General features: G+C 37.2%; 6 protein-coding genes and 2 long non-coding RNA genes across 12 annotated transcripts in view; 4 read left to right on the top strand and 4 right to left on the bottom strand.

The window, feature by feature from the left end:
* rab4b (RAB4B, member RAS oncogene family) overlaps nucleotides 1–15,013 on the bottom strand; it is a 19,658-nt gene extending 4,645 nt beyond the window's left edge. For both annotated transcript variants that reach the window (XM_082181255.1, XM_082181254.1), the window contains exons 1-6: nucleotides 14,857–15,013; nucleotides 7,055–7,135; nucleotides 5,079–5,193; nucleotides 4,926–4,988; nucleotides 1,319–1,473; nucleotides 750–845 (exon numbers count right to left, since the gene is read on the bottom strand). In XM_082181255.1, coding sequence (XP_082037381.1) covers nucleotides 750–845; nucleotides 1,319–1,473; nucleotides 4,926–4,988; nucleotides 5,079–5,193; nucleotides 7,055–7,135; nucleotides 14,857–14,872 — 526 coding nt within the window. In that variant the 5' untranslated portion in view covers nucleotides 14,873–15,013. The remainder of the gene's footprint in view (nucleotides 1–749; nucleotides 846–1,318; nucleotides 1,474–4,925; nucleotides 4,989–5,078; nucleotides 5,194–7,054; nucleotides 7,136–14,856) is intronic.
* Nucleotides 15,014–24,129: 9,116 nt separating this feature from the next.
* On the top strand, nucleotides 24,130–30,570 carry LOC309507164. Its single transcript, XR_014209059.1, has 3 exons — nucleotides 24,130–24,140; nucleotides 29,589–29,688; nucleotides 30,281–30,570. It is a non-coding gene; the product is annotated as an uncharacterized lncRNA (long non-coding RNA).
* A 25,112-nt stretch (nucleotides 30,571–55,682) lies between these two features.
* rhoub (ras homolog family member Ub) lies at nucleotides 55,683–63,195 on the bottom strand. The gene is made up of 3 exons (XM_082179409.1): nucleotides 62,774–63,195; nucleotides 60,571–60,629; nucleotides 55,683–58,315 (listed from the first exon to the last, which is right to left on the bottom strand). The coding sequence occupies exons 1-3, from the start codon at nucleotides 62,970–62,972 to the stop codon at nucleotides 57,860–57,862; spliced, it is 714 nt and encodes a 237-aa protein (XP_082035535.1). The 5' UTR covers nucleotides 62,973–63,195; the 3' UTR covers nucleotides 55,683–57,859.
* A 5,305-nt stretch (nucleotides 63,196–68,500) lies between these two features.
* Nucleotides 68,501–105,356, bottom strand: rtn2a (reticulon 2a). 3 transcript variants are annotated; one of them, XM_082181220.1, is made up of 10 exons: nucleotides 105,236–105,356; nucleotides 82,912–82,965; nucleotides 82,280–82,762; nucleotides 81,559–81,744; nucleotides 76,224–76,431; nucleotides 73,433–73,571; nucleotides 71,287–71,356; nucleotides 70,157–70,203; nucleotides 69,320–69,378; nucleotides 68,501–69,116 (listed from the first exon to the last, which is right to left on the bottom strand). In XM_082181220.1, the coding sequence occupies exons 1-10, from the start codon at nucleotides 105,264–105,266 to the stop codon at nucleotides 69,041–69,043; spliced, it is 1,353 nt and encodes a 450-aa protein (XP_082037346.1). In that variant the 5' UTR covers nucleotides 105,267–105,356; the 3' UTR covers nucleotides 68,501–69,040. The 3 variants fall into 3 exon arrangements, with proteins under 3 accessions (XP_082037346.1, XP_082037345.1, XP_082037347.1); XM_082181219.1 differs by lacking the exon at nucleotides 105,236–105,356 and adding an exon at nucleotides 85,094–85,229; XM_082181221.1 differs by lacking the exons at nucleotides 81,559–81,744; nucleotides 82,280–82,762; nucleotides 82,912–82,965; nucleotides 105,236–105,356 and adding an exon at nucleotides 79,328–79,474.
* Nucleotides 94,267–99,785, top strand: ppm1na (protein phosphatase, Mg2+/Mn2+ dependent, 1Na (putative)). Its single transcript, XM_082179614.1, has 6 exons — nucleotides 94,267–94,973; nucleotides 96,101–96,672; nucleotides 98,386–98,503; nucleotides 98,650–98,764; nucleotides 99,177–99,240; nucleotides 99,409–99,785. Exons 1-6 carry the CDS (start codon nucleotides 94,571–94,573, stop codon nucleotides 99,436–99,438), a joined length of 1,302 nt encoding a protein of 433 aa, XP_082035740.1. The 5' UTR covers nucleotides 94,267–94,570; the 3' UTR covers nucleotides 99,439–99,785.
* On the top strand, nucleotides 103,811–115,295 carry LOC309507092 (amino acid transporter heavy chain SLC3A2). Of its 2 annotated transcripts, none has more exons than XM_082181208.1 (9): nucleotides 103,811–104,048; nucleotides 106,057–106,441; nucleotides 107,022–107,186; nucleotides 108,100–108,197; nucleotides 110,630–110,707; nucleotides 110,843–110,898; nucleotides 112,043–112,238; nucleotides 114,491–114,598; nucleotides 114,726–115,295. In XM_082181208.1, the coding sequence occupies exons 2-9, from the start codon at nucleotides 106,066–106,068 to the stop codon at nucleotides 115,098–115,100; spliced, it is 1,452 nt and encodes a 483-aa protein (XP_082037334.1). In that variant the 5' UTR covers nucleotides 103,811–104,048; nucleotides 106,057–106,065; the 3' UTR covers nucleotides 115,101–115,295. The 2 variants fall into 2 exon arrangements, with proteins under 2 accessions (XP_082037334.1, XP_082037335.1); XM_082181209.1 differs by lacking the exon at nucleotides 103,811–104,048 and adding an exon at nucleotides 105,483–105,624.
* Nucleotides 115,296–115,301: 6 nt separating this feature from the next.
* LOC309507146 lies at nucleotides 115,302–117,093 on the bottom strand. Its single transcript, XR_014209044.1, has 2 exons — nucleotides 115,858–117,093; nucleotides 115,302–115,786 (listed from the first exon to the last, which is right to left on the bottom strand). It is a non-coding gene; the product is annotated as an uncharacterized lncRNA (long non-coding RNA).
* A 7,050-nt stretch (nucleotides 117,094–124,143) lies between these two features.
* The window catches only part of ptgir (prostaglandin I2 receptor), a 32,685-nt gene continuing 12,649 nt past the window's right edge, over nucleotides 124,144–144,179 (top strand). The window contains exons 1-2 of the mRNA XM_082181234.1: nucleotides 124,144–124,791; nucleotides 126,054–126,980. Of these exons, the coding sequence (XP_082037360.1) occupies nucleotides 126,156–126,980 (825 nt within the window). The 5' untranslated portion in view covers nucleotides 124,144–124,791; nucleotides 126,054–126,155. The remainder of the gene's footprint in view (nucleotides 124,792–126,053; nucleotides 126,981–144,179) is intronic.

Here is a 144,179-nt window from a genome sequence, read left to right as displayed (position 1 = left end):
TAATAAAAGATGGAAACGCATTTGCCGAATAATTTCTGACGTAGTGAACATTAAACTCAAGCGACTAATCTGCAATTTCCACTGATAGTGTTTTATTTACTGTTGGTTACTAGATTACCAATACCACAATAATCTGCTCGAACAACATGATGGAAACGTGCTTAATTCGCTTTTTTTTTTTACAAACTTTAAAAAGATTCACTTTTCACTTTTTGAAACCCAGCTATTGATTTACATTACAATCTATCAGAATTTACTTTTTTGTCATATAAATATCACCAACTACACCAAAATGCATTTTTTTTTTGCTTCGTTTGGGTCTCTGAATAAAACTACTTCAGTTGTTGTGGTGTTGATTCACATCATTTCCTGATTATTGTGCAGAGTGATTGGATGCTTTTTAAATAATTGCAAAAAGCTTCATTGGCCCAAAAAAAAAAAAAAAAAAAAAAGAACTATCACAAAAACCCAAATTTCACTGTTTTTGGCCCTGGCACAAAATGACCAGCTGGCATCATTTCACTAATCATATCATCAGCATATGGGAACGTGTGAACAAGTACTAGTCACGTGAAATAACTAAATCATTCTGACTGATTGCTATAAAATATCCGCAGTTTAAAAAAATATATATATTATGACTGATTATTATTTCATATGTCAGGCTTTGCAGAGTTTATTTCTTTCACCATGACTACTAAAGCTTTACAAAAGTCCATCCGTAAATGAATAGCAGATTTAACTCTTACCTGACTCAATCTTGTTGAGGATGTTGCGAGCACATTTGAGAAAGGCTTCCTCTACGTTCTCCCCGGTCAAAGCGCTCGTCTCCAAAAACATCAGCTCTGGGTTGGAGGACACAGTCAGATGAACATCAAAATCAACCCCTCTGATCATGCGGCAAAAGCTTTAGTGTTGTAAAGGTCCATTTTGATAGCTGTTATCAGGCTTTCATTAAGGGTGCTTTAGTGTAAACAGCATCATCAGCAAGAACCAACTTATGGTCTTTAGACATCTCTACATCTCTACGGCACTCCTGTGACCAATACATAAGGGCTTGTAAATGAGCCGCTCATAAAAATCCTGCTGTTTGAACACGCTCACCAACAGAGAGGAAGAGAAGCGCACTCTCTGTAACGGCACACATCTGTTTGCTTTGGACAATTATGAATACAAAAAAATCGATACATGACAAACAGGTGCCAGAAGCAAATGAAAATATATGTTGTGTCACACTGTGAGGCACAAACAGGCAAGGAAATATGAATACTTTCAGACCCTAGTTACAAAAGTGGTACGCATGAAGAGCAGCCCTAACCGTTCTCCTGGGCAAAACGAGACGCCTCGAGGAAGGTGACCTCGCGGTCCGCATCCAGATCCTTCTTATTCCCGCACAGGATGATGACGATGTTGGGGCTGGCCAGCGTCCGTGCGTCCGTCAGCCAGTTAGTCAGAGCATTGTAGGTCTCCCGACTAGAAGACAGATAAAGACAAAGTCAAAATCATGTAGTGCTTTTGATGATACGCACTGTCAAAGCAGCTTTACAGAAAATCATGATGTCAATGTTAATGTAGAAAGTCTTAATATCTTCATGCCTTATAGCAGATGAGAGAGGAGCGATAATATAGTTTAGATTTTGCGATGATACAAGCAATCAGGCAGTTAAGATATGCTAAACAGTATGTATTGCCCTACACTAGTATACAGTATGTGTGAAGATACTTGTATATCCAACATTACATAAAGCGCTTTTATTTCTGCAACAATATAAACAGATGAAATCTGCTATATGTATAGCTTTAAGTAAGTATACTGTTTGTATGCATGTAAAGTAGTATATACTATATATATATAACTTAATAAATTTTTTGACAATACAACAATTCAGCAGTTGAGATTTTCAGAAACCCTTTATTTCACAGTGTCCTTGTTACATATGTTACATGTATTTACCATAGTAATAACTGTAAATTATGCATAATTGCATGCAACTAACCCTACACCAAACCCTAATCCTACCCTAACCCTATAGTAAGTACATGTAGTTGCTTAATATTACTCAGTACTTAAATGTATAATTACACTGTAACAATGACACCTTAAAATAAAGTGTAACCAGATTGTCTATATAGTACATAACGTTTAATGAGTGTACTGTATATATCTGTGTAATGTTTGATTTACTTGTAGTAGAGTAGGATGATTTATTATTAGTTAATAATTTTATACTTAATTCGAGTCATTCAGCACCACTGTTGCAAATTCTGCTAATGTGCAACAAAGATAATGTTATTTTGGTTATAGCCAACCAATAAAAAAAATATCACAAGTCACAAAATCTATAGTCTTGAAAGTAGAGCTGCACAATTAATCATTAAAAGATCGCGATCTCAATTCAAACACCCACAAAATCTTATTCCTAAATGATAACGGTTCGCCAGCGTCTATTAAATCTTTGACAAAATTACGCTGCGTTGGCAGATTTAATAAATACAAATAAATGTACAAGTTGGAATCTACAGTAGTTACGACTTGGCGTGAACACACTTAAGTTTGTAGTGGACTGTTGTGGGGCTGCAGTAATTGTATCCAAATGGTGGTGCTTTGCTTTCAAATTTATAGTTTTTTGCCATAATCTTTATTACATTACCAGGCATTAAATTACTGATAACCGTTGGCAACATTTCAGAAATTAACTATTACCTACAATAGTAACCTAAAACACTGCTTAAATAGCTATTGCTGAACATTAACCAATAGCATGTGCAGCTTAAGTGACATCCAATGAAAAGGAAAGTGGTTTCAGAGCTACATTTTAATAACAATTATGAACACAAATATTTATATCCTGCACAGATAATTTGTGCAGATACCAGGAAGTATGTTGGCTTTGAGAGAATGGCCAGGTCTGTTACTAATTCAATATTAGCCCTGCTTTCCACCATTTATAATCAGTCCCACAGAAACTGGCTTTGTGAGTGAATAACAGCGAACATTGATTTAACGTACTTCACTGTACTTCCACTCCGCTTCTCAGAAGTCAATGCCTGTGACTTCTGAGTGCTTTGAGAAACAATGAGACAATACATGACTCATAATGCCATCCAGATTTCTTTACTGTGCGTTCGTCACGCTTTCAGGGAATCTAGCTGTTTGAGTCACTGGTCTCCAGGGCAACCATTAACCTGTGGCCACAGCGACGGGCGAAAGAGAGCGTGTTAAATGTGTTCGAGTGTAAAGCAGTTTAAGTGTCTCCGGTCTGCAGCTGCAGTGATGGCAGTTCAGTGCTGAAGGATGACCCTCATCAAACACACAATCCATCACTGTGTTCATCTCTCTCTCACTGCGCACACACTCCATCAAATTGACTAGCCAGAAGATGACATTTTATTACAGTGCTGTCAGTGTTTATTATTACTCCATTGTCTTTGTCTCTATTACCATGACAGCTGCATAGCAACCTGGAGATGATCCAATTCAACGCCATAGTCAATCTCTCCATCTGCCTCTGTTTTTAGAAATCCGTTTTATTTTTAACCAAATTCTTTCATTTTTCCCCCCGCATTTAAATTTTTCTGGATAATTTTTTTTGCCGTTTTTATGTTTTTGATTATTTTAGGTTTCAGACATTTAAATACACCTATGTACCAGCAAAACATAGTTTGTTAAAAACACACTGATCTCTATGTAAGTGGCAATAATAATCCTTTAAATTAAATTTGATGATGCGTTTAATTAATATAATAATAATATCAGATACTGTGATATGTATAGGTAAATATACATTTTATTTAATTTTTTATTTAATTTTTTTTATTTTACTCTACTCTTCTCCGAGCTGAACGGCCATTTACTTTCAAGTGTTTCGGGAGAAGTGGATGAATTTACGTGCTGTAAATCTGACAGATCCGCAAACTAACATGGCGCCGCCCATCGCTCATTTTTAATCAGCTAACATGATCATTATAAAGGTGTTTAAAAAAAAACATTTACTTTTTCATTTGACAATCGAAATATATCAGATGGTTCATGACAAAAAACAACAACAGTGTTTTAAAAGTTTAACAAAAATAAAATTAGAGCCCTAAATAAATAAAAATTCCTCCCTCAAATTTCCCTTTATGGTTTAACTGATTTTAAATAGTCAAAAAGCAAGTCTAGTCAATTGAATTCATAAAACTTTAAAAGCTTAATTGATTAAATTACGGCCCTATACTTTTTCCCCCCAGAAATTCTGTGTTGCGTTTTATTTTTTCTGGATTGATGATTGAATACAAATTTGTTAAAAATTGTGGTAATCAAATGAAGGCATAACGCATTAACAATTTATATAATCTTAAAATATTATATAAATCAAATGAAAATGTAACAACAACTTTTATTTTTTCAGCAATCAAAGTGCTGCACAACAGAGGTTTATTGTTCAATTTAAAACATGGAAATAAAATGTGTGATAAGTTAATCATTTTATTAGTACCAGTATTATTACTTTGATAAGTACATTCTACTGTACAATAGTAATATATTTCTGTCAGAGTTTCTGTGTGTAGATGATATGACAATAGTTTTTCTCAAATTAAACAAATCAAGTCAAGAAAACATCACAAACATCACGTGTGCTTGAGTATGTGAAATAAGAGGAAACCACACCATTCATTCACACCGAGACTTAACATGCAGACTTAATATTCACAGACATATTCCATACTGCGATTTGAACAAGAGTACAGCCCTACTTGTGATTTATTCTCCCAAAATTCTGTGATATTCCGTCTTATACAGTAAATTCCATTTGTATGACTGGATTCCTTGATTCTGCATCGCAGAAATCATCATAGTTCCTTTTCTATAGCTAAAAATATTAAATTCATTCCACTACAAAATGTGTCTTTGCGGTCGGGTGACCCCGCTTCGAAGGCCTTACCTTGTGATGTCATATACGAGAAGAGCCCCTGCTGCACCACGGTAGTAACTGCGGGTCACTGACCTGTAAGACACAAACAGTGAATGACTTCCACCAATCAGAGTCAGCATACAGCAGTATGGATATCCCAACAAACCAATCACAGGCAAGTACCTGAAGCGCTCCTGCCCAGCCGTGTCCCAGATCTGCAGCTTGACCGTTTTTCCGCCAACGTTGACAACCCTGGAGCCAAACTCAACGCCAATGGTGTGGTTAGAGTCCTGTTTGACTGTGACAGAAGATGCTCAGTAAGAAGCAGATCTGACGGACTGCTTAAAAAGGTCATTTCATACAGTTTGACTTTGATGCCTTTTTTTGGTGCCAGAATTAAAATTTTCATGACTATCTTCTTTCAGAGAAATGCACTGTTTTCTGCCGTGCCTTACAGACTTTAAAGTCAATGCCCTCCTTGCATGTGCAATAATATACAGCACTTTACTGCTCTTACTCACGGGCTGTGGGTTTGCTCTGCTGTCAGATCAAATATAGTTTAAGCGCCCCCGTCCTTCAATAACAGCCTCTTTGAAAAGCCTGTTTTACATTGTGTTAACAAAACAATCCATGCTGAAATGAGCTGTACTCATATAATTAGACTGAAATTATGTCATGTAAATAAATTCGCACTTGTGTGTTTTTGGTGTTTAGAATGACAGGGCTCTACAGTGCGACTATTTCAGTGGCATTTATGACTGAAATTACAGCGGTATATGTCAATTTTTAATGTTATCATTATTTGGCCAATATATTAAAGCTGATAAATGTATTATTTCCTTCAGCTGAGACACTTCAGATGCGCACTGTTCACCATGATGGTTTTGAATTGCTTGAAATATGATTGGAAGCACTTCAAACGGGAAAATACAGTTAAGTGCAATGTGATGCACAAGTCTGTCATATTGCCCGCACAAAATTATAATGAGAATATAACTGTGTGCTTGGGACATTTAATGGTGAGACTTTTGTTTTTGTAATCAGGCTCTCAAATTATATAAAAATTTGGATTTAGATTTATCGGCCAATATATCGGTTATCGGCTTGCAAATATAAAGAATTATCGGTTATCGATATCAGCCAAAATTTTCATAGCGGTGCATCCCTACTTGCGTGCACTGATGACTCCATCGAAGCTCATGAATTGATGAAATGATACAATCAAAATAAAAACTACAACTCCCAAAATGCGTCTAAACCCCGGAATTGTTACGCTTCATACTGCAATTGGCTGCAAGATCATTTCATATAGTTATCACACAAATTTATATTTAAAACAATCTCATAACATTATGCAACTGTAGTGTAAATGCATTCATGCCACTTCTGAGCGAAACAATCCATGTAAATATACCTAAATGCCACTGCAGATGCAGCACTAAGATGGATTTTGATGATACTGATTTCATCTGATTGGGTCTTATTATTCTAATTTAATTTGTGGATTTAATAAAATTGAGCAACAATGAAGAGGGATCCAAAAGTTCCCATCGCCACAAGTGTTGCTGGATCCCTCTTCATTGTTGCTCTGTTTATTTTTTTCCATGCACTTTGTGATTGGTTAAAGTTGCATTTGAATAAATTAGAGAGAATAAACATGCACAAATAAACACCCAAAATCGACAAAAACTGATAAATAATGAAAAGATTTGAGATCTGAAACGTAGAGTGTTTTCATTGCAAAATTTGATTTACTTTAAAATATCAAGTAAAATTTGATTTTAATTGATGACAATCCCTGTAGACTTCCTAAAGTCAATGCATATTTCATTTTCATAGTATAACATTTTCTGTTTCTGTCTTGGAAAACAACTTAAATGCAGTGTCATTCATAATTCATTCAATGTCAAAGACACCATTTCCAGCCTCTTTTCTTCATTTACTCTGTAAATTAAGATTGGCATTGGATATTTTAAGCTTAATGACATGATTTTCATTCATTGCTTAACATGCCCACGTTTCAAATGCATGTCAAGCGACTCTGGTTTCCAAAGAATTAACATTCAAGGCCCCCTTTTCTCTCTGCTGAATGCTTTGCGAATTAAAGGTCATGTTTTAATTCAAGTCTTTGTGAGAGGGAGACATTAATATGGGCTTACACTTGTTCTCTATGAACTGGTGAAGGAGGCATGATTTCCCAGTCCCAGCGCTGCCAATCACCAGGAACTTAAACAGAAAATCTGAAACCAAGAGGGAGAGAAAAAGAAAGAGAATCAATATCACTGATGTGTTGCACTGAGAACATGTTTAAAAGGCTGTTTTGGATGTTGTCAGAGCGCTGGTCCATCCTGATATCCTATGTCCGTCCAATTGAGGCGTGTTTTCTTCAAACAATTAAACCCATCTTGAAATGTAACATTCATCAGTAGTGTATTTTTAGACCAATATTTGGCTATCTTGAGATTACCTGCATCTGATAAAAAGGTCATCTTAACTTTAGAAAGCAAGATTTAGCCTAAAACATTAGCATTTTAAACAAATTCACTCTCAATATGACAATATGTGCTCTCATGTCAAACAGGCATATTAAAAAGGCCAAATATTGGCCAATGAGTCATTTTTGCTGATGTTTTGATCCCCACCGTGATCTCTAGAAATTGGATTGGCATTGACTATGAAAAAAAAATACATCAGTTGATCTCATAAAAAAATTATAATTAGCCTATATGAGATATACCGCAATTATATTTGACATTGACAACAATATATTTCCTAGCGTTACTCCCGCTCATTTGCAGGGTCTGCTTCATTGGAATTATCCGCACACACAAACACTGAATTTGCCACAGGTTTTATGCCTCACACTAACATTTGGCACTTACACTCACACACCTACGGCAATTTGGCAATCCACCAAACCTGCATGTCTTCGACATTCAAACTCCACACAGACAAGTCTCGAACTAGCTTGGTCCTACCAGACTCTCATACATTTCATTTGTACAGAGAGTCTGGCCACTCTCCATTGAAAAGCGTTAACTTCCTTGTACTCTGTTGAAGTTTAAAACTATTGGATCTGCCAAGAGCCACTCTGGATCTGCCATAACCAATCGCTAACGTTTGGTCGTGACGTAACCCTACAACTCAAACTAGCGCACGACATCAACGTCATCGTTCTCAGCCACTCCCTCTGTTTGCTGATTGGACCGCCAAAAAATTTGCCGGAGAAAACCCAAGATTATACCGCAAACCCAGACGGAGTACTGAAGGAAAATGAAAATTGAGCGGAAGTACGTAGGAGGGCGGAGCCAGGCTAGTCTCGAACTGGGGACCAGGCGACAGTGAGCCAACATTACATAATAGGCTTTTATAGGCTATTCATCAATTCAATACAATGTCAATAGTGTCAACTAAATTGCAAAGAAATGCATGCAAATCCTTACTGAAGACACAATGACATGATAGCAATTAGGCATAGTCCCCGATTTGTTTAGAAGAGAAACACATGGACTGCAATTACCACAACAACAACAAAAAAACCATTCTTTCCATGAGTGTTGTCGCGAGTCGCTCTCTCGCTGATGGTCTGATGATTTCAGAGTTAATTACGTACAATTTATCATCGTGCAAAAAAACTGAAAGCACAAGCTTTTGTGTCAGGTTATTTGCAGTGCTAAATAATGGTAGAATTGTTTGTTACGACCCACTGTGAGATCCACCAATCAGAGAGGTCCCCAAATCTCAATAGATTTTTTGAATGGTTAAAATGAATGGAGAATGTGCGGCGAGGGTGTGTGTGGTGCAGAAGTTCAGCGAGGTCAGAGTGGGTCACGACCCCGGCCGCAGGGTTCAGCAGCTGATCAGTGTGAGACAAGAACAGTCCTAAAAGCTCTTTGTGTTGGAAGAGGACACAGAAAGAACTATTTGCATGTGTGGGTATGACATGCACACAGCCATAACAGCTGGAACAGAGGAGGGGATTCAGTGTTACAGGAGGAGGATGTATGGAAATGTCTATGAATCATAACTGAACAGCATGAATATTCTCAAAGATGATTTTCTCAAAGATGATATTCTCACAAGCATGTCAGAGCGTTTAGGACAAACATCAGCTGTCGACAAAGGCAGCATCATAATAGTCATGGACATAAAAAAAAATTGATTTCTACATAAGATGTCTACAGTCAACACATACATTAAACATACACAGCACACAAATCTGAAGCAAAATAGCCCCTTTTTAAAAAGTACATTTAAAGGGATAGTTCACTTTGAAATTAAATTTTGGTATGTTTTAGCTTACCTCAAGGGCATCCAAGATGTAGGTGTCTTTTTTTCCGCAGTAGTTTCAATTTTGATATTTTTAGGTCAAACCGTTCTTGTCTGTCAGTCATATAATGCAGGTCTATGGTCACTGTCTCAAAGAGCATGCACAGAGTCCAAATTAAAACAATTCCCCATTGTTCAAATTAAACAATTCCCCATCATAAGTACACATTGATGGCCTAAGACACGAAACGAGCGGTTTGTGTGAGAAAACGAACAGTATTTATATTGTTTTTACCTCTTATACACAGCCACGTCCAAGAACGTCTGAGAGCGCGGGCGGGTATAGATATATACACTAGATGTCGCATTGGCTACGGTTTCGTTCCAATGAACTGCCGTAGCCAAGGCGACTTCTATTGTATATATCTATACCCGCCCGCGCTCTCAGATCACTTGGACGTGGCTTTGTACAAGAGGTAAAAACAATATAAATACTGTTCGTTTTCTCACACAAACCGCTCGTTTCGTGTCTTAGGCCAACAATGTGTACTTATGATGGGGAATTGTTTAATTTGAACAATGGGGAATTGTTTTAATTTGGACTCTGTGCATGCTCTTTGAGACAGTGACCATAGACCTGCATTATATGACTGACAGACAAGAACGGTTTGACCTAAAAATATCAAAATTGAAACTACTGCGGAAAAAAAGACACCTACATCTTGGATGCCCTTGAGGTAAGCTAAAACATACCAAAAATTAATTTCAAAGTGAACTATCCCTTTAACTCTTTCCCTGCCATTGACAAAATGTTTTGACAATACATGTTTTCATTGTAATTATTATATTTATTATATAGCCAATATATATATATATATATATCTTCTGAAAGCATTGAATTCTCCTGATCAAAACAAGTCAATAAAATTTCAGCTTTTAGTTAAAAATGTTGCTTTTTTTAATTAAACATTTCCACAAGTGTTGATTAAAAAAAGAACACATGAAGCTAGAATAAAATGTATTTTTGTTTGTTCGTTTTTTGCTCTGCTCTTTCTTTTGATACATTGCATGTTCAAATTATAAAATATTCTGGGGGCCATGAAAGTTCTGTGAAAATTATCAAAAACACTGGCACCGACTGGCAACTTAAAAAAATAAAAAGTAAATTAATATAAAATGTTATTTTTAAATGTTAGATTAGATTAATTTTAATAGATTATTTTCAGTATTGTACAGAAAAAGTATTCTATCTAATATGAGATGCTGGAGCGTACCTTCAGGCACGGTTTTCACAACATGATCCCGTCTACAATGGCTATGTTTACATGCACAACTTTTTTTTTCATTCGGACTGAATTCATTCCGATTAATAAATCTGAATGTAGTGTTTACATGAACGCTAAACATGTGATCGGGTTGATGTGCACGTTTATATGTCACAAGCTTCAAATCGGAATATATTTTTTGACATGCGCACACTGCACGAATACACAGAGTTTCCTGCTGTTTGCGCATAATAACTATTCTCCTACATTGGTTCTTTCTTTGTTTTAAACAGCAGACTTAATATTTGTCCATTTCTGCTCATAATTTGGAGACAATGAGCATATGAACCGTTGTGCCGTTCCGCTCATATTTATCATGCCGCACAAATGGCCAGAACCAGACGTCTGTGGATGAGAATCCGACACAAGGACCTGTGGGACGTTGTCCTGCTCCACTTCACAGACGCAGTGAAAGGAGAATTTTAGGATGACGGGACACTCATTTATATGACACTTTATTAAACAGGAAGAACCGCTCGTTCAGCGCGTCATACGTCATTACACTATTTCTACGTCACTGCACATGCGCAGTCCTTTCAGTTTGGGTTTTCAATCCGATCAGGTGTTTACATGTTCTCTTGATCGGATTAGAAAAGGAATAAACCAACCCTTTCAATCCGATCGAAATTTTGTTCGGATCGATTGAGGTGTTTACACAAAGGCTTTTCAGTTTGATTGAGCCGTCAATTCGATTACTAACGGATTATTTGGTTGCATGTAAACGTAGCCAGTGCCTTAAAATTCTGTTTAGATACTAGGACAGCACAGTTTTGGAACAGATCTATAATGAATATTCGGTCATAATGGAAAAGGGTAAAACATGCAAAGGACCTTGAATGGATAAATGACTTCTGCAATCACTAGGCATAATAAATCATATTAAATGAAGTGGCCCGGACTCCGGACTCAGACAGTCAGCTAATGGTTGCTATTTCTGGTGCGAGTGTGTGTACTCTGACAACATGACCTTGAGCTTGTCTTCATGGAAAAGCAATTGGCGAAATGTTCACAGCCGGTCTGTACAGATACTAGCAGTAGCACCTTAAAAAACTTTTTTAAAAATCAGATTTTTGATCTGAAAATGACACTTTTAAATGTTTAAGATGAAATTACTTGGGCGTCATGTGCAAGATGTATCAGTTCCCTTTAATGAACTTTAAGGGAAGTGAAAGGGTTTTGAAAAGTGATGTCAAATATTAAAGGAGGACTGATTAGCAGGTCCAAATTTACCAATAAAAATATGAATAGCCAGTTTAGATGCAGAACTGCAATAGTATGAAATCCAGGCCAAAGATACAGCAACAAGGCAAACAACATCAAAGAAGATAATCTGGTTAACAAATGACTCATTTCACTTCCTGTAAGAGAGTTTGTTGAAATAATGAAACATCATACTCCACAATACATGTAGGGCTGCATAATAATCTAAAAAAACACGAAATTATGATTATGGCTGCAATTTAATTAATATATTCACGGTACGGCGTTCTTATAACACAAGCAGCTCATCCGTCGGTTGAATGCGCATCTGGGAACACAACCATCTTTCCATACTTGTAATGAGAAACAAAAGAGAGGGTTTAAAGGATGCCTTGTGGTTTTGATGGTTGGGCAAAAATAAATTAACATTAGTAAAAAAAAAATATATAAGTAAAGTTATTACTATGTTATTTTTTCTTAAATATAGGGAGTAGCACACTACTTTTTTTTGCATGTTTTTTGTTGTTGTTGCGTAACACACACCGTGTCAGATGCTATCTAAAAAAAATGATAGGCAAAAACGTCAATATTCTATGAAATATAAGAGATAATTTCAGTGGTTTTGGGCCTTGATCTGTTACAGTGGGACAGCTGAGTCATACTAGGTCTGATGCCAAATGCTACAGTGAAGTCACTAGTATTCTAGTAGAGATCTCTGCATATTGTCTCCTGAGCAAGCAATGGATTGTCATTAAGTGTGGCCCTGGAGATTGGCTAAGGGTATCAATATGCCACAGAAGAGCAATTACAGTGCCAGGGCAAGATGCACCTCCTCTATTGGCATGGAAAGGTGATTTGTAGGCCAAGTACAATGAAGCAGACTCAGTTTCACAGGGGATTGATGGGGGGGTTGGAGGAGAGAAAGGAGAGATGTGAGTGAGGGGGAGATTTCTGCAACATAAAACTACTATCCACATTAAACTACATGAATATTTTATGATCTACAGCACAAAAACATCAGTCGATTATCAGATAAAAGACATCTCTGATTCAACCAGTGATTTAAAGGAGCCACACATGCTTTATGGCTACATTCACAATAAAGTACCTCTTATTGTATACCACACGGTATACACAATACTGTCCTATCTTCACGTTGAGAAAGAGATATTAAAAGTCTTCTGGTGTATTCATTACACTGGAAATGGAAAATCAAGTGGACCACGCTGCATTCTGGGATAAAGTATTCATTGCAGTATGGCTCCATTGTACACTGTACATTTTGGCAAGTGTAGTACTATACTGCTATCATTTCATCTCTACAGAATATTTGCTTAAATGTGCATAATACTGTAGATAATAGAAAGTACACTACGCTATTCAAAACAGACTTTAGGGCACTGAAAAGTCAACGGGAAACTGCTTTTGCAAAACATTTTACTCGTGTTATGCATTTCTAAGTGAAAGGATTCAATGGTGGAAAAAATAAAAGGGCAACAGTTGATTTTATCCATCGACTGGTTCGTAAAAAGTGGTCATTCTGTGACAGATGGTGCGACAAGCTTGATGGCTTTTAGGTTTTTAGAAATGGAAAAAGATATTACCTATTGATTATGAAGATAAAAACGTGTTTTCTTTGGAAGAACATGCACTGATAAATCATTAAAGGGATAGTTCACTCAAAAAAATAAAAAATTGTGTCATAATTTACTCACCCTCATGTCATTCCAAACCTCTATGACTTACATTCGCCTGTAAGACATGGCCTAAAAGATGATATTTTGAAGAATGTTGGTACCAAATAATTTCGACTTATACTGTATGGACAAAAAAACACCAAAACATTTTTCAAAACATCTTTTCACAGAAGCACGAAAATCATACAGGTTTTGGAAAAACATGAGGCTGAGTAAATAAATGATGACCCATTTTTGGGTGACCTATCCCCTAAGAAGAGGAGCATGCATGTGTATTAAGAAGGTATACAAGCAAAACATTTGTATAAAATCAAATAATCAGCATTAGTGGAGTGACACTCTAGGATTTAAAGAAGACAAATACATCTACTGTAGTAAACATTCCCCTTTTGAATGGATCAATGCTAACCACAGCAAGGACAAGTGGTGCTTGTTCGAATACGCGATGTTCTATCAGTGTGTAAAAATGAAACGGGACTAAGCACAGTTCATGCAGAGCAATGATGCATGATGTTGATAAAGGAAGTCAGCACAGCACAGATTCAAACTATCCTTAAACCACAGATGTCAACTTTCTATTTAGCTGCTGTAAGAGATTTCAGCCATTTTGCTCACTTCCACCAGTCAAAGTCAGCCACTCAACCACACACTCTTCAAAAACCTATCTGACCTCCTTAAGATATCTGTATATGAAATATAAAATCTATTAAGTGAGGGACAAGCTTACGGTTTATGTCAAGTTTACGGCTTACAACAAGGGTTAGGTGCTTCTACATCAGTGTTATTCGCCTATCATTTCCCTATGATTTTAGGGATAACTTATGAGTAGGGTTAGGTTTAGGGGTTGTGATAAGGTTGTTTAAATTTTCGGACTGAAATGTTGTTCAAGGATCAACCAAATATGTAGATATAATTAGGCAAATTCAGACGTGCCACACCCTTACTGGTGTTTACAGGAACCAAGACTGTCAAACACAGGTGTTTTTTCTCTAGAATATCTCTCAGGTTGTAAGGATGTTATTTATGTAGTATTTTGTGGTTTTCCCCCAAAAAATAGCTTACAGAACTTCTAAGTAAATACTGAAATGTGTATGTTGTTTTGTTGGGATTATCAACAATTATCCAATCAGTTTGTCAGTTTTTACACACACACACTATTTTAGACATCACTATCACCAGTGCAACAACCTCAAGCGTGCTGCTGATCTGACAGGCCCATCTGACAGTGTGTAAATTTACTAATAAACACATATATTTCCACACACACTGACCACGCCAGAACTACAGTTGCGAGTCTAAGGTTATACTATGATAATACTACGTACCAGTGAATATTGGCGTAAAAATTGGAGTCAGAAACCGTTTCCCTTATGATGATGTTGGTAACAAACACACACACATGCACGGGCCAGCACTCGTTAGCTCTAAGCACTAACAACAACAACAACAACACAATTGAACTGTCATTACCGTACGTCTCTGACATGTCGGTCCCACCGATAAAACCACTAAACCGGGCAGACGATACTCTTTATTCCCTTCTTCAGATAAATGCTTTGCTGTATTTTAGTTTCTGTGTGTATGGGTGGTAGCCAACAGGCTAACTGCTAACGCCTCTCACCGTTTCCTGTTTAACAACACACAAACCTGCGCGTGCACAACGTGCTCGCGACACTGACGTGATGTCATGACGCGAACTTGTCATATAAAACCTGTCATGTTTCACCACATGACCAAAATAAAGAAATATTCAATTAATTGTTAAATACGGAGTTAAGAAGCGTTTTAGTTAAGCACTCAATTTTTATAATGGAAATAGCCTATTATTTAAAATTGTAGGTGTTAGTGTAGGCTACTCGAACTCGAGTTGAGTGCCCTGAACAACGGTCACAATTAACATTTTATAAAGATTTTTTGGGGAGTTAAAGTATGTGATCATACAACAAAAAGGCGTTCATCTAATATATATCAATATATTTACATAATTTAACAATACGTTATCGCGCTCCCACGAGTCCCGCAAAATCATGTCTGCTTACCCGCAACAGAGCAATAACCCGGTGGTAAATTATACTTTACACAAAAGGATAGCCTATATATTCTTATTGCTAAGTATATGAAAACATAATAGATTATACTAGTCAAAATATACCCTAAATAGAGTTCATAGTATGAACACACGGTGGCAGTCAAACTCCAGTCAGAAGTAGGCTATGCTATGGTTGTTTGAGCTAGCATTGTGTGTAGGGATGATCCTATGGTGTAGTGTGGCTTGCTATTGCTTACTTTATCCAAAGCTATGTTAAACATTGGGTTTCACTTTATTTCGATGGTCCACTTTAGACATTCTACTAACTGTAAGAAACTAACTCTCTAGTAGACTGTAGTAGACTGTTAGGTTAGGTTTTGGGTTAGTATAATAAGAAGTTGACATGTAGTCGTAAATGTATACATGTGGAAAAAATCATTTATCACACCACCAGACTGTTTAATGGAACTGCGCAAAAGCTAAAATGTGATTATAAATGGTGAAAACATTTTAAAATGGTGCTTAAAATACACTGGCCGACCAAAAAATAAGTAAATGTTTGGATTTAAATAGGCAAATGCTTAAGAGTCTATGATAGGATCATTATTGCAGTGATTATTATGTTTCTAGCATGTTATATGTTTGGCAACAGTTCTTCTAACCCTAATTGATGGAGTGTGTAGTTTTTCATTTCTTAAACGACCATGTAGGAAGACACATCATGACCATATTCCAGCATGACAATGTCAGGATTCATCAGGCTCAAACTGTGAAAGAATGGCTGGGAGGAGCATGAAGAATCATTTTCACACATGAATTAATCCAGAACTTAAATTCATTGAAAGTCTTTTGGATGTGCTTGAGGAGACTTTACAGAGTGCTGGACTCTTGCATTGTCAATACAAGAGCTTGACCAAAAACCGATGCACCTCTTGATGGAAATAAATGTTGTGATGTTATAACATGCTGGAAACATAATGAAATCATAGAATCTTAAGCATAGAATCATAGAATCTTATAAGCATTTGCCTATTTAAATCCAAACTGCGACTTTTTTTTTTGGCCGGGTGGTGTATATAGGCTACTTTAATTTATGCATATAAGATTGCATAAAGGATATGCTTGCGTCACTTTTGTATTAAGAGTTTCCTCTAGGTTGCAAGTCTTTGGCTTTACTGATAACATTCTTTTTGAAGCACAAGCGACTGTCATCTTCTGTTCTCTTCTGTCCACACATTCCTTCATGCACACTCTTAGGGGCCCGGTGCACACGTCTTCAAAGCCCTTGTCATGCCAGACCGCCCAGGGCCCACAGGTGATAAATTACAGATCCCTCTGCCACTATCTATGATTTCCTCCCTGCCTTTGTTCTCTCATGACAGATTCCCCAGCATGTTTTCTGAAAGGTCTTTCTCGCTCAGAGATTAAAGGGAGGAGGGAGAGCCTAACGTATGGTGCACGGATGTTTTCCTAATATTGTCTAAACTTTGAATGAAAGAGGCAGAAAAAGGTGGTGCTTTTTTCAGACCCCCAATGTTTCATGGTTTAAAGGCTCTGCCATACTCGTACTAGGCCGTAACACCATAACACTTTCATTGTTTAGACTACGAGTTCTCCATGTTTGTGACCTTGGACAAACCTGTTAGTAGTACAAGATTAGGACCAGGTCAGTCTGCCTGTTCTGGCGTTTGAGTGCGTTCATAAAGAGACATGTCAGGACATGTGCGGGAGGGTGAAACCTGCAGACTTAAATTAGGCATATAGCTGCAAGCGGCAATAAGCAGAGCCTAAATGTAGTACTTCTCAGGTTTAAGAGTCAGGTTCAGGTTTTCTGAAGTGAAATCGCTTTCACAGTTTTAATTATGTTGTTAAAAAAACAGCAGGGTGCTTTTCCTTGTTTGAGGGAATAATTGGGCAGAACATTCCGATAATATTCAAAAAGTGTCTCTGAACATTATAAAGGCTTTTATGGCGTACACAATCTGTCTACATTTTTGAGGACACAGAGCTCTAAAGGCAGCTGACCAGTTTTTAGTATGAGCTGTACATCTTTGCAGAGACTTGCCAACCCTATATTTACCCTGTACCGTCATGCTTGCAGAATATATATTTTCATATATATATATATATTTTCAATGTATTTGTTATCTGAAAACAAGGTAGTGGACATTTTGTTCTGCTATATAGTTGCTATACTCCAGTACTGAAATGCATATTTCTAATAATTTAATGATATTGCGTTGCTTGTGATGTTATGTTGCAATCTTCGTGCAAGTCTTTGAGCTTTTTTATTGAGTTTTGCGGGACTCATACGCAAGCGCTCTGCATCGCAAGTGCAGTGCTGTATCAGGTGAGCTACTGAGCAAGTTTACCATGCAAACAAATGGAGCTGGTTATGTGATGCAAATGGGAAACTGTATTAGTTTACAAACCATGCACTATGGTAAAAGTGTTTTGAAGTGATAACAGTATTGTGCAAGGAACAGCAACAAAATTAAGTCTTTATTAATTGTAAATCTGCATTTGTGTGAAAAGGAATAAAAGTTATTGGTGTTTCTCCACAAGTGTTCATTTCAGCTAGAAACTCTAGTGACTTGTATGTAAGCTTGGGAAAGCTTAATTATATATGTATATATATTTTTTGAAGGACTGTAAGATGTAAAAAAAGTATTTCAACTATTTAAAAATGAAATTCCACTGGTGTGTCTGTGTTACATTTGTTTGAATTGCACTTCAGTACATTCTTTCTGTCATTCCAAATCAAATTCCAATAGAGTGCAACAGTCGGGTTCCAGAAGTAAAACTTTTCTCCATAGGGAAACTGATTTTTAACAATGACTTATAAGACCTACGGTGAGTTCAGAGGTTGTTAATCAATGGTATATGCTTTTGTTGAAACCATCTGTTTGCATTATTTCCAACATATTTTTTTATTATAATCATGTTTAACATCTGAATTTGAGGTGTAAATTACTGAAGATGATTTTCACTTTTTTGCTTCAAATTCAAGTTTGTAATGTTGTGATTCGCCTTGTAAATGGTTGGCCTGATTTATTACAGACACTAATGCACTCTATTCACAATTCCCCATCATGGTTGGACCCTATAGATCAGAGTTCAGAAATCATCTGAGGTAACCTCATCTGCTGTTTAATCCACTATTGGAAATTGGAGGGCAGAGTTCGGGACTTTTAAAAATTAACCTCTTAGCATTTCCTTTTCAGGAAGGAAAAGCCCCCTGTATTCAGTATATCTAAGGAAAAAAACAAACAAACAAAAGTGTACTACCAGTAATCTCGTCAATGATAAACCGTGACTCGGTGCTTCAGTGAACATCATTTGAGAGTCTGTGAAAACACCAAACTTTCCAGGTCATGATAACGAGTCACCTTCTAGAGTCAAGTTACACTAATTCTTTGTTTAGCAAATTCTCTCTACATGAACACAATAGGATGGAGATATTAAAGTTTCTCTTAAAGCTGAAGTGTGCTATATGCATAATCAAACAGACTTGCATAACTATTTTAATTGTGAACACAACCATTGGTTGGCCAAACAGATATCCTCACCTCAAACTCAAATGGCTTAAAGGTAGGGTGTGCAGGGTTTTTTTATACACTCTTTTTGTTATGGTTGAAACTCTCTTCACATCCTGATAGCAATAAATAATCAAACCGGGGACGTTAAAGACTGCAGCCGCTAGCACACCTCTTGAAGTCAGGGGAGTGAGGTTTACACGCACAACTGGTCTACATCCGTTAAACTCACCCCCATAAACCTCATTCCCATCCGGGTCATGGCACCAATGTAACCTGTCCTACTCGATCCGCTCCAAGCAGGATTTAAACCCAGGTCTCCGGCGTGGGAGGCAGGCATGCTAACAAGGACGCTAAAGACCGCAACCACTAGCATCAATCGCTAGCTTGCCTCTTGAGGCCCGGGGAGTGAGGTTAGCACGCACAGCTCTTACTGGTCTACATCCGTTACACTAGCCTCTCCAAAATTGCCTACCCTACCTTTAATTGATAGTTGTCTGCATATTAAGCTATAGTCAAGTAGAGAAACATGTGGTCGCTGTTTTTTTCTTGAGTGCTTTTGCTGTAGTTCCCTCTTTAAGGCCCTACATTGTCGGACCAGCGTTGATAAGACATCTTCAGGCTAATAACTAAAATAATCTCGTTTTGCGAGGGAGAAATGACCTAAAAGGCAAAGTATTCTTTCAATGTATTTTCTCCCCACTTTCTCCCTATTTTCTTCTACTCTGCAATATAGAATAAAGAGAAGGGTTAAAATAGACATGGTGTGCAGAAGCATAAATAAACCCTCTCCTCAGGGTCTTGTGAGTGTTTTAACCCATCTGTGGTCAGTTTTCTGAGACTGGACAATCCTTAGAGACAAGAATGCTTTTTAAAGGGTGGAGACTGATGCAGGCACTTCATTCAATTGTTTTCTCTTGCAAAATATAGCACAAATGCATCTGACCCATTGTATTTCAAGGACAAGGCCATAGATAATGCCTTTCAGGCCTTAGGGCTTAAATAAACACAAAAGCATGATATAACATTCATAATATAGTTGGTTGTGTTAAAAGTTGAAGCAGCGTGAAAATGAATGTGTGGCTCTATCAGTGGTATTACTATATCTATCAGTGGTAGCACATAGTTACATATGTTACCAGTGTTTTTCAACACAAATGGGGTTAGATCTATCATCTATCTATCTATCTATCTATCTATCTATCTATCTATCTATCTATCTATCTATCTATCTATCTATCTATCTATCTATCTATCTATCTATCTATCTATCTATCTATCTATCTATCTATCTATCGATACTTAGCAAAGGGTCAATTTGCCTACTGCACATAAAAGAAAAATTCAAATAAAATATGAAAAGAAATATCAAACATGACGTGAATTAGAAAATTATAAATTAGAATAAGATAATTTTGTTGCTTTTATTGCATTATGTTTATTTTTTAAGTTACATTTAGAAAATAATTTACAGTTTTTCTCAGTCACTTTGGTGCATTTCTCACATCACTATTTACATTTGCACAACAGTTAATGCAGTTCTCAAAACAATTAGTACAAACTGCAAAACCTAGTTGATAACCTGCAAAAGCGTGTCACTTGCTCAAAATGGATAGCTCATTCCTCAAAAGCAAGTATTCATGTCAATGAAAGTGTCAGTGTCATCAAGATGAAAAGTCCTGACACCATTGTTTATGAACAAGATAGTCAAATGGCTTTGTCATGTTTTCATTATGACAGTTTACTCTGTAAATGTTTTCCAATGCAAAAAAGTCAGATCTTGGTGACACAAGACAGCACTATATACTATTTGTTACACATTACTGTATTTAGTGAGGTAATTGAGTACAAGACACTGAGGGCCCTATTTTAACGATCTGAAACGCAAGTGTCAAAGCGCAAAGCGCAAGTAACTTTGTGGGCGGGTCTCGGCGCTGTTGCTATTTTCCCGGCGGGATAAATGACTCTTGCGCCAGGCGCAAATCTAAAATGGGTTGGTCTGAAGTAGCTTCATTATTCATAGGTGTGGTTTGGGCGTAACGTGAAATAAACCAATCAGAGCGTCATCTCACATTCCCTTTAAGAGCAGAGGCGCTTTTTCCATAGCGGATTGCTATTGTAACGGCGGATTTGCCAGACGCGCGCCAGGAGCGGTTCACAGCCAAGGAGAGCAACGCTCTCGTCACGGCCGTAAAAGAGAGAAGTTACATTGAAATGGAGAAACCCACCCAAATTAACTTCGGTTAAACAGGCGTATGATAATTTGGGTAAATGTGTAAGCTAGATGTATGCTTTTATAATAAATTATCTATATCTATCTATCTATCTATCTATCTATCTATCGTAATAATGTATGATTTGCAAAAATGAAAACTGCTGCTTCTGTGTAGATGAGAGAATCAAAGTGCGCGTTGTGCACAGGCTACATTGATTATGGCCAAGCATGCGCCCTTAAAATAGCATATGAATAACATGCGCAACGCGCCACTGACTTTAAACTATTTTTTCCTGGTTAGTGGCGCAATTGTTTTCTAAACCTGCAAAATAGCATGAAGGAACGTTTGCGCCGGAACACGCCTCCTCTTTGCGCTGAACCGCCCCCGGGAGCGCAAGTGTATTTCCTAACTTACCGACGTGCTTCTGTGGAGGGAAAAGTCCGCTTTGCGCGGGTGCAAAATAGGAATGATACATGCGTCGGTGTACAAAGTCACTTGCGCTGGGTGCAAGATAGGGCCCTGTATATGTATGTTTCACATTTTTACTGCATATGCTCTTTGCTATTCTAATTTGTTCACAGCATTGTGCAAAAGAAAAAATACACCCTTATTTACAACAAACTTAAACTCCCTTTGGGTAGAGCTGTGCACAACTGGAAACAATATTGCAGGACATATTGGAACTGAACATACAACATACATAGTACTGCAATCATTCATGCACATCCAGATGTTCCTCTCGGTCTGGCCACATAATTTCATCTACATCACAGCGAATATCATTTCTTGCAATGCAGCGAGGAAAGTATCTCCTTGAGTGGTGATTAAAAAAGATTAAAAAAAATGTGTAAAATTTGCTTGACAGATTTTGACAACTAGTTCAACATTTTTGTATGTAATGACTCAAGCAATGAAATGAGGACTGTTAGTTTTATATGGAATGACTATTCAGCATTCACAAGTATAGTTAATTTTGATTGACATGACATAAGCAAATGATAATGCTATAAAACAGCAGAGAGTTGTATGAAAGCAACTGATGCATGTCCAAAAGCATTTGCAATTTGTTGGAAGGAATGAGAAACTGCTACTATGATGTGCACAAATGACTAAATGTTGTGGAGGTTGAACTAACTGTTGTGCAAATGTAAATAATGATGTGAGAAATGCACCAAAGCGACTGAGAAAAACTGTATTTACATTTGAATGCATGTTTGAGGAGGCTATGTCTCTCCTGTGCCCTCTGACATGCAGCCATTGGAAGTCAATAAAACCTGAATAATGTGCCTGTTTAGGTTTTAAGAATGGGGTGTTATCTGTTAACTGTTTACAGATTCACTTTGACAAGAAGCCAATTTGCTTCAAATGGAAAATGACGTGGCTCCAGATGTCCAAACGCCCATGGCCAAGCTTCAGGGGTCTCGGCTTCAACAAACTGAAACAGGCTGATCAAACGTCACGCTGTGTGTATTGTTTATGTGTGGAGAAGCCAACAAGGGTGAACTGGGCCCTGAAGGAGCTGGGATGATCGGTCAGGGCTGAGGAACAAGCCAAGTCACGTCCACTGGAAAGAGCACATCGACCCCCTTCCAGGTTCTGATCTTTATCTGACCTTCTGTGAGCCGAATGGAGCTAATGGCTGGAAGCTGTGTAAATCCCCAAGAACCCCAAATACACAGACACGCTCCTCTGTGCTATCTGTCTGCAGCGGGACATGCTCCACTGCCTTGGGATGCAAGAGTGGAAGAGCGGATATAAAGATACATCCTGCGAGATGTTTTGGCTATTGCTTGTTACCTCTTTTCAAGTGCTTTGGAAACACGCCGCCAAGTCACTCTGAGTTATTTCACATGGGTTTCCTGATATAGTAAACAAATGAAAAATAAGTCAAGGGTGAAGAGAGGAAGAAAACATACAATAATTAGGCGAAGAGACTGAAATTTGTCACGTGGTAGAAGTTGGAGCGCTCAGAAAATTTGTAATTCAGTAAAAGTTGTAATTCTGAGTTCTGTGAGGACATGAATGCTTTTTACAAACCGTAATCTCGTAATTACGGTAATAACATGATGTGAACGCACCTCAAATACATGAATCAGGGAAACTATGACATCCAATGAACAGACAGAACTCATATCTACATGACAAGACAATGAGCCAATGAGATCATGACACATAAACACGCGGGAAACAGAGCTCACATGACTGGATCACATGAGGGGAAGAGGGAGTCACGTGACACTAGACAGGAACCATAACATCGGATATGAACCAAATCATATCCGTAAACAGAGAAAAGTTGTTCCGGCTGCTTGGCATACACCATACGTGTGTATAGTGTGTGAGTGACAGAGGTTAGTTGTTACAACGAGCAAGAAAGGTTGACATGGAGCAGCTAAATCTCCATCCGCCTGGGAATCGATTGTTTTAAATAAATGCAGAATAGAGGAGATTCTGCTGGCAAAAAGAGAATACGACAGAGCTAGAAATAAAACAAGAATCAACATAGGCTTGGCTTTTCGGAGATGGCGAGAACGGAGGTATTTGAAATGTTGTAAAAGCAAAATGTAGATGGCATTTTACTATATATGACCAGATAAATTACCATATGTTGCTCTCTAACAGAGTTGATTATAAAGCATTATCTATTGTGAAGGGTCATTTCATTATGGTTGTTGTAGTGCTGTGCTGGAATTTATTTTCAAGGAAGTACTGTGTCTACTAATGTCTATTAAGTCTAAAATCTCTTTAGTCTAGTAGTGAAAGTTGTATGAGCAGTAGGATAACCATATTCACCCACACAGTCACGCAGAGCCGAAGCACAACCAAAACAATGTTCTTCTGCAAAGTGCATGCAGTTTTGTTTTTTTAACTGCTAGAGAGCCAAAAGTTACATAGTGTACCTTTAATTTGCACATAACAATAATGTGTGTGATATTGAAGCCCTATGATAGCTTTGTTTGGAGCGACATGAGGGTGAGATGATGACAGAATATTTATTTTTAAAACACCCTGGACCAAGGTAAGGAAACGACAGAAATGCTTTTTCTTCCATTGTATTTTGTGCCATACAAGCTTTGAAAACAAACTACACTTGAGAACACAAAAGAAGAGGAAGAGAGTGACTAAAGGAAGGGATATGACTGATGACAGTGCGTTTCTCTTATCAGTCCTCTCCTGCATTGTCAACGGCTCCACAAGTCAACAATACCCAGAGGAACGTGAGCACACCATAAAACAACTGCAAATTATAAGGCAGCTGATTTATGCTAAAGCAATTTCATTTTTAAGTCTCAACATTTTTCAATACACTTAAGTAAGGTTTCAAGATATTAATTGCACAGTGGAAATTGTCAGCTATAACAAGCTAGTGTCTGGAAACAACACAAATCATAATCTCAATAATCAAAATTGTCAAGTTTCTGCAATATGAACTTTTGGCGGTGTGAAAAGTCGACTAGATGCAACATGTTGAGGAATCCGTGAATGATGTCATTGGGAAATGTTCGGAATTCATGCGAGAAAGAGATTGTGTTGCAAAAGTTATCAAAACCGAGCGCTGACAGCAAAACAGGACTAACATTCCCGTCTGGGTGCAGTGTTGTTCGCTGTAAAGTGCACTTCTTTCATTTCAAACATTAATTATCTGCCGCAGGTCTTCATATGGACAGTGAATCTAATGTAGAATCTAATGTTAGACATCTCTCAACACATTGCTCAACCGCTCTGACAGCTACGTGCGCAACATGGTGTACAGACGCTCGCGAACTGCACGTTCCCTAAAGGTTAACGGGGGAACTGGAGGGGGTGTTTTTGACAGAAAATACAGGAAAAGCTCAAAATCCGCTCTAGACCACCATCGTTTGTTTATGCTAATGCTTTTTGGAACTACTGTTAGATGTAATGTATATAGTTTATATTTGTTAGTGTATGCACCTGGGTCATTTCTGCCTGGGGTGAAACTCTGCAGCTAAGACACCATTCACGGATCTCCACTGCAGCTTGTCCCGGCATGAATCAGGACAAATGAAAACAGCATAGCCTTCAGTGATGTCAGAATGATGTCAGTGACTTTGAGGAATGATGTCCATTAATCCACACTGGCATTACACACCTGCACCTACACACATGTTCACACCACACGCACACACGTTTGTGTTTCTATCATGGTGGGACTTTCCTTTGACTTCTGTTGATTTTATACTGAGGTAATGATATTTTATCTCATAATCCTAAAATTAACCCTCATAGAATTCATTTTTTTCTATTTGTGACCCATGCTGGCAAAATGAGTCATGACTCATGAGATGAGCCTGCAAATTTTCAAAAATGAGTTATCGTTCATTCTCTATTAGGCTACACCTTCAAAATTATGAATGAATTTGTTTTAATCAGACAAAAAATTACTGAGCTACACCTGTTTGAACTCGATGGAGTCAGCCAAGTCAATTTTGAGAAAAATCGAGTTAAACTTTTAAAATAAATGCTGTTCTTTTTTAAAAACTTTTTATTCATCAATGAATCTTGAAAAAAGTATCACAGGTTCCAAAAAATCTTTATTATCAATCCAACATTGATAATAAATCAGCATATTAGAATGATTTCTGAAGGTTCATGTGACACTGAAGACTGGAGTAATGATGCTGAAAATTCAGCTTTGATCACAGAAATAAATTACATTTTAAAGTATATTAAAATATAAAACCAGTATTCTAAATTGTAATATTATTTCACCATATCATATATGCATATTAAATGCATGCTTGATGGGTATGAGAGACGTCTTTCAAAAACATTAAAAATAGTAATGTTTCCAAACTTTTGACCGGTACTGTAAATTAAAAATTAAATTAAATTAAATTAAATTAAATTAAATTAAATTAAATTAAATTAAATTAAATTAAATTAAATTAAATTAAATTAAAGTTTCCTCTCCAATGCCTGTATTTATACTTCATACTTTAGACAAATATCTACACATCTGTATCTTGCATTATAATGCAGCAAAAATCTACCATTGACCTCTTTCTGAATGTCTCTTCAGGTTCTGGCTGATGAAAGAAAGCTTTATGTCACAAAGGTCTCACACAGGTCCTGAGGCCTGAGTCTACACAATACTGATGACATAATACCAGGTGCAGCAGCACACCTGCAGTACAGTTTCTCTATTCTTAATCTGAGTGGTGTTTGTAGTTCCTCTTCTCCTCCCTAACCACTCCGATTGTGCATTTATTCTATACATCCCCTTATCCATTCAAAGACACATGAACATTGTCTACTTTGTGGTTCCTCCCTATCCCACTTTCCTAATCTTCCTTTTTATCTTCTTTTCTCCTCTGGGCAATGACTAGTGTGTTTATGCCTCAGTGGTGTTGCTGTTATTAGACATAATAGTGACTGCAGATGTGTCATTGTGCAAGACCTATTATTTTCTGTGCATTTGTGTGTGTGTTGCTCGTGTAGGCCTACATTTTAACCTGTGTTTTAACGGACTGCCTCTTCTTTTAGTTATCTGTAATACATTACCTTTGTTCCCAAATATATTGAGCTACCAACCTAGCATTTTAAGGCACTATAGGGACATCAAAAAGGCTGTTCCAAAAGATAATACTTCCTATGCCTTTGGCAAAGTCAAGTCACATACTGTATGTGTCATCGCTGACTCGCTGATAAGCCAATCCCAGTATGAAATGTGACAAACTCAGTTAAAAAAATCCAAGATGGCGGATGAGCATTAAGTGTAATCAGAAATATCGCGAGTTTGGATCATATGAATGACTGAATGTGGGAAACTCTGAATTCTAAGAGGTTGGGAAGTTGAAACATTTTGGAAACATTGATCTATAATATAGATAATTTAATATATTATATCTATAATCTGTATAGAGAACAGTGAGCAGAAAGCCAGTCTGTAGTGAATTATTTAGCAAGTTATAAGTAATTACTTAACTTATGCTGTTTGCTTTATGTACCATATTTAGTTTTGATACCATTATACTGTAAATAAAGTGATTTTGATCATTTTGAATTAAGATGTAGTAATTTGGTTTATTGTTCACAATATAATTGTTTTGTTAAGTTGTTTTGTTAACATAGTGTTGTTACCCACCTAGGTACACTTGAGGCAGCATAAAATTACAAATACACATTATTAATAAGCGTAGGCCTATATTTGAATATTTCTGAAAAGTGTCAATAAAAGATTTCAGTCTAAATGTATTTTTATTGTTATCAGAGTGCATAGGCTAGTTAGCTTAGCAACATGCTAGCACCAAACTTCATTGGAAGCAATTGAGTCTTCTGAGCTTCACCTTTGAAGTACAGTTGCCTTAGTAAGTGCTTTATGAACGTTTCTATAGTGCATAGTGTTACATAGTGATGTGATCGCTGGTCATAGTGATGGTGCCGCTGGTCCGATGAACTTAAAATAGTATGAAAAAATATGTATTACGTATTGTTTACTGAGACACATTAACAACATACTCTTTAAAAACACTTAATATTGACTTTGTCCTTAAAATCTTCCACTTAGGCACGTAAGTGCTCTAAAACAAAAATGAGCATAATGAATCCTTGAATCCTTCCATTTCCTTCCATTTGTTTAATTAGCCATAACTCCCTTTTTTGGTTGAAATATTTCCCCCCTCTCCTGTGATGTGCTTTTGAGTTTCCCGTCATTGTTGAACAAATTAATCCAAAAGTCCTCATTTAATAAAGCTAAATGCTATAGGCCCTGAAAACCTGGGATTAGATTAGTTTTCCCACCCTGAGGGCTTCAGCGATGACAGGGACACAATGGAAAGCAAAGGCCTATCATTAGGAACACGAGCTGGATTGAGTTGCCGCCTGACCCTCCTTGGCTAAGCTAGGTGTGGATGTCCACACCCTCTAAACTGCTAACCCGACCCACTGCAACATCTCTATTAGTGTCCGTTCGCATGAAAGAAATGGCCTCAGTTGCCCATTATGCTGCACTGTAATTACACAACTTCAATGAATAGTGACTCAGCACAAGCTAATGGAAGGGGGAGAGTAGGAAAAATAATGAACAGGCTTTGGGATGGCGCACACATGCTAGCTCAAATTCTTCTTTCTACATCCACAGTTGTTCCCCGACTGTTTGACGCAGTTGGATATAGTATCTCCTATTGTCTGTAACACATTCACGACAGACACAATAGCTGGACAAAATAAGTCTAATAACCCCATGCAGAGCATGATGGACCCTCATGGAGACCCTAGAGGCAGTATGATGCAAAGAAATGTGTAATGAATTACTCCATTGCTGACATGTGGTCCTCCATGAAGAGTGTCAACAGATGGCTTTATGATCTTATCCACTAAATATTTAACAGAAAATAATGATGCTTGCTAAGGCAATTACTATTGCTCATATTAAGAGTTGACATTACTGTGCAAAGAACTAAAATTGTATGGCTTATTCAAAGGTGGTATTAGTTTTCAAAGCTTTTGGACTTATAACTGTGGTCTTGCAAAAAATAGCCTTAAAAATATAATAATTTACTTTCAAGTCCCAAAGCTATGCCTGTTCCTCGAGCTTAAACAGTGGAGCAACAGCACCAAGGTCATGGGTTTGATTCCCAAGGAATGCAAGAGCTGATAAAATGTAATACAAGTTTCTTTGGATAAAAGGGTTTGCAATTTTGGGACCAAAATATAGATAGTTTGTAGAGTTTGTTGCCTAATTCGTATGAATTTGTACAATCTCATTTGTACATTTTCGTACGATCTGCCTACACCCCACTGGCGATTAGGTTTAGAGCTGGACCTTCATCATGCTTGTGTGTTTTCCAAAAAATTATACATTTCCCTACAAATCACATTGTGGACATTTTTCAGCTCAAAATTAAATTAAATAGTGACGTTTTCTCATGAGATCGATGCATTTTTTCATTTTTAAATTTTATTAGTCATATTTTTAGCTGAACCTGAGACCGGTCGATTACACTTGACTTACTTCTAAATGTTTAATTTTTACTTCTAATATTTATGAACGAGTTTAAATGCAGGCAATATGAATAGCCTATATATCATTTTTTTTTTTATAAATTATGATATACTGTAAAATATAATCGAAAATAAAGGAATTCAGTTATAATCCAAACCAGTGGTTGTGTGCAGTATTTACAAAAGTTTAGAGGATTTAAGTTATCTGTAAACACTAATTCATGTATGAAGTAAGAAATAAGCTAGTATTATAGTAAAAATGAATCACCCTGGTAAAATTAGCCCAACATCCGTTCTGTCCAATATTTACGCAGCCCTTGGGCAAAAAACAACCAAAATTGGATTTTTTTTAGAGTGTGTTGTATTCAGCACAACATGTTCTGTGTTGCGTATCATGTGTATCCTACCCACTTGAATGGAGTTTGACATCATGTTATATGTGTTTTGCCTCCCCAGCATGTCTGGACCACAGCAGATTGAGTCTTACCAGTGGAATGTCTAAATGCATACATCTCAGATGGTGCTTATCCCTCAGGCCATAGAAGCTTTTTTAACGGTAATAAATCTGATTCCTAACTTTGATATTTTGGAAAGTACAGCACCTAGGATATTTTTCAAGTTTTTTTTGGTGTGGAACATGGCAAAGATGGACCACCAAAGATGTCTTGTATATAACATTTCTAGATGAGGTGAGCCTGGTTTTCAGCTAGTCAAGTCAAGTCAAGTCACCTTTATTTATACAGTGCTTTATTGTTTCAAAGCAGCTTTACAGTGATAACAGGGAAATTATTCAATGATGAGTTCATTTTTGGCTGTATAGCTCTAAAAGAAAATAGTGTAGTTCAGCTGAATTGTCAATTATTAAATTAGTTAATTTAATCTATAAAGCAGTTACATAAGGTATTATCAGATGCAAAAGCAAGCTGTGGATTTGAGGAAGTTCTGTGTTCTCTACTTGAGATTTGCTGTTTCATTCTCCTCCATTCATAGAAACTCACCACATCCTGAAGATGTGCATGAGAGCCAAACCCATCAACTCAATTTTTTACAACTATCCTTTCTTTGACTTCACCCATTTAAACAATTGACAATTGATCACATGTACACAATGTTCCCTACCATGTGCCTTCTTCACCCCCCACCACCAGGTGAGCAACAAAATCAATATCAGCACTGGAAAACTCAGTCCTATGCCAAACTGCTTTTTTCCATCATTGAGATCAAAGTGGGAGGTGATGGAAGCTTGTTTGCACAGGGAGCAATACATTTTCCTTGAAAACAAGGCAATAAAAACGTGTTCCTGTGTCATCATGTGCCATGCATTGTCTCTCTTTTGTTGTTTCTCTGTGTGTTTTTCCCCGGTAATCTGTTTGTCTAAGGTCTTAATATATTTGGAAGTGAAGCAAATCCTTTCAGAGTCGAATACAACTCTTTCTTCTCCCCCCAACTGTAACTCAGCCATGTGTACACAAGTTGTAAGTTTAGTCTGTTTAACTGTTTTATAATAAAATATATGCCAATATGGAACAACGTGAACAAACCCATGTAAGTTCAATACCTTGGCCCCACCATAAAATGTTGGCTGGGCTTAACTGGGAATATGGAAAAGGAATGAAACTTTTCAGGTTCAATACAAATCAATAGCACCTATGTCATGCTGTTGATTACCACAGAAAATAATAAACAAATTTTATGTAATGCAAATACAGTGAACACCCATGGGCCAAAGCATTCCAGAGGATTTGAAAGCAGAAACACACACACACACACACACACACACACACACACACACACACACACACACACACACACACACAAAAAACATTTGTGTTGTTACACTTTATTTAAACATGTCCTTCTTACAGTGTAATTATACATTTAAGTAATAATTGAATTAATACTAGTTACTAGGGTTAGGTTGGGAATATGATTTGGTTTAGGGGTAGTTGCGTGTAATTATGCATAATTTACGGATATAACTACAGTAAGTACGTGTAATATATGTAACAAGGACGATGTAAAATAAAATGTATTTTTTACTTGCACCCAAATACCAAAAGAATAAATCTCTGTCATGTTATGTTTACTCCTTGAAACCTGCACTGAAATTCTTAAGTCCTGTCAATGAATAATTTAATAGATTTATTTGATATAAACAGATCAAGTCAAACTACGGAGAGCAAGGGTGGCCTGGGACATCTGCTGTGCCTTCATTTTCAGTTCATAAACTTCTTGCCCAAGGCAGGAGAGGAGTACTACAACATGTGTTGAAAATTTTAACAGCCCAAGAACAAAGAGTCTAGTCACCTGTTCTTCTAGCTCCTCAAACCCAAAACAAAACAACATTGGTGACTGCCAACACTCAAAGCACAGATACATTGTGTTCTGACATCCCCCAAACTGTAAGCATATGGAACAACTTCACTCAACACTCCTTTGATACCAGTAAGATGATGACTCATTAACAAGAAGACTGACGAAGCATCAGAATGTTCCCTTTCATTTGAAAGGCAATGGATGACCTGAGACCTCTATGTAGTCACAAATCCCATCTCCAACTCCTGAGTCCACACATGATATCTATGTGACATGATTCCACAAAAACTAATGGGTAGAAATCCACTGGAGTGTACAAATGTGTCTACTCACATATTTTGAATCACAAAATGGAAAATAAGACATCCAGCGTCTGGTGGACTTTACAGACAAATGCCAACGAGTCCACAGTACAGAAACCACAAGTCAACATGAAGTCTGCCATTTGGGACATGGCCTTCGATTGTTCAAGCCTCAAATTGGGCCCTCTTGGCAGCTGTAAGTACATGTTACAAAACATACCTTATAAAATCATCACCTGCCAGCATCAGAGGACCTGCCCAGAGTTAATTAAGACCTCCATGCTTTTCTCACCAATTGTACTGTGAAAGAATCTGTGATCAAAGGTGGCCCATACAACTGTCTGCAACTTTTCAAATGAAAGCCACCGTGAATAAGCAGGATGTATATGCATAGGGTCAACAAAAAAAGGTAATTAGCAATGCAGGTAGTTTTTTGGGGAACAGTTCACATTTATGCATTGGGCAGACACTTTTGTCCAAAATAACTTACATTGCATTCAAGGTGTGCATTGGTGCAGTGTCTGGGAATCAAACCCATGACCTTGGCATCACTAATGCAAAGCTCTACTGTTTGAGCTATACAGGAAAATTGGTGCTAGACTTGAACTTTTTCCTACTCATTCAAGGCCTTGGATTTCAACCAAGGAGATTGCAAACAGAACCTTTAACCAGCAAGACTTCCTTGGTCAACCATTTTCTTGAAAAAGGCCATGCTGGTTTACCAGTTTCACAAACAATTTTTTGCTAGTGAATAGCATTGATGCTAGTCCAGTTGGACCAGGACCAAACCCCCAACCATAGCACCAACCAATGAATGTCTCAGTCTGTTCCTTCTAAAAAACTCCAGCAGTCATTCATCCAACATACTACAGGGTTGCATGGGGGAAGTCGAGCGGCTAGCTCCCCTCCCACAACCACCGTCAATGCACGTTTCCCACACAGCACTGCCAGAACCTTTGACCTGAGAGCCCCAAAGAGGTTAGGCTAAACAGGACCACCCTGCCTGGCTTAAGGGAGCACCCCTGGGGAACTTCACCCCTCCTCCAGCCTCAGGGAGAGACTTGATCAGCAGTGCAGTGCTCAGGGCTGAATAGACCAATTTCAGGGGGTAGCTATAGTGTTGTGGGAGTGGTGGATGTGAGCAACGGTTTGGGCTGACACAATGTCTGCTTGCTTAAACTGAGTAATTGATCTCACTGGCTTCATGAAGTGCTGTTGGAGAAGCAGTCAGACTCTAAATACTGACATCTGTCCCTACTTCCCTTACAGAGGGGCCCGTTTACATGGCTGTGGGTAGATCAGGTTCAGTGTGTCAGAGTGGGGTGAACCAAACCTTCATCAACCAGCAGCTAGAATTCATTCAGTGGAAAGTAAATGCTACTAGAAGTGGAAATAAAATAGAGCCACTGCATTATGTTCTGGCCAAGTACAGTCCAGCAAACCAAATGCAAACCAAAAGCCAATACCTGGATACCTTTATTAATGTGTACCAAATAACATGTAAAACATAGAATAAATGAAAAGTAAACATTTATTTTAAATCCCTTTGAGGTAATTTTCCTGGACCTGGCAACTCTGCTGCTGGTGAATCAACGCATTCTCATCCTTGGGCGTCATAATACTGACGCTTTTGACATTTCGTCTACATCGAACGCACATGGCACCCTTTAGCGTCAATATGAGACGCACAGAGCTTTGTTCGGTTATGGGTAGGTTTAGGTGTAGTGTAGGGATAGGATTAGACCGCTAGGAGGCGCCTTCTGGCCCATTTCTATTTGCGTCTCATATTGACGCTAAAGGGTGCCATGTGCGTTCGATGTAGACGAAATGTCAAAAGCGTCAATATATGACGCCTTGGGATGAGAACGGGCTGGGTGAATACCATGTGATCTTATTTTTATTGTATTAAAAATAGTTGCAACATAACTTTATGATTTACGTATTCATTACTATAGCTGAGCATTTATGCTGGGTGTTTTGGAGTGCAGTGTGTTTGCGGGAAGGAAGGAGATGGATTGAGATGTGTAAATCTCGGCTGCCCACCTCTAAATCTCTCTTTATCACCTGCCATATAATGCTCACAGCACGACAAGAGCCCTAATAAAGCTGCCGGATTTCACCCTATGCTTTCTCTCAGTTAATCTCCATTACCTGAGACTTCCACTTCAGCTGAAAGCCATAACTTCCAGGGCTATGTGGTTACAGGTGCACAAATTGGTTCCCATGGTAGGTTTTACTGTTTATTAAAAGGAAATTTACACACTCTTTAACTCTTTAACAGAGACATTAAGATCATTCAAAAACAGTTTGGTACAGTTCAGATGGTACATTTTATACTATGGCACTATTTTATATTATATGGTACTCCAAATTACTTGCATGATTAGACATTGGTTCATTTCCATTGAACATGTCAAATAATTAGTAAAAGCAGACCTTTAGTGAAGCCCCAGACATTCAAACAGTACAGCATTGTGCTAGCAACACCAAAGTTATTGGTTTGATGCCAAGGGGGTGCAAGAACGGGTTAAAATGTATACCATTAATGCGGTGTAAGTTGCTTTGGATGAGTTTGGTGTCCAATTCACAACATATCATTGTTATTAAGGCCTCCTAAAATAAAGTTCCCCAAAGATGTTTAGGTATGTGTCTGCATGTGAACAATAGAGGCAGTCCCATGTTTGTGGTCTCATCAGATGCTGAGATGCCTGGGAAAGCTGACAGCAGGATGCAGGAATGTGCCGGCAGGTAGAGGAGGGGCCCAGGAAACAGTGGGATGTGGAAATATCCGCGCCATCGAACAATGGAAGCCGTGTGTGGGTGCGGTAAAAAAAGCCCCTGGGAGAGTGGAGGGGAGATCAGGTTACCCAGACCCACTTACCTGCTCAGTTCAACACACACTTCAAAGAGAAAGGGAAAGACAGCAGGTTCAATGTGTACCATTCAGAAACCCAGGAATCAGTGTGTGTGTGTATGTGTGTGTGTGTGTGTGTGTGTGTGTGTGTGTGTGTGTGTGTGTGTGTGTGTGTGTGTGTGTGTGTGTGTGTGTGTGTGTGTGTGTGTGTGTGTGTGTGTATGCTTTTGTGCCTGTACGTGTGTGTGCCTACAGCGGAAAGCTGTTGATTAATTGACACGGGAGTGAAGCGAGAGGGGGTAGGTTTCTGACTATAGACAACTCTAGTGTGAGACTCTGTCTTACCTAAGGTAGTAAGTGGATAGACACCTGATTTGTATTCAGATTTTTTACATGCTAAAAAAAGATTTGGGTATTTTATCATTGTGCAATCACAATGCTAGGGTGTTGTGAGTGGTTAAAATGGCTTTGCTAGGTGCTCCAAGTCATAAGAGCCCACCACCAGACCTCTGTGATATTCCAGAAATGGCTTGGTCCCTATTTAAATAAGGCTTTAGGGTTTTTCCACTGTTCTTACAGTATCATCCTCCAGGTGAGGTCTGAAACATAATTGCACATCTACTCAATAAGCCGCACAATTTAAGATATAATTTATTTGTTTGCTGCTGGATAAGCTGTAGGATAGGTTATGCTACAGTTTAGCACTTAACGTTAGGGTTATGTTTTAAATCCTTAGCAAGCACCACTATTCCCTGTCTCTACCTAGAGTTAACATGCAGACACTTTTATCTAAAGCAACATTGCATTCAGGGGGTACATTGTATCGGTTGTTTTGCCTGTATTTTGATAGGACAGAGCAAGGTTAGACAGGAAGCATTGTGAGAGGGGGACAGGGTTGGGAAAGAACTTGATTTTGTATCAGTTTATGCATTCCCTGGGAATTGAACTCATGAACCTTTCATTGCTAGAACTATGCTCTTCTGTTTGAGCTACACGTCAATGTTGACTGTTGTCACCATCTATGCACCATCTATGACAACATAAAGATAAAAAAAAGTAAGGAATCCATAACATACTATGAATGTTACGGTCTGTTTACCCTGTGGATGCAATCTCTGCTATTTTTTCTACTTCTTATGAAAAGGCCACTTTCAAGTTGTACAAGCTCAACAATCTGTGGTTATCAGAGATCATATCCAAGATGTCTCTGAGTGATCGACTAAAACAAAGTGTGAAACTGGTTGCAGGGCAACTTCAGCTAATCTCAGAAGGTTAGAGACTTGGTGTTCAGGAGGGTTTACTGTACAAGAGGTCAACGGGTCTCTAATGGTGTGTACTGCAGCAGATGTCCTACTGAAATCTGAGAGCTTCAGTGATCTGCCAAAAACAACACTGACCTCAGATCAGAGAAGCTGCTTCTCTTCCTTGGTTGCTGTTGTTAAGGATGTTGTTTTGGGGGTCAATCAAGTATTTGGCTTATTTTTTCTAATAACAGATCAGAGAATCATACTTGCAATCTATTTATCAATGGTATTTGGGGTTGCAAGGGTGTCCTTGGGTTTTTTAGGTGGTTGCTTACTGCACTCAAAGGAGTCCAACCCCAAACCTCTATGATATTCTCGTTCCTAAATATGGCTCAGGTCCTTCCTTCAAGTCTATTGGACTTTTTATCAACTTCCAGTCAAACATTTCCTCAGCAAGTCCTTCAATTTGATGTAACATTCATGTCCGTGGCACAATCTGTGCACGCTGAGGTTAAACACTATGAGTTAGAAGTTTAGAAATAGCCTTAGCAAGTACCACTAAAAATAGTAACAACTCTGCTGTGAGGTAAGGAACGATCTCGGTTCCCCGCCGACAGAACAAGTGTTGAAGTGCAATGTTTATTCTCACACTAGTTTTGTGGCACCTCACACCTCTTTTCCCACCACCACACCTTCACACTTCTCAGTCACACACTCATCTTCCTTATGTTTACGAGACTTGCATGTGGTAGTCTGAACTCAAATCACAGAGTGTGTCTAAGTTTGTCCGGAAACTACACAAATTCATGTCTTATTTTTCAGTGGAATTACCTCTTGCAAGTCTTTGTTCCTTGGAGTTGTAATGAAAGAACTCTCAACAGCACAATAAAATGCGGATGGAGATAGAAACTTCATTGTAACTTAACTCGGTGGGATTGTGTACAAACTCTTATCGCTGGAACCCAAACAATACAATCGAAACTGCACTACACTGCACTGCAAAGGCCTCCTGCAATCAAGCTGATGGAAGTCCAAGGCCTCCACTTACACAGAGGCCATAAAGAATGGTGCTGTTGCTCTTTGAAGCCAACTGATTGTTTAGCAGTTTGATGGGGCAAAGTCAAGGCTATCAGCTGATGAAGAGCCTTCTGTCGAAACTAATCCCATATCCCGCCCTTTCACTACCCTCTTCCACCTTCCATTTCTCACACAGCTAGCGCTTCAAAGTGCCGTGGACTGATTCTGAGACACAGATATTTATCACGAGGCCTGACAGATTGCCTTTATGGCATGTATCTGTTTCAGAGGCCAAGAGTTATGAAGCTTCCCTTCCCCCAAATCTTAATCTCGATAAAGTGTCCAAGAAAAAGGGGGCTTCCATCAACAGGGCCTAGATCCCTGAATGATGTCACTCCTCAGCTGGCAGCCGATGGGGCCCATGAGTCAAGAGGTCATAAAGAAACATCTGCTCCGTTCTGTACAGGGCTGTCCTGTCTGGAACAGTCTCAGTAGAGGTGTAGTAGAGGAGAAGTTGTGGAGAAGAGTAAGACATCAGGTCAGAGACGTGAGGGGAATGCTAGACTCAAATTTAAGAGATTTATGAAGTAACTCTTCATCTAAATTTGTCTGCCCTCATGAATCAAGAGACCCTCGTGACAAAAAAAGTTGTCCAAAGAAGATTTTGATTAATCAAATTAAGGCAAAGGCCAATACACATAGGCCTTCTATGGACACATGCCGAATTGCAACACATTTTTCATCAAAATAAAGTATCAGCAGATATTAAGTATACAGTCTACCAATACTCCTCTAATACTGTAATGAGAGTTAGTCTACATGTAGGTGCAATGTTGCAATGTTCCTTATAGTCAACAGAATGTCTAATAATGGACCATCAAAATTAAGTGTTACCCAAATTTCAGCAGCTAATAACTTAAATTGTGAATGGCCAATCATTATGAAATCTGGCAAATACATACAGGGTCTAATGAAACACAATACCACATTTTGAGAGAATCAGCCACATGGTGGCACTATAAAAAGCCAATGTGTCCTTCTTTAGTGAAAAATACTTTAGTCTGTTTATCACAGAAATGTATGGAATGGCTTCAGAAGACTTATATAGTGTATAAGACACAGTGACTATTTATTTTATACTTTTATGGTGCTTTTGTGTCTTTTTTGGGGCTTGGGAGCATTTGGTCACTACATGCTCTTGCTGAAAAGAGCACCTTGGACATTCCTCCTAATGTTTGTGTTTATAGAGATTTAGAACATTTTTGTTTACTATCTGCTTTAGCACTGGTTTTACGAGCGTAGAGCTAGCTCTTTATTATTTGATAAGTAAACACTGTTTTCCAGCTAGATCATTCCATGGTTTGTCCATTGAATGTTTTGTAAACAGCCCGGAGTGTTTTGTTTGTTAAGCTTGTGTATAAGACTTAAATGAACTGTTAAAGTGCTTGTACACAGCAGGGATATTAGCGGCTTGGGTTAGGTTAGAGTTGTGTGTTCCTGAGAGACATTTAAAGAGAGAGTGAAAGAAAGAGTGCAGTTATTACTACGGATGTCTGAGCGTCTAAATTTGGGGTGTGGTGTGAGTGATTTGTGATATTTGTGACTGTCTGCAAGACTTTCTATCTCCAGAGCCTTGTTTGTTTTTACATGTGTCTATATTTGTGTGTGGAGTCTATACTTCTGTCTGGGCTTCATTTGTGCCTTTTTAAGGGGTCAACTGCAGGTCCTTTAATTTCTACCTGTTCATGTTTGCACATGTCACTTACAGGACACTTACAGTGGTCCCAAAAATATTCAGACACTTGTGTCCCACATAAAAAATATCAAACCATGTGGCATAGGCTTCTTCACTTTTCTGAGCCATTTTGTCTGATTCACGATTGATTTTAATGTATTTATGTATTTAAGCATAATTCAAAGTGTGTGTTGATTCTCGTGCTTTACCACTGTTATTTTTCAAGCAATGCTTGCACCATGTGGGCCCATGCATTATAGTAATTTTATCTTCTTTACCATGGTAACATTTTTTAAATGTAGCCTATAGAAATTCCTATGGCATTAGAAAGGCTCAGTACTAGTATCGAATGAATCCATACAGACATCAGAAGAGATATTTCTAGAGCAGAAAGGCAGATTATTAAATATAACCTGTAAAATGTACAGTGGTGTGCCTCTATTGTTGGATAAGCTATTTCAGCACACAGAAACAGCCATTTCAAAAGAAAGAAAATAAGTTTAAATATAGGTTGTCCCTGACATCTGCTCAAGTATTGTATATACTCAGTCACTGGGCAAAATCTCTACCAAATTACACCGAGACACAAAACCATGATCACTGCAGAACAGCCAAGCCACAAGAATGATTAAGATGTCAAATGTCTTCCATAAGGTTTTACACACATAATATTGGGTGTATCATAGATCATAGCTTCATTATGTGCAAGTAGAGGCTCATGATCTGTTATGCAACTGTATTTAAATAACACAGAGTGTAGATTTGGTGAGGTTGCGACTCAGGCTGTGACATGCACAAAGTTATGAAGCAATTCGCAATTCGCAATCCACCTTCATCTTCATTTAGAACTAGATTTTGAAGGATTTTTTTTTGTGGAGATTCCTTAAGCAATAACTTTGACTTGTCCCTCTTTTTGTAAAAAAAAACACACAAAAAAACCCAAACAAACAAACAAAAAGATATATTATTGTAATTTACTGTTATTTATTTAGCAGATGCTTTTGTCCAATTACAAATGAGGAAAATTCTTATGCATAAAGAAGCCAACAATATTATCTGTGAAACTATGTTAAAAGTGCATTACTATGTACATTTAAATGCATAATATAATATAATATAATATAATATAATATAATATAATATAATATAATATAATATAATATAATATAATATAATATGATATAATATAATATAATATAATATAATATAATATAATATAATATAATATAATATAATATAATATAATCAAGTGGCAAAACATTTGCCAACAATGTCTATTGACTGTGCGATCATATAATTTACAGTATACTATATGGGGGTGTTGAATGCTTCAAGAATGCTTCTTGATTCAAGAAAATTCAGTTTTATTATGTACAGAAAGCACATACTGTGTTTCTCCCACTCTCTCTCCTACTCAAACGCACACACATTCAGTACAGACACACACTCGCACAGAAACGTGTTGTCAGCGCTTTTCTGATGATTTTATCAGTGAAATAGTTTAGCAACATAAAAGCTGCATGACATTTCTTATAGCAAGGTAATAACGGCGCTGTTCTTGAAGCAGATAAACTTACAGGTTCACTATTAGTAGAGACGCTGCTGCCGAACACTGTTGAGAGACGCAATTTTACTAGCTCTAAAATTACGTTTTGGAATTAGCAACAGAGGCGTGGGATGAGATACATAAGAAATGACTCCTATACACAAGAGCATTTTAAGGACAAAATCTAACAAATGTCTTGAAATACATCATCTGAACATTGTCTTGAGGTGGGGTAAACTGTAGTTTAAGCGTTTCGCGGTTCACGTTGTGGCCGCATTACCACCTCGGGTTTGCATTATTTTTTAATAATTCAATGGCCCATTATTAATTATTCATAATAGAATAGAATAGAATAGAATAGAATAGAATAGAATAGAATAGAATAGAATAGAATAATTATGTAAAAATAACTAAGTTTACTAAAGTTTACTAAAAATAAGTAACATTACTAAGTGTCAGGTCAGAATGAAGGGCAAAAGTTGAAACTGTGTTTGTGCCCGTCGGGCAAGCCTGTAATCTAAAGAAAAACGAACATACAGTCACAGACAGCTGGAGATCTCAGCAGCAGCAGGAGGAGGAATCAGGCCACCCTGAATTTTTTTTAACTGCAGCTGCTGTCAGGACGCTGCCATTTTTTTATTTGACTTCACGCCTGCTGTACTTGAACTTCAAGCGCTTTATTAAAGGGTTAGTTCACACAAAAATGAAAATTCTGTCAGTAATTAATTACTCACCCTCATGTTGTTCCAACCCCGTAAGACCTTCGTTCATCTTCGGAACACAAATTAAGATATTTTTGATTAAATCTGAGAGCTGTCTCACTCCTCCATAGGTTTCTAAGTGACTGAAACTTGCTGGCCCAGAAAAGTTATTAAAGAGATCGTTTATATAGTCCAAGTGACTACAGTGGCTCAATCTTAAGTTTATAAAGCGCCGAGAATACTTTTTGTGCGCAAAAAAAATCAAAAATAACGACTTTATTCCACTATTCATTTCCTTCTCTCTGGGCCTCGAGTTATTTCACGTAGTGTTTTAACGCAGCGCGTCTGTGTTATACGCCACACGCATCTCACACATGACCAGCGTCGGCCAATAGTGAGCCTACGTGGTGACGTGCAACACAGACGCGCTGCGTTAAAACACTACGTGAACTAACTCGAGGCCCAGAGAGAAGGAAATGAATAGTGGAATAAAGTCGTTATTTTAGTTTTTTTTTGTACACAAAAAGTATTCTTGTCGCATTATAAACAAAGATTAAGCCACTGTAGTCACTTGGACTATATTAACGATCTCTTTAATAACTTTTCTGGGCCAGCAAGTTTCAGTCACTTAGAAGCCTATGGAGGAGTGAGACAGCTCTCAGATTTAATCAAAAATATCTTAATTTGTGTTCCAAAGATGAACGAAGGTCTTACGGGGTTGGAACAACATGAGGGTGAGTAATTACTGACAGAATTTTCATTTTTGGGTGAACTAACCCTTTAAAACAGGCCCGATGGTGACCTGAGATTTTACACTTTTAGGAGAGTGGTGAGGGGGACACTTAGTAATTGTTTGGTTTGACGTCAGATGGAGTATCGATGAGCTCACTCGTATGCCGCTTACGTAGAGATGCACACTAGGGCACGTTTCCTGACAGAGGGGCCAGTTGTTCTTAAGAGGGCTCTGTTTTACATTTCAGAGGCCAAGGTCACCAGACGTGCTTGTATGAGGAAGTTCCTCACTAATGAGCACAATTATCAAGCTGAACAAGGGGCGAATATTCCTCCTCTGATCACGTCTATGTTGTCAGGATTCGTGTTCTTGTCTTAAGTATGTTTTCAGTGCCGCCTGCAAGAAATAATTAGAAACATTAAAGAGCAAAGAGTTTATTTATTTTTCTCATTACTAAAAGTATTTTGAAATTCAGTCTTTGATCTGAACATTCGAGAACACTTATAATCATACATTTTGTGCTTGGGTTTATATTTTGAGGAGAAAGCACAAAAACACAATTTTGGGTTAGAAAGACTTTAAACATCATTATCTGTCATTATCTATCATTAACTTACAGTTTATTTTTATTTTTAGTTTACACAAAAACAAAACTTTCTTCTGTGGAAAGCCTTGTGAAAAAGATGTCCTTTTTAGCATACTTTTAAAGAAGTACATAAGTAGATGCTTAATGTATTTATGTAACTTCATGTAACCCGCTTAATTGCATGTTAATTTCAATTCATTGAAAATGTATTATATTTAAAATGTATATTAAATGCAATTAGCTGAATTTCTTTTTAAATGACAAGAATTTATGGTAAACTTAAATATACTTTAATGTAATTTATACTGAAACTTTTATGTAGTGTATTTATATTTACAATTACACATTTGTAATGATGAAGTTGCGTTTTGGTACATTTTAAATATATTAACTTCAAATGTAACATCAAATAACACTATACTGTTATTAATTGTAATTAAGAACTTTACATAATATGTTAGTCAACACAATATATGTAATTCTTAAAAGCATGTCAAAGATTATTAAAACATAATGATTTAAAATGTACTTTAAAGTAAAACTCTTAATTTGACATTGTTACAAAGCTTCTTTTTTTTAAACTGTACTTAAGAAATAGTCATGAAAGTAAGTGTTTTTTTATTCCATTAATATTATATTACCTGTAATTACGTTTTTTGAAAAAACCTACTTTTAACATTTGAAGTACACTACAAGTACACATTCAGTACAATAAAGCGCCCTCGTTTTTACAAGGGACAAAAAAGATGCTTTGAAGAATGTTCATGCTGCTCTTTTCCATATGAAACCACATAGTTATGAGGTTCTGTCAAACACAAATAAAAGTGGTCCATATGTATTGTGCTCTATATTCCAAGTCTTCTGAAGCCATACAAAGGATTTGTGTAAGGAACAGACCAAAACCTAAACATTTTCTGTTGTCCCAGTTCTTAAATGGCACATACACATAATCAAACTTAGCACACCTAGACACAAAAGGTAACTATAAAGTCGCATTGTGTGTTATAAAGTCGCAAATATGGAGAAAAAAGCAATTGCAAGATTTAAACTTAAGTTACAAGATATAAAGTCACAATTATGAGGCATAAAGTATGTTTCTATCGACTCGTGGTCATGCATCCTTTCAAAATATTCACTCTGGACATTTGCAAATGAAGAAAGACTGGCGTGGAACAACAAGAGTGTGAGTAAGGTAGATGAGAATTTTAATTCTTGGTGAATTAACTCTTTAAACAGTCCTAGAAAGACACCTCAGACAGAGTAAAACATTCCTCCACTGTATTTAATGGCTTTTCTCTGCTTTATTGGATGAACTCTGTCTGTCTCCCTCCCTCCCCCTCATCTCTCTTTAGTGATGATCCTCCTCTGACCCTGTGCCTGACCCTTATAACCCGGTCGTTATTCTTTAAGAATTAAGAGAAAAGAAAGTAATCCTCCAAAAGAGACCAGCCTTAAACCATTAGTTTGGGTAATGAGAAGGAGAAACTCAACTCCAAATTACAAAACAACAACAGAACTCTTAAAGTATATGGTGTATATATACCTCTTCCACAATTTATACTTGCTGCTCAATATAATGACGCATTATATATATATATAATCCTAGTTAGTTATGGATTGCAGCACTACCCTCAGTTTACAATTTTTTTCTTATTTTTATTTAATCACCATTAAATGCCCACATTTACACATCAGTGATGTCTAAATAGCCTATGATAAAATCTATCAGTCACAAAATCCCAAAAATATATTCTCAAATATCAGAACTAACGATAAGAGTCCATCAAACATTGAGCTGTTTCTGACGGTGTAGCACCTACCGCTCTGCAGAGCAACTTGAAAATATAAAGCAAAATGATTTATTTTTTGATCAGATCCATAGTGATTCAGTCTGACTTCAACATTTGAACATTATTTCATGATGTTGTACGTGTTGCACTCAAAAAAAAAATTTTTTAATAACATTTTTGATGTAAATTGCATATACAATTTGGATTACACAATTTTAACTACCTGTAATTTTATTTTAACTAATAAACTAATAAACTTAATGTGATATTCAAGTTCAAAAGTTAAAATATTCGACATTGAAACAGATTGGATTTATTGATGATAAATATATAAACCTTGTTATTGAGTATGTAAAACACATCCGGTTTATTAGTATTATTACAGAAATCGTACCCGTTTCTCACCTGTATCATTTATGTATGACTGACAAATATGTGTCACATTAAGTTTAGAAGTATATTTATGATGAAACTGTGTAATCAAAATAGATAGGATGTTTAAGCAATTTGAATACATAAATTACAAATGTAGACCTAAAATAAGGATGGAGGGGGATTAAAGAGGTCCTATTATGCTTTTATATATTTTTGACATTCTTTAGTGTGTGTTACTGTTTGAGCATGAAAAGGTCTGCAAAGACACTCCAAAGTGAGTTATCCTCTATATCAGTAACACTGTTTCTGAACTCCCTGAAACGCCTAGTCTCGAGATTTCTTCCAGGAATGAACACGTCACAATATTCCTCATTTAAATAATTCCAGTCAAAGGCATATACACACAAAATAAAGTGGAACGAGGCCTGGTTGAGTTGCATTATTAGTGTGTTAAAACTCGCGGTTATAGTAAGGGGTTGACATTTCCCAAACACACAGGAAGCGGTTGACCAATCACAACACACTGGTCCAGCCGGCCAATCAGAGCACAGTGTGCTTTTCAGAAGGAGGGGCTTCATAGAGACAGGAATTAAACAGGGTGTTACTGACAGACTGGGACAAGAGGTGCTGCAAAATTTGTGAAAAAACAAGCATGAAAACCTATTTTAGTAGACCCCAAAAGTAAAATCAATACTTTGAAAAAGGGTATCCCCTTTTAAATGATTGAAAAATGTTCTAGGAAACCTTTTAAAGAATGCTCTGTGCAAACCGGTCACACTAAATGCGTCTCTATAGCACGCATTGTGTTTATCGTGCAATTTATACGCGAAAATGAGTTTTTACGTGCATATGATAAACATGGGTAGGTTTAGGGTAGGTTTAGTAGTGGTGTGGGGTACGTGTGTATTATACGTTTAGTGGGGTGCGTGTGTATTACACGCAATAAAGTGCGTATCAAATGCACGCGAAAACTGCGTATCATATGCACGTAAAAACTCATTTTCGCGTATAAATTGCACGATAAACACAATGCGTGCTATTGAGACGCATTTCCATGAGATGTGAGTGCAATAGAAACTTAAAGATAAAGAGGACATTTAGAGCGCTGAGCACAATGCAGTGTAGAGCTCTTTGATGTGAACACATACACCCACTCTTAGAATGGAAAAGCTCTCTCTCTCTCTCTCTCTCTCTGTACTAATGTCTCTGTCAACAGTCAGAGAAGAGAGCAGTTTAAAGCAAATGAATTATATGGATTCACATCGACCAGTTGCATAATGGACAAACAAAGAGAACAAGAGATTTTGTTCATATGTTCCGTACTGGCAATGACTAGCAGCATTCAGAGGCGAAACTGAACGTGGGAGGGTTCAAGAGCGGAGGAGAGATTGTGTGTGTGTGTGCACTGGAACGAGAGATAGCAGAACAATAATACAAACTCTGTTCATCTACTCTGTCCACCCTAACCAGAAACCAAACCACAGAACATCAATCTGAAAATGTACAGCAGTTACACTTCCAGTCAAACATTTGGACACGCATGCTGATTTTTTTTTATTACTATATTTCACAGATAATAGTACATTCATCAGAACTTTGAAATAACATAAATGGAAGTATATGGAAATTATGTAATAACCCCAAAATGTTAAACTTATCAAAACACTATTGTACAATCAAAAGTAACAAACTTTTTACTAAATTAAAACTCTGTCCACTCCGCATATTCTCTAAACCAACTTCATATGGCAATGCAGGTTTGAGAGGTGGCGTCCCAACAAATCTTGCGAGAATCACGACTTGCTTTACGGCACGACATCACATACATCAACAACATATTATGAAGCAGCCTCTATCTGGAAGATTCTATTCAGACGTCAGAGTCGACGAAGAAAACGAAGAAAGCGCGGTCGGAAGAGTGCAGAGATGGCTCTGCGTGAGTGGTATTTACGACAGTAATGTTAAATACAAGTACTCCATAGCGACTCTAGGGGTCGCTGTTTGAGAAAAACAGAAACTGCATAGTGTGCCTTTAACTAAATTGTTGTTACTAAACACAGTGAAATTACAAAAACCTTAACTACAATTAAAATGGATAAAAAATTAATAAAAATAATATATATATATATATATATATATATATATATATATATATATATATGAAGAGCTCAGATGCAAAAGCCTCTAAGTGCCATCGGAAATTTTCTTCAAGAATGATAATTTTTATCAAGCTCGTATATTTAAGTTCAGTAATTTCATTTAAATGGCAATGAAAATGTCCTATTAATTGTCTTTTAACTGAAATTACTGAACTTAAATATACAAGCTTGATAAAAATTATCATTCTAGAAGAAAATTTCAGATGGCACTTAGAGGCTTTTGCATCTGAACTCTTCATATATATATACTGTATATATAAAAATCACAAAGAAATAAATACAAAAATTAAAAAAATAATGCATGCATGAATTGCATTTTTGATGAAAAAAAATATATAGATGCACATGCACAAGTGGCACATTACTGACCCACATAAATTATGAATATGTTATTAATACTTGTAAATCTTCTTTTAACTCACACATCCTCTGTTCAAACATAAACACCCTCTCTAAACTGTCGCTTTTCCTTAACGAAGTCTTGATGTTTAAAGCAGACATTCTGTCTGGACAGTGTCTCCGTCCGAGGGCCTCCAACCATGCAACCGGTGAGGGCACATCCTGTCCTGGAGCGGGGGGAGCCCGGGCAGTGGGAGGTGAGGCAGGCAGGTCAAAGGTTAGCGCCCCTCTCTCTTAAGTTTTAAAAGGCTAGGACACTAGTTATAGACCTGGGTCACTAGCTGCTGACTCCTAGTGAGACTGCCGAGCCTCAAGCAGACAGCGCTAATGGCTTCCACAGCTATAAAGGGCTGAAAGTGGAAACGATTATCTACCTCATTTGAGGGGTGATGTGTGTTATGGCAAAAACGTGTTGGGCAGCATCATTGCGGAGGGTACTATGGAAGATTTGAGACATTATACACACACAGAAGCACAATTGGACTTAACAACCATGGATCGAGTTCCTCATCAATCACCACCACAGTTCACCTACCATTTGACCTATGTGAGCAAACAAGGCCTCAGTGTGAGTTCACTACATACCTGAGCTGCTGGCTACAGCCAATTAAGAGTCCTTACAGAGTGACAAGCACATTAGCATCAAAAGAGGGATGGCACAAGGAAGGAGCTTTGTTTTTCAGTTGTAGTTCATTAGATGCTATAATGAGGTTATTTTCAAATTCAAATACAATTTGAAATTTGAATGCTCAATTTCCAAGACACTTGTCATTTGTAGCTAGTGAAACTGCTCTGTGAATGAAAAATATCAGATCTTTGCTTTTCTCTAAGCACTTTGACAAACACATTATGAGGCATTTTCGGTTACAGGATAGGACAGGACATAATGTGCAATAAATTACTAATAAAGGTGTAAAAGTGCTAAGCAAGTGTTTGTGCTAAAATTGTATAAAATCAGAATACATATACATCAAATTTATGTTATGTTTTTGTGTACTTATAGGTAAATCATTTACATGCCTGAAAATGCAAAGCGTTATCGTTCATTGTTCAGTCTAGAGGCGTGTGTTTCTTTACAAAGTGACATCGCCAACTACTGGCCTGGCAGCAGAATACAGCGGTCTTAATCGTTTTCAAAGATCCGTGTGAATGGGGATCGCTATGACCAATGAGACGCATAACCCTTCCACATACCTAAACCTACCCATAACCGAAGCGTCACATATGGACGCTAAAGGGTGCTTTGTGCGTCGGATATTGACGAACTTTCGAAAGCGTCAGTTACATGACGCCTAAACCTACCCATAACCGAAGCGTCACATATGGACGCTAAAGGGTGCTTTGTGCGTCGGATATTGAAGCATGGTTGAAAGTGACGAAAAAGTGACGATTTGGGGTGAGAATGTGTTGCAGCACATTAAAAACACAAAAGAAAATCTTGTCCATTTTTAGCACATTGTTGTTGTGTAAACATACCCTTAGTGTTCCTTGTCCCTGTTTAGTTTGACCTACCCTGCGTCCGAAATTGTCTGACTAGGTACTACATTTGAATTTGAATTTACCTCACAACTGTTAAAAAAGTACGCTCTATATAGTGTGAATGTGTGTAGTATGCATGTAATCTGGACGTACTACATCCGCAATGTTGTTACTGTCATGTGACCTACCAGCGTCACTTCAAAACAGTTGTGTCACTTCATTTCCATTCATAACCCCCCCGGTGGCCTCATGGGATAGTTAAGTGTCCATCGAATGCACACTTCAGAATCTTGGCGTAAGTAGTAGGTCATCCGGACACTTTTCGCCTTCTGTTTTTTGAATACTATGTATTCAGACATACTACTGGTGTACCGTTTTTCGCATACTATATAGTAGGTAAGTATTCGGTTTCTAACAAAGCGCTGGTTTCCTAATGTGTTATCATTTGTTTCCATAGCAACCAATTGTGTTCACCTGTGTCTCGTTTAGCTCCATTGTGTGGTCTGTGTATTTAAACCTTCTGTTCAGTTCTTAAGGTACGTTTACATGACAACGACCTTCACATACAGATGACAACGTTATCAAAATGATCCCTATTAACACGGATCCGCGAAAATTTAAAAATAAATAAAACTGTATTATGCATACCAGGCCAGTAGTTGGCAGTGTCACTTTGTAAAGAAACACTACGCGGCTATAGACTGAACCCGTAATACGCATGTGCATGATGTCACCATTTTCACGGAGACGATAACAGCATTGTTTTCAAAAACATGCTCTTTGAAACCTGTTTTCAAATGTTTGCGTTTTAGGGCCCAGCAAAACGGCGTTATTGTGTAAATGAAAACGCATTTTTTTCCCCTTCATTTTTAGTTGAAAACGATATAGTGTAAACGGCCTTTTTTTCTTGTGTCTTCGAGTTAGTTTGTGTTACTCCTGCGTAAGTCTTCGGTGGCTTCTTATGCCAGAGTGTTGTGTTTATATATAATAAAGTAAAACTGCTGCAAAATTATCTTCTACTTCCTTCATTGTGGAACCAACCCATGACAGTATATAAACGAACGAGCGAGCGAACGAACAACCAAACAACCAAATTTGACCTTATTGTGTAACCAATAGGCTACTTATATTTTGAATTTATTTAAAACATATTTCTCATCAGAATTTCAACCAATGTTCATGTCAATGTAAATAAAATAAAATGTTCTTAGTTTTTTAGGCAAAAATGCCACCGTTTTCTTTTACTTTATAATAAAGTTATATGAAAAGAATATTTAATTCACAATTAACAGAGAATGTTTAATGAATTACAATGACTTCACTATACGATCTCAGAAGGTTACAAGTTTGTACTTGTTGTTTGTACCAACAGTTTGTTTAATCTGCGTCTTGTAGTGATGTGAAGAGTGAAGTCAAGCAGTTCTACATGTGTTATCTCAAAAACAGATAAAATGTGTTCTCAGTTACTGAGAACAGCATGAAGAGCTGCACATAGGGAGATGCCCACGTTATCATAACAAAAGGTCCACTGCGGTCTGAACTTGTCATAAACCACCCTAATCCAGCGTTTAAGCAATTCAGTGCCAAGGACACTGAGTTCCAGACCCACTCGCAATGATGGTCTCCGTCTCACAGTACCCAAACCATCTAACATGGGACATTTTGCTTTAGGAAGGACACAATTAAGAACTTATGAGTAATTACAAGTGTAGAATGATTACACTTGGGATTTTTTTCAATCAAGTGTTGAGCTGTCAACATTTACCCATTCAAACCTGGGAGATCCCCAATGATTCACTGAAACCGCAAGATCCCGTAACTCTTTCATCAGTTTAGGCCTATATCTTTTGTGAATGAACCAGCGTGTGACAGCACACTTCGGGTGAAAGGGGCATGATAAGAAAGGGACTTGTGGCTGGTCAATGTTTAGTTTGCGTGTTTCAGAATACACCAACACATGATCAATGGTTTGGTTTGTGCAACAAAGGCAGTCCTGTTGCCTGACTATCTGCTTCACAAACAGAGGAGAATGTCTCGAGGGCATCGGGAACTTTGCAGGGGCTGAGGTGCTATCAGTCATCACGTGGGACATCAAAGACAGCCTAGCACTGTCAAACAATGGAGAAAGAAAACTAACAACTGACTGAGAGAGAGAGAGATAGAGAGAGAGAGAGAGGTAAAGTATTAGTAGGCTACTGAATATTAACTGAATCATGTCTTGATTGAGCCAGTCAGAAGATTTGCTGTATGTTATCCCCAAAAAAACATATATCAAATCTCTTCAGTATACGAAGCCTCTAAGGGGACATGGTGATGGAAAAGAAAATGATTTGCGCTGCACTGAGAAACTTTGAGTTCACTCGCAAAAACCTTTTGAGCTCTTTGCAAGCGAAGCAAAAGTTATTGCAAGGGAGCATAAAGTTTCTCGGGGGAGCGCAAAACATTTGCGAGGAAGCGCAAAAGTATTGATTTATTATTTTTCCTCCCATCTCATATTTCCTTCCTTCACCATATCCCTTTAGGGGCTCCGTATCAATATCTCATTTGTTTCTCTCAAACACTAATTAGATCAGAAGAAATGCTTCTTCTCGGGTGTTTCTCCTGAGAAAAATACATGCGTCTTCTCTGGAGTTTTAGAAGAGATAGATATTAATAATATTTAAGATACCAAAGACTGTGATCAAAAGTTGGAGTTCTGAATATGATCTCAATCATTTCATCAAACTTAAAGCAAAGAATGTGAGTTATGCGATCCACATCTATTTTACAGCTTTGTGTTCTTACTTTATGTCAACAATTCTCATTAGCATCTATTTTTATTTCTCTATATTATTATTTAGTAGAAATAACATGAGATCAAATCAAATTAAGTGTTTATTACCAAGGAAATCCAGGAAAATGCCTAACAAACTAAACCAATTTACATTAACTAAGATTAAAAAATGTTTTTTCATTGTTAGTTTATGTTCATATTAACTGATGTAGTCAGTGGTAATGTGAATGCAACCTTATATTATATTATATTATATTATATTATATTATATTATATTATATTATGTTATGTTATGTTATATTATATTATGTTATGTTATGTTATGTTATGTTATGTTATATTATATTATATTATATTTTATACAGGCAAACAATGCTCAAATATTATATTATGTTATGTTATGTTATGTTATGTTATGTTATGTTATATTATATTATATTATATTATATTATATTATATTATATTATATTATATTATATACAGGCAAACAATGCTCAAATGAAAAAAATCGATATTTTGTCATTTACATCTTTATAGTACAGAAGGATTTTCATTTTTGAACTGCCCCTGCAGAGAAACGTCATTGAGGTTTCCTCACAGTGGCCTTTGCGTTGATCATTTGACTATATGCAAGTTGAATGTGACGCTCCCTTTGGCCGTGTTGACAAAAGACAGGGAAAAGCAGCCTCATGTGAGACACAAACACATTGTGTGAGTCTGTGTGCCAAAGACTGATGGGTTTTTATGACCTCTTGTATGGCGGTAAGTCAAAAGCTCCTGCCAATGAAACTATGGAGCAATTTATCAAGAGTTATCAACCAATCATATCAGCATTAAGTCACTACAGAATCACTCAAGTCTGGCTCATTTTCAAAAAGCTTCTCAAAAGCAATGACGGATTTAAATCAAAATTTGATTTTTGCCTTTTCTGAAGAAAATGTGAGTGAATATGACATCCACACAGTGAATGTTAATGGGGTCCAAAGTTTTTTGGATGTTGATGTTCTTCATATTATTTTATTTTGTGCTCCACAAATAAAAAAAACACAACGATTAAAGACATGCAATGACAGGGGAGTAAATGAATTTTTTTTAAATGAACAATCCCCTTTTGTTGTGATTTTGTTATTCATTGGTAAAAGGTACACTATGTAATTTTAGCAGTTAAAAAACAAAACTGCATGCATTTTGCCAAATAACATTGTTTTGGTTGTGCTTTGGTTGTGTATGACTGTGCTGAAGAATTTGGTTATCCTGCTGCTCATGAAACATAGTCTTAAGAGAAGTGTTTGACCATTGCACTCATGTCTCGTCTTTATTCATTCCAATACCCTGCGACTCGAGTCTTTGCATTCCACTGCGCTGCTTTTCCCATGCTACTTTTTCTACGTAAACATGCTTGATTGACGTTTTTTTTTTTTTTTACCATTGCACCATTGTGTTTTGCAGCGTCTCGCAGAAATATATAACACTGTGCAAGTGGTTTTTGGATATTTTGATACAAAATTCTTACATATTGTATACCTTTAACGGCCCCTTATGGTACTTTTATGTCATTTATTGAGCTTGAGAGTCTTGGTCACCACTTGCTTTCATAGATATGGAAAAATCAGTGTGAACATTCTACTTAAATATGTCATATGGTTTACTGAAAGAAATCACACAAGTTTGGAATGATATGAGAGTGAGTAAAAGCATTCTTCAAGGTCATTTTATTAAGTATACTGAAGTAAAACTCAAGTATATTTTTACTTTATGTAGTGAGTATACTAATATTAATTTACTAGTAGTATACTTTTAAATGTAGGCTACTGCTTCAATACTACTAAATTGGCCCACTTTTATAGTGTATATAAGTATACTTATAAGTACACTTTATGTGTAACAGTAGTAAACTTATAATACTTAAAGTTTAATACTTGCATTTCTTTATACTCTCAGTAAACTACTAGTTTAGTAGTTTTATACTGAAAGTATACAGTACTTGTAAGCTTTCTTTAAGTGAACTTAACATCATACTTAAAATTTACTATGTATATATTATACATGTTTATACTTGATATATACATGTAACTGTACTTGAAGTAAATTCCTATACGCTACCAGTGGACTACACACACAATCACAAACTCAGAACGAGGAACATATCTGTTTTCTTTATAAATCTAGAATGTTTATAAGACAGTATGTAAAACTATGTGAAAAGGTTTTTAATAGGCAACTCAATCAAAAGAGTAAACACAACTACAAGCCAAGTATACTTAATTATACTTTTAAGTATATCTCGATCAAATGATTGAGTACAGGTACAGTCTAAATATTCTAAGACTTGTATAAGTCAAATATAAATAAGTGTAATTTTAACTATATTTCTGAGAAATAAAAAGTAGACTAAAAGTATACTTATTTATTTTAGTTTAAAAGAAGTAGCCTATACTAATAGAACACTTGAATAAACTTCTTTTTTTGTGTGTGTAAGTTTGACGACATAATTAATTGTTTTCTTTTTCCATTTTGGGTGAACTTGAATATTTTTTGATTCTGATTCTAATAATGATGTTTGCCTTAGCAAAAACCACTAGGCCTAATTATGGCAGGAAATAATATGACCTTCAGAAAACAACATTGTGGTATTTAGCAACCATCAGTATGTGTGTAATGAGATTTAATTTATCTTAAGCAATGTGCCCTCAAGCCTTCAGACGTACATTAAAAGCAGATTTGTGTCAGTAACAGTGCTCCAAATGAGACCACAGGGGGTTTTAATCCTATCAGCCTTCCCGCTAAAGGGGCCCCGAAACATTGCGTCACACACGCATTGTGCAAAGTTCCACACATCTTCCAGAACAAATCACATCGACAGGCAGAAAGGACTTGTGCCAATGTGCTGTTAAACTGCTGTCATCTATGGGACCATATTACTGTCATTGTGACCACAGTTACAGAACCCAACTGTGACGTCAAGTCGTCATAACTCATTACCAAAGTCCATTTCAGGATGTCAAGGTTCAGGCATTCAGTTACCTAAATGTTCCCAGAAATTACATAAGAAGGGGTTTAAAACCCAAAGATGATTGACTAAGCATTGGTCATACCAATGTTACATGATGTGTTCAGGTCTGGTATTGTTCATTTTAGGTGTCTTGCAAAAGCTGTTGACAAAAATCTCTGTGTTTGGATGATTTTAACCACATCATGTCTTTTTTTTTTTTTACTCTGTGATTATTATGAAATATGTTTTTACTGATTGTGTATTTCTAAGACAATCCTTAAGGGACGTTTATTGAAAATCTGCCATCTTCTTGCGTGGACTAACTGTGATCTTTCAACCACAAGACCATCTGAGCACTACCATATCAAACTGGCTTTTATGTATTGTAAAAGTGCACATTATGGTTTGAGAGTAACTGTTGTTTATTCTTGAGTGAAATGCTACGTATGCTAAGCTAGGCACAGACTGTATTCACTGAGACTGTCTGTGCAGTTGGCTTTTCTTTGAGACAAAACAAAGCCTCTAAATGATGGGTTACAGTGAGACCGTTGCAGACATAATTATAATCAAAAATGTATCCGTACTGTAACAGTGCAAGTACTCTTTTAGCATTTTATTCTCCTGACCTGCACTGGTATAGTTATGAAAACTACATCTTCAGGTCAAATAAATCAAACCAACAGCAGAACCCAAAGACACTAACTTTAGTAAAAATAACTTGGTAACTTAGTTTAATAGTAAATGCAAGACACATTTGGAACTAGCCTTAGCGACAATCATTAGCATTAGCTAAGACAGTGGGATCTAAACTAAATCATTAGTTTTAGGTTGTGACTGACAGATGAAACCTTACAAAAATAACCTACAGGAATCCTGCAGGATTTTCATGTTTCTGCAGGATGTTAGCATGAAAGCATGAGACAGAGCATGAAAGCATGAGTCTCACTCCAAATGCCATGACTAAAAGTTACTACTCTGATAACATATTGCGAGATGTATTCTGTTTGCAATTTTTCACATTTCTTTAGGGAGCTAACTTGCTAATCGCTAAAATGTTCTTGCTAATCACTAAAAAGCATAAGATCCCCTCCCTTCAGAGCGCCTCCGAAGACACGCTTCCTTCAAAACACATGAACGCACACAGCAGCGTCTGCAAAGCGTCACAAAACGAGAGACGGTGTCAAATAACCTCATGTCTCAAAGCACAAAACATTAAAATAATAATGAACGTACACAACTTACATAGCTCTAGTTGTACCACTTGACTGCTACAGATCCATTTCGGCGTTGATAGCTTTTTTCCTTGACACTTTATCCACTCTTTTAAAGATGTTTGGACAAAAACTTCTCAAATGATTTCTCAATGTCTCTCTGTTGCGTACGTGCACTTACTGCAAATAGTGTTTGCTAACAAAGCTATCACTGAGATAGGCTATTGCATGCTAAAGTCAACATGAAAGCAAAATTGACCCAATATGTACTTCAATACATGCTCCTGCTGTTGTAGGTCAGGTGACGACAGGCACACAATGTGAAAAACTCATTCAAGTTTCAGTTTATGTCACATTTATTTTCCATGAAAATCACGGATAGCAGTCAGCAACCGAAACACACATACATACACACTGAACCATAAACAGGAGTGTTTATAGAGTAAGAGATTTAAATGCAATCATAAAATGTACAGATCTTAGATTACCCTGATAATGTCATTGCGTTGGCAATAAAGTACATAAAAAACAGAGGTCACTTTCTGATGTGTGGCTTTATGGAGCGCAACAGTGACTGGTGATTCTGGAAGTATCTTCCCCATACATTTTCTCAATTAGAGTTTAATAAAAAAAACAAAGAAAAGAAATTTAAATAAAAAAGAAAATACAAATAAAAGCTATGAACCAAACATTAAAAAAAAGAAAAAAAAAGTATATTTAATAAAATGTAATGAAAATGATGGAATGAACTACATACTACAAACTTGTTGCTGCTTTGATGATATATTATTGATAATGGAGGGGATTTTTACTTCCTGAATCCTACTGTTGTGCTCTGTCGTTTGTGGTGGATTTCTGACCACCTGGGCTTCTGAATAATGAGAAGCAAATTCAACATCTCATTGGCTGATCAGGAGGACACATAGCCAAAGAACTTTGTACTAGACTTTTTACAACATGGCATAACAGCGTAGATCAAGTCAAATGGAAAGACTGCAATAGGGATTAACAACAGATCACAAGTGCAATGCATTGTGTGGCATACAAAGGTAATGTGTTATGCATGATAGGTCCAACTTTCTGTGACTAACAGTACACAAGTACAAATCCCTTTCACATTGCAATGGCAGTTGTGTTAACAAGGACAGAAAAGTTGCAGTTACACTCAATTTTGGACAATCAAAACGATGAAAAACGAGGCCTACAGTTACAAGTAGGTTCAGTTACAGACTGATGGGATATAAGGACCATTTAGATTGAGCGTAAACGGCCGAGGGGTCACAGGACTGCTATAAAACTATCTTTGTGACCTCAGACATGGAGGTTAAACAAACAAAAAGGAGCTTGATCACCAGTGTTAGCATGCTAGTATCATTAACATGTGGTCACACAACGTTCGTATATGCATTTATCAGGTAGAAGACATGGGTGAATAAATAGAAACTGTGGCACTGTATTTGGTTATAAAAACAAAAGCAGTAGATGATTTTTAAAACCATAATCAAACAGTTTTGGCTGTGGAAGAGGTCAACAGTGTTCTTCACTATCCAGTTGAGCCATTTGTTCGTACAGCGAGGGTTGTTGTTGCCGAGGCACGACTGGGAACGTTTTCCTAGGCTCTGTGATGAAAGGTCTCACTAGCCATGTTTCCATCCAAAGTTGTGAATTAAACTTGTGCAAAAAATGGAATATCACATAAAATATTCGCGAATAAATCACCGCTTCCATCCCATGTGTTCAAGAGAACAAAATCATCACTTGCTGGGAAACTGGCGCAAAGTATCATCGGTAATAAAAGGATGAAAAGTTTCTGCAACCGAGGAAGCCTGTGACTCATTTTTCTTACATAACAAATGACTTTCACATCAGAGTGCGCAGATGAAATGCAATTACAACCGCTGTCATGTTATCCTGCGTTCGAATGCCTGATGTTTTGGGAATGCAATCATGTGAGACAGTTCTGGGAATAATTCTGATGACAAGCTTTAGCTCGGGCATTTCAGAATGACAAAAACAATATTCGAGATTGGACAATTTGACTAACCAGCAAACCAATCACATGATCCGTTCAGACTAAGTCATTCGGTAAATGTGTTTCTTACCAAATAAAAAAAGTATCCGTCTCAATTGAGAACATACGTTTTTTATGGGCATTTTAGGATTTTATACCAATCTTGGTGTTTTCATCCAGCGTTTTTAATGCGATACCCCAAAACTTGCATACAAGTATGTGGAAAGAAACATGGCTAATAAGGTCCTATACACCTACAAAATGTCCCCGGAGCAGTCTTTATCCTGGGCCCCGTGATGTTTAGTGACGGCCCTGCATACAGAACTTCCTTCGTACTGTAGCTGTCGAATAAGCTGCACCTTCTTTCGCCATTCATCATCTTTACAGCAGCAATACTGATCTTCGTTGATTCGTTACCAACTGAACATCATCCACTTGAGGAGCGTGAAGCTAAACCAGAGTCTATCACATTGTTCATGCCTCAGAAGATTGGCTTGACCTTTGCTACTGTATGCAGATATATTTCTTCCACCACGACTTTGAGAGCATTTTCATTTTGTCAGCAGTACTGTGGACCTTCCGTTCTCGCCTGGCTCTTCTGTCGGAGTTTCGGAGCCCCACGGAGATGGCGGCGTCAAACACATCCTTCAGGTTTTTCTGTGTGAGCGAGGAGCATTCGACGTAGGCTACCGCCCCTACTTTGTCCGCCAGGGCGCGGGCGTCCTCTTCCAGGACAGGTCGCTCTCGGCGCCGCGCCAGATCGATGAGGACCTTGACATCTTGCCTCAGGTCACACTGGGTGCCCACCAGCAGCACAGGTGTGAGAGGACAACGCCGTCGGATCTCCGGGACCCATTTTTCACCAATGTTCTGGAAGGAAGCGGGGCTGACGACGCTGAAGCACAACAGGAGTACGTCAGTCCGCGTGTAGCAGAAGTGACGCAACTTATCGAATTCATCCTGAGGTAGAGAGAAAGAGAAAAGTGAATGAGCTGCTCAAACAGAAAGCCTATCACTTTATATAACTGTATCATTACTGATGTTTAGTAACGCAAGGCCTCGAGAACCTTCTCCAAAAATCATTTGCGGGATTCCAAATAGTTTTTTCAAATAATAAAATCCTTTAACTGGCTCTCGGGGTGTTTTATAATTCCCTGAAGCAATTAAGTGAAATTATAGGTTGGCGCTCGCAAAGAACACTGCATGTGGAACACGCAGTGCACGCTTTAATCTTTTAAACTTGGCCAAAGTTTTCAACTCTGGCACACCCTGTCTTGTTTATGCAGTACAAATAAATTGAAAGTATAAATCTGTAGAGCGTTTTGGAGAGCAGGGCCTCTAAAATCATTGAGAACAGCAATTAAGCTTGACAGATAAGAGCGCCAAACCTTTTCAATGCCTTTGCTGCATCTACTTTTTGTTTTACGAAATCATAAGATTTAGATGAAACACACACACAGTATTTTCAGTATTTACCAATAAAATATTATTTATTTGAATGAACTTTGAACACTGGTTGACCTGGAGAAAAAAAAAGTGTGTGTGTGTGGGGGGAGATTTGTCACTTTACCAACACACACACACACACACACACACACACACACACACACACACACACACACACACACACACACACACACACACACACACACACACACACACACACACACACACACACACACACACACACACACACACACACACACACACACACTTTATGGCCCTTAAGTTACAATTTTAGCATTTAAGGCGTTATTTTAATTTAATTACAGAGCTAAGATATACACTTTTCCTTACATTGATAGAACTTTAAATGAAAGTAATATGAAATATATATTATGTATACATTGGTACACATTTGTATGTACACACACACACACACACACAAATACAATATTAATTTTCAAAATATTGTTCATTTTAATTAACTTGTAATAATAAAATGCAATAGTTACAGTAATATGGTAATTACAGTAATCCATTTACTGTCAAGGATAAGCACAGCTGGGTTTCATTTTTGTTTTATTGTAATATATTCCAGCCACCAATTCCAGTAATCTATAAATAACTGTAAATAGCCATTGCAATAGATTTCTCTAGGTGACAACAGTATAATAATAATAATAATAATAATAATAATAATTTCTTCTTGGTGTTGGATTTATAGATTTAAAAAAAGATGTATAGTACAGAGATATACACAGACGAATCTCTACTGTAATTTTATACAGTATATACAGTCATATCACCCAGCCCTACAATTACGATCACTCAAATCTGTCTTTAAAAGGCAACTTACTGACGCACAGACATCGCCTGATTGACTTTATCATCATCAAACAACTGTTTTCTTTTGTTGACATGGACACCTGCTGCACAACATAATAGAAGTACATCTAAACAGGCTGAGCAATAGAAAGCTCTGAAAGACTTTTGCGATACTAGCCTTTGTTTCTGTACTTTGGGCAAAGTGCATTTGTTCTTTCTCTTTAAAAACTATATGAAAGCCTGCCATACTATAACTGGAGAAGTGAATTCTGATCTTCTCGTGTTTACCTGAGCTTGCCTCTGTATGGTTGTGTAAAGGGATTTATATGTTGTGTACTAAGAGGGCAGAGTCATTTATTTGTTAACCCATGTAATGCATGACAAAGGAGTGTCAGTTTCTGAGGTTCAAAGCCTTATGGAAAAAACCTTTCAACGAAGCAATCTAATATTCCAATGTGGAAATCAGAATGAACGTAGAGCCAGCGGCCTTTTCAAATTAGTGAAGGTAGTTACACAACAATAAAAAAAAAAGAAAAAAGTTTGGCATCTAAAACATAACTTGGAGGAGGCAAACCCGCTGGATACACGATACCCTGTCCAAGCCTGTGTTGCTCAGAAACCGAGAGGGAGATCCAATAACTAAAGTGCCGATAGCTTGAGGATTGTTTTTTTTTTCACTCCCTTTATGATTTCCTCACAGTATGGCAACCCTGCCGATCTTTTCGAATTGCTAAGATTTTGTTGCGCAACTGCTTTCTCATCCAATTTCTAAATCCTGCTTTCAGAGAGTGACAGAAATGCTCTCATCCACCCCAAACAAAAAGATCAAGTTAGTTGATTTTTGTCTTTGGGTTGGCTTCAAAATGCATGGAAAGCAACATGATGTTATGAGCATCGGACAGTCATGCTGTGAGACTGGGACACAGGTGGTGCACTGAAGTTCTTACCTGTCCAGCGGTGTCACAAAGCTGCAGTCTCACTGGTTGACCATCCACCTGTACGACCGCTGGAGGAAAAAAGGGGAAGAAATTAGTCATTTTATTACCAACACACGCACCGGTTTCCTTTTAGTCATCGAACACTGTAAACAAACACAACGTCAATGGACTTTATGGACTTAAGTTACAATTTACAATTACAGAGCTAAGATACAAACTTTTCCTTATACATTGATAGAAATAATAAACTTTATATGAAATATATTATATTAAATGTGTGTGTGTGTGCATATATATATATATATACACACATTGTACGTGTGTGTGTGTGTGTGTGTGTGTATATATATATATATATATATATATATATATATATGTGTGTGTGTGTGTGTATGTACAGTGTGTATGTACTGTATGTATGTATGTAATATTTTGAATTTATATATTCATTATTACATTATTACATATACATTATTTTCAAATCTGTAATAAAATTATCTTAATATAACAGAGGGTCTTTGATATATATATATATATATATATAGTTATTATTTTTACTATTATTTTCAATTGGTCTGTAACTTATTGTTTTCAAATGTCAGTCTGTAAAAAAAATCCTAATATAACAAGGTCTCTTATAATAATAATAAATTGTAATCATAGTTATTTATTATTATACACCCTCATGAACATGGCATAGATCAACAGCTCAGATATAATTTGGGTTCCTGCAGCTCATAAACCTCACTTCACTTGTCACCTTTACTTGTTTGTAAGACAGTACATGCTGTTCAAATCTATAATAATGTTCATTCCATCATGCCACGGTGAAGTGATCTCATGAAACACAGTAACACTCAGGTCCTGGAGATGATTTGTCACTTCAAAGTGTTCTGCTTCAAGCACCCATTGTGTAATTGTCTCCAAATCCCCGTCATATGATCTGTCTTTAATTCAGCCCCTTCCCCCTCAGAGTACCACCTGTTGAATTGCGTAACTGTTCTCAAATCAGTGCAAAGATTTCTGATCTGGCTCCAGGAGTTTGAGGGTGACATCACCACTGCGGCAGCAACACAATATCTGCTCAGAGATTGAAACTAGTGGACCGGACCCCATGGATTTTAGGGGCCCAGATTTTCCGGTCAGGCATTATTGCGCAAGGGCTTTATAATTACAAAGACATGCTTGTGGGTACTGAACAGTGACAGGCTGTTGTTTCAGGTCCATAGAAAAATTATGAAACATATGTAAAGTAGGCTACTCTTTGACTTAAAATTGTTATAAAACACAGTCTTTAAAGCACTGCATTAATTTCTATTAAAAATGGTCTGGAATTTAAGGGACTGCACTTGACTCATTTTGGTCACAAGGAAATAAACTCAAGTTTGTGTTGCACTGAAAAGCCATTTCCCTCCCTACTTTGTCAACACCATCAGATATTTATTAAAAATAATAAAATCACTCAGCAACATCTGAACACCTTGGTGTTCAAATGGTCATATATTTGTTGTTTTCATATTATATGCATTCAACATCACACATGCTCTGGTGAATTTTAAGTTATCACTGATTTTCAGACTGTGAATAGAATCAGTTTTAAACAATCCTAAAAAGTCTCAATTTATTAATTGATTTATCGATTTATTTAAACATTTGACTTTTTAATCTGGCTGTGTTGACCCATATGGAGGGATGGTGTGAAAAAAAACAATAAAATATTATTTTAATTAATTTTAATTATACAAGCATCCTTGTCAAGTAAAACGTTTCACAAAACTACAAAAAGCTTGTTATGAGTAAATGCTATCAAATCGATTAATCGCATCTAACATAAAAGTTTTTGTTTATATATGTGTGTATATATATTAGTATATTATACATGTATGTATATATGCACACACACACACACACATGTTATATATATATATATATATATATATATATATATATATATATATATATATATATATATACACACAAACAAAAACTTTTGTTAGGTGCGATTAATCGATTTGACTGCAAACATAATATTCAAAACTAAAGATAAAAAGTCTGACATGTTCATTTATAGTTAATGTGATGAACTGCATTTGTGGTTACTAAGCTAAAACACCTGTTTGAACTTGAGGAAAACTTCAGGAGAACTGACTTCATAGATCCACAGAAAATCACAAAAAATTGCAATGGACAAATTACGCATTGAAAGACTCACCTGAGAAATCGTCAAACGCTGTCGGGACGTATTTCGTTGGATATCCATTGGTTGTGTAGCTGACAATCAGGCTGGTTTTCCCCACAGCTCCGTCCCCGAGAAACACGCACTTCAACAGCCGGCCCTGGCAGTGCGCGGGCCGGGGGGATCTGGGTTTGTGTGGGGGCACCGGAGGCGCCATCAGGTGACTGTAATCCATGTGCGTTCAGACGCGCTGCTCGACCGGACCGCAGGTGGATCGCACACTCCTGATGGAGTGACCCGAGAAAAACACATCAATAAGGGGACTTTATCAACAACTGGGCGCTATGAGCACTGCGTAAATGCGCTTGATCCGCTGCTGCGCACATAAACCGTCAGTTTCATAAGTCCAAATAACTCAGTATCTCCACGAAAAATTACGGACGTCTCACACACTTCTACAGCTGCGTAAGGAGCGAGAGAGACAGCTTTTATAGTCAGATTTCGTTTGACTAGCTCCTCCCTCTTCTCATGGCTGCTTGAGCACAGCCTATTCATGACGCTTGTCTCACTAGAAACAATGGCAAGTGTGCGTTAAAAAGACATAAATAGCCTATTGGTTCCTGATTTTCTGGGTACATTTCCAGTTTTGGTTACACTTTATTTGGTAACACTTTATTTTAAGGTGTCTTTGTTACACTGTAATTATACATTTAAGTACTGAGTAATATTAGGTAACTACATGTGCTTACTATAGGGTTAGGATTAGGGTTTGGTTTGGTTTAAAAACTGTTGCATGTAATTATGCATAGTTATTACTATAGTTACAATAGTTACTATAATTATTATATAGTTATTACTATAGTAACTTCACGTAACAAAGTGTTACCCTTTATTTTAAGGTGTCAGTGTTACAGTGTAATTATACATTTAAATACTGAGTAATAATATATAACTACATGTACTATATGGTTAGGAAGGATTAGGTTTAGGGTTAGTTCCATGTAAGTAAGCATAATTTATAGTACCATAATTACTATAGTAACTACATGTAACGTGTAACAGACACTGTAAAATAAAGCGTTACCCCAGTTTTGCCACTGGTTTAGCCTATGACACTTTCTCAATTTTGCTACAATGCCAGTGCATTTCGCATCGGCTTAAGCAAGCAAGCAAATTTACACATTTAACTGAAAGTTAGTTTCGTAGCCTTATATTTTTGGTAGAATGTAATATTTAATATTTGTTTAATGCATTTTTTTCTTAATATAAATTCAGAGGAAAATGTGCAATGAAGGGGGGGGGGGGGGGTGCAATAGAAAATGTGCAATAAATGGGTCAGTAAACCCATTTATGATTATGACTGTGTATAAATGGCTAACACAATAAAATAAAATCCTAAAAACATAAGATATAACAATGTATACTTTGTAAATGTAAAATGTGCAATTAACATTTACAGCACAATTTAATGATAATTAGTATTAAAATGTAGTAGCAGTGTTTAATAATAATATGCCTTTATTTTACATTTGACTGATCCCATTACTCTTCTATTGGTGAATGGGTTTAAACTGATCTTTTCTGCCAGCTAGTGGTCAACATGAGCTATTTTACTTTGAGAAATGCATGTAGCCTGATGCCAAATAACTGACAAACAATATCATTAAGTATTTTTTATTATTATTTAGTTAAGTACATCCGGTTTCATGACATTATGTTTATGCTATTTAATGTATAGCCTATGCTTTACTAAAATAAATCTAAATAGCATTGAAATGACATCATTGAATTTGGAGATGGAAATTGATTTTTTGTCCAGTTAAGGCTTCATATATCTACAGGATAAATGGTCTCATTACACTTTAAGGTATAGCCTATTATCCTGTGATAAGCTTTGAAATGTTTTTTATGGCCATATGAAAGGCAGGGGTCTTAGGAAAGCAGTCAGCAGTGACTTCACATCTGAACAAACTCCATAAGTGCTTATGTTCTAATCTGATTCTATTATAACTTGTTTGGGTTAAGCGATGAAGAGAAACTGTTATCAAATCAGAGCTACATTTATTCAGAGGAATGATTTTTGTATAAGAAAAAAAAAGAAAGATTCTACCTGTAAATCAATGCTAAATGAATCATATGTGTCTGAAATCACAGCTTATAACTTAATGTCTGATAACAAAAAAACATTACATTACCACGAAATGTGTTTTATGTTCTTGCAACAAGCTAATATTGCACATAAGTCTTATGGTAAGTCATACTTTTATGGCATTTATTTTATTTTCAGTATGAAAGCCTCAGTTGCCCTTTCAATGTAACTGCATGAAGAATCTCAATCCCGCTTTGTACGTTTCACTTCCAATTTTTTGGCCTATAAGAAAGTTCTCAATATTGCAAAAAAAAAGAAAAAAAAAGAAAAAGGTGGAAAGTGAAACTACAACACATAAAAAGGAAGTAGGGCCTACTATCAGCATCCACTCAGGCATGTGCCAGGCCTTTAAATGCTTCCTGATGTTATTTAGAATGAAGGGAAAGGAGGGCATTATGTAGATAGTCTTGCTGACCATCATTGTAAAATGTTCCATTGTACTAGAAGGCCATTAGCAGTTTCCCCCTTTTATTCTTTTATTATGACTTCATCAGACAATAATAAATTCAAGGCATCCACTCTTTCAGCTATTAGAAGTTACCTTAAAAATATATATATAAAAAAACAATTTTCACATTTTCTTAAGAGAATGTATGCTGCTTGTCTGTGCAAAGTTTTCTGTTTAACAAGTTAGTATGTTGCTATTCAGTTGATGCTCTGCCCAAACTTCCAGTGCTTAATTGTACTGATTGTGCACTTGTAGTGTACTTCAAATCTTAAAACTAGGCCTATATATTTTTTTTTTAAATGGTATTTGCTGATAATATTATAAGGCCACTTAAGAGTACTTAAAGAGACACTTTCATGACTGTTTCTTTACACACTTAAGTGTTGAATTAATGTCTAATTAAAAGTTTAACTTTTTAATGTACATTTTAAATCATTGTTTAAATAATTTTTTTGCATGCTTTAAAGAAGTACACCAATTCTGATGTGTTGACAAACATACAAAAGCACATGTAAAGTAGGCTGCTTGATTATAATTTTAACTGTATTGTGTTATTCGATATTACAATTAAAATTACAGTGGGCCCCCGCGCTACAGAGGTTGCTCAAAACCAAGGGATTCTCTCAGAGGGGAAATCTGCTTCATATGATCAAGGTCACGCTCGCGCGTCTTGTGGAAAAACCTGCCTTCGTCTTGTGGAAAAACCTTGGTTCCTTTCCCAAGGACCTGTGCTGGCGGCTCTTTGTCGTCGCGTCACACTAACAACGGATGCATCCCTCAGGGATTGGGAGGCGATCATGAGTGGTTGCTCGGCTCGAGGTTTGTGGTGGAATCGTCATCTCTCGTGGCACATACATTGCTTGGAAATGCTGGCCATGTTTAAGGCCTGAAACCCAGAGGTGGTGGAGCTCCTTTGGGAAAACTTTGGTCGAGCAGAAGTAGACCTGTTTAGATCTCTAGAAACATCTCATTGTCCACTATGGTTCTCCCTCACTTATCCAGCTCCTCTTGGGCTGGACGCTATGGTACAGAGATGGCCGAGGCTACTTCTGTATGCTTTTCCCCCGATCGCTCTGCTCCCGGGAGTTCTGAAGAGAGTTCGCCGGGACAGGGTCCACCTTCTACTAGTAGCCCCGTTTTGGTCGGCCTGAGTATGGTTCTCGGACCTAGAGTCTCTCCTCTAGAGATTCCACCCAGGAAGGACCTTCTCTATCCAGCGAGCGGGTCAATCCTTCACTGCCGCCCAGAATTGTGCAAACTGTGGGCTTGGCCTCTGAGGGGGCCTAGCTCATAAGTTTAGGTCTCTCATGTTGAGACCATCCTCCACTCCAGTGCTCCATCCATGAGGAAACTCCACCTATGCCTTGAAGTGGAAATTATTCACTTCATGGTGCGGAAGTCACCAGTTGGACCCAGTTAACTGCCCAGTGGGTGTTGTGATGGAATTCCTGCAGGAGCAATTCTCCGCAGGGTTATCCTCCTCCACAATAAAGGTGTATGTGGCGGCCTTAGCTGCTTACCAAACTCCTTTGGGTGGTGTGTGTCTTTGGGGAGACACCCTCTAGTTACCCGTTTCCTTCGTGGCACTTTGAGGCTGAGACCTGTCCGCACGAGGGTGCCGGCCTGGGACCTGGCCATAGTATTAGAAGGCCTTTCTTTGGCTCCCTTCAAGCCTATTGAGGAAGTTTCTGAGAAGGTTCTAAAGCTGAAAACTATTTTCTCCTAGCTATCTCATCTCTCAAAAGAATTGGAGACATCCAAGCCCTCTCGGTTTCTCCCTCATGCTTGGAATTTGCACCTAGTATGGTAAAGGCCTTTCTTCACCCTAAACCTATATGTTCCTAAGGTTCCTACTAATACTGTAAGACCTTTTGTACTGCAGGCCTGCTATGCTCCTCCCTTCCGGATGTAAGACCAAGAGAAACTAAATCTGCTCTCCCCACTCAGGGCCTTAGATGCTTATGTTCACAGAGCTGCCCTGTGGAGAAAGTCTGAACAACTGTTCATTTGCTTTGGGTCATTCTAAGCAGAGGATGAGCAAGTGGGTGGACGAGGCCATTTCACTTTCTTATGAGTCGGCCGCTCAGCCTTCTCCTTTGGCTGTACAGGCCCACTCTACTAGGAGTATGGCTGCCACTAAAGCATTATTGTCAGGAGTTTCCCTCCAAGATGTTTGGGATACGGCAGACTGGTCCTCGCCGCACACATTCATGAGATTTTATGACTTTGATCTTGGCTCCATTCCACAGGGGCGCAGGTGCTTTCGTCTTATTGTGCGCTTAGATTTCACACGGACGAACACTTGCTCCTATGACGGTTCCCACAGCATTTCGACGTAGCGCGAGTACCCTTAAAAGGGAACGTCTTGGTTTTGTATGTAGCCTTAGTTACCCGAAGAGGGAACGAGATGCTGTGTTGCCCTTCCATATTCTCGGAATGCCCATGATCGACTTGCTTCAGATTTATCAGAAGCTGGCACTGTTTGGTTTGGATGTGCTTTATAGTTTCCTGGTCGATGACATCACCTGCCTATGGTGTTCCGTCATGCCATTGGACTGATTTCAAACGCGCTTCACGGCGCAATCACGCAGAGGCGTTCCCACAGTGTTTCGACGCAACGTCTCGTTCCCTCTTCAAGGAACTAAGGTTACATCTGTAACCGAGACGTTTTTATGAGCGCTGAAAAAAAGAGGAGGAAGCGAAAGAGAATAAGGACACGGTCATTGCTAGGGAAAAGAGGCCAATTTTGCAAATGGACGTAGGTCGTTGGCAGCAAACACACTGTGAGATTATCATGCTCCATTTCTGACACTGTCAGAAACTTATCGCAGGCTATCTTTGGTCTGAAGACAGTGATAACGGCCATGAACCTTGAACCTCTCACTGTACGACGTACGACAACCGTTTAGGAGCCACGACCACAGAAATCGCCACGATTGGTCATCTTTCGTCTGGGACAGCCCAAATTCGTACAATGTGTACCGGGCATACCTCAGTCCTTTGTCTTGTGATAACGTTATGTGGATTGTGTAGTCTTGCACTTTGTGTTTATTAAATATTGTTTCATCATCTTTGTATCTTTAATACAGCAAACCCTGTGACAGTGGAAAGAGTGATTTGACATGGAATCAAACTTACACTCAAATAACACCAAGCAAACAAAACATTGGAAAAGAAAAGAACATTGTGGTTTTAATAGCTCTTAGGTACTTTAACAGGCTTAAGCTGCCCACACATACACACACACACAAAGCGATTTTGAGACTGTAAGAAGTAAAAACCCCATCTGGAAACTGGTCCTGCGTTATGTTCCTGCTAGGCGAACTGCAGTCAGTCTGCATTCAAAAAGCTCTGATTCGCATTTTCACTGCTGTTACTTCACTGAAGTCATCCATGTTTGTTCAGATAACTCTCCGTTATTGTATGGGTGGCTCAAGTATCTTAGCGATCTGTCTTTCATTCATACACTCACACTCACACTGAAATGTGGAAATGAAAACATGTCTTTAACTTCTTAAAATTCCAAAGCCTTTGATTCCATTTTCATCCAAGATTGTTCTTTGCATGGTCCTCCCTCCTTAAACCGTATTTAAGGCCCTGTGTTATTAGCCCCTCCCCCAATGCAGAGGTGGGACTCCGAGCACAAACTGCTAATTAAGACATTTTTGAGCGACTGCGTTCAGTTCCTCCTCCTCTGTGAGATGTCTCAATGGGCTTTGGGTTTAGCTCCACCAGGGGTGGGATCCAGGGGTGGTCCGCCACCCTGGACCAGGCGATAAAGGCTGTTCAACAGACAAAAATACTATTGAAGTACATTCTCATTTGTGCTCTATCATAGATTTTAGAGAACCAGTGTTTGTTTATTCAATGGTTGATGGAAATCAGATCTAGCCAAGAAACTACACAAATATCATGAGGCTTATTGAAGCACTGATTTTAAAGTAATATATTAATTACTGTTCACAGTAGATGGCGCTATACTCACAAGTCCTTTATGTTGTCAATACGGGCTAGTACTGCTACAAAGCAGCTGTCCACTTTGTCCTGAAAAAGAAGAGAGTGACATGAGCTGCAATAGATGTGTTAACACTAGGACTGTCTATCAATTAAAAAAAAGATAATTTAATGATATAATATACATTTTCACAGCATTAAAGTAAATTATGTGGGCCTATTTTATTATATTCTTTTACTATTATATTATATACAATTCCAAGTAAAAAAAAAAAACATTAGATGACATGAACAAACTAGAATGAAATCAATTAAAAAACATGAAATTATTATATTATATTATATTATGTTATATTATATTATAATTATATTATATTATATTATATTATATTATATTATATTATATTATATTATATTATATATATTTTCACAGCATTAAAGTAAATAAAACAAAAAAACATTAGGTGACATGAACAAACCAGAATGAAATTATTATTTGTGTGACAATTACTGGTAATCGTCAGCACAAAATTCATGATTGTGACAGGCCTATCCACTATATTAATAAACATTACAAAAAGTGTCTTTAGAAGTCAATATATTGTTTTATTTCGGTATAATTGCACATAAGCCATCATTCTTTATAATTCTTGCGTTTATTGCTGTTGTTGTGGCAGTCAAAAACAGCACAGCTTAACCCAGCGGTCATTTGAATTTGTAGTAATTTTCAAAAAGTTTCTTGCTCAGGTAAAAGGTGGATATACAGAATTATATACGGGCTTATTAGAATATGAACTAAAGTATACAGAGAAATACATGAATATGCATGAGATGCCACTGTTGTTGTAGCCCACAGAGATTGTGTTACCTGGTGCCTTGTGTAAAACAGAGGGACAGAGAAGACAGCAATCACACCTGGACACCACATGATGACAAGAGAACTTAGTTAGAAAAGCATTTATCATTAACTTCTCATAAAGCACCACTAATACTGTAAATGCCCAGCTTTCCGGGTATCACATTCCAAATTACAGGGCCGAGGATATACAGTGACCCTCAGAACACATTTAGGGCCAGATTTACCAAACATGGCAAATTAGCGTGAGAGCGCAATTCCAAAAAAGCGCAGATGGGTGTGGAAAGTTCTGTGCGTGAATGACCAACACAATCTACCAAGAGATTAACGTCTGGTTTAAGACATGCTTTTTTGGGGTGGTAAATAATGGCACAAATACCAATGACTAGCGCAAAGCTTAGTTAATCACCTTGCATGATTCGTTTAAATACTCTCCTCACATAAATTTTGCATCTGAAAAGGTCAGCAACAAAAATGACTGTGTCCACGCCTTTTCAGCGCTAATATTTCACTGTGTGAAATATCACTTTGTACATGTTTTACACAAAAAAACAAAGGCCAGATTTACTACTAACAGCTTGTGTCAGCACAAACCCTCTTTTGGCATTAAAAAACTACTGTCAGGACTGACCTTATTGCATGCATTAGTAGTTTCCCTTTCAGATGCATAATTTATGGGAGGAGAGTATTTAAATGAATCACACAACATTTTGCGGTAGTCAGTTTACTGGTATTTGTGGCATTAACACAGAAAGAAAGCATGTCTTAACTCAATTCGTGCTTGACGTGGCTGCAATAGTTGTGCTGCTCTTGGTAGATTGAGTTGGTCATTATGGAAATTAGTTGCTGCATCTGTGTTCTTTAATTTGCACATTGTCAGTAGATCACCTGCAGAACTTTCCACTCCCATAGGCGTTTTTATTCTGTTCTCATACTGTTCAAAATGAAGAGAAAAAAGTATTTTGGTTGTCAATCTTTAGTGGAAGGTTCATAGTTTATGTAATACAATACAAAAGTGTTCAAATGTTTTTGAGGCCACTGTGCAAGTCATAGAATAACTGCTGACTGCAAGTTAGACAGCATAACTATTATAAAAGTTGTAAAGTAAAGTTGGAAACAAGTAAAAAACATGGACATCATACCGATGATGAGCAAGGTAAGGCCATTGCAGAGGTTTCCCAGGAACGTGACCAGATACATCAGCAACAAGAACTGGGGATAACAACAAACATTTCATTACTCAATTCCTAAATGTTTGTGTATACAAATCTGATTCTACAAGCCACCTCAGAACTCTATCAAAACACGCATCCACTGCAAGACGTGATGATTGGGAAACTGTTATCTAACACTGAGCTTCTGGCCTGTAGAGAAAATGTTTCCTCTTATATCTCTCAGTCAGGAGTCTCTAGTCACCAAGTCTGAAACTGGAAACCGCACTCAGGACAAGACCCTCTTGTATCCTCTCGTCTCATACTACATAAGACCACATGTGTCCCATGTCACATACCACACAGGTCATCCTGTGACTCTGTGACACCCCCGAAACTTGAGGACTGTTAAAGAGTTTCAGCTGAAGACTCTGCAGTTCTAGGCTGTCTAATTTATCAGTTTAGACGTGACTATAAGACAAAGTTAGGTCACTTTTATAGGACTGGTCCTCCAATATAAACTAAATCATTAATGATTTATGATTAAATTGTAGTAGAAAATATAAAAATAACATGAAAACCAGACTTATTCAGATTGTGTTAATAGTGAAAGTAGAATATAAAGCAGAAATAGACAGGTGGAGCTAGGGAGGAGGAGGGTGAATGTTGTGCCACCTGTGCTGCTAGAACGTAGTCGAAGATGACGAGGTGAGTGCCGGTATTTAAATGTTAAAAAGAGGAAGAAAAGTGCTTTAATTGGATAGGACCGGCAAGAAGGGAAACATTCATATCTGCCAGCAACATATGGAGTTTTTTAACCTATTTGATCATTGAGATTAAATGTGGACTTTTTCCTGCGTTTCTTTTTTTTTTTTTACATGAGCAAAAGACCCAAGTAATCTCATATGTGTCTCTGCTAGAATCAGAAGAGATCTCAACAATGTCTCAAACTGCGCTCAGATTGGCAAGATACTAAAGTCTGCAATCAAATGTCAAAGATTTCAAACATTACTTATCAAATTGTTCCAACACTTAAATATATGAGATATGATATCCACATCAGTGTTACTGTATAACTCAATAGATTTACTTTATTTAATGTTTCATTACTGCACTGTAGCAAAATAGTCTTCAGGCATAAAACTAAAAAAACACAATAGCCATTTATAATCCATAATTTTCTCTCAAAATGCAGAATATTATCATGTATTCTGTAATTCTGTACCATAATGTCCGGGAGACACTTCATGTCAAGATATAGGCCACACGTGCCTGGAAATACACCCCAAAACACTGTCAGAAGATTTTCATGTGGTAAATCTCGAGTGTATTTAGAGTGACAGCTGTTAAGTGCACAGCTGAGAGGCCTGAAATAATGAACATTCATTTTGGTCCTCAGTAGAGGACCTTTTTTAATTGCGACAGTTGTCACGACAACATCTTTGGATTTATGAATTTCATGGAAAGAGAAACAATTAGGTATGTTATTTTGTAATTATAATTAGTATTTGATGTATAATTCGTTTTTTCTTTTCATGTAAATGAACATGCAATACATTTTTTTTGTTGGTTTCATCCTGTTGGGGAGACACTTTGACTTTTGTATTTTAGGGTGCCTGTTAAGACCTGGCTAGGGACAACAGATGGAAACTAGCACTTGTAGCTAACTCTGGCTTGTTTACAGCAAGTAACTTGTCTGTTGATCAATGAGCATTGTCCCTATCAAATAAAATAAAAAGAAAGAAAGAAAGACACTACAAGTCAATAGTGTAAAAAAAGAAAAGAAAACACATTCCTATGAAATATGATACAATAAAAAAAAAATGTCAGTGGCGTTTCTCATTAAAATATGTTTCTAAGGGTTTTCTCAGGAGGATGAAAAAAAGGTACTGAATATAAGATAAGATGAGACCAAAAAAGATAAAAGGAAAATTTAATAAATAGAAGCGGACAAGAGAAGAAGATATGAAAATAATCTCTTATGACAGGCACTACAGAGCACAAAATACTAAGTGCTTAAAATACTAAGAGAGCGATGACTCATTGTCATGACTGTGGAATATCATTGTTGTAATCACACAGATTCAGGATATAGACAAATTAATTTTATACAAGACCATCAATTCCCAGGCCGTACCTTGAGTGAGTTGAACAGGTTTCCCACAAAGATGAGGTTCCTCAGTGTGTCCGCGGCCGAGCAGGACAGCACAATGGCCCTCTGCACGTAGTGTTGAGCCTCTTCCCCACTTAAACTGATGTCCAAGTCTAGATATGACCTGCAGCACACCAATGCATAGAGACATAGCCGTACACACATTGAAAACACAGATATTAAATGTAGTTATTTTTGACTCAAAAGAAGATGCATTTATCCAAAGTAGAGCCCATAGTTTCTTCTTCAAAATCAAAAGTTGCTCTTTTGTCCAAATGAAAATAATCATTTCACACTCTCATTAGTTCATTCATTTAATTTATCAGTAAAATGTAATATGTATATGAAAGGTGATGGAAATTGCACGGTTGACGACATATTTTTGAGTTTCAGAAAAAAAATTACAGTATTTAGATTTTTTTATGGTTCCTGGGGATGATGGGATGGGAACACATTCTGTTGAAGTAAGTTGCACCTTCATGTCTACTAACTAACTACTAGACAGTAGAGTATTAATAGAGTATTAGTAGACTGGTAGGCTTAGAATAAGTTGACATGTTGTTGCAAAGTTTCTTATAGTCAATAGAATGTCTGTTGGAGGAGAATCACAATAAAGAGTTAGCAGATATTAAGCAGACACTACTAATACTCTAATGATAGTTAGTTGACATGCAGTTGCAGAGTTACTTATAATCAACAGAATTTTCAAAAGTGACCATCAAAATAAAGTGAAACCATTTTGTCTTCTAATGATGTCTAATAATGAACACACGCATCACAGAAAAATACTGTCATTTTTTTCTGAAACTCAGAAATATTTCCACCACCGTGCAATTTCCATCACATTTCATATACTGTGTTTAATATAGTATTGTGTGGTGGTAATTACCTTTTATACATTTTGTAATAAAATGTATTTTTTCCATTCTAAGGCTAATCTCATAGCTAGCATTCTAAATATCCTAAATATATACAATTAGATAATATTTTGAACAAAATTACAACTTGATCACAAGTGACATGCAATCAAAAAAAATCTAAATGTCTCTTCTTTTTACTGGTAAAGTAAACTAGTATATTAGTATATTTTACTTTTTTTTTATCAGTAGGGAGCAATCTTAAAATTTCAACCCAGTTACCATAATTCTATATATCGCTTTTCAAATAATCAAATATTAGCATTAAACTCTTTTCCTAATAATAAGCACCTAATTTTTAAAAGTAATGCGTTACAATCTTGCATTACTCCCTAAAAAGTAACTAATTGCGTTACTTAGTTACTTTTTATGGAAAGTAATGTTGCGTTACTTTTTCTAACCTGGGCTGGACTTGCTGGTTTGTTTTTTAATAACAAGAAAAAAAAGTTATATTTTTGGCAAATGTAAAAGCCCATTCACACCAAAAGTGAAATGAATAAGTCTCAGGCTGAAGGAAATGCAAATTCACGCGTGTACAGTAGAGGGCGCAGCTCAAATAAACCTTTCAGCTGTGCTGCCATTTAGGATTGCAGAAGAAGAGGACGCAGGAGAAGAAAGTTCAACACTCTTCAGCAATAAAACAAAACACCACACGCGATTTGGCAAAGGCTGCGATTATTTTATGCGCAGCTTGTCAGTGCAGCACGGCTGATTGGTAGTAAATGCTGCTCCATCTGAACGCCAGGGGGCGCTCTCACGCAGACACGCCAAATATACCCCGCATAATAACTTCAAGGAAATCCCTATCGGGCATCATCGCTGTAGCTGAATAAACAGAAGATTGAAATGCTTTAATTTGATTAAACATGACTAATAAACACACGACTGCCTTATTCTGTGTAAGAAGGCACATCATCTCACTGAAGGATGCTCAACTGTCGTTATGAAGTGAGTTTGGAGTAAAAGCAGGTTAATAAATGTTGTCTTTTGTTGGACAAGAGGCTCATAAATGTTTCTCATGTTTGGAAAGATGTTTGAAGTGACTCAAACTCACAGTGCTTTTAGATGGAGCAGCATTTACGACCCGTAGATCAATGACAAACTGCACATGACAAATAATCGCAGCATTTGCGATTTCAAAATCGCGATAAGCCAAATCGGTTTAAGTACGATTACATGGAAATTGCGATTAATCGTGCAGCCCTAATTTTGAGGAATACTGAATCTGATTGGATGAGTAATAACATGCTCACATTTAGTCTAGAACTACAATAAGCATTATGTTTACACGGCGCACACGATGCCTCTGCCTCCTACTCCTGATATCTCAACAAGGGACAGGAGAGCTGTCAGTCAATACATGGGAAAACAAAGTAGCTTGCATTACTTATTTGAAAAATAATCTCAGATATTGTGTTGTAAATTTAAAAGTAATGCATTACTTCACTAGTTATTTGAAAAAAGTAATCCGATTACGTACTGTAACTCACGTTACTTGTAATGCGTTTACCCCCCCAACACTAAAGGCTTGTAATGTCAAATTAAACTAGACTGTCAACCCTGTAACTTTTCAAAAGGCACTGTTAAACTCCATCATATTACACAATATTGTTTTAGCTTGAGAATGCACATCACTTGAAGATAGTCCTTGCTTGATATAATGTTTAAATAAAGAAAATCATCTTGCCAAAATGGAAAGGGCACTGGTATAGATGACCCCCCCCCACATAATACTGTACTACAACCAAATGCGCAGTTCATGGTCCATTTGCACTAAGGTGAGGACATGTTCCAAAAATATCTGGAATCAAGTAAATTAAAACCTGGAGAAGACTGAAGAGGTGAGAGAAGAGACTCACTGGAAGGGGTGTACTCCATCGCCCAGCTGGAGCACATGCAGCAGTTTGTAGTAGATTCTGACTGAGATGGTGAAGCAGATGATGGCCAGGGAGAGAGTGGACACCACAGTGATGATGCTCAGCTGGAACAGAGCCAGTAGTCCCACCACCAGCCCTGTGAACATCATCCCTGTCCGCTCCATATCCTTCCAGTAGATCAGGTCCATTACTACATGGAGGTAGAAAAAAGTTTGGGGTATAAAACTACAAGTCTAGACTACAAAGGGTTTCCTAAAGTCTGTGGTTGACAAACAAAAGCAGATTAAACTAGATTTGAGTGGATACTAGGGTGCTGTGGGTGGTTTCTTAAATATCATACGTCTCTATGACATTTTACTCCTCCGGTGTTCTCGAGATACTCCAATGTACGCCTTCAATGTCACATAGAAACATAATAGCATGCCTCTCCTCAACAAGCCACATGATTAGAGGTAACGTTCACATCTGAATCACAAACAATGTGGGATGTGTCAAAGATTACTTCTTAGGATTGGGGTTTTGTGAGCACCTCTAATAAAAAGCATGAGAAGCTTAATGTGATTTACCCAAGTAGAACATGTTTTTGGATCAACATCCTTGTTGGTCCTAGAACATTCAGATCAACCAATTAGATCTTAAGGTTAGGCTTAATGCTTATCAACCTGTCATTTAGGGTTAGGTTAGGGATAGGGCCTTGAGTGGATGATAGAGATCAAAGGATGCTGTCCCAAAAGCACGTCTTAGTTTGGCAAATTATGTCCTCGGCTCATCCACTTTTTCAGCAAGCATGGTTCAATAAGTATTGTTCCCATTGGAACAATACAAAGTTTTCCTTTCCATAATCCTTGAACCAAATCTACCAGCTACAATGTGAATCACAAAATTACAAACATTGGTTTGAAGAATTTTTTTGGGTGGAAATCGGACAAAAAGACAATGACAAAGGTAATTAACACAGCTCTAATCGGGGAAAGAACTACAACAAATAGGTTTTTACCAAATTAAAAACAATGGATAAATATAAAACAATTGTTTAAAAAAAATTGGATGTGTAAATAGAAACGATAAATTAATCTTATTGGAAAATATGCATATGGAGTGCTTATGGGAGTGGAGTGTTAAACTGTTGTTTTGGAGTGATTAGCCAATATTTTTCACCAGGAATTGCAATGTTGATTATACATGATTATTTAAAAAATGCATTGAAATAATGTAGGCTGATTGCTTCAACAAAAGTATATTCCACCGATTAACATTTTGGCTCACAGTAGGACTGTCTTTAATGTTTTATAAGTTATCATAAAAAATTGTTTAAAAAAATTCCCCTATGGAGAAAATGAATGGAATTTTTACTTCCTGAACCCAATTGTTGCACTCTATAAGACATATGGATGGAGACAAACCTTTGCATAACAGAATCTTATATTTTCAAGTATAAAGTCCACAGATTAAGTATATAATAAATAAAGTTATTAATAAATGGACAGATATAAGGCAGGACATGGAGTGACACGGTAGTGTGGTAAGCAGCTTTTTATAGGCTAAATTCTTGCGTAATGATTTGCGAGATTAGATTAACTACAGTAGCTCCTCCCAAACCTTTGTTTAGAACTCTATTTTTTAAACAAATGCCGAAACAGAATGTTACAAAGATGAATATCAATACAGTTATGCTTTGCAAGCACTGTAAGGATGCAATGTAGATAAATGTGAATCAAAACTTATTGTAAGAAAGGATAGAAATGCCAAGGCTAAATGAGTGGGTGGGTAGGTTTAAGTTATTGATGACATGGAGACAAACTGCAAGGAGTCTTTTGGGCTGACCTTGTCTATTTTTAGTCAGTGTAGGAAGGAAGAGAAAGTAAGAATTTAAAGTGGTCTCTTAGAGCACCTGCTGACAACACTCAACTTGTATCCCATTGCCAATAGTCTCAGGGCTTCAAGAACCGCACAAAGTAAAGGTTTTACTTGTTAATCGATCACTTCTCAGTGTTAAAAAGTCAGTTTGGGAAAACTCTCTTAAGAGACTCGTATAAGCAAAACAACAGCTCAAAGGCTAATACTTTGGCTAATCCATTCAGAATTACATCAGTGCTAATACCATTCATGTCTGTCGTGCGACTCTGAATGGTGGACCTAGCAGCAGGTGGATGGACTATTTATAACATCAACGTAATGTGTAAGAAGCCCCTAGTTTTAGACACAACTGTCTATTGTTATGCCAGGTGGCCAAACTGACTTATTTGACGTGGTTAGCTTTAGCAAGTTTGTCAGCTCAGGCTGGCCGTCTGTAAACAAACGCAAAACTAATGACATTCTAAACTACTTTCTAAAAAAGGAGCACATTGTGTACTTTCAGACTGAATTAAATATATATTTTCTAAATCTCAGTAATGTTAGCAACAAAAGCATGTTTATAAACGCTGGTCATACTCATTATTGCTAAATCGCGACCCAGACACAGTGATAAGTATGATCCTGAAGGGTTTTTTTTTTTTTTTTTTGGTGGTAATGACTATCTGACTACATTAGTGAAATAATTGATTTTAGTTGAAGAAAGCAGCAGTTATGTAGGAAAATAATTTGCTTTCAATGGTAAAGGTTTAGCAGTCATTTTTCAAAATATTTGACTAGCTAAAGCTGCAATTGGCTAATCAGGATCAAGTATAGGGTTAGAGTTAGTAAATCAAAACTGATAACACCCACCTATCATAGATTAATACCATCATGCCCATCAAATTCATACTGTACATGCATAAAACACACATCCACACACAACCTATGTAACGTTACAGTATGAACAAATACAAAAGTACTCCATTTTCATTCATTCTCCATCTTGTACACAAACACACAACTTTTAATATCATGAAATGCCACACATATCTCTTGGTCACATAATCAAAAACCCTAAAAACAAACTCGACTGAAATTACAGCACATGATTAAACTTCTAACTCTTTGCTATGTGGTTCAGACAGGAATAAAAGTTCATCCATGTCTCTGTGCACTCAGATTAAATTATTCTTATGTTGACAGTCATATTCTGAAAGCGCCAGTTGTGTGTATATTTCCTGGTCCCTCACCTTTACTGGTCATTTTGGAGTCTTCATGGGCCGATCCCTCTCTGGCCTGTGTCTATGTCCCTGATCTTCTCTGAAACCCCCTCAAGCTGTTTTTGGATGGGCCTGCGCTGTCAGCAGCCCCACTGGCCCAACGGCCCAAAAATAAACCTGCACAATTGTGCCCGCCCCATTAAAGAAGACAGAGGCAGTTAGACTGACATAGTGGGAGGATACAAATACACTAGCTCACAAATACACTGTACATACTGTACATCTACCTGAGATAAGTTTAGACTAATTAACGATGTACAGTAATACCACTGTAAATCTATAATATACACTCAACAAGTAACATTACTAGACTTTATGCATCCTACAACCACTTTTATGAAAAAGACAAATCATAATTAAGCAATGTACAAAACATTTTTCTATTAGAATAGACAATTATGGATATTAGACTCCGTCTATATATAATATGTAATATGATTCTTTGTTCTATCCTCATTTTCCTTCCCCCTTTCCACATTTTCATTGGCTTATTGGTTAAGCAACATCTACAACAGGATGCTTATCAGAAAGTTTTTTAGGCTTATAATGGATTAAGTGGTTAAAAAAATTATTCTAAGTTTGGAAGTGTGAACTTACTGATTTAAGCACAAAAGGTTTTACACACTTGTTTTAACATGCAAATATGTTTATATGGACAAAAAACTATGAGAGAAATTTTACAAAATATTTGGTGTTACATTTTTTGGAAGGTTTTTGGAATGAGGGTGAGATTTTATTTATTTATTGAAATACAAAGTTTCTCTAGAGGGCACAAGCTGGTCCTTAACTCTACTTGCAATAATATCTTCCTCTATAGGGCACAGCTGATTGGTTCCTGCTGTATCAGTAGCCAATGATCTCACTGCTCAACCTTCAAATACTTGGTCAGCATTTGCCTTAGCAGTGCACCGCGCTTTCAGAAACCCTCCACCTTCCCCAGCACCACCTGTATAGATCTGCTACTGGTAATTCATGTATGCTATATTGTAGAGCAGCACCTCTTACTTGCTCACAGCAGTGTGTCGTGTGTGTATTGGCAGTAGCAAGTCCCGTACTTGCTCTGCAGCAGCAGAAGAAAAACCAACAACAGCAGCAGCGAAGCAGATCTATTCCAAGACCAAACATATTAACATCATCATATCCATTACTATCCCCCTCAGAAAGTTTTCATGGCAGAACTATCTCATTTTTCCCCCAGTAAAAATTCCTAAAATCTTTGATACATTTGAGAAACAATACTGCAATTAGATATATTTTTATTCCATATACTGTATCCTTAATATAAAAGTGTTTTTACGTCTTTGCTGCTTGTGTTTACTTTCTTTAAACTTAAAGAAGTTAGAAAGTCTGTGTTCCAATGCAGAAACTAAAATATATATATATGCTTCTTTTTTTTCTTTTTTTTTTAACTTCAGGTCTTCTATTTTCTTTTTATGATTCATTTATTATTTTCTTTGTATATAACTTCATACTTTCTCTCTGTTGTACAGTATGTTTTGTTTTGTGTAATAAATATATATTTTTTGCAGTGTACACGTATGTAGTTAATTTGAGATTCATTGTTTTGATAAATATATCTATTGTGCAGTTTATATGTTTTTAATGTTTCTGCTATGCAGCTCAGCTCTGCTTATGCATTATACTGTAACATGCTATTGACATTGTGAATATGAAGATCTGTTGTTCTGCATGACAATTTCATGAATACTGTCTGTAATATCCGTTTTGGTTACAAATGGCTACTTAGAGTCAATATACTTCACTACACAACAGCACATGAGAATCCATTTTGCCACCACCCTTCTAACCGCCATGCGGAAAAGCACATGCCAACCATAATGGTTCTGAGCGGTATAGCACATACAGACAGCATGACTCTGCTTTTCTGGTCTGTGTGGAATAATGAAGATGGACTGGCCAGGAATCCACTCAGTAGCATCAGCCCATTATAGTAGCAGCCCCTGGAGTGTGTTACCATGGAGATGGAAATTGTATTCCCCAATAAAACACGAGCATTTGTATTCATATGTGGGAAGCCTGCGCTTCTTGTGAACAAGAGAAACCATATCCCTACTAGGATCTGTTTTACATATTGACTAATGAAGTGCTGTCAGAAAACTACCAGGCTCTAAAGAATATGACAATTAAAGCAGTCTTGGAGAGCAGATAATTGATTATAGAAGTAGGAAGTGATGCCTAACCTGCTATCTGGATGCGAATTGTTGGCCCCTCTGATAAGTTGAGAGCAGAGCACCACTGCTTACAGATCTGTTCTTCCTGAGTGTTATGTCCAATGGCAGGAGGCGTCGTATGAGATGGGTCCACCATCTGCAGGGTGGCTGTGGTTTCCGTGGCAACAGAAGGGTCTGACCCATGAAGTTGTGGTACTGCCGAAATAATCCACAATTAATCACCATGAGATTATATGTGTGACACACTGATCCATTGCAAAAGGTCAATAAAAATGTTTTCTACATATTGTTTTATGCTTATACCATTGTAAATAATTTGTAATGTAATATTATATATATATATAACAAGGACGCTAAAGACTGTAGCTGCTAGCGTCAGTCGCTAGCGTGCCTCTTGTGGCCAGGGAAGTGAGGTTTACATGCACAGCTCTTACTGGTCTACGTTACACTCAACCGATAAACCTCACTCCCATCCGGGTCACGGCACCAAATATAACCGGCTTCCTTGACCCGCTCCGAGCAGGATTCGAACCGTAGTCTCCAGCATGGGAGGTGAGCACGCTGACAAAAATGCTAAAGTCCGCAGTTATTAGCGTCAGTCGCTAACGCACCTCTTGAGGCCAGGGGCGTGAGGTTTACACACATAACTCTTAATGACCTACGTCCGTTACATACACATGCAAAAACACGTTTGTTGTTATTTGCACACAATGGTAATTTTTATGAGCACCTGGTATTTGCTCATTTTGATGACTGCATGTTTCGTTGTGTGTTTGGATGCCTGAGATCTCCTCCGTTGTTTCCCATGTCCCTGTGTCTTTATCCTGAAACTCCTCCACTCTGTGACTCTGTGGCTCTAGTGTCCACGTCAGGCTCTCCTCCTCCACGTCTCCCTCCCCAGTCAAGAAGTCATGAGGGTCCCACTCCACAGCAGGGGAGTCTGGAAGTACCTGGGTCTCCAGAGTATCCGTGCGGTGCAGTGAACCACGGCTACCCCTCCCCCCAGTCCTGCGGCGCCCCGAGTCTCTCCGCGATGAGCCATCGCTCTCGGAGAAGGCAATGTAGGAGAAGGTGAGCTCAAAGGAGTTCTGACGCGGCGTTCCCCATACGGATGAGCCGCTGAGACATGCGTCATCATCCTCGAGGCCTTCTTCGTCGTCTGACCATTCCCTGGCTGTCTGCAGTTCTGGGAAGTCAGATTCCTCATTTCCACCTGAGCAAAAATGGTGCAAGTTTACTACTGCGTATACAATAGCCTCAAGGGTTATCAGGGGCTATAACATATGTGGATATCAGGAAAACATGCAAAGATAACTAAAGCACTCATTTAATTTAAATATATACTGTATATGAAAATATTACCATCTGAGCAGGAAGGAGTGGAGTCAGGTGTTGAGTTCACTGTTCCGAATTCCTCTGAAACGATAAAGCAATATATGATGCTCAATTAAAAGGGGCTATATGTAAAAATGTTCATGTATTAATCACTTTTTTATTGCCAATGTGTGAACAACTTGTAACAAAACTTAAAATCCGAGACCTAGGTTGTCTATGAAAGCCAGTAGACAGATTTTTTTGTGAAGGATTCGGGACGTTTTTGCCGGGAAAATCAAAATGTTAAGTTTACGCGCGCTCTCGAGAGCTTCTCTTACGTTCTATGAAACGAATGCTTACAATGTCCAGGATAATACCAAACGAGCTATTCTGTGCTGTAATTTCAATGTGTTCTGCAAAGAAAAGGGATTAATTTGAAATATAGTCTCACATAGCCAGATCTATAGTCTATATTGTCTCAAATTTTGGCCTATAATAATCAAACTATCATAACAGTGTAATTTTAGTTACCTCATCAGTCGACATGATGCCGGTGAACTGCAGAGCTGGTCCAAACATATCAACATCGCTATGATTAATTGCTTTATTATTCTGATATTTTCTCACCGCTGTCATTTCTGTTGTGTGTTTATTTTTGTTATTGACATGGAAGTGCAGCGCGCAGCACATTTTAACATCTAAACATCGCTCTCAGCAGCGTGGACTGCGTCTGGATATTGCTGCAAAGGTATTGCCAAAGTCTTTTTACTTCTAAACAAAGAACGAAAAAGAACGAGCTGTCTGGGTGAGTAAGAAGTTGCTGGCTGCAGTTCACTTAACGGCCACCGGTGTCGCTAATAATAAGGTTTTCTGTATTCTATATAAAGGCAATCACTTGTCATGTTTTGTCCCATTTAAAAAGATATATATATATATATATATATATAGCTAGCGTAAGGTAGCTAGCGTAAGGTACTTTCGCAGAAAAAAAAGGAATTTAGAAAAATACTGTCCCATAGTATTGATAGAAAACCATCATCACATCACTATACATCCACGTCACTAATATGAGCCGGGAACGGTTTGTAATCTTTCTTACCATGCTGAACCGTGCTCAACCTATAGGCTAGTATGTAAACTAGATATAGACGGCACAAGCAAATATGCGCATTTTGCTTATTATTTTCTAATTATTTTTTTTATTATTCCGTTTCTGTATTGTTTCTTACTTGAATTGCACTGTTAAATACAGGCCAAAGCAAATTATGTTCACTTTAAATGTTGGTCTGACAGACCTTTCCTTTAATTGGGCAGTTGTTGCAGAGAATATACTGCAAAGTGAACCAGGCTTAGCCAGCTCATGTCCATTTGAATATTATGGACATCCATAAAAGAGATCTGTGATAAAAGCCTCTGAGCTTCCATTTCACATTGGGATGAATGAAACAAACCAAGCAACAGAGCTTTGTTCAGATCTTGAAGTGAGAGGTTTCCTTTGTCAGCTCCCTTCTTGACATATTATACAAAAATAAGTGTTGCATTTGATGCCTGGTCTATAAAAAAACATATGCTTAGTATCATATTAAATATATGTAATACTTGGTTATGATGCTTATATTGTAGAGCCATTAAAAATCATTATTGAGTCAAAGTATATTTTTAAAATTTCAATTTGTGATCATTTATCTTCTTAGCTTTGGTTATAGTTAACCATAATATTGTATTTTTGTTTAACAAATTTTAGAACATTCATCAATTCCCTTCACATATCCCCATCAAAATGAATACATTTATGACAATCTATTAATATTGATAAAAAATACAAACATTTTCAGTGTAACTACAATATAATTTGCTGTAATCACAGTATTTGTTGTTTACACGCACATACTGTAATACAAATTAGACAAAAACAACCCAATTGTAACAATTGTTACACCAAATTTTGCCAGATTATTACTAACAACAACAATATTCCATTTTCCCCCCATTGTTCATCCCTCAAAAGCATTTGTAAACAGCACAAGTCTCATGCAGATGCTGCGCACACATGCACAGAGCTAGTGCACACTGCAACATCAGCAGAATCCAACAAAACACACAGGTGAATGAGTGCTAAAGCCAACACACAACACAAGATGATGCATCAGACACAAAGCAAGAGAATATGAACAGCTACAGACCGTACGGAGAGAAATATACAGACAAAGGGAATAAAAGAAGGACTCACTGCAGTGGGAGAACCCTAAAACCTGACCCATGCTCCATCAAGGCACCGCTGGGCCCATCCAGTCTGGAGTCCCCTCTCTCCTCTGCTGAATCGCTCCTCTTTTCAGCTCCCTCACGCTCCCTTAGTGCACTGCTGTTTGCTTTCTCTCACCCTCCCTTCTCTTCATCGCACGGCCCCTCCCAAGTTTACTCGCTCTCTCATTCTCTGCTGCAGCCAATAGAGGGTAGATGAAGAGACCTGACTCAGAATGCCACAATGAGTGTGTGTGTGTGTGTGTGTGTGTGTGTTGTCAGTATGAGTGCATCCATGTGTGTATAGCTCATCACTGCCATCTCAGATCAACATCATCTTTATTTCCATCTGCTTGAATTTAACAAGGATGAACATGTTGCTCCCTTAAAATAACCCCATGATTTTTATTTAATTTTAATTAGCACCTTTTAAGATTAATTACTTAAGAGATTTAACAGGACAGTAGAGAGATGACAGGAAACGGGGTGGGAGAGAGACGGGGGATGGGATCGGGAAAGGTCCACGGGCCGGGACTCGAACTCGGGCCGCCCGAGCGCAAAGGCGCTACATGTCGGCGCACTGACCACGAGTTCATTTTAAATAAATAACATTTTAATTCATTCAATTATATTAAATAAAGAATACATTTGAATACATTTTATTTTACATTTTTTAAATAAAAAAAATTTGTAATAAATAAACACCCCTCTCACACCTTCATGTTTGCAGGTTGGTGCAATGGACCAGAAATCAACTTTACAAATATGACATTAATTTACAAATATAATGCAATGATGATTAAACATTAAGTTATCCAATAGTGTTCTACGTGGAGTATAAAAGCAGTAACATAGACCTTTATATCTCTTGTAAACGTATAAGGTCTTCAGTGTTTCACTATAAGCCTTCATTTACAACTATAATGTAGCGTTTGTGTTCACTGCCTTCAGCAGAGCCAAAGCCTCATGAGTTGTGGACAGGACTAGACATTAAAGGGTGGTATAATGCTCTTTTCACAAGATGTAAAATATGTCTTTGATGTCCCCAGAGTGTGTATGTGAAGTTTTAGCTCAAATACTCCACAGATATTTGTATATAGCATGTTAAATTTGTCACTTTTTGAGGGTGAGCAAAAACGCAGTGTTTTGTGTCTGTTCCTTTAAATGCAAATGAGCTGCTCGCGGCACAGAGGGCGGAGATACAACAGCTTGTGTCATTTTACCTCACATGCACTGAACATTTAAAAAACTTTTAGGTTCAATGTCAGATAATGTCAACGGAGTCAATGACGGAGAGACTCAAGAAGAAGTGACGTAGAATGCAACAGGACATTTCTGAATGGTTAGTTGATGAATTTATGTAGCTTATGTGTAGTTATCTTCTAGTCATTGATTAGCATTTTCTGTCTTGATAATCTATAAATCGTGTTCAGGGGGCGGGGTTTATGTCAATTTTAGGGTTAGTGATGTCACTAATCCGGGAGGAATGTCCTGTAGTCTCTACCAGCCATTAGTTGTAGTCCTTAAAAAGCTATTTCTTTAAAAGAAAATATCTCCCTTTGCTTTAAACTTTGAGCGTTGTAACTTTGCAGATGTTGTTTATGCTCAGACAGCAACATTACACACTAACTAAAGTTAGAAAAGTGAAATCATAATCAACCACCCCTTTAACTTTTTTTGCTCACCAGGCGCTGTCACTATTGGTTGTTACTAGCCACATTTCACTGGCCACAGTTTTGACATTTATACCATGGGGGAAAACTGCCATATAGATATTTTTAATAATATCTCATAACTTGGCAGCAGGTATATTAGGCTGCTGTCACTTTAAGACCTGACGCACAGATTCATTATACTGTTACAGATGCTTTTTCTTTCACAACTATTTACGTTCACTTAAAACATAACTGAGTGTGTTAACTTGAATACTCGCCAAGACCGGCATTTTGACATTATTTGAGTATATGACTGCTTAAGCAGAGCAATCCCACGTCGAAATTCAAGCCCTGTCACACCAACAATATTCACCCGGAGCAAATGAAACGAGTGAGTGAAGGGAGGCGGGTTTGTGTGTCCCTTGCTGTTGGAGAAATTAGAGAGCGAGAAAGTGCAGCTGGTATCGTGAATCTATTCTGTTGAAAATTAGTATTGGAAGATATGTCAGTATCGACATGTATCGAAAAATCTATATTTTTGACAACACAACATTGCACTTAGTTTATTATTTCAAATGCCTTTTTAAAAGATTACAAATGAAAAATGTATATAATATATAAAATTCAACCTGTACTGCCATAGTGGTTAGTAAGAGTGAGTTACTGCGCTACACGCCTATGCTGATATCCACCTGCATTTGGCGGGTCGGCGGGTGTTAATGTCAAGCTCTGGGGCCTCATGTACAAAGACTTACGTTGAATTCATACTAAAACATTGCGTACGGACAAAGCTGTAAATGTGCGTTGTGTGCAAATGTGCAGATTTATGAATCTCTGCGTACGAAGGATCCCACGCATATTCTCTTTGTACATCCCAATTAACGTAAAATTGAGCGCACATGCACGAGCACAACGCCCCACCCAGTCTCTTCCCTTAATTAAATCAATTTAAATATGGTAATAAGTCCACTTTGGCAAAAGAAAGCAGTAAAAAAACGTCTAAAGCAAGCGGCAAGAAACGAAACTTTACAGAAAGTGAATTGGAGGTGCTACTATTGGAGGTAGAAACGAGAAAAAATATTTTATTTGGAACTTTGTCCTCCGGAATTAATACAACAACAAAAAATATGAGTGGGAGAGTCAAGCCCTGAAAGGGCGAAGGCCCTATTGTTTCCGGAAGGATTTTTATAATTTTTTTTGCCTTTTTGTCATTTTTGGGGCCCTTAACCTGCTCAAAAACTCTTGAAATTTTGCACACACGTCAGAACCTGCGGACTGAAGCTGGTACCCGGGCGTGGCAGGGGGGCTCGACAGCGCCCCCTGGAATGGGGTTTGAAAACTTGGTCCATAAATCAAACACGCTTGCATGTAATAATATGAAACTCAGTACATATATAGATCTCATCGGGCCGAACAACTTTCGTGCTCTAAGTTTTACAAAAGCCCAGCAGGAAGTCGGTTATTATACGTTGTTTGGAAAATGCATACAATGGAATGTGAAATACTCCTCCTAGGGAATTCATCCGATCGCCACCAAACTCGGTGTGAATGAAGTCAAGACACCGAGGATGAATTCTTGCGAACGGATTTTTGATATCTCGAACGGTTTGGCCGTGGCGAGGAAACGAATTTATGGCGAATAATGGGACACAGGAAGTGTGTTATAACTTCTGCATACATTAACTGATCTTGATGAAACTTCCGCAGTGTGTTCGTTGTAAGAGGCCGATCAGATGGGTGTGACTATTATGAGTCAAAGTTATAGCGCCACCAACTGGCTGCAGGAAGTTTGTCACTTTCAAAATGCTTTGAAATCACTCTCTTATTTTTACCCGATTTGCTTCAAACTTTGTGTATTATGTAGACCCACAGCAGATGTAGACCTGTGAAAGGATTATTGATATCTTAGATACTGTTGCCATGGCAACGCATTGAACTTTAATATAATTTTTTGATACTTTTGAGACTCTTTGCATGCTTGAAATTGCATGAAACTCGACAGACACATCACATTTATTAGCCAGTAGACATGTGCAAAGTTTCAGAAACGGGCGTGGTGGAATGGACTCAGTAGCGCCACCTTTTGACCAAAGTGGGGGGTTAGATTCATCTACAGCAACAAAACTTGGTACGTATATTGTTCTCATCAAGCCGGACAACTTTCCAATTTACAGTCATTAGCACAGACCAACATGAAGTCAGATATTTTGGTTTGAATGTGGATTTTTCTGGAGAATTTTCTCTCCCTCTCTCTCTCTCTCTCTCTGTGTGTGTGAGGAGGGGGGAGGATCACAATAGATCACATGTATGTAACTATTGTGAGTCAAAGTTATAGCGCCACCAACTGGCAGCAGGAAGTGTGTCACTTTCTAAATGCTTTTGACAAAAGTGAGGGGGTTCATTTTATGTACAGTCACAAAAATCAGTACGCATATTGGTCTCATCGAGCTGGACAATTTTCTAATTTACAGTAATTAGCTCCGAGCAACAGGAAGTCAGATATTTTGGTTTGAATGTGGATTTCTTTGCAACATCAGCCTCTGAAGTTTTACCCACTCCTCTTAAGTGGTTTATTTTATTCCCACCAAACTTTTTCAACATGATGAAAATACATTAAAGATGCTAAATTGTAAACAGATAATAAATATCTCAAACGGTTTTGCTATGGCGAGGGATTAAAGTAATGTCAAAAAAGGAAACACTAAAAGCCTCCTATCTTCTAAACATTTTATTATACACCAATTATTTCTATATAAAATTATACAAATATCAGAACTAAACCCATTTTATTCTTTTTTTTCAATTTAATAATTGTTTAAGTTTAAAAACATCCAGAATGTTTTTTTCAGGGATGTGATTTTTCCGGATTAATCCGGAATTCCGGATTTTCCGACCTGAAAATGTGACCTACGTGAATCATGCAGATCTGTAAAAAAAAAAAGCAATTTAAAGCAGTTTCAACTGTTTCGACTGTTAACGCAATTAACGCAGCATCTGTTATTTTTTGTCATCCTTTGGCTAGTGTTACATGATCCCGCTCTTATTCATGCGAATGCTTTAAACCAATGCGCGACAAGTCAAAAGAGAGCGCGCTGCCTGTGAATGCCCTGACTGAAAGACGCGCGCCAGTATCATGCGCATGCACAGACCGCGCGCCAGAATACAGTTCTCTTTCGCGCTTGAACGAACAATAACACACACAATAATGCCAAAATGTCGTTTGTCGAGTATCTTCATGACATAAGAGCAGTCTTAAGATTGACATAAAGAGTTGTGACTCGTGAGAAAATGAGGCGCGTGTGAGATCCGCGTATCTGTCAACAGCGGCTGCTCTTAAAGGACCAGCATCCAATAATACTCTTGTCAGTAAAGTCGATCAAAGAACAGAGAAAATTACTCACTGCTCTTGACTAAAGAACTTGTGTAGCTTTAATAAGGATTAGTCTATATATATAATTTATAATTTATGCAGCGCAGACTGTTTGATTTATCCAATTTCTGTATATGTCCTACCTGTTAGACAGGAAGGGCACAGGTAAATATGACATTTATTCTGGGTTTATGTGAGGATTGTTTGTATATTCAGTATATTTTCCTGCTTTTTTGTCCTTAGCCAATCACATGCCTGTTTTTTAGTCCAAAAAATAAATAAATTATGTCATTCATAGTGCTATACTGCCCTCTTGTGTTCAAAGTCAGGTAGGCCTATTGTATCGATATAAAAATATACTAGGTATGTGACGGTGACGAATATTTTACCACCGGTTAATCAACGTGTGACACCGCTGGGGGCTTTTGAATTGCTAGCTTAAAAACGAAAGTAAAATATGTTCGTCCGCACTGACATGGATAATGGTGCAGAGCGAGCGTTTTCAATGAATTCCTAGGAATGAACTAAAAAACGTTCGCTCTTCTCTGCCTGTTCCTCGCCGTGGACGCACACCATATATATATGGAGGGTGTAACTAAAGGCACCAGGGTGGCGGTGCCACCGGCTTGGGCCCGCAATCGCTGCTCGCAGCTATATTTATTATTATTATTATTATTATAATAATAATCTTATTATTATTATTGTTATTATAATAATAATAATATTATATATATATATATATATATATATATAATTTTATATTAATTAATATTTAATATTTTTTGTAATATTATATTATATTATATTATATTATATATTATTTTATTTATAGACTAAGGATTGTATCAATTTGCATTTGCTTTTATATGTTCTTACTTAATTGCATAATTGATAGAATATTCCCATAAGGCTCGTGTGACAATATATGTCAATTATTTGATAAATTGCAAATTAATTGCAATGCTTCCCACAGGTGGTGGTGCGATAGACTTGTAGAACAATTCGTTGTGTAATGTTTGCAACTTCACTTCATTGCCTGTAAGAGTCGCCAACGGACAAAAACAATGAGAAACGTACGTACGCCAGACATTAAATTGGCGTGGAGGAACGCACATTCTCGCGTTAATTTCACTGTTAGTACATCCGACCGTGAGCGTGAAAGCTGGCGTACGCAAAGTTTTTGTACGTACGCAAGATCGATACATGAGGCCCCTGGTTGCGGGGTCCTTTAGGCAAATGAGAAATGCTCATGTGGCCTATCAGCTACTGAAAATAAACAGTAGTTCTGTACAGCAGCCCACACAGGTTCAGATACAAACAAATCAATGCAAATCCAACTAAAATGAAAGGCTTTTTATGATCTACTGTTTTTGTTTTGTTTTTTTAAGCATTTATTTAGTTTTGTTTTTTATAATTTAAAAATAGGCCATGATTCTCAGTCGGAGAAGGGTGGCTTGCCCACTTCAGGTTGGTGGAGAGTTCCTGCATCTTGGGGTCTTGTTCACGACTGAGGGAAGGATGAAACGGGAGATTGACAGCCGGATCGGTGTAGCTTCTGCAGTAACGCGGTCGATGCAAGGCGAAGCTCTCAATTTACCGGTCGATCTACGTTCCTACTCTCACCTATGGTTATGAACTGTGCGTCATGACCGAAAGGACAAGATCCCGGACACAGGCGGCCGAAATGAGCTTTGTCCGCAGGGTGGCCGGGCGATCTCTTAGAGATAGGGTGAGGAGCTCGGTCACTCGGGAGGAGCTCAGAGTAGAGCCGCTGCTCCTCCACATCGAGAGGGGCCAGCTGAAGTGGCCCGGGCATCTGTTCCGGATGCCTCCTGGACGCCTTCCCGGGAAAGTGTTCCGGGCGCGTCCAACCGGGAGGAGACCCCAGGGAAGACCTAGGACAGCTGGAGGGATTATGTCTCCTGGCTGGCCTGGGAATGCCTCGGTGTCCCCCGGAAGAGCTGGAGGAAGTGTCTAGGGAAAGGGAAGTCTGGGTGTCTCTGCTTAGACTGCTGCCCCCGCGACCCGGCCCCGGATAAGCGGAAGAAGATGTTTGTATGTAATTTTAATATTATTTAACATAACTGTATTTTAAAACAAAACGTTCATTTTTGTATTCTTTTAATAATTATTTATTATGTTATAATTATTTTAAAATATATATATCATATTTATCTGTGGAGATAAGGGCTCGTTGTCAATCAAAAGGGGAATCAAAAGCCCAATTAAATATGTGTTTTCTTTAGCAGTGGCTTTGTATGTTTGTTTCAATGTTTGTTTGTGAATTTGAGCTTTTAAGGTGTCAAAAACAAGACTTGACAAGGAAGTGACATAACTGAGGGTTACAGTAAGAACACTGGTGATAATGAATGGGAAACGGGTGTGTTTAAAAGTCCAGAGAGGTGCTTCTGGGTAATGGTGTAAGGGTGGATTGGTGAGAGTGTGACAGAGTTGGAAAATGTAAAGTTGGTCAAAAACGTACACTTACACTAGCCTGGCTAACGTCAGACCTCTTTCTCATTGAGACGTGGTCTGGGAACCATATGTTAATTTTCTCGTATTTGAGGCATGGTTTACGAATGCCCAGAGCCGTTTATTGGGCGCTACAAATGTCTATCAAATGCGCCTGTACGTAGCTCATAGCCAATCGTTTTAATTATACCAGATGACGTATGTAGAGTGACAGAAATTTGACGATGAAGAAGACGATGGCTGAAGAAGACTAAACTACTTAGAACACTATCTAAGGCTGCATCGAAAGGTAACTTCGCGTCTGATGCCATGTTGGATCCATAGATATAAACAAACTGCTTCGGTGTGTCGCATGGACGTCGTCATCGTCTTGCTGCTCCCTCCCCGTTCTGTGATTGGTTCCCTTTTTGAGGGGAAAATCTGGTCCATGGTGTCCAGGCTGCCTAGCAGCGTGAATAAAATCGCGCTGCACGCAAGGCAGCAAGGGGAAACCCAGGCTACACTTACACACAAACTGACCACCAACCGCAACTTTCAGACACCATATTGTGGGATATCAAAGGCGACGAAGGATACATCTATGCTGCCTTCAAAAAGTCGATCAGATGAAGGGATCTCAGAAGACAGGAAGTAAAGCTAATATTGGTGCCTTGATGTCTTCCTACCTTGGAATGCATCCTCTGAACACAGCATTTTTAAGCTTAACAGCTAAGACTTTAAACAACACGTTATAAGACGCAACCAACAAATGCCTTCCGCTGTCATGGGAAATCCCGCTAACTGTAAGATATCACTTTCCTCTGCAGACATTTTAAGTGATTTAAAAAAGAATTATGAATATAAGATTGACCTGAAGAATTTCAAGTAATAATAAGCTTCAATGAAGCTTCCGTGCCTATGACCTAATCACAACCATATAGTGCCATATCACACTCTTACTCGTGTGACGTTGCATGGGGAATTTCTGAAGAAGTGGACGTGCCTGTTATCTAATTGTAGTTATGCAGGTTTTAATGTCAGGATCATGCAATGCCCTTGCTCACTTTAATCCCTCATTGTAAATGAATGGCTCAAATCCAAATGTCACACATCTACGCTCCTTAAATACAGGTAATCTGTAAGCCTTCTAAGAATAGGCTTTCCAAAGGAGGCCAGTTCCTACTGCTCATAAGGAGAATTACCTTACTAACCAGCTATGTAATCATTCAGACTGCCATTTTATTATTTCAAACAATTTATAGCAGTGTTTACTTGCAGTTGATTAGGAGTGTTTGTGACAACGTGCGGTTGTCATTGGCAGTTAGGCAATTAGCACATCAAAATGATATCTAAAATATTTTACACCGGGATAAACTCATGGTTTACAAAGAGGTGCGAAAAGTTGAACGACTAAGTGATTACATTATGTAAGAGGGCAACACCATCATACTTTGTATGAACAGGTTGTCCAGTATATGCAAATTGCAATATATTCCATATACACACTATTAAAAAAAACCATTCAATAAACTGAACATCAGCCAGGAATGCTAATTTCCAATATTGTATGTGAAAATCAAACTCATCCTGATTGGATGCTCATTATAAAACACTGCAGTTCATCTATGGACGCAAACTAATCCAGGCACATTACGCAGTAAGGATTACATGACAGCATACAGACGACAGATGAAGGGAAATAAAGAACACGGTGTGGTGTCTGAGGATGAGTGAACATAAATAGATTAGCCAATAAGAACTGGGCTAGAGAAGAAACACAGCTTGGTAAAAGTGATAAACACACCCAGAATTCATAAGACTTGTCATTTGAGTATTTAGGACACCAAACGAATTAACACAACTCGGTTGTCCAGCAATTTTCCCTCCTCTTTTGGCTCCAACTCAACGAGAGGCACTGGATCAGCTTCGGAAGACCAGGAAGAGGAGTTTGAGGAACAGTAGGAGACTAAAGCGGAGAATTCGGGTCGCCATGAGAACTGCCAGGCGGGCCAGCACCATGGAGGTGCCCTCATTTCTGAGGCAGTTAGTCAAGGAAACCGAGAAGATGGTAACCTTCTTCTTCAAGGGTGGGCGACGGGAGTCGGGAGCTGATGATGACTACTTTGAGAATGAAGAGGACATAGGTAGACCCTACCTAGAAAGGCCCATTTTGGCGAAAGATATGGAAGAAGGGGGTTCGAAATGGGGCATTAACTACGCCATGGCCAGTATGCAGGGCTGGCGTGCCCAGATGGAGGATTCCCACACTTGCATGCCAGAGATGACCGAGGCCTTGCCAGAATGGAGCTATTTTGCCGTGTTCGATGGACATGCGGGGAGAATGGTGGCTCAGTACTGCTCCAAACACCTGCTGGATTTTATTCTCGACACAGGTACTCACCGATTTAAGTATTACTGTCTGGAAGATAAGGGATGAAATTTGTACATGCAAAGAGTTAGTGCTGATGTGCTTTCTTTCAAAGACAAAAACGTAACTGCCACCACAATATAGGAATTTGCCTGATGACTTTCCAGCTGTTGTTGATGTTTATTTGCTTAGCCATATCTACGGTGTTCTAGAGGGTGCATGTTAATTAATATTCATAGTTACTCTATTCATAGTAACTAAGAATAAATAAAGTGTAACCAATATTATTTTTTATTATACGTAAAACGTGAAAAATCTGCCAGTGCAGTAAGACCAAATACAAAGATACTGTCTCTGAAAACAAGCCTTAATACACGCAGTGTTAAGAAAATGTATGAGCAATCTTAATAGTGATGCTTACAGTAGCTAATTGAATAGCCATTTTTGTATTTTCAGCATGATAAATGTTATTATGATATTAATACTGGGTGAATATATTTTTTTCTGAGAGAAATACAAAAATACAAAATAGTACTTCTTATGAAGAGGCTTAGTTTTCTTCTAAAGCAAGTTTTGTGGGTTTTTCCAATGATAAAAACTTTTTCTTTTTTTTTTTACATTAAAGCATCTTATTTATTTCAATGGAGCATATCAAACAAAAAATTAAAACAGTGCAAATCATCTTAACATGGAACATTTTGGCCAGTTAATAGGCCAATCCAATATATATTGGATCACACAAACTAATGTAAGGTTTTACAAGCAGAGATCGGATAGAAAAGTTCAAAGAAAGATTGAGAAAAAGTATATACATTTAATAATAAGTTGTGTGTTTACATAACAAATAATTTGATTCTTTTGAATGATAAAAATAGTCAACTTAATAGATCGTTTTTTAGACAAAGTTTTACACATATTTAGGCCTATATTTGTATCCTTCACAGTATAAATGAGTTGGTGTGTGTGTGTGTATTTATTATATTTTTGGAATATTTTAAATATTGAAAAATTTAATATTTTTATTAAAGAAATGTAACAATTTTTTCCGATTGTCACAAGCTTTGCTCAAGTAGGGTAAAAGGCACTGGGCAAATAGAAAGACCTTGTTTAGATATTCCTGTGCTTGACCCTGTTCTATGATTGTATAATCAGGCTGTGTGTCGGTGGACGTGGATGTAGAACATGTCAAAGATGGCATCAGAGATGGCTTCCTTGGCATCGACCGCCACATGCACACCCAGATCCGCAATGAGAACTGGGACAACAGTGGATCTACAGCAACCGCTGTCATGATATCTCCACGAAACATCTACTTCATCAACTGCGGCGATTCCCGGACCTTCCTTTGCCGTAACAGCCAGGTGGTCTTCTACACGGAGGACCACAAACCCTTCAACCCACGTGAGAAAGAGCGCATCCAGAACGCCGGCGGCTCCGTCACCCTGCAGCGCATCAACGGTTCACTGGCCGTGTCCCGCGCCCTTGGCGACTTTGACTTTAAGGAGGTTGAATGGAGGACTCAGACTGAACAGCTGGTGTCGCCTGAACCAGAGGTGTACGAGCTGGAGCGAACGCCAGAAGATGAGTTCCTGGTAGTGGCATGTGATGGTGTCTGGGACGCCATCAGTAATGAGGAGCTGTGTGCGTTTGTGCGCAACCGCCTGCAGGTCTACGATGATCTGAGGGAGATCTGCTCTCAGGTCATTGACCTCTGCCTCTATAAGGTTGGTATCAGCACTGACAGAATCTCATTGGGTTGCCTAAGGGCCAAATTTCAAGTTCCAGTCAGATTGCCTGATGTCCTAGTGTTAGGGTGCACGTTTTTATTTTTAGCAATGTACCAGCATACTAATGGATGTTCAGAGGAAGTTCGCAATTGGATAGGAAAACATTTCAAATAATAGTAAGCTTCATTGTTGATCAAATTAGAATGGATTGAAAATACACTCTTAAAAACAAAGGTTCCTTTTTGGCATTGATGTTCCACGAAGAACTTTCCATTACACAAAAGGTTCTTTATAGTGAAAATAATGGTTCTTTGGAGTTTTTAAAAGGGATGGTTCGCCCCAAAATGAAGTTGTTCCAAATCTGCATGAATTTCTTTCTTCTGCTGAACAAAAAAGATGTTTTGAAGAATATTGGTAACCAAACAGTTGATGAGCCCCATTGACTTCCATAGTATTTTTAAATGGTTTTCAAAATCAATGTCAACTGTTTGGTTACATATGAAGAGTTCAGATGCAAAAGCCTCTAAGTGCCGTCTGAAATTTTCTATGCAAATTACCTATTAATTGTCATTTAAGTGAAATTACTGAACTTAAATATACAAGCTTTATAAAAATGATCATTCTAGAAGAAAATTTCAGACGGCACTTAGAGGCTTTTGCATCTGAACTCTTCATATATTCTTCAAAATATCTTAATATCTTCTTTTGTTTTCTGCAGAAGACAGACATTCATACAGGTCTGGAACAACTTGAGGGTGAGTAAATGATAACTGAATTAAAATTTATTGGGTGAACTATCCCTTTAAATGTTTTAAGAACTTTTCACTGAAAGGTTCTTTGGCAAACCAAAAGGGTCTTCTAAAAACTTATTTTTGAAGCTTTATTTTTAAGAGTAATGTTCAGTTGTATCTCGCAAATAAAAACTGTAATTGTTTTAATCAGTGATCATTGATTTCAGATTTACCTGCCTCTAAATGTACCCTAAAAACAACACAGACTGTAATTGGTTGCTTTAAATGTTTCTCGAGTGGGTGATTCTGGGTGAGAATAATGTACACTGGTCAACTTTAAAGTAAACTGGACTTTATGTCAATAGTCAAAAGTCTGGTTCTGTGAAACCAATCAGATGCAACATAAAACGAAGCACTCAACCAAAATATATCTCACATTATGAGAATCACTGCATCAATATACTTAATATGCTAGTCATTAGCCCATGACGTCAATAACTCTGAAGAGTACGTCAATAAGTCTGATGTCAAGTCAATGTTGAATTGCAAGAAATACTGTCACCTTCTAAAACATTTAACTAGTTTAGGACAGCTTTGTTATTTAAAATGATTGAAGGCACTAGGGTTATGTAATATTATATAATGAGATGTCGCATGTTGAGGCGAGGAAGGTTACACACAGATTCAGCTTGACCTGTTCTATTAAGATACTGTTCTTTAAATAGAATGATTACAAGGAAGACAAGAAGAGAGCGAGAGAGGATTACGAGTGACTCAGACTTCAGGTTAAGGGATATTCAGGGTTACAAACCAGCTGCTTGATTTATAACTAACATTAGCTGTCTGTGAACATTTATATGCATTGCATTATGTGCATTTATGTGTATTAGTGTGTTATAGTATTATTGATCTACTCTAATATAATTTTTATATTATATTATAAGTGTTTTAAATTCTTAAATGTCTTTGCATCTTGCAGGGAAGTTTAGACAACATGAGCATTATCATCATCTGCTTCGACGGCGCCCCCAAGGTGACACCAGAGGCACTGCAACAGGAGGCAGAGCTAGAGCAGCTCATTGAGCAAAAAGTGGCAGGTAATTTGACCAAATCATTTGATGTAAAAGGTTTTTTGCCCTATATAAATAAGAGGCAATTATACATATTAGATTAGATGAAATAGCCATCTTAATAAAAGTCAAACCTTTTTATATAAAAGTGTATTTTCTCTCACATTACCTAGAGATCATTACTGTGATCAGATCTAAAGATCAGGAACCTGACCTGCTATATGTGATGAAATTCCTGGCATCTGAAGGTATTCCCGGCCTCCCACCAGGTGGAGGAATCTCATGCAAGTGAGTATTACTGGACAGTAATATATGATATTAGGCCTACTATACACTTAAAAAAAATATTTAAAAAATTTTCTGAATGAAAAAAAATGAATGTGTATTTAAATTGGGTCATTTATGTGAAATTATTTTAGAAGTTGTTAACATTTTCCCCATTGTTAAACTAGAAAAGTGGATTCAGACATGCCCAACGTGCACTTTCGCCATGCGCTTTAGACCATGCGCACCTTAAAATAGGGCTGTTAAGTCATTTAGCTTCTTAGGTAAATGTTTGATTTAAGAAAGTTTAGATATTTTAATAGAAAACAAGTCAAAAATTCTAAGCAAGAAAATCTTTTTTTGCAATGTAGGAGAGATACGTGTGTGTTTCTGTTTCTCAATCTCTGTTTTTTTGCCTTTTTTTTCTATATTGCAGGAGAGATTGCATAATTGCCGCATATCAGAAATATGCATCAGCCTTTAGACCTCTTGACCCAATGGTATGTGTTTGAAATGCGTACATATGTTTTAGCCGTACTAAATAAACTATTAATTCTCCAACATTTTATTTGATATGATTTTAGGTGTCTAAATATAAAGGGTTAATGTTCATTTTACAACCATCAATAAAAACTCTGATATTCTCAAATACTCTTTCATCCTTTAAGGATATTCCCGGTTCTGATGACTCCACCTAGTGGCCGTTACCATGAAGATGGAATCAAGCCTTGAATCTCTGTAGATGTAATAATTCATGCGAGGACGATATTTGTGTGCCACCTGCTTTACAGAGGTCAAACTGTTTAGCCAAACTGTTCCTTTTTTAAATCAATGTTGTATATTGTACACACTGAAACAGAAACAGGAAGAAGAGGTGTATATATCAAATACTTTCATAAAAGGGGCTTTCGTACCAGAGGAACGTTTTCATAACTATTGCCGGAAAATTACCCTAGGGAAAAATTTAGTTCTTGGGGGACCCTGGTGGCTAGTTTCTATATCGGAGTCAAAACGACCCAGTGCAAAAGCCCATAAAGGAAAAGCACTTAACAATGACACCATGGAAAGGTTCTAGTGAAAAATATAAAGATTTCACTTTTTTTAAAGGTGAAGTGTAATTTATATGGCTCTCACACCACCAAAGACAATGGTGATTTTAAACAAGGTAATTAAACACTTCCCTCATTGCCATTGGTCAAACAAATAGATTTCCCCGCCCTAAAATTACGCCATTGGTTGAACCACTGTTGTCGCGTAAGACTATTAAACAAGTCAGCATGAAACGGAAGTTGCAACCATCTATTCTTCCCTATTGTGACGTATATCCAGGCTTAAAGCAACTAAAGCGGCTTCTCACATATGAAAAACGATGTAGGCCGGGCCTTGATGTTGTCTTGATGATTGGATCGTTAGATCATTATAGTTTGATATTGCAAGAGCACATGACTTAAGAATAATGTGCACAGATGAATCATTAATAATAAACACTTAAGCACTCCATAATGTGGCTTTAAAATGCCACAGAAATAAAATATAAAATAATAAATAAAATAATTGTCTATCCACTACCATTTAAAAATACACAAATCATCTTTTAATAAATATACTATGTTACTTTTTTTAAATCTACAAATAAATCATTTTATGTAACACTGCAGTTGTAGGTTGTTTCACGATTAACTTCACAATTGACATAATATATACAAACATATGTAAGATACTTCAATGTATAATTGTATTATAAATATTTTTTCATGTATTTGTTTATGGATGTTAAGCTCTGTACTTACAGAGAACATGGACTTACATTACCGAACTTGTACACAGCAGTAAAACTAACATCTGTAAAACTTTATAAAGGGTACTTGAACTATAAATTCAATGGTCTCATTTTATTTTTATGAAAGTGCACCTCGGTCATTTTATGAGTCTATATTGTTATGAAATAATGATTGTTATGAAATAATTGTTATGAGAATGTTTCTTCAAAATGTGTGGATCTCTATGTGCAAAGGTTTGAGAAGTCTGGACTTTGAGCACACAATTTATATCAGTCATAATGGGCAGGACCAAACATACCAGATTATATCTGCTGAACAATTTAATGCATCAAAAAGAATTTGATAACATTTTGCCAGAACTGAAATCGGTGCTCTGTCTGATCCACTTTCAACAACGTTTATAAAAAAAAAAAAAAAAAAAAAAAAAACGCTTACTGCACATTTGAAAATCAAAAGCTGAATCTGATAATATGATGTTATGTACTTGAAGTAACATGAACTAACAACAATGAACCGTTGCATTTGAATTAAAGGGATATTTCACCGCTGGAAAGATGTGTATTTAAATTGGGTCATTTATGTAGTAGAAATGTGAAATTATTTTAGAAGTTGGTGCCTTAGACTGAGAAAAGACAGAAAATGTATTTTTGGCTCATGTGGATAAAAGACAACAACTCCCAGAATGCACTTGCTTCGCTGCCCTACGATGCCACTCCCAAGCCACGCCTACCGGTTACAGAGGGCAGTATCGGATTAAATGATACTAGGCTACTAGTTGACTCGAAACTGAAAAGACGCCGTTTTATCGTGAGATCCCCCTATCCCCCTATGGGCGGGTTGAAAACATGCGGAACTAGCTCCTACTACTGACTGTAGTCTCTCGCCTCGGGCCAAAAAAGCCTCCGATGACGCTAAATGAAGATTTTTGCGTCATCTGAGTTTTTTTTTTTTCAGACACACAAGACAGAAATCTCTTGTCTCTGGGGGACATGAGGGAGGGAAGTACGGTCATTCGAAAATACTACCGGCTTTCTACTGATACAAAGCTTAATGCTAATCGGTGAAGTATCCCTTTAATGTTAACAAAGATCAGTAAATACTGTAACAAATGTGACCAGTCACGGAAAGTAGGGACACAAGTCGGTTCTGGGGCATTTTGAGTTATTCACATATTCTGAAAGTGTAGTATTCAAGCTTTCCAACGATGTGTAACACATGGAAATCTGATAATATTTGGAGAAGTTGTGGCCATTTGAAGGTAGGCACTCAAAAAAACTGAAATGGTAGAAATCTGCTTCTAAAGATTGGCAAGTTCTCACCTCTCTCTCCTGCTGGGAGTGACAATAGGGCTCATTTACATCTCATTAAGATAAGTCATACCCCCTGTAAAGCTCCCCGTCTCCCCCTCCCCCCTGAATGTACCAATTCTACAAATTCTCTAAATAAAACATCTCCAGTTAACTGGCAGAGCATTCATTTCGTTCATTTTTTAAATAAGATACTAGCGCTGAAATGTGTTTTTTTTAAATCAAGTGATCAAAGTGCTCGTTGCCGCGGCGATCGCAGATACAGTGAACGGGGCTGTGTGGCTCGCGCGCACACTGCATTGTCTTCACTCGACGCGCGCTTCAATCCGTTGCGTTGCTTGCGGATACTCTCTATTCGTTCTGTTGAAATAACAAAATAATTCAAACGTTTGCGTGTCCCTGCTTGATATACAACCACTGATGAACATAATCGTTTTGATGAGAGAAAAAAAACTACGAGAAAAAAAAAAAACCTATACAAGGGCGGATTCTAACTCTCAACCTCTGACACGGCTGGCGAACGCTCTACCAACTGTACCATTCATATGCACGCTAGTCACATAGGCGGATCTATGTATTGACACTGACAACATGTATTAGGCTACATCTCAAATTAAAGCCCATGTAACCTATTATTTAAATCGATTGCTGGACATCGTAATGTTATTGGCGTCCATCTTCATTGAATTTTGAAATCAGATAGAGCCGGCCAGAGCGCTGCATAATAAGTAGCCACGCCGGCTTCAGTATGGAAATACACACCGACAATGACACGCCCCTACTGCGTGCTAGAATCTCCGAAAAACAAGCTGATTTCAACATCAAAATGTACGCTTTTCAATATACTAATACTGCTATCTCAAACATGGAGAGGCTTCTTCGTGATCTCAACTAACAGATTCTGCAAAAAAACGAAAATCACCAATTTTGAAAAAAAACGCTTCTTTCTCATTTTGCTCGAAAGTTGTGCTGCCGACTTGTGTCCCTGGTTTCCGTGACGGGTCACAAATGCTCATTGATAGTTAAACGTGCAGGAATCGATTTCTGAGAAACGCTGTTGAAAGTGGATCGGACCGAGCAGCACAATACACTTGTAGCCAATCAGCAGTGGGGGGCGTGTCCACTCATGATGGGGGAGGAGAGAGAGAGAGGGGGAGATTTGAAGAAAGACTGTAGAAAGAAAGACGGCTGAGAGACATTACAAAAGAGAAAAGCTCAGAAGAATATCACTGGGAAAAGAAGGGTTATGATCAGGCAAGAGCTTTAGGACACTCGTTAATTTATGAAAATAGAGGCCGAAGCCGTAGGCTAAGGCCTGAAAATGGACACAGAGAATGCAACGTTGTTTCTTCTCTATACGTGAGTAACATTTGCTGTTTCACAGAAACAAGATATGCTGTTGTTGTAATGTTAGCTGTTTTGAGGGTCATTTGTCTGGAGCTGCTGACAACTAACAACCAACTCTTGCTTGTACTCTTGTGTGTATGTAAATTTTTTGTGCTTCCTTGTCATTTTCGCTTTATTATTCGCAAAGCATTATTTTGCTTCGCTTCAGCTATGATAAAGAGACATCCACTCTTGCATTGCGTGTTTGTGCATTTTGGGGGTGGAGCAATGAAGGGAGGGGTGTGTTTGATTGTGTTAATTAAAAAAAACCAGTATTCAACAACGATTCTTGGAAATGGCATACTGCACCTTTAAGTGAACGTAAACAGCTGGGATAGAACACTGAAGTGTAAATTAGATCTTGTTTGTGTGTGTGTGTGTGTGTGTGTGTGTGTGTGTGTGTGTGTGTGTGTGTGTGTGTGTGTGTGTGTGTGTGTGTGTGTGTGTGTGTGTGTGTGTGTGTGTGTGTGTGTGTGTGTGTGTGTGTGTATATGTGGGGTTTGGGGGAGGGGGTGGCCATCATGTACTTTGTGTCCAAAGGGAACTTTGAAAATCCATGCTGTAGAATGTGTTACTGAAGTGTTATGGATGGACCATGACACCTCTATACTAATTACTTAAACCTCATCTTTGGTGTTACTGTCATAGTTTAATGTTCAAAGAGAGATAAAAACAAGAAGGCCAAGCTCAAGCGCTCTGAAGTTTTACCTGTTTTTCAATGCAACAACCAGGGCAATGCTAACGGTGTGTTTACCATAACAATAAACTGAAAACTGAAACAAAAAGAACCGCCAGAGCCTGAGAGAACTCCACTCTGCCAGACGTTCCCAACAGGTAAGTTCAAAAGCCAAATATTTTGCCTGTGTGACTAGATTTCATAGTTTACAGATTGTACAGTGTTCATCTTAGAGTGTCATTAACAAGAAATGCTAATAAATAACTGTGTGAAATATACGTAACACTTTTTTAACGCTAGAAAAAAATTTGTTAACTGACATGAGGACTAAAGTTGTAGCATAAAATAACATGCATTAATAACTATTACATTTGTGCTAATGAGTCATGAATCTGTTGCAAACTTTAACCATCTCAAAGCTTCTGTCAAAGTAAAAAATAGAAATTCCCAGTTTAAAATTGTATTAAAATAATTTGGAAATAGGTATTGAAAATATTTGAATGCTATTATTTTTTTTGCTTTCTGTATTCATTTTGATATAAATTAAAGGTTTAACCATTTTTGTTGCATTTCTGTCATTTTTAAAATGTCGATATAATTTTTATTGAGTTTTAGTTTTTAATTTTAGTTTATTTAATATTGGCTTTTTTTTTTTTTTTTTTACTTAATCTAATCGGAACTGAAAAATGTGTTGGTAACTAGCAGTTATACAAGTACCGGTAATGACTTTTTGGTTTTAGTTACAATAATTACGATAATAACTTATAGTTATGGGAACCAGTCAATCAATATTATATTCATATGATTATGAAAATGTATGAATGTAGTCATTATTAATACATATTCTGCATATACTTACAGTATTACTAATATTAATATTACATAACTGTGTTTATAATTATATTTGTCTGTGTATTAAAATTAATTTATTCACTCTTGATGTCTGTACCTACCTACCAACCAACCATGCATATCAAACACAAATTTAGTCATTATTTAACTAATGAGGAACACCACTGCATTGATATTTTGCGGAAGAACATTGTTTTGGTTGTGCTTCGGCTGCGAGTGACTGCGGATGAATATGGCTATCCTACTGCTCATAAAACATTCACTCCAATGCTTAAGAGGTATAATAACCAGTTTAGATGGAAAGTATCTCAAGCTGAAGACATGAAGATTTACCTATTAATAGACATGGTAACGTTACTTCATTGTAAATAAAACTGTAGCACAAATAACGTTAAACAACCATAATGACACGACCCTTCAAAATAGATAATCCTTTACAACTCAGTCAGAGAGCTACATATGCAATTTATCTGTTCAGTAAAAGACCCCTTACCTGTTGAGTAATAAAAACACCATTTCCGCATCGTTTTTATAATATTTCAAATCCATCAGTTCTCTCCATCTCCGAAGCGCCAAGCCACTGAAACCAGTGCTGATTCTTGTCTTATTACAGCTCTGTCAGGTTCTCTTTTTGCCAGGAGACTTTCCTAAACGGGTGATTCCCCGGAGGTTTGAGATTTAACTTCACCATGTCAACCTTTCTCGATCGTTCTGACAACTAACCTCTGTCACTCACACCACGCGTCAAAGTAGCCGGAGCACCTTTTCTCTATTTACGGATATGACGAGACACGCACGGACGAGTGACGTATGTGCAATTTGCTGCGAAAACAATCCTGCCCAGTCTAAAATATAAACACTTATAACAGGATTTCCATAGTGGTAAGATAAAACACGTTTTGAAGAAGGACTTATATGATGTATTGACTCTTTATTATGTTGTTAATTTTGAACAAAAAGCAAGTTCTAGACCTTTAATTAAGAAATATTTTATGATGTTGGTTTTGTATGTTTTACCCTGTAATTAAGTTTTTAATTGCACTTAGCATTTATTACACCAGGGATATTCAACAAAGAATGAAAAGTATACCAATCCTGCTCTCCTCTATAGGCCTACATCATATAACTGTTGTACACTGATGGAGACACATGTGAAATATGTGATAGTTTCAGGGATTCTCATCAGCAACAAAAATCTGAAATATTTTAAATTTGATAAGATATGGTGCTGCGGTTGTTTCTGTTGATATTTCTAACACACATATCACATGCATAACTTAGTTTTGTTCAAATTGTTTTTCATTTCAATGGCAGTGAGACCAGATGACACTGAAGGTCGAAGGTGATCCAGGCTATGGCAGCGCTTCTGCTAGAGCTCCATTCACAGATCTGGATGGGTCAGAGACCGTACCTCTCCTTATCCCAGAAGATCAGCCCCAGCAGTACATCTGGAAACCCCTGAGCAGAGATGAACTGGAGAAGTGCGCAGGAGGACCGGAATGGAACAAGTTTCGTTCTCGTCTGATACTTTGCTTCTGGATTGTTTGGCTGATCATGCTTGGCACTGCTATCGCAATAATCATTCAAAGTCCACGGGCAGTGTCTCCTTCACTACAGTGGTGGCAGAAGGATGTGTTTTACCATCTGCAACCAGCACTCTTCATGGTTGCAGACAGTGACGAGGTCAGCCCTATCAGCAGTAAGTTAATAAAAACATCATTTACAGCAGTAACAATAATGGTAGATTGCATCTCAAAACATTCAATCCACTTATCCACCATCCTGGAGCCTAAAATTACACCCACATGTCAAAGTCTAAGTCAGTGTTGTGTTAATGAAATATCTCCACAAACAAACCACATCACAGAACATTTAGCACATGTTGTGGCAATGTCTAGTAGACCGTAAATCAGACAATAAACACAAGGGTCATTCACAGGAAAATGTACAATTTGTGTGGCATATTATGTGCTTTTTATTTTTAGGCTTAGGAACAATACATAACTGGTACTTTGTAAGGCTCTGACCACAAACGAATGGCTAGTTTAATAATCAGCCTTTGAAAAACATATTTGTTTGACAGCTAATCTGAATAATGTGTGGAAAGCATTTGCATTTGGTGGTAGTGTGAGGTGGGAAAATATTCTTTCATTAATGTTAAAGTATGATGATAAATTATAACCAATCTTTGTGTCAGCAGCACAGAATGGACTGTATAGTGCCCTCATGTAAACTTCCAGTAGTGAAGGCCATCATGATGGTGTATGTCTCACATTCAGGGGTGTCCGAGCGGCTGCCGTATCTGAGGTCACTGGGGGTTGGGACAGTGATCCTGGAGGGATTCTTCCGGCATGACAGATCCCCAGCCAACCTGACAGAGATTGACCAAAGTCTGGGCACGCTTCCACAATTAACACAGCTTATCATAGAAAGCCGGAAAGCAGGCAGGTGCATTTTTATTATTAAAAAAGTGTATTTCACAAGTGTATACACTGTATTTCAGAGTATTTGTCATTCACACCTATTATAAAAAAATGACAAGTTTTCATTAAATATTGTCTCTGCATGCAGTTGGATCAGGACTGTGCTAACCTCGGTATTCAATAGATGGTGCTGTTTAACCATATTGCATTAATAGACTCACACACTGGACTCACTTGAAGGATAAGTTAACTTCAGAATGAAAATTCTGTAATCATTTACTCACCCTCAAGTCGTTTCAAACCTGTATGAATTTCTTTCTTCTGCTGAGCAAAAAAGAACATATTTTGAAGGATGTTGGTTAACCAAACAGTTGATGGACCCCATTGACTTCCATAGTATTTTTTTTCCTACTGTGGAAGTCAGTGGGATCCATCAATTATCCACTTTCTCTAAAATATCTTCCTTTTTTGGTCAGCAGAAGAAGGAAATTCATACAGGTTTGAAACGACTTGAGGGTGAGTAAATGATGACAGAATTTGTCATGCCATGTCTGAAAATCATTGCATTTAAATATATCAAAGATATTAATCACTTAAACTATGGACATGTTCCATGTTTGACAAGCACAACATGTCCACATGCGTTTTGTCTTGATGTTGAACAGTATTTATTTTGTTTTAGAATTTAAAACCAAATGAATATCTTTCATTAAATGTTTTTGCACTTGAAATGTGTGCTTGGTTTACCATTTTGCTATCTAATGCAACGACAGTCTTAAATTTCTTTTAGCTGTGTCCAAATACTGCAAATGCACATGTGCTTGTGAAACAGCGGTAGTGTGAAAACAAATTGAAGTTGAATTTTTGTGTGCAAAAATTGTAAGCAATATTAAGTCAATAGTAACTGATCCAAAGGATTTTCCATATGGTTCAGGTGTGAGAGTGATGCTGGACCTTTGTGAGCTGGACCTGTTTGAGCAGGAGTCGGATAATGACACTAAAGTTTGGTCTGGTGCATCAGAGAACATTCAGGTAATGAATCTTATTCTCAGTATGGGGGACCATATCAGAAACAGTATTATTTTGTTCCAACATTGGGAAAAGCGTGCCTCTACCTACATTTTTGCAAAACTCCAAACGTACGTACACATACGATTCACTGCGGCTGAAATGAACAGAGGCAGTAAATTACCAATGACTTTTATTTCTTTTCACACAAATTATGATTACAGGAGTAGATTATTGATATTTTCATGCACAATTATCTCTTAACACTTTCGCCATAGTGCATGATTTGTAAACTGAAACAGTTTGTTGTTTGCATCAGATATAATCAGCTCCTTATGTTAGCTTTTCTGATGTAATAAACTTGTTCAGTAGCTCACAAGATACAGCACTGCACTTGTGATGTGGTAAGTCCCGTGATGCATGAGTCATGATTAAAGAGCTCAAAGACTTGCAGAAGGAAACTAAGATGTTAAAATGAAACTAGTTGCTTTAGCGAATGTGTTTTTATCTCACCCCAGACAGCATCATAGTGTCGGCCCTGATCCGGCCCACATCTGGTACGTGTGAAATTAGATGTGAAATCAATGCACCAGATGTGGACCGGATCTGGGCCGACACTCTGTTGCTGTCTGGGACCTTTGGCTTTGTTAACACGATCTGTTCGGTTTAGGGTAGGGTTAGTCAGGCACGTTGTTTTCAACCGCGATAGAGCATTAACCTTTTAGGATATTTTATTTCTGAACTGCTGTGATTTGTACAACAACCAATTCAAATAAAATAGCGCCCGATTCATGGTAATTTGTTTTGGATAAAACTGAACATGATTTCGCTTTAAACGTGTCTCAAAACAGTGCAATAAATAATTTAACAGAAATGTTGCCACAGAAATGTTTTTGCAATGAACTTGGGTTGATTTATTTTTTCTCTATATATTACTTTAGATCACGCATATTCATTAATTTCTCTGTAGGAATCAAGTAGGCTAAATGACACATGCGCGATTCCTCAATCATTCCACGGCAAATACACAGTGCTGGGTAGATTACTTACAAATTGTAGTCCATTTCTGAATATAGATTACATGATGAAAACTGTAGTTAGTAACGTAATCTATTACATCACCATTGATTACTTTTAGGTTACTTTTGACCTTACTTTTAGCCTTAAATTGTTTTGTCACATAGATTAGAATAGGATAATATTGATATAAAATACAAAGAGGGAAAAAAATATGTTGAATGAAATTTGAAGTGCATTAAATATTACATTAAGCCAGGGTTTGTTGAAGGAACTGCCATTCACTTTTGTCTACTTACACAAAACGGATAGACTTTCTGAACATACATATGCAATAGGCTGTTTAAAAAGGACAATTGTGACCCTGGATCACAAAACCAGTCTTATGTTGCACGGGTATATTTGTGGCAATAGCCAACAAAACATTGTATGGGTCAAAATTATAGATTTTTCTTTTATGCCAAAAATCATTAGGATATTAAGTAAAGATCATGTTCCATTAAGATATTTTGTAAATTTCCCACCTTAAATATATAAAACATTTATTTTTGTGAATGGATGCCAATAGAAATGGACAACTTTAAAGGCGATTTTTTCAATATTTCGATTTTTCTGTACCCTCAGATTCCAGATTTTCAAATAGTTGTATATTGGCCAAATATTGTCCAATCCTAACAAACCATACATCAATGGAAATATTATGTATTCAGCTTTCAGATGATGTATAAATCTCGATTTAAAAAAAATTACCCATAAGACTGGTTTTGTGGTCCAGGGTCACAATTTAAAAGATAAGAAAAGAAGAATTAGTGAGAATAAATAAAAAATCTGAATCATTTTGTGAATATTAAGTAATCATGTAATCAATAAATGTTTTACTGTGGTCTGATTATGAGTATTATAAAACATAATATAATCTAATTACAAGTATAGGCCTATAATATTTGAAATTTGATTACATAATCCAGATTACATATACCGGTAATCAGTTACTATCCACCCAGCACTGCAAATTAAATTTTTGTATTCGCATTTGCTCCAATATCAAAAGAAAAAATCCATGATAGTGTTTACACGACTTTCCAAAAGATGGAAAAAATTATCGAGAGATTGATCATCTCAGTCATCACAGTCTGTGACTCTGACACCACACCTCATGTGGCCTTCATTTTTGGTTGAACTGTGTAAATAAATTATTTTCGTTATTTATCATTTAAACGTTATTGTGTAAACAATTGCGGAGCGAAAATTTGCCAGCTTTATTACCAGTATATTTTGAACTTGCGTACCATACCGGTGTGGAAAGTTATGATATTGTGGCAGGTCTAACTGTCACTAGATGAACAAAAGATGAATGTGGGAAGGATTATTGTTTTATGTCAATATTTCTGTCTACCTCTTGTTTATTATTGCTCATGTGATATTATTTCCTTCTCCAGTACTCATTAAGGTATTGGCTGGAGTACGGTGTGTCAGGGTTTGGGATCTGTGATACAGACGCAGCCTTCTCAGTAAAGGTAAAACTGTCTGAAAATGCACTGACGTGTCTTGTTTTGTGGAAAGAGTGTGTGGGTTTTTGATGATGCGGTGCAGGTGGTTAGAGGCCATACGCAGTGCCTGGATACAAATCATTGTGTATTTATGATTCACAGACCCTAATGGAGTGGAACGTGCTGATGCTCGAGTTCAGTTCACAAGATGACGAAAGGTATCAAGTTTTTCAAAGTCAATTCCTGAAGGACAAACTCAAGTCTTGAAAAAAAAAAAAAGAAAGAAAGTAAAATGGGTTGCGAACACCCTTTCATGTTGACTTTAAGGTCCTGTACAAAATGGCATCCTAAACACTCGCAGTCTTCCTCTGAGTCCGCACTTTCGTGACGTATTGCCACTTTGACTGTCGGGAAGAAGTCTGTTGCGGAGCTCGCCTCAGTGCGGCCTTGGCAAAAGTGATATCGATCGCAACGGGGGCGCTCATGAGCACCCTTCTAAAGCATAAAATGACAAACGGGACACCCTACGGTTTAATGAACGTAACGGACAAGCACGCGCGGCAGCCATTATAAGTCCACAAGATGGAAAGTGCATATAAAGTGTGCCATTTGGGACAGGGCCTAACTCTATTTTCAATGTGAGCCTGTCCATTGAACTTGACAAATGTCTATTAACCTGTTAACTGCCACTCCAACATAGACATGGAAAATTAAATGAACTTTGGAAAGTTAAAGTTTGTACTGTACTGTACTGAACATCTTATTTTATATAAAATATCTATTTTACAAAATAATTTGCAGTCTAAAATTGCTATAAAATCAGAGCCAAATGTCAAACCAAGTTGAGTTCCAAATTTGAAGTTGATATCACAAAATTAAGGTAGCTTAATGCCTTAAATTTAGGTATTTACCTAAAGTATACTTTTTTTTTTTAATGTGCTCTCCAGTCACAAATTAATAAATTTATATCACAATATCACTTCTATCACAAAACAGCAACCAAATACAGAACCTTGAATCCTTTTCCAATGATATGCGTTTTGTCAATATTACAAAAAGATTTGATTATAAAATAGAGCTGTAAATTTGGTACTGTCAAATATGAAACATGACATTGCACATTAGGGGAGAAGCATTTTTATGGTAAAGCAATGTCCAATTTCAAAGGGTTTTCACAGGATGAATTTTTAAGCTTTTGAATTACATCTAATTTATGATGATTACTAAAATATGTGATATGGGGGAAAAAGGCAATGAAAACTCTGCCAAGTGTCCCAGTACTGGGACAGTGACCGTTAACAAGTTTATTTATTTGCTAAGTCATGGTGACATAAATCAGGTCTTGTTATTTCATTCTTGTAGAATATTGATGGTGAGGCAAACAAGCAACACTCTTCCAGCGCCAAAGGTGTCCAACATCACTGTTAATGGTTCACTGGTGGAGCTGGTTACTAAGTCAGTGATCCCCCCATCACACCATCCGTTGTCTGCTGCTGAGGTGGCTGAGGCCGTGGAGGCCAGTCTGCAGACGCCACAGGAACACTGGCCGAGCTGGACCGTGAGTGGACATTACACTGAACTGACTTTAACAGTTTATCAATGGCAAAATCCACAAACGACTTACAATATGATCAAAGTAAACATTTCTCTCTTTAGTGTTTTGACTCAAACCTGTCTGACTAGTAAGCTAACATCCCATCATATTACTCTATAGTTAGCATGCTAGTCTGGTAAGCTGTCATACCTAGCGCAAGTTACTTTATGGAATCATATGGCGTTGAAGGAGGAACGCCATATGATTCCAGTAAAGAATTTCTTAAAAATAAGACATTTTTAATTTAAAGTATTTATCCGTGCACATATTATTATTATTATTATTATTTTATTTGTTATTAATGTGCCTCATAATCTTTAACCAAAATAATTTGCCCTCCCTTTAGGGACATCTCTTTAATAATGTGTCTACCGGCATGAGGGCGGGACAACCTGTCCCTCACATGAGATCGACCAATAGCAAACCACAACCATCCAATCAATTCCCCATGGACAAAATCAAGTCCCATGCTATATTTTTTTTCTTGTTCAAGAAGCCGTTTTAACTCGGATATATATATAACGTTAGGGAAGAAAAGACTATCCTAACTTCTGTTTCTTTCCGACTTTAATGATTCCCAAAACATACGGCGGATTGCTGGCCCTTAAAAAAAAAGTACTTTTATTTTTTATTATGGTAAACAGTCGTGACTAGCTAGAAAATGTTTCCAATGTTGCACTGTGGTTAAGCAGGGAGCTAAGTTTTTATTAATGTTTACTCATGTTTGCTGTTTTTAGAGGGGTTTTGGGGCTGAACCGGCTCAATACCAGCTTGGCTGGTTTTAGCTATGTGTTTAGCAGTGATTTGGAAATCACTAGACTGCAAGAGAATGTTCAAATAAACAAGACACACTTTATTAGGAAATAAAACTGTGAGGTGGGTGACATACCGGAATCGAAATATAGGAAAACAGAAAATCTGACAAAAACATGATCTCTTTTTTTTTTGACTCATCAAACTGGAACACTTTCATTACAGTAAATCCCACCAAGGCAAAACATGACATAAGCAGCATTAATTAACTACAGAAAAAACAACTGTTGTTGGCAGCCGCTGGAGTTTGATTTATGGTTTAGTGAACTATGATAATATTTTCACACAGAGAGAAATGTTGTATATCTACATGGTCATTAACAAAGTAAAAAAAAAAACATTAAACCCAAGGTTTCACAGTGTTGGAAACCTTGGAAATACCAGGCGAGATTTCAGATGTGATTTCCAGGTCTGAAAATGTCATGGACGTTCAAAAAATCAGTTTTACTTGATATGCTCATCCAGTAATTACAAACAAGAGGAGAAGCCATGAAAAAGTTATGGAAAGTAATTCATTCCCGCTAAAAGTTTACTCTTTGAATTCTTGCACCCGGAATCAATACAAGTCACCTTTGTAACTAGGGGTGTAACAATATATAGTTTCACAATATATCGCAAAACAAAACTGCAACATGTATCGTGGATACTGACAATCTGTATTTTGTAGTCCACCCCAAAAAAGAAATAAATTACTGTGTGAGAAAAAAAATCAAGTTTACAGAGTTTTTTAGTGGCCTGCATTATTTTAAACATATGTGTGCAAGCATATTTGTCTAAAATAATTCAGTTTTCAGCTTCAGAATCATTAATATTTGTACTTTGGTGTCACCATTGTCCTGTGCATTGGGTTATCAGCACCAAGTCAAAACCTATTTTTTACACCCCCAATGTAATACCAAATTAGCATTTAATCAACAGTACATTTTTTTGTTAACCTTTTACCAAACTGTATGTCTTGGAGTATCGCTATAATATCGTATCGTGAGTTCAGTATCGTGATATGTATCGAATCGTGACATGAGGATATCGTTACACACCTAATTGTAACTAAAGTTTGATAAGTAGTATTTCCTACTAAAGCAAAGCAGTATTTGACTCTGGTCAAGCGTATCCATAGCAGACTGGTGTGACTGGCCTTGAACAGCAACATGCCCAGTGCATTATGGGTGTTGAAGTTTTTCTACATATTTAGCAAAAGGGAAGACAATAGCCTTTTTTCCCTCTGTTTTCTCTAATCAAGTAGCACCGATTTAAAAAGCCTTTCTACTTCATAGGCAGCCAAGTTTTATTGAAAGCTCATTTTGACATTGAAAGTCAAAATAAGGCAGTCTTGGTTGAATTGAAGTTTCTGAGAATCCTGTATGCTCTGTATGCAATGTCACAAGTGTTTGCACCATTCACAGGTGGGTGGACGAGTCCCGTGGGAGCTACAGAGAGCCATTCTAGTCCTGATCATGACTCTACCTGGGACACCCGTCATCAAATACGGAGATGAGGTCAATCCGATTCAGGTGAGATGACAAAACCATCCTCAACACACCATTGCTGTGGTCAAAGTTTAAAATGTTCTAATCTGTTTGATTGTTATGGGTCATTTTTTGTGATGTGACATTTCTATTAATCTGTTCAAAAACACAGGAACAGCTGAATCAACCGCTATCCCTCTTCCAGTCTCTGATTCAGTCGCGTGCTCGTGAAGAGGCTCTCCACTTTGGCAGATTCACCTTCCTTCCCTTCAATGACAGCATGTCATCCTCTGGGCTCAATTCTACAGTCACGCCTCCTTTAGCTTTCCTGCGCTCATGGGGCTGCGTTCACTTCCTGGTCTTGTTTAATTTGGGATCTGAACCTCACACTCTGGACCCAGACTGGGCTCCCGGCCTACCCGAAGGTGGGGTGTTTGTTATCAGCACAGGTCTTGACCGATTCGGCCCCGTGTCTCTACGGTCAATAAAAATGCAGCCACATGAGGCCATTGTCATAAAACTGTTTGAATCTGACAAATCTTCCTAAGACAAAAGGCTTGTGTTAGCTTATGATTGCAACTAAGATCTAAATATGTTAAATATTGGTCAGCTGTAACTGAGAGCAAGTATGTACTCAAACTAAATTCATTGTTTTTAAAATAATAAATATTTGCAGTGGGACTGGAGTGCACTTTGTTTGGTTGCAAATAATCAAATAAAGAGAAACCAATGAAAATTTAAATTTGATTTATTTTTTATTTTTTATAATGGGCACTTTTATCTCCTAGGGGTGGATTCTTTCAGAAACAGATTTGTTTATTTTTATACAGTATGAAATGGGAAACGTCTTACCTAATTTTTTCTACTTTTTAAAATGCCTTTGATTTTTTTTTTTTTACTTTCAATATTCTTACTTTCATATGTAAAAATAGATTATTACAATATTAATACATTTGTAAAACTAAACAAAGAGTGAAATAGCTATAAACCTCTTCAATATTTATTGCGTGGGAATTTTTACATACAAGGCATGTCAGTGAAAAACAAAGAAACATGATTTGTAGGAGAGCAATCACAAGTTTATTGTCTAAAATCAAAATAAAACTCCGGCCCCTGGTTCTCCGTTGCTCTTACATCAACATCTTTGTTCTATCAACAGGTCCGTCCCTAGACATTTTGTAACTCTAGATGTGTTTTCGTGACCTCACATATTATTTATGTGCAAATAGCCAACTATATTCATTTTTACGGTAACATTGGTAATATGAGATTAAAATTGGTTGCATAACAAAAAAAAAAAATACAGTTGTTGTCTTGCATATTTCTTTTATTTGGGGTTTCTCGGTAACTGTCCCGTTGACAGGTGGTTCATGCTCGGAAATAATCGAATCAAATGTTCATAAATCAAAATATGTAGCGGGAAGCAATTCCTCTGTGAAACAGTCATCAGCAGATGATTACAGACAGATTTCAAGGCTAAGAAACAGTACAATTCATCTGATTGTAATGAAAAAGAAACCTCTTCAGGGTGATACAAGGCCCCAGTGTGAAATTATCCCATTTTTTTTATGCAGCATCTTACCAAATAAGTAAAAAATTGAACACAAAGTATAAATTTGACAAATTTATCACCTAATGTTGATTCACAGTACCCCCTTGAGCGGTCTGTTATCGGTTGTAGTTGTTGTCGTCGTGAATTAACAGACCGCTACATGGCACGATTGAAGAATCAGAATTGTGTATTGCAGGGTGCCATGTAAACATATTAATGAATGATGCATGGTTCTGCACTAAGCATGAACAAGTTTGTGAAAGGACTACCAGTGTCAAGTAAACATAAAGCAGACGATGAATCTACTTCAAATGTCACAACTACCAAACAATGTGTCTACACCAGCTAGCGACGCGACAAAAGCAAATGAAAGCAGCGGCACTAAGTGAAAATAGCAGTGTTTTCTTTGCAATAAGTGTAAATAGTAGTTAGATGATATTTATAAATAGTGTCAGATACTATTTGCACCTCAATGTTGTTGTACATTAAACGGTATGCAATAATAACAGTGTAAATTATTATATTTATTAAAATTATTAAATGAATGCCACCTTATTGGGACAACAAAGCCCTCTTTACACCTACCCCTAATCGCTAAATTATTAAACACACATTAAACACTTTATTTACACTTTTCTAAATATTTTCTATTTTTTTAATTGAAAATAAATGCCTTTCCAAACTGATAATGTGATGGGAAACGTGAGTAGAGCGAGCTCGGCAAAAGGTGGATTCGAACTCGGGTCGATTTGCGTCAAAACGCGTCCTACCCTATAGGCTACTCTATTGATGCTGTTGACAACTCAGCGTCTTCCATAGTTTTGTCTGGCCCAACATGTCATCAGTTAGTGTAAATAGCCTCTGCCAAAAAGGTGGGCTATTTGCACTTAGTGTAAAAGACACTCCGTAATTGGCATCAGTGATGCTGTCTACACTGGATGAAGCGCGGCACAATTAAACAACACGACAAATTCCCGACAGCAAACTATCCCCCAAGCGCTCAAGCATTTTTGACACAAAGGACAAATGGATTTGAAATGTTAGCTTTGTCGCGTTCACAAGTACAACTTTGCCACTTGGAGACTTACATGATGAGCACAAAGAAAAGCCAGCTGAAGTTGTAGTACTGTATTGATTATACAACGTTTCAAATAAATCCTATAGAATTTTGCAAGCAAGGTCAGTCTGAGTGTCTTTATGTGGGTGCATGTATGTGGGGGGTCAAAAAAAATTTTTCTTAAAAAAGGGGGACAAGGCAGAAAAAGTTTGGGAACCCACAATGTGAATGTACTGTAGTTGCTAAGCTTTACAAACCAGTCACTGAAGACACACGTTCTGACATGTTGTGTATTAAGTGCTCAGTGAGATCCGTTTGCAATTATTCCTGCACTCTGCCAATCCAGACCAAACATCAATCCAGATTTTCCTTTTAAATCAGTATTCCTTTCAAATGAAACATTTGTTTGTTTCGAAATGTTTCCAGATTCTCAGATTTTACTGACCCATCCCTAAACCAATGCGCTTCCTTATTATTCTTTCAAATGGTAATTTGTTTGTAATGTTTCAAATATGCTGAAACATATTTGGTCTGTTAGTGTTATCCTCCTGTGACCCAGATGATCGGTGTTTATTTATTTTATTTCTTTCTCTTCATTTCTCTGAGAAGATACATGCAAGCTATGAGTGAATATTAAAGAGGACATCAGATGCTTGCCAAATGATTGGAAGAATATTCCTATGTAAAACATTCTTGTAAAATATTATGAAACTTTGACAAGTCAATCCTCTCATTATTACAATAGACCCTATTAGATATATGTAACATTTTTGCACTGTACTTAAACTGTGTGAAAAATCAGAAACCTTTTTAAAATGTTATAAATGCTACGTTTCGTCTTCTTTTTTAATATTCAAAGGGGTCCTTTATTGTGTAATGTTGCAGTTTGAGCATGAAAAATGTCTACAAAGTTCCAAAACACAAAGTCACTCCAAAAGCAGTTATTCTCTATATCAGTAACACTGTTTCCGAACTCCCTGAAACGCCTCCTTTGTAGTTTTTAGTTTTCTTCTAGGAACGAAAACGTCACAATATTCCTCATTTAAATAATTCCTGTCAAAGGCGTATACACAAAAAAAGGGGCGAGGCCTGGTTGAGTTGTGTTAGTGAAACTCATGGTAAGGGGAGTAGCATTTTTTGAAACACGCTCGAAGCGGTTGACCAATCACAACACTCTGGTCCAGCTGACCAATCAGAGCACAGTGTTCTTTTCAGAAGGGTTGCTTTATAGAGACTGAAACTAAACAGGGGTGCGTTTCCCAAATGTATTGTTAGCAAACTATGCTTGCAAGTCACCATCATCACCAAAATAGCAATTCTGAAACCAAAATTTCAGAAACCATAGTTCCAACGAATTTTCGCAAACAGCGTCACAAACTTATGTGGTTGGAACAATGGTGCTGCAACAATGTAAACAAATAATATATTTTCGAATAATTAAGGATAGAAACCTATTCTAATCGACCTCCAAAACAAAATCAAGACTATAAAAAAGACATAATAGGTCCCCTTTAAACAGCTATAACTGGCCATTTTTGGCAAAAAAAAAAAAATAGCTATGGACATTGGACTATGGACAAAGTTGAACATTTTCATCTAAACATTTTGTTTCTAGGTTTTTCATCTATACACATTTAGCTTTCGAGACGGAGCCAAACAGCATGACAAGCTATTGGGAAGGAAGAGTAATGACTTACACTTTCATGCCTGTTATATTCTTTCCGTTAAAGTTGGACACATACAAAAGAATGAGAAAATGAGCAATCTGGATTGTTGTGTCATTGACAGTGATGATTATTGTTGGCTCTCTACAAGTTCCCAAACAATGAGATTGATCTATGATCCACATACTAAAACTGTTTTCAATTACTGATTTGAGGAGAGTTAACAGCTTAGTGAATGAGATAATGCACATGTTCAGGAAAGTTCATTTCAGCCAAAACAGAGCAATAAATCATATTGTTCACAGTGGAATTTTAATTACAATAGCATTTTCATTTTTTTTTAATTCAGATGACAAGATATTCTAGAAAAAAACCCCATCTGGCTCAGCAAATGTAATCAGTATCAAAGAAAAGATAATATATATAAGTAAATATTTGCATGCTGAAGAAATCTTCCATTAATCTGCACCTCATGACCTAAATGAAACACAGAAGCAGATGAGGCCTGTCTGAACATAACCAAGAGTTTGTATGACACTTTTAATGGGTGATTTTTGCCTTCAGTGTGTTACTAATACAGTGTCATAAATTTTCCCCTCTGAGACTTTCTCATTCATATCCGCTTTGCCAAATCAATTTTGAGCTTACTATTCTGCCCACAGAAAGACATTTCCATAAAGGCTTTAAGGTGAAGCCATGAAGAGACTGAGAGCTTAATCCTAGATTTTTAAGACTGCTGAGATAAAAGTCCTAAGATCAAGCCATATGCTTGTGCATTAAGCTTAATTGCAAGGTTCTTATAGCTGTTTTGTTCTGGTATATGGTTACCAAGCAAACATGAATCTGGTTTGTCAGTCCTTAAGCAGAGAGTCGGCTCAAGGATGAGGAGCCATTGAGGGAAGCAAGGTTGTTTTTTTTTAAGTTAAACATTCCAATAAAAAGAATGAGAGAAAATGGAATCTTTTATGCACAATTTACTCCAAACATTCCAATACTGTTTAAAGAAATGAAACTTTAGTTAGCCTACTTAGAAAAAGATTGTTTGGATTATTGTGAAATGAGATATTTAGAGCCAAGGAACTGTCACCACAAAAATATTTACCTTTCATTTTTGCAGTGACGTGCAGTCAGACTCTTATTCAATCCTTTGAGAGAAGAGGTGACAAAAATCATGATAGCGTTAAATAAATAAATCAAATATGCTTGACGGAAAGTGCCCACACACTAGTTTCAACGTCATCCGATTGCTGTTCTTTTCCACACGACACAACTCTCATTTTCAGTCACGCACGCAAGCAAGCACTGTTTTGCCTCTGATTTCTGGCTTTTGTCAACGATACATTAACTGACGGCGAGACTGAGTCAGAGCTAAAATTGTGTAGTGCACAGATATTGGTCTCTAATAACCAGCCGTGAACCATGCCTGCATGTTCACAAAATATTCAGAAGCTGTAATTTTGTCTGTTTTTGCTCCACCAATGAAAATAAGAAGTCACTGCGTAATAAACCGGTTTGTATGTTTCCGAGCAACACATAATGGTGTTTTGTTTTTAATAGGATCTGTATTAAAATTTTGGTTGAATGAATGATTCAGTGACTCATAACGCTGTTGTATTTTTGTATTCGACTTCTGACCTTTTCCTCAGGCATTTCCTTAAAGTTGAAATATATACATATTTTATTATGTTAAAATGCATTCTTGTAACCCGATTTATTGCGCACATAAGAATGAATGGGTTATTTACTGTAATATTTAATGTTACCCAGGATCCTATCAGAGCTTTCGGAGTGCTGACTGCTGCTCTTCTGTTTATTTAAAGGGGTGGTTGATTGTGATTTCACTTTTCTAAATTCAGTTAGTGTGTAATGTTGCTGTTTGAGCATAAACAACATCTGCAAAGTTACAATGCTTAAAGTTCAAAGCAAAGGGAGATATTTGCTTTTAAAGAAATAGCTTTTTAAGGACTACAAAGGGACTACACGACATTCCTCCCGGGTTAGTGACATCACAAACCCTAACATTTACATAAACCCCGCCCCCTGAACACGATTTATAGATTATCATGACAGAATATGCTAATCAATGACTTGAAGACAACTACACATAAGCTACATAACTTCATCAGCTTACCATTCAGAAATGTTGTCTACATGTTGTCACTTCTTCTTTAGTCTCTCACCCTTTGTCTGACTCCGGTTTGAACATAAAAGGCTAAAAGTTTTTTTAATTCTCAGTGCATGTCTGTGTGAGGTAATCGAAGCTGCTAAGAACAAGCTGTTAAAGCTCCGCCCTCTGTGCCGGGAGCAGCAGCTCATTTGCATTTAAAGGTACACACACAAAAACGGCGCATTTTTGCTCGCCCTCAAAAAGTGACAATTTTAACATTTGTATTTTGTATTAAGTATTTTGAGCTAAAACTTCACATACACACTCTGGGGACATCAAAGACTTATCTTACATCTTGTGAAAATGGCATTATACCACCCCTTTAAAATGCTCACAGTGTTTTAGTTTGTGAAGCATGTTCTGGTAAAGTGAGCTAAGTGGATTCTGAATGCACCAAAAAAAAAAGAAAAAAAAAAGAAGACAATGATGCAGTCTGTCTGGATTAATCATCATTCTTTTTCCACCTGAAAACTGTTAATGCTTTCCCAATAAAATGTGTTTGATTAATATACTGAGTAGGCCTACTCACTGCAAATTCCCCAGAGATCAATCATAACCACTCCAAATGTGCATAGCAGTCTGGCAACAACAGTCATCTGCACTGCAGTGTTTTGTGAGCATGACGAGATGAAATTCCAGCCACATGTCTGTCAGGTTTAAACAGACAAAAGAGAGATATATGCAGCAAAAGCAATGTGAATCAGCACCTGAAAGTGACTCAGTCTGTTAGACACATGCTTGATCTTAACAGCTGTGTTGGAACAGATGTTGTAAACTGTGGAAAAGTCCTCATTATTTTCAATTTTTTATTTTTTTATTTAGGCTTTTCTTACAGTTTTTCTCAGTCGCTTTGGTGCATTTCTCACATCACTATTTACATTTGCACAACAGTTAGTTCAACCTCCACAACATTTAGTCATTTGTGCACATCATAGTAGCAGTTTCTCATTCCTTCCAACAAATTGCAAATGCTTTTGGACATGCATCAATTGCTTTCATACAACTCTCTGCTGTTTTATAACATTATCATTTGCTTATGTCATGTCAGTCAAAATTAACTATACTTGTGAATGCTGAATAGTCATTCATATAAAACTAATAGTCCTCATTTCATTGCTTGAGTCATTACATACAAAAATGTTGAACTGTCAAAATCTGTCAAGCAAACTTTACAATTTTTTTTAAATCTTTTTTTTTTTTTTTTTTTTTTTTTATGTCTCCTAAATTGAAAAATTTCTCTCAGGTGAATTTCAGCTTTCAGACAGAGAGGAACGTCTGGATGTGCATGAATGATTGCAGTACTATGTATGTTGTATGTTCAGTTCCAATATGTACTGCAATATTGTTTCCAGTTGTGCACAGCTCTACCCAAAGGGAGTTTATGTTTGTTGTAAATAAGGGTGTATTTTTTCTTTCGCACAATGCTGTGAACAAATTAGATTTGCAAAGAGCATATGCAGTAAAAATGTGAAACATACATATTCAGTGTCTTGTACTCAGTTACCTCACTAAATACAGTAATGTGTCACTTTACTGTATTTTTCAAATGGCTGTGCAAATAGTATATAGTGCTGTCTTGTGTCACCAAGATCTGACTTTTTTGCATTGGAAAACATTTACAGAGTAAACTGTCACAATGAAAACATGACAAAGCCATTTGACTATCTTGTTCATAAACAATGGTGTCGGACTTTTCATCTTGATGACACTGACACTTTCATTGACATGAATTCTTGCTTTTGAGGAATGAGCTGTCCATTTTGAGCAAGTGACACGCTTTTGCAGGTTATCAACTAGGTTTTGCAGTTTGTACTAATTGTTTTGAGAACTGCATTAACTGTTGTGCAAATGTAAATAGTGATGTGAGAAATGCACCAAAGCGACTGAGAAAAACTGTAATAGGTAACAAGAAAAACAAGATTTAAGTAGATTTATTTATGGCCCCACTTAATATTAGGTGTATTTACTACAGTATATTCTATTACAGCTGTAATTAATTTCTGTGATTACATTTAATACAATTAAGCACACTCACACTTGAACAAACACGTAAAACAGTAAAGCAAAGAACAATAAAAAAAAACCTATGCACTAAGGTTAAAAAACAAAAACAAAAACAAATCATGCTATATTGAAAGCAATTGAGAAAAGACACACACACACACACACACACACACACACACACACACACACACACACACACACACACACACACACACACACACACACACACACACACACACACACACACACACACACACACACACACACTGCTAAGCCACAACAGAAGCATGATCTAATTTCACTCTTGGAGAGTGGTTTTCAGTTGCATTAATGGATGATAATACAGTCTGCGCTGCATATAGTAGAACATGCAGACGAAAATGGAAAGCATGTGAGTTTGATGTAGGCTATACTCCTTTTGCATAACAGAGCTACGTACCACAGGCCCATTGAAGCAGTTTACAAGCAAATCTTGGTAAAGTTGAGGAAAACAATGATTCTTTCCCCTTCTACTTAAAAAAAAAACAAACAAAAAAAACAGTTCCATTCAGAACCATAAGGGTATCACAGCCTGATATCACAGCCAAACAAAATTACCACAAAGAGCTTTTTATTTTCTAGTCTTATTATAAAACCATGTAGCCTATAACCAGTATGCTGAAAAACCTACTATAACATCAATAGATAGATAGATAGATAGGCAAGGCAAGGCAAGTTTATTTAGCACATTTCATACACAATGGCAATTCAAAGTGCTTTGCACAGAAGAAATTAAAATAATTAAAAGAAATAAGAATAATTAAAACAGTTTAGAAAAATAAAATAAAATACAGTAGCCTACAGAACAGTACAAACAGTCGGACGAACAGCGGCAGTGCTCATTCAGTAAATGTATAGCTAAACAGATGTGTTTTGAGATTTGAATGTGACCGAATGAGATAGATAGATAGATAGATAGATAGATAGATAGATAGATAGATAGATAGATAGATAGATAGATAGATGGATTAGCATCTCATCTCATTATTTTTACAATTATTATTTAAAATTATTTCGAAGGTAGGCTATATTATAAAAATGAACTATTTTATTTATTCTGCATATTTAACTCTTAATTATAATGAACATCTGTTTTCACGATCTTCAATTTTTTGCTGAAATAACTTGTCAAATGTTTCAATTTATTTTTCCAAATAACATATTCGATGATCGCGTCATCCATAGTCTACATTTTAAACTCAAACTTAAATATTTTACAATTTTTTTAGTAAATGCACTTTATTACACATCTATGCGTTTGATCTATAAGTCAGCCAACGTTCGTGTCACCCAAACCACTCACGCTGAATAAGTGAGAAGCTGTGAAAGCTGTGAAAGCTGTCTGACGCTCCTCCTATTTTTTTCTCACGGCGACTTTTTCAACCGCAGGAGGGAAGTCGTATAAGAAGTCTTACTCTTACTAGTCTCCCTTCACAACAACGTGCTTGAGGAATAAAGAAAGTCAACGCTTTTGTTACTGTTTTGTTTGGTTTCAGGCGTAATTAACTAGTCTGAAATTAGTTTGCGCGTTAAATTCAGTGGTTGGCCAGAACTGGATAGACTAACTAAACTAACAACAGTTTATGAATTAAAAGAGAACAAACGACCGAAGATTCGGAAGCTCGAAGGTATACCATATCGACGTCGCTTTGAAATATTATGTTTGGAAAGTCAGAAATACATATATGTTGTTCAGTGAGTGATGTGGCTGGAAGGAATGGCCGCGCGCAGCAGTGATGGACACTCCGCGGACAGGTGCGTTCTGACTGATGATTTCAAATTGATGCTTTTTTGCCATGACTACTAATTATTGGAGTGAGAAACAGTTGTCTAGGAAAAGGAACATCTGTTATGAGCTGTGTTACATAAAACATGACTAACGCTTAATAAATTAAAATCATACAAATGCACTCATTTGAGTCTGGAAGTAGACATGCGGTTGTGCATTGGGCTTCAAAAGTCTGAAATCACACGTGAAAAAGCAGAGTTTGAGTGAGAAGTTGCATTGAAAAATTGACATGATTTCAGAATCTGTTAGTATTTGGTTTGTCCCTCTTTCTTCAACTTGACATGTTTGCACAAAACCTGATGATCATGTTCTCCAGCATGATTTGAGAAAACCGCATCTTATGCTTCAGTTGAAACAAAGGTGTTTAATATTTACAGATTTACCCATTTTTTTTATAACATAGAAATAGTACTTAATCCATATAATTTGTTTACCTCCAGGTTTAAATTTGTAAAAAATCTTTAAAATCCACTTTTTTTTCCCCATAGACATTTGCACCTCTCCATACTTAACATACAAAAAAAAAAAACATAATGTAGATAATCACTGCATACAATAGGCCTTCTAAAATTGTGCAGTTGTTACCTTAAGGATCTAGTTCTACCTGAGATGTTTGTTAAAATAACTTAGATTTTTCTAATGTGCTGAGGTTTATTCAGTCATATGAAAATATATTTGAATATGCACATTTTTGTCTAATAACACTCTAAAATGTGAAACCACTCTGTGTACATCCACTTACCACTAACAATTGATAGCAAACTGATAACTATGATTCATGGTAGTGTGATATAAACAAAAGCCTACTGGCTATTTGAAAACAACAAACCATTAGACATACAGTATCCTGCCACAATGTCCTGTTCCAACAGGAAGTTTTTATGTGCTGAGGTTTATTCAGTCATATGAAAATATATTTGAATATGCAAATTTTTGTCTAATAACACGCACTCTAAAATGTGAAAACCACTCTGTGTATATCCACTTACCACAAACAATTGATAGCAAACAGATAATTATGATTAATGGTAGTGTGATATAAACAAAAGGCTACTGGCTATTTAAAAACAGCAAACCATTAGACTTACGTTATCCTGCTACAATGTCCTGTTCCAACGGGAAGTTGAAAACTGCTCATCAGCCTATTTCATGGGGTAGTTAAGCAACTATGGGTGGGATCTAGCATGAGACGTATTGATTCTGAAGAAATACTTTCTATTTTTAACAGATCCTCCAAGAGAAGGAACTGCAAGTCTTTCACGTTAGACAATATTGCCATTGCCCGATCCCTGTGTCTGGGCCCGGGGTTTAAGGGCAGGTCCGTCTGAACATGCTTTCAAACAATTCATGCGAGAACATCACCAGAATCGATGTGAATGGGAATCCGGTGATGAGCACCGTGATGTTCATCGCCGGGGTGGTTGGCAACCTCATGGCTCTGGCTATCCTGGGTGTCCATCAGAAAGAGCGCCGAACCAAGTCCTCAGTTTTCTGCATTCTCGTGACAGGCTTGGCTCTGACAGATCTGCTGGGAACGTGTTTACTCAGTCCACCAGTTTTCATTTGCTATTCCCAGAGCAAATCTCTGGTGGGTCTGACTGGAGATTGGCGGCTGTGCGGACTCTTCGCCTTCGCCATGACGTTCTTCGGCCTGGCCTCTATGCTCATACTCTGTGCTATGGCAGTGGAGCGGTGCCTCGCCATCAGTCACCCGTATTTCTACTCCAAACATGTACGCCGCAGCTTCGCTAAGATCGTCCTCTTCCTCATCTATCTCTTTACCTTCGTATTCTGCTTGCTGCCTTTCTTTGGATACGGGCGGCACAAGCAGTATTGCCCAGGCACGTGGTGTTTCATCAAGATGGAGGCAGAAGGAGAGAGCGAGGATGAGGAGAGGAGAACACTGACCTTCTCGCTGTCCTACGCCGTGCTCATGGCACTGCTCATCGCTATAGTGTTCTTGTGCAACGGTTCGGTCATCGTCAGCCTCTGCCGCATGCACCGGAGCCAGCTGACACGTCGGGGATCGGTGGTGTCGGCTGGGCGCAAGAGGAGGCTGAGCACCTGGTTTGGACAGGGAGAGGAGGAAATGGACCATTTACTTCTGCTGGCCTGCATGACCTTCATCTTCGTAATTTGCTCCTTGCCACTGACTGTGAGTAGCATACATTTTCTTTTGTTTTATGTCACTCTGAAGTGTTCTAGTACAATGTTTTCCAGCTTGTTTACTTAAGATGAGGATGTTGATGAGATTTTACAACAGTTAGTTCTGCTCCTGTGGTCAAGTGCTTTCCAAGAGCGCTGATCTTTTGACAAGACAAGAGTTTGTGAGTGGTCAGCGTTTTAGGAAACCTCTCTGTCCTGTGAGGCTTTACCGCTCTCATATAGGCATGCCAGAAAAGTAGATGGTGGCATTGTGCCATAAAGCATGTCAAAAACTATACAGAAGAACATTTTGGGCTTGCTTATTAATTTTTTCCTGATTTCAAGCAACAATAGAATGGTGAAACAGAGCTTTAAAAACTTTTAATCAGGGATATCAACTTCGCTCCTGGGGGTCCACTGGGAGCTCCATCCCTAATCAAACACACCTGAAATTTCTAACCAAAAGTCTTCAGGATTGCTTGAAAATTACAGGCAGGTGTGTTTGATTAGGGGTGGAACTAAATTCTCCAGGACGGTCGCCCTCCAGGACCAGGAATTTTTTTAATAGTTCAAAAGTTCGAACCAGTTTAAAGCCTTGTTTGCTGAAATCATGTGACTTAGTGCTTTTGAAACAAACTCCATATCAATGATTAAAAACAAGATTTGTAAATGTCTTAAAGCATCATGAAGCATGAGCGCCCTTCACTACAAAACAGATGTGCATACTCATTTATGTTGACAGTTTGCGAGGTAGAATAAGCACTTGTTAACCCATTTGATGTAGAATAACCATCGCTGTCTGTAAAAATCCAACGCATACCCAATATCTATAAACATGAACCTTGTTCATGATGTAACCATATTCTAATACGTATCACATGCATTTTCTTTTGATAACAATTGTTTTTTGTTAGCTTTTATTTTCAAAAAACATTTTCAGTGAGTCACTTTGCTGTTGGCTTCTAGTTGGCATTGCTATCCTGCCACTGTATTTAACTTGACCAGACGGGGGATCGCATTGGTAGTCAGTGTATGTATTATGTTGCTGCTCATTTGCATAAAATGTACATAAAATTGAGCTTTGCTCAACTTAGTTGCATCACCCACAGTCTATGTCATGTGTGGCGCTGAAAATCAGACACTCATTAAAAACGATGTCTGGTGTCTTTGTTTCCCCTGATGAAAAATCGAGCAAAATCCAGAAAAAACAGCTGTAAACAGCATAACCCAGCCTGGACCAACATGCAATTCCTGCTGGTTTATGCTGGATTTTTCAGCAGGGGCTCTTTCCCAACTCTTGTCTTCCTTTTAAACAGATGTGATATACTGGAAATAGCCCTGCTTGAACTGTAATTGCTCTTAAAACAAATGATTCTGCTTTAAAAGGGCATGGAGGTTGTCTTTACAATTTGGTGGCAAATTATTCACAGTTGTTTAGTCTAAAATCAGTTCAAAACAAAATCTTTTGCCTTTAAATTGCCTCCTGCTAACGCATACTTAAGGGTTTATTTACGTGATTGACTAAACATGAAGTCTGCATTTTACAAATCAGCCAGCCTTGGTAAAAAGCAGCACATATTTACCTTCTTCAACCCATTCAGTGGGCTGTAGGTGAGGTTTAGTTGTAGTTCTTTGAGTTCACTGGGCGTGTATGTGCTGTGGGAAAGCTTGGGCATGATGTATTACATAACAAAGGCCATTATTTTTGCATTGTAATCCCAAATGCCAGTTGATGTGTTATTTTACCACTTTGTCTGTGTTAGCTTTTAATTTAGAAGCACGTTACAAACTTGACAACCCTGGAAGACTGGATAGATGAGCCCTGTTTTTCCTCTACCAGTTTAAAATAGATTGGGTTCTAATCAGTTCAGTTCTCGGAGATCAGTTCTTTTTTTCTGTTTTTGAACATACTAAAATCACTTTAAAAGATTCTACAAGTGTAGAAGTTGTGGATCTAAATCCTTTTAGGAATAATAGCCCGTTTTTTAATTAGCGATACTAAGTCTAGTTACTACTTAAAACAAATTATGATATTGCTCTAACGTTGGTTAAAGTTTTGAAAAAGGTTTTGTTATTAACTAAAGTTATAACTAAGGCTATCAATCAATGGAAGGTTTTGGGTTCGGGTAAGTTTTATGATTAAATGTGTTTTTTATTGTGTTTTGATAATTAATCACACTAATGCATCAAGCTCTCTCGATATTTCTCTCTTGTCTCTCGCTCTTGCGTTTTTTACCATGACCTCTCAGCCGTTTTGTACACTTCACCATGCAGTCTCTGCAATATATTGACAGATGACACTAATGGTATTCCCTTTGTCTCATGAGATGCACTGTTTGTCGCCTGGAAATAAACACTAGATAGCCTACTTTAACCAAAGCAAATAGTTTACATAACGAAACCATTGTGATATTCTTTTTCATACACGCAGACTCAAAATCATGTGCATTTGCACCCACCCAAATGTCATATTTGACCTTTGTAATATTAAACGGTAAGGCACGTCTCCATTCAGAACAGGCACAGGGTACAGCTGGACTTTTAGAGAGGCTGTATACAGTATGCAGAAGGAGGTAAAGGAGGAAGGAACTGTGTCACAATATTGGAAAAGACCTGGTTCATGTTTTTTTTTCTGAGAAGAAGACAAGGGCCTATTTGTATGTGATCATATTTCTAGGATTATTATATATCAGAATGTGTAAAACTGCTTAGGTGTTTCTCAGCTGCAGATAGACACTTCGGCTATATTTCAGGGGTTGATAGTATGCAAACAAAAAGATTTCAACTTTTTTCAATCTTGATCATTTTTAACATGCCTTTATATATATATATTTTTTTTTTTTACTGTCTTTTATGTAAAGATTTAATAGTTTTTTTTCTAGAAATGTGAAAATATTTCAAATATAGATTATTGCAAAATTCTTAAAGTATGGTAATGTAATAATTTCAAGGTAGACCAAACTTTTATGTTGCCGGGTTGTAATGAAGACCTTTGAGTTTGTGTATGTTTTAATAAACAGTATTATTATTATATTATATAATTATTATTTATTATTATAATGATTATAATGATTATTATTACACGGCAGACGTCAGATTTCAATAGCAGTCTTTTTGATCTTTAATATTCACAGACACTAGTCTGTATCGATATCTGATTCATTGTACATCCCTACTTTTGATTTATTCATCCAAAAATTGCCAAATTCTGTGACGTTCCGCTTTATACAGTAAGTTCCATTTGTGACTGGATTCCGTGATTCCATCCGAGTTTTCTATATATCAAATGGCTATACATGGTATTTGCAGAACTAAAAAAAGTTAGTTTTGTGAGTATTTATTGTGTTATAAATTTGTTACCATTAGTGTAAGAAGGGTACTATGCAGTTAATAGAGGTCCGCTCTCAATAGAGACTCTACAAAGTGCTTTTCATGGTCATTGAATATAGATACAGCAGCTGTTTCAGCTATGCACCTGTATGGCTGTATTTGAAAAATACATATCGATCGTGAAATTGAAACCGGTTTACCATCCAGCGCTACTAATCAGCAGACCAAACTCATTGTACAGCATCTCAAATATCGGCTCAGTCATTCTAAAATACCTGAGCCATAGTATGTCATCAAAAATGATTTGGTATAATGACCTCCTAGAAGTGTCTCACATAATTAGGTTCCCAAACACAAGGCTTTCAGACGCAAGATAACATGCCAGCATTTGTAAATGCATTTCATCTGCGCACTTTGAGACGCAAGTAATTTATCATGTAGAAAAAAAAAGAGCCACAGTGGCTTTCCCGGTTGCAGCAACTTCCATTTTTTATTATTAATACTTTTTTCCAGTTTCCCGGAAATTACAATTTTGTTCTCTTAAGGACATGGGATAGAGACTGTGCTTTATTCTGAAAAGTTTTTTTTTGTTTTTTTTTGTTTGTGATAGAAACATATCTAGTGAGTCACTTACAATGGAAGGGAATATGGTCATTATAAGTGCGTCACAGTAACCCAGAAGAGGGATCAGTGGAAGTGATTTTTTGTGGTGATCAACATTATGCCTCAAGCGCTGTCGATTGTGCTGGCATTGAACCAGGAATATTCCTTTAAGGTCAACATGACATCAAATTTGATTTGATTTACTTTCTTAAAGGGATAGTTCCACCAAAAATATAAATCATCATTTACTCACCCTCAAGTTGTTCCAAACCTGTATGAGTTTCTTTCTTCTGCTGAACACAAAAGAATATATTTTGAAGAATGTCAGTAACCAGACAGACTCAGGACCCATTGACTTCCATAGTATAAAAAAATAGGGCTAATACATGAGGCAGTAACATGTTTGGTTACTGACATTCTTCAAATTATCTTCTTTTGTGTTCAGCAGAAAAATGAAATTCATACAGGTTTGGATACAACTTGAGGGTGAGTACATTTTAATTTTTGGGTGAATGATCTCTTTAATACTTGTTTCTAGTTTCATGTTATTTCAAAGAAGAAAAAAAACATTTGAGACCCTGAATTGCCTTATTTTTCTGGCTTTGCTTTTAAGATATCAAACATGTAAGTTTATTGACAAGCCAACTTGTGTCATACCCCAAAAACAGTCCTAACCATATATGGTTTGCAGACACACACATTCAATGTAAGAAAGACAGATTAAGCACATGGCCTTATATTTAATCAAATCAAAGTCGATTCTTTTCTCATAAAAGGAAGGGAAATTAAAATAACTTTATATAATAAAATGTACACTTATTTCAGCCAGTTTCAGGCCTCTGCCGGGGGGGTTTAAAACTTATTGGATAAAGGTCAAACTCAAGCAAACACAGTCCGTCGGTTTAACTGAGTGACATTTCTACACACAATAAGACTGAGACACGCAATAAGACTGATGACTGTCTGCAATAGATGTAAACGATAAAGGTTTGGGGAAAAAACATGTTATCCTCAACCTTATAAACAGGTGACAGATTACAGTTACACTGAATTAATAGTGTTGAAATATGGCCAGCAAATGCAATTCAAGGTTAATGTCTATTGAGCAAACACTTACGTATGACAGCAGTCGTACAATAAATTAAATTCAGATGACAGAGTGATCAAAGACAGCGTGTCATTTCCTGTTCTGTGTTGTGCGCTAGAGATCCAGTGTCATGACTAGGTTATTGTTAAAGCTCTTATATTACAGGCACACTGGCTGTTTCTTCTACTATAGGATCTTTTGGCGCTGTGCACTTTTAAACTCTTTGAAAACACACTCTTCACACCCTCAGTAGTTTAATTTATCCACCAACAATGTCCGTCCGTTTATACATGAGTTTATATACGTTTTTGGAAACGGGTGTGGAAAGTTTAAACATTAAAACTTACTTTTACATTTATTTTATTATTTTTTTTTTTTTTTTTTTTTTGGTAAAATGGTTCTATTTGATAAGGATAATATCATAGCTAGACTCACGTATTCTTCAAAATTACATCTTGATTCATACAAATATTCTGTTCACGAGTACCTTGATTTTTCTTTTGTCTCATACTTTGTCAAGCTCTTTATTTAAACTGTTGTCTCCTGGTAACTACTAACTAGTATTAAACTAAATTATGCCATAATTAAGGGACAGTCATCATTTATGAAAAACACTTTTTTCACTTTGTAAATGCTAAAATGGTTTAGGATTATTAAATTATTAATTCCATTCAATTCAAACTTTAATTAAATGAAAACACTTTTTTCACTAAGTAAATGCTAAAATTGTTTAGGATTATTAAATTATTAATTCCATTCAATTCAAACTTTAATTAAATGAAAACACTTTTTTCACTAAGTAAATGCTAAAATTGTTTAGGATTATTAAATTATTAATTCCATTCAATTCAAACTTTAATTAAATGAAAACACTTTTTTCACTAAGTAAATGCTAAAATTGTTTGCTGATTTAACTGATTTGATAAAAACATTTTTTTTAATGAATTTGTATTTGTCCTACAATGTTTTTAAAAAATTATATTCCCTGTTCTCCTGACAGTAAGATAAGCCATAATAAAGGTCCAGTGATAAAAAAAAAACTTTATATACCGTGAAACCAAAAAAACAAACAAAAAAAAACGTGATACAGATTTTTGGTCAAACGTCCGAGCACTACTGGTTAGTCTAGTTATCTTCTGTTGTTAGTCTACATCCTCTGTTGAGTCATGTGAGTTGTTTTGTTGCACATCGAGGAATTTGTCCAGCAAATCATTGGAAATGATTCAAGTGGAAATCATTTTTTTGTGATTACTAGTCAACATTATGCCTCAGGTGCTGTCAATTGAGCTGAACTTGTATTGAACCAGGAATACTCGTTTAAGGTCGACATGGACATCAAAATGTCATGTTGACCTTAACAAAATATTACTTGTGTATTTCCAATATTTTTTAAAGGGTTTAGGCGTTGTTGCCTAAAACCCTATGGTGAGTGTAAAAATGATGAGAACATATACTACTGAATTTTAACTGAATATTAAAGGGATACTTCACCTCTGGAAAGATGAATGTGTATTTAAAATGGGTCATTTATGTAGAAGAATTTTTTTTATTTTTTTTTATTTGGAGCTTTCTAGACTGAGAAAAGCCAGAACATTTTTTTTTGGCTTATGTGGATGAAAGACAACAACTCCCAGAATGCACTTGCTTTGCTGCCCTAGGAGGCCACTCCCAAGCCACACCTACCGGTAAGAGAGCGCAGTTTAAAACAACAAGGCTAGGCTACTAGTGAGTCTCCGTGACGACGAGTCTGCCCGGGATTTCGAGATCGCCCAAAATGTCCGGGATTCGGCTATTACGTTCTACAGTCGCCATTCATTATGTTTACTGTGGCGAGCAGGACGAGACTGAGGGCCGTGGGAGAACGATGAGAGGCCGGTGGCGTGATTACTGAGACGCACCGGTCTCGTATCTCTCACGGAGGAGCAGGAATTTTCTTAGCAATGTTAAAACGCACATCAACCGATCACTTGTTTAGCGTTCATGTAAACACTACATTCAGATTCACCAATCGGAATGAATTCAGTTAGATTGAAACAAAAGGTGTGCATGTAAACAATGAATGGCGACTGCAGAAAGCAAAAGCCGAATCCCGGACATTTTGGATGATCTCGACGGCCGGACATGTCCGGGAAAAAGAGGATGGTAACCCCTACTACTCAGCTTTCTCCTATTACTCAGCTTTTTCCACAGAACAAGAGCCTGCTAGCTTAGCTTCCAAAAAAAGACGGCTGACACTATGTGTACATTCTGTGAGTGAGATCCCTCTATGGGCGGACTGTAAACATGCGGGACAGCCCCTACTACTGGCTGTAGTCTTTAGCCTCTGGCCAAAAAATCCTCCGATGACGCAAAATGATGATTTTTGTGTCATCGGAGGATTTTTACCTGACAAAAAATACATAAATCTCTCGTCTCAGGGGGATATGAGGGTGGAAAGCACGGTAATTCAAAAATACTACAGGTTTTCTACTAATACAAAGCTTAATGCTAAATCCTGAAGTATCCCTTTAAGTATATTTATTAAAATCCAAAAAAATCCAAAAATTTGCCCTATTCACTTCCATTGTAACCTAGAAGTTTTGCTTTAAGAAAAAAGGAAATGAGGGATGAGCCAAAATATATACTGTGTGTGTATATATATATTTGAAGCATTTAAAGTGATTGAATTAATCACTGGATGTCCCACTTTTGCTAATTACTGAACTTACCATCTTTGAAGTCTCTTTGTCTCTTGATTATCTGAGCTAAGGGAAAGTAATGGCCATCATGAAAGCACTGATCAATACTGAGATCAATAGTGAGGTTAGTTTATTCATTACCGAGTCTCCAGAGATGCTGGCCTGGAGTCTGTGAAAAACACGATGATACGTGAGACTTGCTGCAGTGACCTTTTTAAACTAATTGAGAAATCGAAATCAAATAATATCAGCTCGTCAAGCACACCAAAGAGGGTCATATGAAACCCACGTTATCATAGATATTCAACCAGGTCTGAGATGAAACCATTGAACGCAAGCCCAGCGATATACAGTATTATACAAACCGAAACGAAATTGATCGAAACCTTTTGTGGGAAAAGTGACCCAAAGAAAATGATCACATCTCCTTTGGGAAAAGGTCTAGATTTAATAGCCAAACCAACTTGGATTACTTTGTAAGCAGCCCCCTTCAACATAAAGGGTTATTTAGGAGTGCCCATTTTCCACAGGAAGCTAACTGATGGAGAGATTTTGGTTTTTATTGCATGTACACAAGCCAAAATATGCAGATAGCCATTGAGAAATTAATGATGCTGAATTGGTCTGGGCTTTCCTGTTTATCTCTTCAGGCCTTCAAACCAGACATTTTCTTAATAATCTATCATTAAAATGCCACAGGTATTAGTTTCCATGAGCTCATCTGAATCCTTCTGGTCTCTTTCACTAGCGATAAACTATATAGTCTTGCATATTTAAGAAACAAGATGATATTCAGATCATACAATATAAAAAGTGAGGTGTACGTAGAACTTTATCCCATGTTTCCTATTAGAAATACTGTACATGTCCGAGAGGAAACTGTCAAATATCCTAACACTGCAACCATAATTATTCATTCCCCATTGCATGCTGGGAAGAGGGGAAGTGGGACACAAAACTATTTTTCAATGTTGGCTTGTTTGAACTCAAACAAAAGCAGCTCACCTGCTGTGTTCCTGAACTTTGTGAGTGGTTGGAACGTCCTGTAAGTAAATCAAACAAAAAAAGAATCAAGTCTTTTTTTTGTGTGTGTGCATTTATTTGATAAAGTCTCCTCACAGTACGACAGATGTCAGTTCCAAATTTGTAAAAAACAATTTACATGCAACACAATCTCATGCCGAAGGACATATTGTCTGTATACAGATGTTTCCTGTCCTACCAAGCTGAAAGAATCACAAAGTGAACATTATTGTATTGTGTTCTGATTGAATGGGATTTTTCAAATAGTGGCTTGTGGTGATGTGGCTTTTGTTAATGAATCTCAAAGGATTCATAAAATCATTGCCAAACCCAGAGCCAACCAAACAAATAACCAACTCCAGGTCACTTGAGTCTGTGTACATTATATTTTGATTAGGTAAATTGTGTTTGTTGAGCTAAACTTCTTCAAAACTCCAGAGACCTGCGAGTCTGAAGTGAGCAATATAAACAAATGACATTTTCCAATCAAATTTTTTTTTTACTGTCAGAGTATTATAAGACTGTCTGATTAATATCTGCCAACACTTAATTTTGATGCTCCCCAACAGACATTCTCCTGACTATAAGTAACTATGAAACTACATGTCAACTAGCAGTCATTAGAGTATTAGTAGACTGTCTGCTTAAAGGGATGATTGATTATGATTTCACTTTTCTAACTTCAGTTAGTGTGTAATGTTGCTGTTTGAGCATAAACAACATCTGCAAAGTTACAACGCTCAAAGTTCAAAGCAAAGGGAGATATTTGCTTTTAAAGAAATTGCTTTTTAAGGACTACAACAAACGGCTGGTAGAGACTACACAACATTCCTCCCGGATTAGTGACATCACTTAACCCTAACATTTACATAAACACCGCCCCCGGGAACACGATTTATAGATTATAAATCAGACAGAATATGCTAATCAATGATCATCAACTAACCATTCAGAAATGTCCTGTTGCATTCTACATGTTGTCACTTCTTGAGTCTCTCCATCTTTGTCTGTCGGTTTAAACATAAAAGGCTAAAAGTTTTCGAGATTTTCAGTGCATGTCTGTGTGAGGTAAAATGACACAAGCTATTGAAGCTCCGCCCTCTGTGCCGGGAGCAGCAGCTCATTTACATTTAAAGGGACATACACAAAAACGGTGCGTTTTTGCTCACCCTCAAAAAGTGACAACTTTAACATGCTATATAAAAATATCTGTGGGGTATTTTGAGCTAAAACTTCACATACACACTCTGGGAACATCAAAGATTTATTTTACATCTTGTAAAAACGGCATTATACCACCCCTTTAATATCTGCTAACACTTTATTTTTATGGTCCCCAACAGACATTCTCCTGACTATAAGTAACTTTGCAACTACATGTCAACTTATTCTATTAACCCTAGATTATCGTAGCCAGATCTTCAGACTGACGGCAGAAGACCTGGACACTATAGCTGCTTTAATTGGCCAAGGACTGTCCAGAAGCATCCAATCACAGTTCGTTTTGTTCAGCATCATGTTTAGGGGTGTGAAAATGTAAAGTCAATGGCTGCATCCAATATCGCATACTTCCCTAGTAAAAGGTATGCAAAACAGTATGTGAAAAAAGACGTATGTCCGAATTCACAGCACTCATAATAGAGTAGGCAAAAAGTACCCGGATGACCTACTCTGAAGTGTGCATACGATGGACACTTTACTATCCCATGAGGCCACAGGAGAGGATTTATGAATGGCAGTGAAGTGACGTAACTGACGCAGGGTAGATTCTCTGAAGTTCTCAGAGTTCAAAGTGCATTTCTGTGCACGAGTTTCCCAGTACACAGGGAAAAGCAGGTCTGTGGGCCTTGTCTTGAACAAAGATCGTTAGCTGACTCTCATTGTAATTCAAATGATTTACCGAATTAAAAACCAGAGTCTATATCCAGCAGCCTTGTATATCTAAACAACAGACTTTTCAATAATGTGTGGTCTTTTGTTGAACTGCACCAGCTGTTGTTACAAACCACAACAAAAAAAGAGAGTAATGTGTGCTTGCTGTCTAACATGTTGTTCATGAATTTTGATGAATCTCAAATGTTTGATATTTGTCTTGGATTCTGTAAGGAGGATTAATTCATTTATTTTTAAAATCAATGTGAACATTTTTTGTTTAGTACTCTTTGTGTGGTGTGCTTGACCCTGTAAGATCATGAAAATATCTCATGAAGCTACAAGGGCATTGACTGTTTATACAGTTAAATTATTTTTCTCCTGGGAGTTTCAAACATTTGTTTTGTTTTTCCTGTTTTAATGAATGATCTTTTATGATTTAAAACATAAACAATGGAGACCTATTTTAATGATATATTTTAAAGGTTTGTGATGTTCAGCCCCACATTGATCTCTGACTGAAATATTACCCAAAGCTCAAAATACTCAATACTCCCTGATCTTTATCAGGATGTTATTTTCTTTTCTTTTCTTTTTTTTCAGAATGACAGTCTCAGTTCTTTGTAGAAACAAAAATAGACATGAGAAATAATATTGAAATAGGATGTAAACTTTTTGAACAGCTGGATATTTCCTTTTCATGTGATAACCTCAGGTGATAACATCTGTAGCAACATTTGAAGATAACCTTTGTTTTTCGTGATGCATCACCTGACCTGAAAACATTTGGGGAATTCCCTTTGGCAACGAGATTTGAAGTTTTTACTATTTTATACCAATACTTTTATAAGTCCTACAATATATTCATTTAAATGTTTATATGTGCACTTTTGTGTGCAAATGTTCTTTAAACTTATTTTTAACTTTAAAATTTAAGTAAATTTTTCTTATAAATCTTATATCTTTCAATCTTTCAACTCCCTCACACACGGTTTCTCTTTCCATTGCAGCATGTCTTTCAAAAAACAGTTTCTTTTGGCAGAGCTTCCATCTGTTTTGACCATTATTATAAATGCCTCACAGAGAACGTGACCTTAGAAATTTACCATAAATTAAAATGCCAATGTCCACTATAGCCCCCCCTGTGGCAACACTGGGAACTCAAAGCATTCTTGCATTGCATTATAAATCACACTTTGACACATTTCAGAACACGAGAACGCATGGAATTGAGAGCTTGTTTCAGGTCAACAGCAACAAACACATAAATCCTGTAACTGTGGCTGCGTACTTGCTTTGATCTGATGTTTTTGCTGTCCTAAACCGTCTTCAAAGTGTTCACCATTTAAGACCTTCATACTTCAGGAACAATGATAACAATAAATAAAAAGGAAAGATCATTTAAACAAACTTTGAGTGTTGGCTTGTCTGAATGTTTAGAAAAGCATTAAAGGTTTGTGTGTGTGATGCAGTATATCTTAGTTTATTTGGTCTTAGAAGCACATGTTTGATGAGAAATATTTATATTGAAATCTCCTTGTTTGACTTCTTGACAAATATGAGCACAGTTTGAGACATTAGCTATGTTTCCATCCGCTATTTTTTATGCAAATTTTGGGTTCGCATAAATAAAGCTGAATGGAAACACCAAGATACACATAATTTCTGAAAATGCGCATTAAAAAACGTATGCGCATTAAAGGGATAGTTCACTTTGAAATTAAATTTTGGTATGTTTTAGCTTACCTCAAGGGAATCCAAGATGTAGGTGTCTTTGTTTCCGCAGTAGTTTCAATTTTGATATTTTTAAGTCAAACCGTTCTTGTCTGTCAGTCATATAATGCAGGTCTATGGTCACCAACTCAAAGAGCATGCACAGAGTCCAAATTAAACAATTCACCATCGTAAGTACACATTGATGGCCTAAGACACGAAACGAGCGGTTTGTGTGAGAAAACGAACAGTATTTATATCGTTTTTACCTCTTGTACACAACCACGTCCAAGTGACCTGTGGGCGCGCGCGCTTCCTGGTGTGTGACGTGTGCGCACGTTCTGGCTTAGTCTGCGCAATAAAAATTCAACGTTGTCTGTTGATATGTCGAAATCGTCTTCCATTGCGATTTTCCTGTACGTCTAAATATGTTTAGATCTTCACAGTGAAAGGTAACACTTCCGAAATCTCTGTGTAAACAATGAGTGACGTACACGCGCGAGAGATCACTTCCGGCGCTTTCCGGCGCTTGTGCAGACTTGGATCACTTGGACGTGGCTGTGTACAAGAGGTAAAAACGATATAAATACTGTTCATTTTCTCACACAAACCGCTCGTTTCGTGTCTTAGGCCATCAATGTGTACTTACGATGGGGAATTGTTTAATTTGGACTTCTCTGTGCATGCTCTTTGAGTTGGTGACCATAGACCTGCATTATATGACTGACAGACAAGAACGGTTTGACCTAAAAATATCAAAATTGAAACTACTGCGGAAACACAGACACCTACATCTTGGATGCCCTTGAGGTAAGCTAAAACATAACAAAATTTTATTTCAAAGTGAACTATCCCTTTAAAAAACGTATGCGCTCAATTGAGGTGAATAAAAAGACATGCGCATATTCAACAATGGAAACACGTTTACCGAATAAATCCCTTCATACGCAACAAAAACACTCATGTGACTTTGCCTCAACAGAGGATGTGATTGTATAACTAGACTAACCAGTGAACCAATTGCATTGCTTTGGTCATTCTGGAACGCTTGTTCTCTTGAACACATGGTATGGAAACAGTGCTTTATTTGCAAATGTTGCAATTATGCAATATTCCTAGGTAAATTTCCAACTTTGTTGAAAAACATATCTCTTGAGATCTCTTCTGTAACTCTAGACACAAGTGCACTGCTATCAAGGAGAAACAGTTGAGAGATGTTGTTATTTTAATTTCTTATGGGAATCTTTTCTTTTTTGAGATGTTGAGGGTATATAAAATAATTAGAAAATAATGTTTTTTGATTTATTTTGGCATGTGGTCAGTATGTAAAACGACTTCACTGAAAAAAAAAATCTGTATAATGTATAAAGAGCACAGTCCGCCTCAGTGCATCCCTAGACATTTGGGGCCTGTGGTATTCTTTCTGTGGAACTTTGAAAAGCTTGTATTTACTGTACATCTGAGAGGAAAAGTTCATCCTCAAAGCATATTATAAGATAGTACTGCCTTTGTTTCCTTGTAAGTGACGAAAGATACTTGGGAATTTTCCAATATACACTATTTCACCTACAACCTTTGGGACTTTTTTTTCAGTTGTTGTGGATTTTTTAAATATGTTTTTGATGAGACAACAGAATACCATGTGAAGTGCTCCAGAGAGGTCAGTCCCATGAATGAATGAATATTCCCATGCTTTCAGGGTTTGTTGTGAATTCAACTTTTTGACTTGGAAAAAGGAGTCATTGATGTATGTCAACTTTGTTTAAAGGTGCAGTATGTAAAATTTACAGATAGTGGTTGAAATGGGTACTGTAATCCAAATTCAAATGTTGGAGAAAATTGATTTCCCCTCCTCTTCAAACTTGATGCTCACATTGGTTGCCAGATTGAGGACGCGCAACAGGAACGAGCGCAATTGACAATGGAAAGCGACAAGCCTTAAGGCCCTTGCACACTGAGTCCGCTTTTGTGATTCGGTGGCTCTGAATTGTCAAAACACCATTCAAAATGCTTGCTACGGATGCGAAAAATGCAGAAAATCTAACCTGATTCGATTTTTTTTTTTTGACGGACGAAAGTTTCTGAGGCAGCGTACAAGCGTGATTAACATAGCGTGAGGTCGTATTTATTTTTTAACGAGCGAAAATTTCGGCAAGAAATTTCGGACTCAGTGTGCAAGGGCCTTTACACTGTAAGTTGATGTGTTGATTTATCTTTGTTTTAATCTCTGGTCATAGAGTTTTTTAAATGAATGTTGAGGTTTTTTAGGTCTGGTAGAATCTGCGATCTCTTACCCAGTTCGTTCGTTGGCTTCCATGGCTACAATACGCTGTGTTTCCCGCCAAATGGCAACCCGGGTGTCGAAATACTATTGGGTGAACTGGCAGTGGGCGAATCACACAGACGAAAAACAAAAATGGACATTCCGACACAGAACGCACATTTCATAGTAGAATAACTGGCTGTATAGCATTGTTTTTCGGAGAAACAAGTATGTGAACTTAGCATGTTTCCTTAACATCTGCAAATGTATTATGGTATTTTTATGCTTTAGTACAGTCAAAAAATATTACATACAGCACCTTTAACACGTTTCTCCTAAATAAGAAATGTTTGAGTTTACATTGAGATTTTTGACACTTTTGATTCCAGACATTTTGGCAAATCTGAGCCCAGTCTGAGACATTGTTGAGATCTCTTCTGAATGTCTAGAAGAGACACATGTGAGTCAAGTCAAATCACCTTTATTTATATAGCGCTTTATACAATGATTGTTTCAAAGCCACACAGTGATAACAGGAAAATTATGCATTTCGACTGGTGTTCAGCTGAAGCCAATTCAGTGTTGATTCAGTTCCATTGTAAAGAACATCAATTATTGAATTGAGGCCTTTTTCTGGAACTTTTTCTTGACTGTTAGATTAAATTTCAATTTAGAACATGTTCAGCATAATGATCGTGTTGTTTTTCTCAAGTTTGTTACTTTTGCAGCTGGCGAGTCATCTTGTCTTGATATGTTGATATGTTTTGATGCTATCACACAGGGTAAGGTTTCTCCTGCTGACGTTTGAGCCTGTGTGGTGAGAAACGCTGACTTCTCTCATGTGTGTATCGGCTGAGAATTTAGGTCGCATTAAACCTCAGCGCAAGTAATTCTTTCCTTTACTGAAATGGATCATTTTGGTAAAACTGCTTTAGTAATTTCCTGCCTGAACTTTGTGTAGCGTGTCAGAAAATCAACCTCTACTCTTGCCCACATTTGTCAGATATTACAGTGATAATAACAGTCATATAGCATAATGTACAATTTGTTTTGCATCAAGATAAGAAGCTGTTATATTTTTACATCACTTCAAACATGTAGGAAGGTCACAAATACGGAAGCCTGTTTCTGCTTCAGAGAAAAATAAGGTAATTGCGACTATATTACAATTACGTCTTAATTTGTGACTTTCATTTCTTACAATGTGGCTTTATATCTCACAATGTGATTTTTATTTCTCACAGTGTGACTATATCTAGCAATATGACTATTTCTTGTAATTTTGATTTTATTTCTCATAATGTCGACTTTTATCGCACAGTCTTAATTTGTGACTTTTATATCCTACAATCAGGGCTGTCAAGCAATAAATTTTTTTTATGTAATTAATTACATTAATCCATTTAATTAATCGCAAATTAATCACACATCAAATTTGCTTTAAATTATTTTAACTCGTTATTTTTCCATAAATTCCGTTAATTCGACTTTATTTCTTTGTAATTGTAATTTTATTTCTCATAACCATGACTTTATATATCACAGTGTGCTTTTATCTCACATTGTGCCTTTAAATCTTGCAATTGAGACTTTATCCACCGGTTTCACAGACGACTTAAGCTAGTTCCAGACTAAAATGCATGTTTGAGCTGTTTTAACTGAAAGCAACTTCCACTAACACATAAAATATATCAGTGCTATTATTTTGCCTCAAGATGCACACCAGTAATGTTTCTTTCTAAGGCATGTTTATAAAAGCTACTTAAATATCCTAATTGAACTAAGGCCTAATCCTGGCTTAATCTAAACCCTGTCTGTGAAACTGGGCCTATATGTCTTAGTGTTTCTTTAAATATTGCAGTGTGACAATATCTTGCAATAGGACTTATTTCTTGTAATTGCGACTTAATTTCCTGTAGTTATGAATACATTTTTTCAGAATTGTGAGTTTATATCTCACAGCTACAACTTTATATCTCACAGTGTGTCTGTATTTTAAACTTTTTTTTTTTTTTTACTCTGGTAAAAATGAGTTCCCATAATGACCTGTTTTTTTTTCTGGTTTCTTCTTATCTTTGTAGTTGTTGTCCTGTCAAAACCACTGATGTCTTTTAAAGATATGTGAACTCTTGCAGCCGGTGTCTACTCAGTTACATTGCATGAAATGGTCTTCATTTAAAGTCCTTTCAAGACTCAAGAACAAAGAAACAAACTGGAAATTTATGTTCAGGTACATGCTAATGAGTAATAGCTATCCAAAACCACTTTCATGGTTGAGGTTTGTTTATTGGCTCCAGGTCTGTTTTGTGGACATCATTCACTGTGTGGTTTTCTCGAGAAAGATGAATGTTCATTTCAGTCTCTTTTTCTAATATTTCACACCGATCTCATGAAGACTGATTGATGAAGATAAAAATATCTACAAATGAGCACAAACAGTTTGATCTGCTTGCAGAACTAATTCAGAAGTGCTGGTTTTCCATTCCTGATTTCTATTAATTTTTTTTTTTTTTTTTTTTTTTGTCGAGCAACGTCTGGCCATTTTTGAGCATAGGCCGACGTAGTTTTTTCGGTGTGATCTGCACCGTTGGCTCCAGTCGGACGCCGTCAGGTTTTTTTGGGCCGATTCAGCATGTAGAC

This window comes from Leuciscus leuciscus (genome assembly GCF_965113295.1).
Source record: "Leuciscus leuciscus genome assembly, chromosome: 9".
NCBI classification, from domain to species: Eukaryota; Metazoa; Chordata; class Actinopteri; order Cypriniformes; family Leuciscidae; genus Leuciscus; species Leuciscus leuciscus.
Note: the sequence above shows the minus strand (reverse complement) of the source record. Positions and strands in the feature narration are given on the sequence as shown.

Coding starts and splice junctions, on each gene's coding strand:
- LOC309507092 (XM_082181208.1), top strand. CDS start 106,066: ATGACACTGAAGGTCGAAGGTGATCCAGGCTATGGCAGCGCTTCTGCT. Junction 107,187..108,099: donor CATAGAAAGCCGGAAAGCAG/GCAGGTGCATTT, acceptor CATATGGTTCAG/GTGTGAGAGTGATGCTGGAC. Junction 110,708..110,842: donor ACGCAGCCTTCTCAGTAAAG/GTAAAACTGTCT, acceptor TATGATTCACAG/ACCCTAATGGAGTGGAACGT.
- rhoub (XM_082179409.1), bottom strand. CDS start 62,972: ATGGATTACAGTCACCTGATGGCGCCTCCGGTGCCCCCACACAAACCC. Junction 60,630..62,773: donor AGCGTTTGACGATTTCTCAG/GTGAGTCTTTCA, acceptor TTTTTCCTCCAG/CGGTCGTACAGGTGGATGGT. Junction 58,316..60,570: donor TTTGTGACACCGCTGGACAG/GTAAGAACTTCA, acceptor TCTCTACCTCAG/GATGAATTCGATAAGTTGCG.
- ppm1na (XM_082179614.1), top strand. CDS start 94,571: ATGAGAACTGCCAGGCGGGCCAGCACCATGGAGGTGCCCTCATTTCTG. Junction 94,974..96,100: donor GGATTTTATTCTCGACACAG/GTACTCACCGAT, acceptor TTGTATAATCAG/GCTGTGTGTCGGTGGACGTG. Junction 98,765..99,176: donor GGTGGAGGAATCTCATGCAA/GTGAGTATTACT, acceptor TCTATATTGCAG/GAGAGATTGCATAATTGCCG.
- rtn2a (XM_082181220.1), bottom strand. CDS start 105,266: ATGCGGAAATGGTGTTTTTATTACTCAACAG. Junction 73,572..76,223: donor GATGGAGTACACCCCTTCCA/GTGAGTCTCTTC, acceptor GGTGTGCTGCAG/GTCATATCTAGACTTGGACA. Junction 70,204..71,286: donor CCTTACCTTGCTCATCATCG/GTATGATGTCCA, acceptor TGTGGTGTCCAG/GTGTGATTGCTGTCTTCTCT.